This window comes from Taudactylus pleione, unplaced genomic scaffold (genome assembly GCF_031769625.1).
Source record: "Taudactylus pleione unplaced genomic scaffold, aTauple2 ptg000016l, whole genome shotgun sequence".
NCBI classification, from domain to species: Eukaryota; Metazoa; Chordata; class Amphibia; order Anura; family Myobatrachidae; genus Taudactylus; species Taudactylus pleione.
Window position 1 is genome coordinate 42635735 of NW_028284418.1, and position 144179 is coordinate 42779913.

At 44.6% G+C, this 144179-nt stretch overlaps 1 protein-coding gene and 2 pseudogenes across 1 annotated transcript; 1 reads left to right on the plus strand and 2 right to left on the minus strand.

Annotated features, from left to right (window-relative positions):
* Window positions 1-37556: 37556 nt before the first annotated feature.
* On the minus strand, window positions 37557-37675 carry LOC148541977 (5S ribosomal RNA; annotated as a pseudogene).
* A 3682-nt stretch (window positions 37676-41357) lies between these two features.
* On the plus strand, window positions 41358-41476 carry LOC148541978 (5S ribosomal RNA; annotated as a pseudogene).
* A 7727-nt stretch (window positions 41477-49203) lies between these two features.
* Window positions 49204-113885, minus strand: LOC148541979 (beta-microseminoprotein-like). The gene is made up of 4 exons (XM_088473764.1): window positions 113863-113885; window positions 98723-98813; window positions 56832-56931; window positions 49204-49457 (listed from the first exon to the last, which is right to left on the minus strand). Exons 1-4 carry the CDS (start codon window positions 113863-113865, stop codon window positions 49331-49333), a joined length of 321 nt encoding a protein of 106 aa, XP_088329890.1. The 5' UTR covers window positions 113866-113885; the 3' UTR covers window positions 49204-49330.
* Window positions 113886-144179: the final 30294 nt, after the last annotated feature.

A 144179-nucleotide genomic window follows, 5' to 3' on the forward strand; every position in this document is an offset into this window, starting at 1 on the left:
TTCTGGCTTGCCATATCTCCTAAATCTGCAGTCTTTGCCCTCATTATGGGCCTGATTCAGAGACGGACGCTATTTGCGGTCGTTCGTTCTGAAAAAAGGGGTGGCTATTCAAATGAACCGTTCGCTCTTTGCGGTCTGTTCACGCCTCTATGTCTGAACGAGCGAACAAAACTTGCGGTCGTTTTTTTGGAAACTACGCCCCCTGGCCGCTCGCATCCTACGTCATGTCCGCTATTTATTAGATTAATCGAGTACATCGACCAGCGTATGAACTGCTCGCTATTTTTGTGGTTGGTTTTTCCTACCGCAATCATGCGAGCAGTTCTGACTATAAAATAACCCAGTGACGTGGTCAATGACGCTGCTGTATTAATTATGAACACCCATAAAATGCCCGTTTTGACCTTTAAGCACGCCTGCGTTCTGATCTCCACTCCCCATTTTCAAGCACCTTCCCCTGTTACCACCCACATACGCCTCATTCTGTCACTCAAAATAGCAGGCATTCGCTATTTAGCGAACAAACGATTTTCGGCCGCACTGACTGGTTCGCGCATGCGTATTACGATCCTTACGCATGCGCAGTTGGGCAAACATCGCTCGGAACGAACGAGCGGCCGCTTACGAGCGGCTCTGAATCAGGCCCTATGTCCTCAGTACATATCCACTATAGATTGTAAACTCATATGAACATGGCCCTCTCCCCTTTGTCATCTCTATATAATTATAGTAACTGCACACTGTAATTATGTATCCATGTAAATTTATATACACTCTCTATATTAGTTTGTATCATGCTTCTTGTTAGTTTTATCACCTTTATGGCACAACAGAACCCTTGTTGCGACTCATAAATAAAAGATTATAATACAGTCATGCCAAAAAGACCCTCTCGGTGTGCCAGGTCCCCTTGAGACTCTGCTCGTGCCAGGTGTCTTTATTGAATCTTTTTTTTTGCATCTAATTCGCAATGTGATATGACACTTGTATATCTGTGTGTGACTGAGGACTTCATTCAGAGTCGGTCGTTGCGGCCGCACGGTCGTACGCCACCGATGTTCACTAAACTGCGCATGCGTAAAATTCGCAATGCACGTGCGCAAACTAGCTATTACGATTAGAAATTGCTCTCTCCTTCAACTTGGCCAGGTCGTTATTTTGAGTTACAGGATGAGGCGCTTGTGGGTGGTAACAGGGGAAGGTGCTTGTGAACGGGGGAGTGGAGATCCGAACGCAGGCGTGTCTGACTATGCAAACGGCGTTTTATGGGAGTGCATAATTAACTAAGTAGTGTCATGGCACATGTGACATGGGAGGTTTTTACACTGACTTGATCGTAGTGCTTAAGAGAGGGTATGGTCAACCTTAAGCTCTACGACCAGCTCCGATGGTCTCGATTAATCCCCCCGAGAAGGGGGCGTATTTTTAGTTTTACGGCCGCATCCTCCCCTCGCTCGTCCAGCTAACGATCCCATCTTAACGACGCAACTTGCGAGCGCTTCATTTGCATATCCGGCCCCTTTTACCTTGCAACCGTGCGGCCGCAACGACCGACTCTGAATGAGGTCCTGAGTCTCTGAATCTGTATACGAAGGGCTACAATGTAGCAGCCGCAGCTTTTTTCATCCCAAGTCCCATTGTGCTTTATATTCAAACTCGGGTGCACACAAATATACTAGTGTCACATATCAAATCAATCAGCACAGTCTGCTGGTGCCAGAGTGGGCCTAAGCCAATTTGGTGCCCTAGGCAAGATTTTGGCTGGTGCCCCCAGTCAGATAATCCCACCAGCAATCTTAAAGTGGGCACACACCTGATCGACTGATCTGCAGATATATTTGCAGTTTATGGTTGTTCATACACACTGAACAACCATCATCTGTGGTCCCGCTGGCCGGGGATCACATAACGACGTTGTTCACAGACATATCGTGTACACGTTGGTCAACGGGCACACAATATATCAGCCGATATGTACATTTAGTCCAACCTAGAATAACTAGGAGTACTATCACATCTAAAGGATTCTAATGTTGTGGGGATTGTCCGATGTGCAAGAATTGCAAATCAGATCAGCAAAAAAGTATAGAATATAGAGCTGCTTCCACCAATAGTAAAAGAACCATTAATAGTTTCATTACTTGTAACTCGGAAAATGTAGTGTATCTCCTACAATGTTCTTGCAACAAGCAGTATGTTGGCAGAATGACACGTAAATAGAATGATAGATTATCGGAGCATATCCGAAATATTAAAAAAGATCTTCCAAGCCATAATGTGTCATCTTACTATGATCAGATCCATAATAGAAACCCAGCATACCTCACTCTTTTCTGTTGTATAATCCAAACTCCTTATTCTTGGTGAAGAAATGATATAGAGGAAAGTTTGGCGAGGGCTGAAATGCGAGCCATTTTCGAGTTGGGGACTCTTGAACCCAAGGGACTCAAATTTAGATTTTGAGGTTAAATGGTTTCTGCCTTAAATAATTTTAGGATTTCATTTCTGAGAAGTGGCACAGATATGGAATTACTGTCACAGAATTTCCGGGTATCTTTTTTATATATTTATATGTAATTTTTTATATATATAAATATCTATCTATATATATATATATATATATATATATCGAACAAACGAATACAGCCCCTCTGCGCTAGTTAATGAAACAGAAACAAATTGAAAAATTTAACAAAAAATTCAAATAGCTGCACCTTTCTCCTATATCTCTGTTAGACAGATATAATTGATAGAGACACAAAAGTGAAAAGGAGAAAACGGGTGCTTGTAACTCAAAATATAAAGATTTTTTATATAAATAACCATGAATGGCACACTATAGAAACAATGAATAATATTTAGATATTCAAAAAGATCAGTCCTGCATAAAGAGGTAGGATTTGAATTCCTTTTTTCCTTTTTCCCCACTTCAGAAATGTTCTTATTAATGAATTCTTGTTGCTCCTTTATAATTCACAGATGATATGGGTACACGATAATCTTCTTCACTGAAATTCTTAACATGTATTCTTCATGTTAAGTCTGCATTGCCGGTAAGGCTATCTAGTATATATTATGTTCGTGATGTTGTCGTCTATGTATCTGTATTGCTTCCCCTCATCGTAGTATTCTAGGAGGATTTGATTGATGTTTTATTTGATTGGACTCCACCCGCCCCCTAACACAGGGGTAAGGGTATTTAGTGGCAATTAGAGACCATGCAGCTGGATGCCTTGAAAAAGACCTTTGGCAGAAGGACTTGTTCCCATGCTTCACCTCCTGGACTGCTTTTAACACTGCTAAGGACCATTAGGTTCTCTCTGACCAATCTGGTCTTATGAGTGACCTTTTGTTGCTGAATATCTTTTTATGCCTGCTGTGATTTAAGCTGGATGGGAACTGGTGTCCATTTTTACCTATTTTGTTGGAATTAATTGAATACGTTTTATATCTACATCGTGATGGTCTTGCCCTGATCACTTAAAGATAAGAGGAATTATCGGATGGTTGATGTGAGTACGGTACGCATATCTACAAAGATACCTTTATAAGAATTTCTCTACCTACTTATTTAGAAAGTAGGGTACGTCCCTCTTCTTATTACAAATGGGATATAGGAACCCCATTTCCCTTGTATTTACCTATATTCTGATAAGTTTATCACAGGAATCACACATTGTTGTTTTTTCTTTGTTTTCCCTTTCTCCTGTTTTTTTCCACCTTACCCTTCTCCGCCTGATACTATGAGGATTGTCCAATGAAAAATTTATGCAACTATCAAAAGAAAGGATTCGTATCATTTTATTGTAACACATCATTGTCACAATATATTGTTATCCCTGATTACAATAAGTCACTCGATGGTATTTTGCGCCTATATCTGAGAATTTCATTTGTTTGTGCTTCAATGTTGGCCAATCTGTACCCAGCATTAGTGTTTATATGTATATGTATATATATATATATATATATATATAGATATACTCTATATTCAGTGTGTGTATATATATATATATATATATACAGTATATATATATGATATATATATATACATTATATATATATATATATGATATATATACATTTAATATGGTATACAAATGGGAAGCCGGCTGCCGAATTCCCAACAGCTGGCTTCCCGACTGCTTTATCCCGGCGTGGGATAAATGACCGGCGTCTATATCTAGACGCCTGTCATTTCCCCAACGCCGGGAGACCGGCGCCCGACATCCCGATCGAAGGGATGCCAGGTGCCACGAGTGGACAACCGCGGGGGGGAGGGATAGGTTTAGGGCACCCAGGGGGACTTAGGGTTAGGCACCCCCCCGGGAGGGTTAGGGTTAGGCTAGGGGGAGGGAGGGTTAGGGTTAGGCTAGGGGGAGGGAGGGTTAGGGTTAGGCTAGGGGGAGGGACGGTTAGGGTTGGGCACCCCCAGGGGGGACTTAGGTTTAGGCAGTGGAGAAGAGGGGGGTTAGGGTTAGGCACTTAGAGGGGGGATTAAGTTTAGGCACAGGGTGGAGGTTAGGGTTAGGCACCCCTAAGGAGGGTTAGGGTTAGGGGGGTTAGGTTAGATTAGTTGATACTTACCTTGTCACGATTGGGATTTCCAGCGCTGTCGGGCTTCCGCTGCCGGGCTCTGCTGTTTTGTCGGGCTGCTGCTGCCGGGATTCAAGCTCCCGGCCATGCGGCAGCTGGGATATCATACCGATTCCATTTAATATATATTTATTTGTGTTTAAGACCAGCCACAAGGAAGTATATATTATTATATATATATATATATTAGGGATGTGCAGGCTCGGTTCTACTCGGTTCCGTTCGTTTTTTTTTACCGAATCTTATTGGGTATCAGCTGTCACGAGTTTTGGATAGCCAATAAGATTCGGTAAAAAAAAACGAACGGAACCGAGTAGAACCGAGCCTGCACATCCCTAATATATATATATATATATATATATATATATATATATATATACATCCAATTGTATTCCCGAATTATGGAAAGTAACAGAGGGCACTCACCAGAGATAAAAGTTCACGCTATTTTAATCAACACTGCCAAGTATTTTGTTGAAGATTCAGTCCCAAAGGACTTTCCTCAAGACTCCAGCATCATCATAAACATCATCCTTATGCAAGTGTTCACATCACCAGACAGTATACACAAATGTGATAGACGACCTCTATTTATACCCAAACCCAACAACCGTAATGCAACTCACCACTAGATCATACTATTAGACCTGATGCGGGACAGCCGCGAGAACCGGAAGTCACATGACGCAAGCCGGAAGTCACGTCACCCCACTGCTGGGTAACCTAGCAACGGTTACTGCAACAAGAGCTAGCGTACATCGCGAGTGTAAATGACACTCTCCTAATGTAATGATAACCGCAGTGACTCGGAGATAACCCATTCCGATGCCACTGCTGATCCGTTATGGCACATCCAAATAAATAAACAGGTGATTGAATTGACGCGACTACATTTCAGAAAAAAAAGGAGGGCGGAGCTACGTCAGTCTGATGTATGCCACGTCTAATGTTTACATCACGTGGTACAATACATGTTGTTAGATATACACAAACTGTCAAAACCTGACTGTCACATACAAAAAGCATCAATACATAAAAATATCATACAGCATCAGTTTATATACTGGTTAACTACCAGCACAGCACTATAGCAAAACAGATTTGGGTACAAATAGAGGTGTACACTAAAAACTATACATCAAAATATTAATATCAAAACAACAATATAATAATGAATGTGACATAAACATTCTGAATTTTCTCAAGAGAGATTACCCCTAATATTTAAATACCATATTTTGTTATTTCAATAATATATTCAAAGGATTCGATTCATTAAGACCTCTCGGGGTCATAGTTCCCAGTTTATTAATCCACCAACTCTCAAGCCCCCGTAAATTTTAATGCCCTATCACCACCCCTGACCGGGGGGGGGGCACCCAGTCAATTAGCCGACACTTCAACGTAGCAACTTGATGACATAATTTCATAAAATGTATAGCAACAGGTTTGTCCGAGATACCAGTGTTCAATGCTTGACGAATGATAACCTGTGGTTCGCCATTCTTTCACGAAAGCATCTGGTGGTCATTCCCACGTAACATAGGTCACACGGGCAGGTAAGCACATATATGACATGATCCATTGTGCATAAAAGTGCATAAATCAAGAAAATTAATTTTACTGTTATCAATCTGATATGTAAAACGGGCAGGATTATCTAAACTATTAAGGTGGGTCATCATATCCAGAAAACTTGGCTACGTAGCCAGAAACCTGGGTGCTTTAAATGCACGGGATGCGTCACCTGTGGGGCTATGCAGACAGGCTCATATTTTCCACACCCTTTGATGGGATGAAAATTGTGGATTAAATATAAACTTTTATGCAGAGACAGGTAAGAGGCTAGGAGATGCTGGGGATGAAATAAGAGGAAGCTACAAGCAAGATTGATAATAAACATAAATTTGACAGGCCCAAACAGCGCCCCCTGACCTTTGGTGCCCTGTGCGATGGCACCGGCCGCACTACCCTAGCTACGGCCCTGATATATATATATATATATATATATATTTATAAATATTATATAGCCTGCACCTCTCTCTGCCCAGTGAGTGCCCTGGCGCTGTCAGGCTCCCAACCTTAGCTAACTTACCATTAGACTCACTCTAGTCTGGTGGTCTTTGGTCAGCTAGGTTGGAGTGGGAGTCGCCTGGACCATCCTGACTACTGGGCTGTGCTGTAGTGCCAGGTACCATGGACCGGTGCCTATCTCCTGATGTTCTGGTCTGATGAGCACTTGGCAGCAGGGCGGCCGGAAAATATGGTTGTGAGCCGGGAGTTGTCACTCACGGCTCTGCTCCGCAAAGGTCCATGGGAGGAGAGGCCATGGGCCAGCTTTCTTGTCCCCTACAGCCAGAATGAGCTGTGCAGAAGCTCATTCTGACCTGGCTTACAACTGCTAGGCTGACCACTGCGCTACCCGATTGTGGCAGTGGATGGGTGTGGGGGGGTTGAGGGGACTGCAGAGCCATGGAATGCTCCTAGGCACTACAGATGCACTAGGCATTTACTTAGAATGCCTATGCCTAGGGCCGGCTCTGGCTGGTACGTCCCGATGATTGCAGAGTTGCACGGGACCTGGCTACTCACTTGCGCCAGGCAAGTTACGCTGCCTGGTGCATTGAGGCTAGATGTATGAGGTCACTTCTGTACTAATTAGTGCTCCTCAATTCACACCATTCATAGGCGTTTTTAACACCCAAACCGCACACCCTGCACCCATAGGTAATTATACTTACCTCTCCGCCGATTCCCGAAGTGCTGCCGGCGCTGCAGAGCAACAAATACTGGGAAAATGGCGGAGGCCATTTTGCCAGTGATCTGCGCATGCACAGAAAAGATGTCCCCCAAAAAGTAGGCACGGGCACCATTTTCTCGGCATGAAGCCAGAATCAACAGCGCTCCCTGCCGCTGAGTCACTGACAGAGAGGAGGTTGCACAAACGGAGGCTGCACACTGGCCCCCTTCTCTCTTAAAACGCCCCTGCTCCCATTGATGGTATAAACTTTCAGAATATCATAGTTGCCACAATCTTTTTTTGCAAATCAACTCGTTTCTCTATAAAATGGGGTGCATTTGGGCAAAAATAATTTCAAAAAGTACATTTGCAATGTGGGATTGCTGGTCAGTACAACAGTGCAGTCAGGCTCTAATCTTGGCCCATCCGTGGGTATTTTTCCACCTTTATGGTCTCACCTAGCAATAAAAGTATCTGATTCAAACTCTTGTCTATCTCTCTTTCTCTCTCTCAAATCACAATTCTGCTGATGCACCATCATACATATCTCTCCACAAAACAGCACTCTCCAGGTATCAATATTTATTATATCATTATTGTCACCAAGTATTACATAGCATTGATAGAATGATCAGGGACAATGGTATCAGTGACCATAGCAACAGCTGCAATCTTTACACTTATGCCATCGGTGAAAGGTATGCTTTAAATCCCATACTATAAATGTTCAATACCTGCACTATACAAATAAGATATGCAATCCTTGTGTATTATTTTATAGAGCATGAAGTAGCTGAAGGTCATTGAATGCTGTCAGGTATATGATGGTTCCTGTGTTTTTGTGATATTCTGGTATTGGCTTTTGTTTGGGATTAGGAGGATATGGTACACATGTGTTTGCTCACCTTGTTCAGTTTGCAGTTATCATCACTTGCATTACAATTGTGATCATCCTTTCTCCAGTGTCATTGAGGTTGGGTCACACTGGCTGATTTCAGCATTACATGTGCTTGGGAGGACATTATATAGAACAATATATGTACTGTTTATTGTCTGGCTCACACAGAAACGTATTTATAATGCTGAATTTAAATATCAATTTGTGGCATTTTTATGTCACACATTTTTAGTTAAGAGATATATTAGTTACAGTATAAGAGAAAATTAGTTTCCGGGATAAATTACTAAGCAGCTGTTTATTGTGTGGTTTACTGTTTACTGTGTTCTGGAGGCTAAAAACTGAAACGGCATAATTTTTGTGGCTGTGTGGAAAGCCCTATACCACATGCGGTGCAAGCCAAATAACCGGATTTTGCAAAGTGTAGTGCTTGGTGAGGTGAACTGTGCCTGGCTTCACAAGTCAAGTGGGAGCCAGCTGGCCAGGCACTCTTTTATTAAATAAAAATGTTGCTCCTGTGGCCGTGGACCTGAGCCACACAGCTAAGATGGACACCAATGCATAAACTGTGCTTCAGTACCATCAAGGAGAAATGCCGCCAATTGTGGACTTAATATGTGATGATTGTTGAAGATGGAGAGCGCAACTGTGCAGAATCCATATTGCTTCTCTAGGGAGGCTTCATTCTCTACACCAAGATAGCCTCAGAATTTAGTACTGCTCATGCGTAGCACCATCTTATCCCTGTGTTAGAGAGTCACAATGGAAGACTCTTGTCTTCCACTTAACTCTGTGAGACTACTGCGTAACTGTATCCACAAAGTGTTCCAGTTACCCTGCACCACTATCTGGTTCCCGGATACACTCACTAGCTGGAGAGCCCTGCTTCGCTCAATCTCTGCTCCATCAACCAGTGTGTATAATAATGAGTATGAATGTACACATTTCACTACCTATAAACCACTCCACTGGTTAAGCAACTGGGCTGTTCGTTGTCTCAGGGCGTCTGCTGGTGTACAGTACATGTAACTTTGCAACATCATCAACCTGTACACACATTTTCAACAATAATGTACTGTACTATATACATTTTTAATACCTATTGCAGTTGGCTGTGACATGCAAAAGTGTCTGGTAAACTGCAGCACCAAGGGACTTAAGTACTGCTAGACTAGATAAATATAATTTTAAAATAATCAAAATGTTGGGAAAAATATTTCTTCTTCAGGGTCCATAGGCTCCACAGGGAGACCTTGGGGTGTAGGTGGTGGAACGGAATCGGGGCACCATGCAGTTTCAGCTCCCAGAATGCACTCAGGGGCACCGAGAGGGGGGGCAGCTACAATTTAAACTGGCCCGTGCTTCCAGAGGGGCCCAGCGGGGGCCTGGGTCCGGCGCCACCCCCTCCCTTCCTCCCTCCCTCGCAGCAGCCCAGCATACAGCCCAGCATACAGCGTGTGCTGGGATGCAGTGGGAGATTGCTTGCAGCTGCTAAACAGCAGCCACAGCAATCTCCTATGCCTGATTTTACAGATGCTGGCCTCCATTGCAGGTAGCCTAGTGGTACTGGCTGCTTTTCCTCCTATGGGGCTACCACAGCAACCTGTAATTCCCTCACAGGGACTAACACTCATCATGCATACCCCTCCTTTGTCACAGCAGGCTGTCATTTTCACTCCAGGATTACCACAGGGTATACCTCCACCATGGGTGGATGTTTTCTCTACTTCAGTGCAGAGTCTGGCAGCTTCCTCTATAGCCATTCAGACCATGTTGCAGAATGAGATACCTGTACGGCCAGCTAAGCGTCCTGTAGTGTCATCTCAATCCACTCAGCTATCAGAGTCTGAGTTGTCATCTGAGGATGGAGAAGTACAGTAGCTGACACCTCTAACCCAGACTCCCCTTTGCAAGAGGCGGAGACTAAGTCTAGGATTAATATCCCTGCCTTGGTATGTGCGGTCAGATCCTTATTGGTTATAGAGGATGACGAGCCAGCCCCTAAATCCAAACACCATCTATTTAAACAAATAAAGGTGACTTCGGCAGTGTTCCCTCTGTCAGATCAGCTAGTGAACCACATGGCTGCTGCCTGGCAATCACCAGGTAAGAGGTTTCAACCTCATAAACGTTTGGCCTCATGTTACCCATTTCCTGAGGCTCATTATAAAAAGTGGGAATCACCTCCTGCAGTGGATTCCCACATTACAAGATTGATTAGAAGTGCAACATTACCTATGCCTTCCATTACTTCCTTGAAAGATCCTACAGATAGGAAAGTGGAAACTTGCCTGAAATCAATATACTTTCTTTCAGGAGCTGCAGCAGGGTATAAGGCCATAGAGTGTTGGGCTGACTCACTTGAGGACTCCTTCACCTCGGAAGCTTCGGAGAATCAGGTGTCGCTGGTTGGCCACATCTGGGTTGCGGCTGCATATAATTGGTGAGGCCGCTGTAGATAATAGTCATCTAACCTCCAGGGGCTCGTCCGCGGCTGTGTCTGCTCGCCATTCCCTGTGGCTGTGCTCTTGGAGTGTGGATGCCAATTCTAATAAAGGCCTGGAGGCCTTACCCTATAATTGGGAGCTTTTGTTTGGGCCAGACATGGACAAGTTTGTGGACACATTGGCAAAATCAAAATCTGCGTGTCTGCCTTCGGCATCTGCTCCTTCAAAGTCTCAAGCCTCCTCCTTTAGGTCCTTTCATCCCCAAAGTAAATTTAAAGGGCAGTCCTTTCCTAGACAGTCCACTGCCAAGAAGGCTGCCAAACCTAAGAAACAGGCCTGGAGCACAAGACGTCCAGCCTCCAAGCCAGAGGATAAACCCTCAGCCTGACGGGGCGGGCCTCCCTCTGGGGGACCCCAGAGTGAGAGGCTGACTTCTTCAGTTCACCCAGTACTGGTATCAAACCACCAAGGATGCTTGGGTAAGAGAAGTGGTCTCTCATGGATAGGCCCTCTCATTCCTTTGAAGACCTCCTCATCAGTTTTTCTGTACAGGCCCTTCTTCAGACAAGAACAAGGCCTTACAGATCCAGAATGCAATACAGTCCTTGCTGTAGACAGGGGTAATTGTGCCAGTTCCACTAGCCCAGCGAGGGACTGGTTACTATTCTACTTTCTTTCTGGTACAGAAGACAAATGGATTTCATTGGCCTATTCTCAACCACAAATCCCTGAAAAAATTCCTCAGGGTACCCAGGTTCAGGATGGAATCCTTATGCTCCATCATACTGGCTATGGAACCTGGGGATTTTATGATATCACTGGATATTCAGGATGCATACCTACATGTCCACATAATGCCTTCTCATCAGCGTTATCTCCGGTTTGCTATACTACAGCAGCACTTCCAGTTCAGGGCACTACCATTTGGCCTATCCACTGCTCCAAGGGTGTTTACCAAAGTTATGGCCATTATGGCGGCCCATTTGCAGAATTAGGTTGTCCAACTACTACCCTATGACCTCCTTTTGTTGGCAGGATCTCCAGAAGTGTTTTGCCACCACCTGCAACTGACAGTTGCCTTTCTACAGGCGCATGGGTGGTTGATCAATTGGAAGAAGTCCTCCCTGAATCCCTCGCAGAGGATTAATCATCTAGGGGCCCTCATGGATTCTCAATAGCAGAGAATTTTTCTGACTTAAGACAATATCTCAGGATTACAACTATGGATACGCAGATGCCTTCACAGTCACTGGGTGTCAGTACACTCAGCGATACAGGTTCTGGGATCCATGGTGTCCAACTTCGACATGGTGGAATATGCTCAATTTCACTCCAGGCCTCTGCAGGGGCTGACCCACTCCAGATGGAACAGATTGCCCCACCGGATCAAAGCTCAGACAATAGTGCTCTCCTTGGAGGTGGGTCTGTCTCTGTCTTGATGGCTACTGATGTCTCCTCTAACCAAGGGTCACCCCTTTTGGATCCCGGACTGGGTACTCCTAACAATGGATGCCAATCTTCGGGGCTGGGGCACAGTGATCAGTCCGCACTCTTTTCAGGGTTGTTGAACAGCAGTCAAAGCAACACTTCCAATCAACATATTGGAACTTTGGGCCGTGTACAGGGCCCTTGAGATGGCCAAACACATACAGGTTCAGTCCGACAACACCACCACAGTAGCTTACATCAACCATCAAGGAGGCACTCAAAGTTGGGAAGCAATGACAGACGTGTCACACATTCTGACATGGGCAGAAGGTCACCTCCCAGCCATTTTGGCAGTGTTCATTCCGGGGGTTCTCAATTGGGAAGAGGACTTCCTCAGCTATCACGACGTGCATCCAGGGGAATGGTCTCTTCACCAAGAGGTGTTTCAAATCCTAGTGAACAAATGGGGCCTCCCAGAGGTGGACATCATGGTCTCCCAACACAATCACAAGTTACCAGTGTATGGGTCCAGAACAAGAGATGCCGAGGCAACCTTGGTGGATGCTCTGTCAGTGTAGTGGACCTTCCAGTTTGTGTACCTGTTTCTACCAGTTTCCCTTCTTCCTCAAGTTCTTTGGAAGTTCAAACAAGATGGAGGCACTGTCCTGCTGTTGTCTCCAGCTTGGCCCAGACGTCATTGCTACTCAGATCTTTGGAGTCTCTCCATCGACACTCTGTTCCTACTGCCTCAACGTCTGGAGCTGTTATCTCAGGGTCCTTGCCTTTGCCAGAACCTGGATCATCTGTCTTTGATGGCATGGCTCTTGAGACATCCCTCCTAATGTCCAAAGGATTTTCTCGCTCTGTTGTCAACACGATGCTCAGAGCACATAAGCCGGCTTCTGCTAGGATCTACCATATAGTGTGGCATATGTATTTCCAGTGGTGTCATCCTAGGAATTATGACCCCCAGGTGTTTCGGATCTCCAGAGTCCTGGCCTACCTTCAAGCTGGATTGGACCTCAGAATCCGCCTGGCCTCGCTGAAAGTGCATATCTCTGTACTGTCTGTATGGTTCCAATGTAGAATTGCTCCATTTCCGGATATTCGCACATTCCTCGAGGGTGTCCACTGGATTCAACCTCCCTTTGTCCTCCCAGTGGCTCCTTGGGATTTGGCAGTAGTTTTTTGGGCCCTCCAGGGTCCTCCATTTGAACCACTAGCTTTAATAAACCTTAAGTCGTTAACAGTCAAAACTCTCTTCTGGCAATAGCATCTGCCAGGAGAGTGTCAGAGTTGGGGGCACTCTCCTGTCGCTCTCCCTTCCTGACATTTCACCAGGACAGGGCTGTGCTTCATACTCACCCTGAGTTCCTTCCTAAAGTTGTTTCTAGTTTCCACATTAATGAGGAAATGATAGTGCTGGCCTTTCAGTAACCAGACCTCTTTGGATGTGGTACGCGTCCTCAGGATTTATGTGGACGGTACCAGTTCCCTTCGGAAATCAGACTCCTTGTTCATGCTCTATGGATTTCACAACAAGGGATGGCCAGCCAATAAACAAACATTGGCTAGATGGCTTCGTATGACTATCTCAGAGGCTTACACGCAGGATGGCCTGCCTGTTCCAACTTCTGTTAATGCTCATTCTACTCGATCTGTGGGTCCCTCATGGGCAGCTCGCTGTGGCGCCTCAGCTGTTCAGCCTTGTAAGGCAGCCACATGGTCTTCTGTCCAGACCTTTCAAAGTTTCTATGTCTTTGATACCTTAGCCTCTCAGGATGCTTCCTTTGGGTGCTGGATTCTCCTCTCAGCGCAGGAGCGTCCCCTCCCTTAAAAGGACTGCTTTTGGACATCGCCAAGGTCTCCCTGTGGAGCCTGTGGACCCCGACAAAGGAAATTAGAGTTATGGTAAGAACTTACCTTTGTTAACTCTCTTTCTTCGAAGTCCATAGGGTTCACAGGGCACCTGCCTTGACGCACCGAGCTTCATATGGGCTCTGTTGCTGGTCACCTGTTTTCCGTCTCCTTCTGTGTGAGAATGTAATTCTTGAGTGTTGGAGTCTTCCTTCTCTCTTATCTTCCTCCAGCCTTTGGCTTATTACAAACTGAGGTGCCTTTGGCTCGGGGGTGGGGTATAGGGACAGTGGACCCAGTGCATCCTGGGAGCTGAAAGCTTAAACTGCATGGTCCCCGGATTCAGTTCCATCAGCTACACTCCAAGGTCTCCCTGTGAACTCTATGGACTTTGAAGGAAGAGAGTTAACAAAGGGTAAGTTCTTACCATAACTCTCATTTGAATGTATTTTAACGTTATATTTAATGGTTGGCATTGCTGCTCTGGAATAATGTCCAGTGCTGCAGCACCAAAAGGGATTCAGGGCCTGATTCAGCAGTGCACGTTAGGAATCTGCGCAGGCGCCAGACCTGTTCTGCGCATGTGCAGAACAGGTCTGCGAGCCTGCACGCCAATTGCCAGCATACTGTCTGCTATCGTTTGGGGCCGGGGAGGGGGCAGCGTCAACCTCCGTTACCCGAAACGGAGGCGTGTCACCGCTTTTGAGGGGAGGGATCTCTGCCGACTGACGGAGATTTCCTGGCCTTTTCCTCGCAGCTGCGACGGCCGGCTGCGTGACCCCATGGGTCACCTCAGCCGGCCGATGGTCTGCAGCGTATCCGATGCTTCGTTGAACAACGCAACTCAGATACATAATGCAGCAAGAGACGTAATGCCTCCTGTTGCATTACCATATCAGCACAGACGGAATAGCTAAGCTGCTTGTGAGCATCAGGCCCTCTGTCCCGGAGCTGTGCACATTTGTAAAAATTTATTTTTAATCCATTGTATTGCCATTTTGGGATCTAGCTTGCTTGTGAAATTCTAAGTAAAGTAATGATATGTTAATGTCAGATTTTGGCATAATATTTTGTATAAGAAAGAGAGAAGGCATGAATACCTTTTGTGTGTAAACACAGTAGGAAGTCATGTCTCATTTTATACTGTCTGAACTGAATGCACAGCAAAATTAGATGGTGGTTAAATCAATATAACTAATTTTATTTGCTTTCTGAGGATTAAATATTATGTGCTGCTGTTCTGTGTTAAGTGGTCAATATTCCAAAAATGAATGCAATTGTCAGAGTGCTGTCCAGTGGTGTAACTAGGGTATTTGGAGCCCAGGACAAGTAAAAAAATGGAGCCACCCCCACAAGTAGGCGCATGCGCCAAAAAAGTGGGCATGGTCACATGCCACCAGGGGCGTGGCCACTGGAAAATGGGGGCATGGCAACATGACACACCACCATTTCTCGTCAATCTGGGAACATTCCTTTCCATTCCATATGCACCTTAATGTCCCAAGTAGTAGTGCCCCTCTTGCAATGACCACTGTAATAGTGCCCCTTGTCGTGATGTCAGTGGAGCCGCCCCCAAATGGAGGCATTCACATGGAACGCCTACATTTGGGCAGCCACTCCCCTTGCCCGCCCACCAAAGGGGGTGTGCTGTCACTCAACATCAACAGCACGCCCCCTTTGGTACGAGACCCGGAGTGACGGTTTGCCCATCGCTATCCGGGTCTCGCGCATGCACACGACGTAGTCGGCTGCGTTGTGCGCATGCGCACTGGGCCACCATCGACCCGGTCTGAATCAGGCCCTCTGTGCGGTCCACACTACACTGACCACCCATGTCCTGGACCTCGGGTGGCAGAGCCCCCCGCACCAGTGATCTGATGGTGCCAAGGGCACGAGCCCCCTCTCGACATACCCTAGTTACTCCACTAACCCCACAACCCACAATATTAACTTGGATGGACCTGTAGCATCAAAATGGTGTCTTTGTCTGAAACATCTCTTTTTTTTTTGTTCACTATATCGCTGTGTGTTTGGATGCTGCTGACCCTTTACTTTTTGTGTCATAATGCTAGGATTCAAATTAATTGATAACATATTATGAATATGGGCGGGATGTACTAATGTGAAAAATGCAGTCAGTTCTTGGGTTCTTACCGAATTTGTCAGATGTACTAAGCACCTGAATGCGATGCATTCCAGTGCTTCGTCCTGTTGGGTAATGCCATATTCATCTTATCAGGACGCCTCCCCAGAGAGCTATCCAATCGGATCCCTCCCATCTCCATCCGCGGCCTTCTGCACATGTGCAGAAAAACCCCATAGGGACTTCTGGGTGTTGAACCTTGGAGTCCCTCTATCCGGGGGCAACACAAAGGATAGCTCTTATCAGGAGAGATGTCCTTTGTGCATACTGTACATGCCTACTTTCCCTGGAATTGCGGGAGGCTCTCGATTTTTCTTGTATCCCCCCGCACCCCCGGAAGAGTGGACATATCTTCCGCATCCCGCCCACTTCCTAGTGAAGTTGTCAGGATGGGGAGATTTTACCTGGAATTTTCGGGTCCATAGGGAAAGGGTGGGGCTAAATGACAGAAATCGTGTCATTTAGCCCCACCCCTTCTGATGGACCCGCAAATCGCGGGGGTTTTCTGTAAAGGGGGCCTAAAGCCATCTATCGTCTAGCCCCGCCCTGAAAAGGAGAGCAGCAGGTCCCCTCCTGCTGCTCCCGGAAAGCAGCCCAGGAATGTCGGCAAGTATGACTTTGTGATGTAAATCACATTTCTAAGTACATACTGCTGAAATCAACCACGCTCTTTACCTGCTGAGAGGTGGGATGTACCACATTGCGGATGTGATGCTTAGTACATCCTGGCCTATATGATCTATGTATCAACATATTAGTGTATATTTACAGTATATATCAACATTTCAGTGTATATTCTAGGCATAGTTTATTTCAGGCTTGTTCTGCCCCCTGGTGGACAAGAGATAGGTTGAAATTATTGTTACCTTCATTATAGAAAGCAACCTGCCTTCACTGTAGTACTTCTTTATCAAACCCAGCAATCCAGATGTTACAAAGTGTATATTGATAGTTAGCAAGTTAAAATATGTATGCAAAGTGATGTGTTAATAAACTAAATAATATATATTTTTTTAATTGCAGATTTACACTTGTGTTTAGATTTAATATGTGAACACACACAGGACCTCATTTGAGAGCAACTTTTTTGCTTGAATGTGCATAAAAAAATTGTGTGGTTACATTTCACTCTTACTAGGCTATTTTCTGTGTTACTTGCAGCTCAAAATAGTGTGCAAGAATGCGGCCACATCAACATATTCTCAAAGTACAAGTACAGTAGATCAGTTTACGCATATCCTGATGCAGCTACATCCTAGATATCAGTCATGAGTCTCACTAGAGAAAAGGGCCCCCACACAACTGGATTTTCATGATAAAGTGTGACTAGCCCAGTCACAGCCAGGCAGGGCCGGAATAAGGTCTGTGGGGTCCCTGGGCAACAAACACGTGGGGCCCCTATTAAATGTGATGAACTTGGGGTATGCTCAATGGGGACTTTATGCAGAGCCTCCAGTAGTGTCACTGCCCACAGTGGTAGTGCCCCGTATGCAGAGCCCATAGTAGTGGTGCCCTTTATGCAGTACACCCAGTAGTAGTGCCCCCAGCAGTGGTGGCCCTTATGCAGTGCCCTCTATGCAATACTCCCATTAGTAGTGCCCTCAGTAGTCATGCCCCCTGTATTTATGCCCCCAGTAGTAATGCCCCCTGTTTGTGCCCAATAGTAATGCCCCCAGTAGTAATACCCCTGTAGTTGTGCCCCCAGTAGTAATGCCTCCAGTAATCATGCCCCCTGTGGTATTGGCCCCAGTAGTAATGCCCCCTGTAGTAGTACCCCCCGTATAAATGCCCCCAGTACTAATGCTGCTGTATTTGTGTCCCCAATAGCAATGCTCTCTCTGTAGTAGTGCCCCCGAGTAATGCCCCAGTAGTATTGCCCACCCTGAGCAATGCCCCAGTAGTAATGCCAACCCAAGTAATGCTCCCAGTAGTAATGCCCCCCCAAGTAATGCCCCCAGTAGAAAAGCTGCTTGCACAAAAAAAAAAAAAGCTAATACTTACCTTAATCCCTGCTCCTGTGTCCGCTGCCGTCCATGTCCAGTCCGCTCGGCTGCTCCTCTGCACCATGGGAGAGACGTCATGACATCTCTCCCTTAGTGCTCTGCGTGAGCAGGAAGCTGGAGCTCACGAGTGAGCTCCAGTCTCTGGCTCCGGCTGCCGCTGCGGGGAGGGAGGGGCCGCCCGCTGGTTACAATCTCAGCGGGTGCCTGACAAATGGAGCCTACCTGCGGCGCCATGGTTAGGTTGCTGGAGGAGGCGGAACTGGTTCTGTTTCCTCCAGCCCACTTTAACCCCGATGGGTGTGGGGGCCCTTCACGTGTGGGGGCCCAGGGACGACCGCCCCTGTTGCCAGGGCCGGATTATAGGGGGGGCGATAGGGGCAGTCATCCTGGGGCCCCCACACATGGGAGGCCCCCACACTGTCACCGCAAGCAGTACAGTAATTAATGGAGACCAGAACAGCATTTCGCTGCCTGCACTCCAGTTCACCTCTGCGCCGTCCCCGCCCCCTCCTCAGCAGCAGCTGCAGCCATAGGTCACTCACACTTCCTCGGACTGTCTGTCTCTGAGGCCCAGGCTGAAGACGGAAGTCGGGACTCGGGCGCGCATGTGCCACAATGCTAGGCTCCGGAGGCCATCCCCCTGCTTCCCCCATTGCCGCCGCTATCCTTTGATGGTCTGGTCCCGTCCCAGCCCCAGCGGAGGAAGCGGACCCGCTGGACAGACCAGATGCCACTCAGCGCTCCCGCAGTGAGTATTACCGTGTTCCTTCCCGGGTGTTTGCAATCCCTGTTGTGTCTGCCAATGCAGCCTTCCCCCCAAGGGTATGCAGGTTCTTGTAGTCTTGTATACTAATCTATTATAGGTCCAGGTAATTTCCAAGCAGTGGAGTGTATAATATATGTATGTATGTATGTATGTATGTATAAATATATATATATATATATATGTATTATGTTTGTATATATGTATATCTATGCATGTATATATGTGTATATATATATATATATATATCAAGCAATAGATGGGTACAGCGCCACTACCTGTGTGACTTACTGAGTGAAACAAATAAATATTCAAATGTATAGCAACTTAGCCTATTATTTTTTTCGGCGTCCGCTCTGAGACAATAGTGTAATACTAGTGTGAGTATTTTTAAAAAGTGAAAAACAAGAGAATTGACAATCAGGCGACTAGTTTGCTAGATGTGTAAATTCACACACAGTAAAATGTACAGTAGATAAGTTAATGGTTTACAAATGTAGTTATACCTCAAACCATATAGAGGGGCGTGTTTCACGCTAATTAATAAATATAATGAACCAATAAATAGCAAGGTGCTTAGTGCAAAATATGATATATCTGATTACATCTAGATAAAAAAAAATGTTGAACTCATATAGACAACAAAGTGCTAGTGCAAAAATATAATGAATCTGAAACAAAGTGCTAGTGCCAAGTATAATAAAAATTATGACAATTTATTGAAAAACAGTGCACATAAAAATATATAAATAAATATGACCATAAAAACAACGACTGGCAGTAAATAGATAAAAACAAAGTAGAGGAAAGTTGATATTTTTAAGCAGCTTATCTGATTGAAGGAGAGAGGTAGTTCTCCACAGTGCATGAGGCAGCCAACAGTATATATATATATATATGTGTGTGTGTGTGTATGTCTATATGCTGTATGTATGTATGTATATATATATATATATATACATATATATATATATGTAATGTATCCAAAACCAGCGTATGGCGTGTGTTATATATATATATATATATATATTATACACACACACACAGGACTCTAAGTGAGTCAGTATGCCATACCACTACTTCAGCCAGCAACTCCTACTGCAGTCGGTGGTGGCGGCGCTGATAGCAAAAGAGAAGCTGCAGTAGAGATGTGGACACCTCTGTGAGCAGCTCTGGATTAGTTGCCTGTGATCATCTGGTGACGCGGGTCCCAGCAAGCCAAAGCTAGTTAAGAATGATGCGACGGCAGTGAACTAATCACAGATCGGCGGCCAAATAAAAAGAATCTTTGGCGGTGGCTTTAAATTTGGTGCCGGCCGCTAGCCAAATACAGCTTACAGACCGGCAGCCAATCAGAAGCAGCCAGCACCAAGTCCACATCGCCACCACATCTGCTCTAGCGCTCCATCCCAGGCCAGCGCTGATCAAAGCAGTATCCCTCCATGATGCTGAGCCGCCCGCGAGAGCCCACTGCAAGCCGGGGAACAGGGAGGAGGAGAAGCCGGACTCCGGACATGGAATTAGCGGTACAGGGGGGTGAGAGAGGGAAGTAGGCAGCGTTGGGTGCAGCATGTGGGAGAGGGAAGTAGACATTGTGAGATGCAGGGGTTGCATTAGCAGCAGAGGCTGAATCTTCTTATCAAAATCCCTAAAGCTTGTGGAGGGGGACTGAGCTAAAATTTCCATGACACCACTTAAAAATTCCAAATTCGAGCAATGTGTGTGTGTATATATATATATATATTGTGACACAGTTAGGTTAGGGGGTCCCTCTCCTGGGTAGAGGACTCCATCCTTACACACACACACACACAGCAGCAGGGAAGCAGCACACCAGTCTGGATGCAAGTACAAGCTGGTCGGCGCCAGTCTTTATTGTACAATGTCAGAAACATAAAGAAAACATAAATATAAATCCTAGCCCTGTCGGGGCACTAACTTCACAGGTAGTTCCCTCACTACCAGAACCTGGCAGGGCCTAATGCCCTCGCCAGCAACAAAAGCACAGCACAACACTCACGGTTAGGTTTCCAAGTGTCTCTGAGCAAACTCCCTGCCTGCTCTCCCAGGTGAGACAATCAGCCCTAAACAAACTAGGCTTATATTGGCCACTCTCAGGTGGAAAACTAACAATCCTGTTACCAGGCTGCGAGAACCAAAACCTGGAGTGGCTGTGGGTGGAGCCCTCCCTCTCCTCTCACCCACAACCCCCAGGTCCCAAACCGGCTTTTCAAAAAGCCGAAACTCAAGCCTGCTACACTGCAGACTTTCTCCTGGAGGTTTAAAACACAAAAGACAGGAATCTGGGACAAATGTACCTGCCACAGACCACTTTACCAGTGATCCTATCACATATCCCCCCCCTTTGTTTCGACCTGTGGGGCGGAACAACTGAAGCCCCCAAACAATGAACGCGTGACAACGCGTCAGCATTGGCCAGCTGGCTTCCTGGCCTGTGTTCCACTGAAAATGTAAAAGTTTGTAACGCCAAGAACCATCTTGTAATTCTCGCATTACTGTTCTTATTTTCAGACATCCACTTCAGAGGGGCATGGTCAGTGATCAATTTGAACTTTCTTCCGACCAAGTAGTACCTGAGAGCCTCTAACGCCCACTTTATGGCCAACGCCTCCTTCTCCACTGTGGCATAGTTTCTCTCATGTACATTCAACTTTCTGCTAAGATAGAAAATAGGGTGTTCCTCACCCTCCTTGTTCTGGGACAGGACCGCTCCTATACCTACTTCTGATGCATCGGTTTGTACTATGAATTCCCTTTCAAAATTAGGAGTCATCAGGACTGGTTGGGAACACAACGCTACTTTCAACTCCTGAAAAGCTTTCTCTGCCTCAGGACTCCATTCTACCATGACTTTTTGTTTGCCTTTGGTCAGGTCAGTCAGTGGGACTGCCATGGTGGCAAAGTTGGGTATAAACCTCCTGTAGTACCCCGTAATTCCCAAGAAGGCTCTCACCTGCTTCTTATTCAGAGGCCGTGGTCAGTTTTGTATGGCATCAACTTTATTGAGCTGAGGCTTTATCAGGCCTCTGCCAATGGTGTATCCCAAATATTTTACTTCCTCCATGCCTAGACAACACTTTTTTTGGGTTGGCTGTCAAACCTGCCTTATAGATGGAGTCCAACACTGCTTGTACCCTGGGTAAGTGAGACTGCCAATCAGGACTATGAACGACCACGTCATCCAGATAAGCAGCCGCATATCGTCTATGGGGCCTTAGAATCCTGTCCATCATTCTTTGGAAGGTAGCAGGTGCCCCATGTAGCCCGAAGGGCAACATCTTGTACTGAAACAAGCCCTCTGGCGCTGAAAAAGCTGTCTTTTGTTTGGCGCTCTCGGTTAACGGTACTTGCCAATACCCTTTGGTTAGGTCAAGAGTGGTTAAATACCTTGCCGTCCTTAGTCTCCCAATCAGTTCATCCACTCTTGGCATCGGGTAGGCATCGAATTTTGAAACACTGTTCAACTTTCGGAAGTCATTGCAGAAATGCACACTCCCGTCGGGCTTTGGAATCAACACAATGGAACTTGACCATTCACTATGTGATTCTTCAATAACCCCTAACTCTAGCATATTTTTAATTTCTTTCAACACCGATTCTCTTTGTGCTTCTGGTAACCTATAGGGCTTTAGATTAACTTTAACCCCTGGGTCAGTGATGATGTCATGTTTAATGACCGAGGTTTTCCCAGGTACGTCAGAGAACAGCACCCTATTTCTAATCAGAATCTCCTTGACCTCTTGTTGTTGAATTACCAACAGGGTTTTTGCCACTGTCACTTCGGGAACTAAGGGCCCTGGACTTACTGGAGGGTCTCGGACGGCCGACAGTACCGTTCTATCTTTCCAGGGCTTTAACAGATTTATATGGTATATCTGTTCCGGCTTTCTTTTCCCCGGCTGCTAAACTTTGTAATTGACCTGCCCTACTCTTTCTAAGATTTCAAAGGGCCCTTGCCATTTAGCCAGAAGTTTATTTTCCACAGTGGGAACCAATACTAACACTCTGTCCCCAGGAGCAAAGCTGCGTAACCGAGCATTGCGGTTGTATACCCTCTGCTGTGCCTGTTGAGCCTGTTCCAGGTGCTCTCTCACTATCGGCACTACCGCAGCAATTCTCTCCTGCATTTGAGAAACATACTCAATCACCGTTTTGTAAGGACTAGACTGCCCCTCCCATGTCTCTTTGGCAATGTCTAGTAACCCCCTTGGGTGTCTCCCATACAACAAGTCGAAGGGTGAAAACCCGGTGGAGGACTGGGGAACTTCTCTTATGGCCAACAATAAATACGGCAATAAGTAGTCCCAATCCCTACCATCCTTCTCGACCACTTTCCTAAGCATGTGTTTTAACGTCTTGTTAAACCTCTCAACCAGCCCATCGGTTTGGGGGTGATAAACCGAAGTTCTTAACTGTTCGATTTTGAACAGGCGGCATAACTCTTTCATGACTTTGGACATAAACGGTGTACCCTGGTCAGTTAGTATCTCCTTAGGTATACCCAGCCTGCTAAAGACATGAACTAGCTCTCTGGCAATGGTCTTGGTTGACGTATTGCGCAACGGGATCGCTTCCGGGTACCTGGTAGCGTAATCCATTATGACCAGAATATACTGGTGTCCCCTGGCAGACTTCATTAAGGGTCCAACCAAATCCATTGCTATTCTTTCAAACGGCACCTCTATGATAGGCAATGGAACTAGTGGACTCTTAAAATGTGGCCTGGGAGCATGATACTGACACTCAGGGCAGGATGCGCAAAAGTCAGATACCTCTTTATGAAGCCCGGGCCAGAAAAACCTCTGCATTATTTGCTCAGTTGTTTTCTCTACCTCTAGATGGCCTGCCGTTATATGACCATGGGCCAGATCCAACACTGTTCTTCTGTAGGCTTTGGGAACTATTAGTTGTTCCACAACATCTTCCCCCTTCTTAGTCACCTGATATAACAAATCCTGACACATTGCCATGTGGGGATAGGACAAAGGACTATCAAGGTCTACTGGTTTACCATCAACTACTTTTACATTCTCCCTGGCTTTTACCAAAGTAGGGTCATTCAACTGCTCCACGGCAAAGACCTCTCTTCTGACCTCTAAATCAGGCAGACGATCACCTGGCCCAACAACACTTCCCACCTCAATGGGAGGCACATCAGTTGGCGGGCCACCGTCACGTTCCGCATTCTCTAGTTCGCCAACCATAGTAGAAAAAGGGAATAACTCTGACTCAGAAGAAACTCCCTCCTCCACTACATTGACAACCTTCTCAAATGGATCGGGGTTGTTCACCTCTGGAACAAAACGTCTTTCCCACAACTTCCAGAAGTGAGCAAAGTCTCTCCCCAATATTGCATCGTACACCAGACCATGCACCAAACCCACAGAAACTATAGCAGAGCCACATGGTGTCTTGATATTCACCTCGGCCGTAACATAATATCGAGTATCCCCATGTATGCAGGTCACACCAACAGTTTTCCCTGTATGCCTCAAGGGGTTCACCAGCTCAGCTTTTATAAGTGTCACCAAGCTACCAGAGTCTAACAGTGCCTCTACTCGGTTGCCATCTACAGTGAGTACACACATGTGCTTATTAGTCTCAGCCTGCCGGTCAGCCGTACAGGCTATCTGTGCAAAGAAAGACCCCCTGCGGTAGACATGAGCAGTATCACATTGCATAGGTTCAGTTGTAAGTGCACAATTAGCGGCAATATGGCCGAAGCCACCACATTGGAAACACTGAGTCATATTAATGTCTAGTCGTTTAAGGGGCAAGAACCTTCCCGGCCTGGCAGGCCTGTCTCCAGGTTCTACACCCTCAGTCTTAGGTACATTCCACTGCCCAGCACCCTTCTCCCCTGGAACAGTCTTACCAGTGTCTGTGGGAGCTCGCCGGTGCGCCATCGGGGCTCGGTGGGGCATACTCATCAGCTCCTCAGCCGCCACGTACCTCTCCACCAGCTCGACCAACTGGTCCACGGACTTAGGGTCTGCATGGCTCACCCTCTTGCGCAGAGTCACAGGTAATGATCGCAGGTACCGGTCCATCACGACCCTTTCCACAATCTGTGGTCCCATCAGCGTCTCGGGCTGTAGCCATTTTGAGGACAGATGGACGAGGTCATGCATCTGTGAACGTGGAGGCTTGTCCTTATGGAACTCCCAGCGGTGGACCCGTTGGGCACGAACAAAGGTGGTGACTCCCAAGCGAGTTAGGATCTCCTGTTTTAGTTTTTTATAGTCCTTGGCATCAGCCAGGCATAAGTTGAAATATGCTTTTTGTGGCTCCCCAGACAAAAAAGGTGCCACCAGACTTGCCCACTGCTCCTTGGGCCAACTCTCCCTTTCGGCCGTTCTTTCAAATGCGGCGAGATAGGTCTCCACATCATCGCCCGAAGTCATCTTTTGGAGGAAGTGACTGCTCGTACGGAGTAAGTGGTGGTGGGAGGACCAGTATTAACATCTCTGGGCTGGGCGACCAGGTGCTGTACCACCTCTTTTATGGCCTGGCTGTTTTCCGCTAAGGCCTGGCGGGTTTCCTCAATGGTGACCTGTTGAAGTCTGTTAGATTCCTGCTGAATTCTGTTTGTCTCCTGCTGAGCCCCCCCGATCCGAGTCCGATCCGAGTCAGGCTCGACTTTTCCCGCCTGACTCGGATCTGAAATCGAGGCAAAACGTCATCATCCCGCCTTCTGAGTCTCGCGGGTTTTGGATCCTATATAAGGTACCCGCGTCGGCGCCATTTTCTCACTCGGCTGTGGACAGTGAAGAGGGAGGGTGGGAGTTAGGGCTGTGTAGTGTAGTGTAGTGCTGCTGTTGTCCACTACTTCAAAGTCCATAGGGGCTGGCTGTGTTGTGCTGTGCTGCTGTTGTTAATAGGGGCTGTGTCCACTACTTCAAAGTCCATAGGGGCTGGCTGGACTGTGTTGTGCAGTCAGTTCTCCATAGGGGCTGTGTCCACTCCAAAGTCCTGTGCAGTGTCCCAGTCCTAAAGGGGTGCTGTAGTGTTGTCCAGGGGGTGCTCTGTCCATCAGGGGTGCTCCCCCCAAGTGCTAAAAAAATAATATATTTTCTGTGTTTGTGAATTGTGTGCGCAGTAGCCGCACGTGCATCAACAAAGTAGTGCCAAGCGTGCGCCTGTGTCATAAGTAAAGGGCCAGCTGGCTTGACCGTTAAAGGGTGCTGTAACCCCCAAAGTACACTCCAGTCCAAACCAAAAAAATAATTATTTTCTGTGTTTGTGAATTGTGTGCGCAGTAGCCGCACGTGCATCAACAAAGTAGTGCCAAGCGTGCGCCTGTGTCATAAGTAAAGGGCCAGCTGGCTTGACCGTTAAGGGTGCTGTAACCCCCGAAAGTACACTCCAGTCCAAACCAAAAAAAAAATTATTTTCTGTGTTTGTGAATTGTGTGCGCAGTAGCCGCACGTGCATCAACAAAGTAGTGCCAAGCGTGCGCCTGTGTCATAAGTAAAGGGCCGGCTGGCTTGACCGTTAAGGGTGCTGTAACCCCCGAAAGTACACTCCAGTCCAAACCAAAAAAAAAATTATTTTCTGTGTTTGTGAATTGTGTGCGCAGTAGCCGCACGTGCATCAACAAAGTAGTGCCAAGCGTGCGCCTGTGTCATAAGTAAAGGGCCGGCTGGCTTGACCGTGAAAGGGTGCTGTAACCCCCGAAAGTACACTCCAGTCCAAACCAAAAAAAAAATTATTTTCTGTGTTTGTGAATTGTGTGCGCAGTAGCCGCACGTGCATCAACAAAGTAGTGCCAAGCGTGCGCCTGTGTCATAAGTAAAGGGCCGGCTGGCTTGACCGTTAAAGGGTGCTGTAACCCCCGAAAGTACACTCCAGTCCAAACCAAAAAAAAATAATTTTCTGTGTTTGTGAATTGTGTGCGCAGTAGTCGCACGTGCATCAACAAAGTAGTGCCAAGCGTGCACCTGTGTCATAAGTAAAGGGCCGGCTGGCTTGACCGTTAAAGGGTTCTGTAACCCCCAAAGTACACTCCAAAACAAAAAAATATATATTTTCTGTGTTTGTGACTTGTGTGCACTGTGGCTGCACGTGCATCAACAAAGGAGCAGCGCCAAGCGTGCGCCTGTGTCCCATAAGTAAAGAGCCGGCTGGCTCATTTCTTAAAGGGTGGTGTAACCCACAAAGTGCACTACTCTCCAGCAAAAATAAAAAAATATTTTCTGTGTTTGTGTGCGCTTTAGCCGCACGTATATATCAATATAACATAAATGGAGGACCAAACTTTCTCCGATAAAAATAAAATAGGGAAAGATCAAGAACCACTTCCTCCTAGTGCTGTTGCTGCTGCTGGGAGTTGTTCATCATCCCAGAGAGGAAGTAGGAACATCACTACTTTTACTAAACAATTGACCCTCCAACAGTCCCTAGCGATGAGGATGAAGTACGACAGCAGTCATCCTGAAGCAAAACGTATAACTGAGGCCTTGACTGCTATGTTGGTGTTAGACGTGCGTCCGGTATCCGCCATTAGTGCAGTGGGATTTAGACAATTGATGGAGGTAATGTGTCCTCGGTTCCAAATCCCGTCTAGATTCCACCAGCATCCTCAAAGCAGCAGCGACAAGCGTGCGTCTGTCTGTTAAAGGGTGGTGACACCCTCAAAGTGTGATACACAAACAATTAAAATATTGTTCATTTTTTTTCTGTCTTTGTGAATTGTGTGGGCAGTAGCCGCACTTGCATCCTCAAAGCAGCAGCGACAAGCGTGCGTCTGTCTGTTAAAGGGTGTTGTAACTAGGGGTGAGCGGGTTCGGATTTCTGAAATCCGAACCCCCCCGAGCCCCCCCGATCCGAGTCCGATCCGAATCAGGCTCGACTTTTCCCGCCTGACTCGGATCTGAAATCGAGGCAAAACGTCATCATCCCGCCTTCCGAGTCTCGCGGGTTTTGGATCCTATATAAGGTACCCGCGTCGGCGCCATTTTCTCACTCGGCTGTGGACAGTGAAGAGGGAGGGTGGGAGTTAGGGCTGTGTAGTGTAGTGTAGTGTAGTGCTGCTGTTGTCCACTACTTCAAAGTCCATAGGGGCTGGCTGTGTTGTGCTGTGCTGCTGTTGTTAATAGGGGCTGTGTCCACTACTTCAAAGTCCATAGGGGCTGGCTGGACTGTGTTGTGCAGTCAGTTCTCCATAGGGGCTGTGTCCACTCCAAAGTCCTGTGCAGTGTCCCAGTCCTAAAGGAGTGCTGTAGTGTTGTCCAGGGGGTGCTCTGTCCATCAGGGGTGCTCCCCCCAAGTGCTAAAAAAATAATATATTTTCTGTGTTTGTGAATTGTGTGCGCAGTAGCCGCACGTGCATCAACAAAGTAGTGCCAAGCGTGCGCCTGTGTCATAAGTAAAGGGCCGGCTGGCTTGACCGTTAAAGGGTGCTGTAACCCCCGAAAGTACACTCCAGTCCAAACCAAAAAAAAATTATTTTCTGTGTTTGTGAATTGTGTGCGCAGTAGCCGCACGTGCATCAACAAAGTAGTGCCAAGCGTGCGCCTGTGTCATAAGTAAAGGGCCGGCTGGCTTGACCGTTAAGGGTGCTGTAACCCCCGAAAGTACACTCCAGTCCAAACCAAAAAAAAAATTATTTTCTGTGTTTGTGAATTGTGTGCGCAGTAGCCGCACGTGCATCAACAAAGTAGTGCCAAGCGTGCGCCTGTGTCATAAGTAAAGGGCCGGCTGGCTTGACCGTTAAGGGTGCTGTAACCCCCGAAAGTACACTCCAGTCCAAACCAAAAAAAAAATTATTTTCTGTGTTTGTGAATTGTGTGCGCAGTAGCCGCACGTGCATCAACAAAGTAGTGCCAAGCGTGCGCCTGTGTCATAAGTAAAGGGCCGGCTGGCTTGACCGTTAAGGGTGCTGTAACCCCCGAAAGTACACTCCAGTCCAAACCAAAAAAAAAAATATTTTCTGTGTTTGTGAATTGTGTGCGCAGTAGCCGCACGTGCATCAACAAAGTAGTGCCAAGCGTGCGCCTGTGTCATAAGTAAAGGGCCGGCTGGCTTGACCGTTAAGGGTGCTGTAACCCCCGAAAGTACACTCCAGTCCAAACCAAAAAGCAAAATTATTTTCTGTGTTTGTGAATTGTGTGCGCAGTAGCCGCACGTGCATCAACAAAGTAGTGCCAAGCGTGCGCCTGTGTCATAAGTAAAGGGCCGGCTGGCTTGACCGTTAAGGGTGCTGTAACCCCCGAAAGTACACTCCAGTCCAAACCTAAAAAAAAATTATTTTCTGTTTTTTTGAATTGTGTGCGCAGTAGCCGCACGTGCATCAACAAAGTAGTGCCAAGCGTGCGCCTGTGTCATAAGTAAAGGGCCGGCTGGCTTGACCGTTAAGGGTGCTGTAACCCCCGAAAGTACACTCCAGTCCAAACCAAAAAAAAAATTATTTTCTGTGTTTGTGAATTGTGTGCACTGTGGCTGCACGTGCATCAACAAAGGAGCAGCGCCAAGCGTGCGCCTGTGTCCCATAAGTAAAGAGCCGGCTGGCTCATTTCTTAAAGGGTGGTGTAACCCACAAAGTGCACTACTCTCCAGCAAAAATAAAATAATATTTTCTGTGTTTGTGTGCGCTTTAGCCGCACGTATATATATCAATATAACATAAATGGAGGACCAAACTTTCTCCGATAAAAATAAAATAGGGAAAGATCAAGAACCTCTTCCTCCTAGTGCTGTTGCTGCTGCTGGGAGTTGTTCATCATCCCAGAGAGGAAGTAGGAACATCACTACTTTTACTAAACAATTGACCCTCCAACAGTCCCTAGCGATGAGGATGAAGTACGACAACAGTCATCCTGAAGCAAAACGTATAACTGAGGCCTTGACTGCTATGTTGGTGTTAGACGTGCGTCCGGTATCCGACATTAGTGCAGTGGGATTTAGACAATTGATGGAGGTAGTGTGTCCTCGGTTCCAAATCCCGTCTAGATTCCACCTGCATCCTCAAAGCAGCAGCGACAAGCGTGCGTCTGTCTGTTAAAGGGTGGTGACACCCTCAAAGTGTTCTACACAAACAATTAAAATATTGTTCTTTTTTTTTCGGTCTTTGTGAAATGTGTGGGCTGTAGCCTCACCTGCATCCTTAAAGCAGCAGCGACAAGCGTGCGTCTGTCTGTTAAAGGGTGGTGTAACTCTCAAAGTGTTCCAAAAAATAAAAAACTATTTTTTTAATGTGTTTGTGACTTGTGTGCGATGTAGCCACACTTGCATCCTCAAAGCAGCAGCGACAAGCGTGCGTCTGTCTGTTAAAGGGTGGTGACACCCTCAAAGTGTGCTACACAAACAATTAAAATATTGTTCTTTTTTTTTTGGTCTTTGTGAAATGTGTGGGCTGTAGCCACACCTGCATCCTTAAAGCAGCAGCGACAAGCGTGCGTCTGTCTGTTAAAGGGTGGTGACACCCTCAAAGTGTGCTACACAAACAATTAAAATATTGTTCTTTTTTCTGTCTTTGTGAATTGTGTGGGCTGTAGCCGCACCTGCATCCTTAAAGCAGCAGCGACAAGCGTGCGTCTGTCTGTTAAAGGGTGGTGACACCCTCAAAGTGTGCTACACAAACAATTAAAATATTGTTCTTTTTTCTGTCTTTGTGAATTGTGTGGGCTGTAGCCGCACCTGCATCCTTAAAGCAGCAGCGACAAGCGTGCGTCTGTCTGTTAAAGGGTGGTGACACCCTCAAAGTGTGCTACACAAACAATTAAAATATTGTTCTTTTTTTTTTGGTCTTTGTGAAATGTGTGGGCTGTAGCCGCACCTGCATCCTTAAAGCAGCAGCGACAAGCGTGCGTCTGTCTGTTAAAGGGTGGTGACACCTCAAAGTGTTCTACACAAACAATTAAAATATTCTTCTTCTTTTTTCTGTCTTTGTGAATTGTGTGGGCTGTAGCCGCACTTGCATCCTCAAAGCAGCAGCGACAAGCGTGCGTCTGTCTGTTAAAGGGTGGTGTAACCCTCAAAGTGTGCTCCACAAACAATAAAAATATTCTTTTTTTTTTTCTGTCTTTGTGAATTGTGTGGGCTGTAGCCGCACTTGAATCCTCAAAGCAGCAGCGACAAGCGTGCGTCTGTCTGTTAAAGGATTACATCGGTGACAGCATCCAAGTAGGCATGTCAGACAGTCCGTACCTGTACTGGCAGGAAAAAGAAGCAATTTGGAGGTCCCTGTACAAACTGGCTCTATTTTACCTGAGTTGCCCCCCTCCAGTGTGTACTCCGAAAGAGTGTTTAGTGCAGCCGGGAACCTTGTCAGCGAAAGGCGTAGGAGGTTGCTTCCACAAAATGTGTAGAAGATGATGTTCATAAAATGAATTATCAACTCTTCCAGGGAGACCAGCCTCCAGAACGTACAGAGGGACCTGTGGTTCCAGCAGGGACGAATTAATACTCTGTGAGGATGAGGATGTACACACTGAAGAGGGTGAGGAATCGGTGGATGAGGAGGATGAGGATGACATCTTGCCTCCGTAGAGCCAGTTTGTGCAGGGACACATTAATTGCCAGCTTGTTTTGTGGGGGCCCAAACGAACCAATCATTTCAGCCACAGTTGTGTGGCAGACCCTGGCGCTGAAATGATTGATTTGTTAAAGTGTGCATGTCCTGTTTATACAACATAAGGGTGGGTGGGAGGGCCCAAGGACAATTCCATCTTGCACTTCTTTTTTTTCTTTGCATTATGTACAGTTTGGGGCCTAGTTTTTCTAACTGCCATCCTGTCTGCCACTGCAGTGTCACTCCTAGATGGGTCACGTGTTTGTGCCGCCCACTCGTGTCGCTTAGCATAGTCATCCAGCTACCTCGGTGCAACCTTTTGGACATGAAAACACTATTGTGAGGTGTGAGGTGTTCAGAATAGACTGGAAATGAGTGGAAATTAAGGTTATTGAGGTTAATAATAGCATAGGAGCAGAAAAACCTACAAATTCTGTGATTTTAGCTGTTTTTATGCTTTTTTAAAAAAAAATACAGATCCAAAACACAAAACCCAGAACCCAAAACACGGAAGGGTGGTTTTGGCAAAACCAATGCAGATCCAAAACACGAAGAAAGATCCAGATCCAAAACCAAAACACAAAACACGAAAAGTGGCCGGTGCACACCCCTAATATTTATATATATAATCTACTTTGAAAACTTTATTGATTGGGGCCCCCATATGTTTGTTGCCCAGGGACCCCCACAGACCTTAATCCGGCCCTGCCTGTTGCCTCCCCGTTAATCCGGCCCTGTAGCCAGGTGCTTGTTGCAGCATTTGCAGGAACTTCCCCAGTGTTAGCTGTAATGAGACCAGACTAAAGGCCTGATTCAGCAGCTGACGCAGATCCAGCGATTGATTGCCATCTCACATGCGTATAAGCTGCACATTGCTATTACGGATGCACACAGGAATCCATTGCAAAGTGAGTAACAGGCTGTCAGCATCTGGGGGGGGGGTGACAGGGACGTGGTGGGAATAACACAGGCATGTCTGTCCATGTGAACACCATTTCATGAGCATGCATAAAGTAGCCACTGCGATTGTACATGCAGCATGAGAGCTCTATGCATGACAGGGGAGCTGCAGTGTTTGCGGCTGGTCAGACTTGTAAATGCTGCATGAATGCTCGATGTACGTCAGTGGTACCGATGTTTGTGCAGAAGTGCGACATTGGACATTGGCAGTCTTTATGTGGGCTGTGGTTCTGCAAGCTTTAGCATATTTCCCAAAGGGAAGGGGGATGTTTGGTTGGGCAGATAATAAGTATCTGGGGAGTCAGTGTATGTCCCAGTGGAGGGGGGTGGATTGGTAAGAGGGGCAGTGTATGTCTGGGTGGTGTGGGAAAGAGGAATGGTAATGTATGTCCTGGAGTGTAGGGGGCAGTATACAGGTGGATGCATACCAAGTATATATCTAGTCAAATGCTGCCAGTGCTAGTTGAACCACTCCGAAGCTGTTTAATATGGTAGAGTCAGTCCCCAGAAGCATATAAATACAAGCAATAGAAAAACAGCTCTCAAATATATACACAGGTAAAAAGTTATTATGAATAGCAATGCCTTAATAAACATTCACCGATGGAATGAATAAAGCCATATATTTAATGAGTGTTAAATAGTATAAAAAGTAAATGAATATAAAATCAGTGGCAGAATTCATAGCCTTGAAAAGTACATGTAAATCAGCCATAATCAAATTAGTAAAAGCTGTGAGTACCACACAGTGAAATGTGTTCGGTCACTGGCATTATCCGCTTCTTCAAACTCAAAAACATTTACGGACCTTACCTACTCGTGCCCTATTCCTCCATCCGGAATCTCCATATACATTTCTAACTAATCCAATTGGTGGCTGGCCTGTGGATTAGACCTTTTGAGGTTTAGGCACCTATTAACAACATTACCACATATACAGAGCTGACAATTACTAATTTACATGTACTTTCAAGGCTATAAATTAGAGATGAGCGGGTTCGCATCTTAGAGATCCGAACCCACCCGAATTTTGGGAATCCGGGGTGATCCGAGCAGAGCTCGGATCTCCCTGCCTGCCCCGGATTCCTCACCTGAGGCAAAACCTTGCGACCCCGCTGTCAGGTCGTGAGGTTTTGTATTGAGCGGGCTTAACGAATCAGCGTTAAGCCCATTGAAATAAAGAAAAAGAAGATGGCGCCCACCATTCCCCACCGCATGACACTGCCTGCACCCTCCGCTGCCAACACACCCGGCACCCCCCGCTGCCGACGCCACCACTGCCGACACTGCCTGCAGCCCTGCACTGCTGCCCCATGTACTGAGGACACCGTCAGCGACCTCCACACTGCTGACACTGCCGACACTCCCACACTGAGGACACCACTAGCACCCCTGCATTGCCGACACTGTCTGCACATATGCACTGAGAACACCGCTGGCACCCCCGCTCTGCCGACACCGCCGGCACCCTGCATTGAGAACACCCCTGTACTGCCGACACAGTTAGCAAACCTGCACTGAGGACACCGCTGGCACCCCCGCTCTGCCGACACCGCCTGCACCCTGCATTGAGAACACCCCTGCACTGCCGACACAGTCAGCAAACCTGCACTGAGGACACCGCTGGCAGCCCCGCTCTGCCGACACCGCCGGCACCCTGCATTGAGAACACCCCTGCACTGCCGACACAGTCAGCAAACCTGCACTGAGGACACCGCTGGCACCCCTGCTCTGCCGACACCACCGGTACCCTTCACTGAGAACACTGCCGGCACCGCAGCACTGCCATTCCATGTACTGAGGACACTGGCAGCAACCCCTGCACTGCCGACACAGCCAGCAAACCTGCACTAAAGACACCGCCTTACTCGAATCTCGAAACCAAGGCAAAACGATAGAGTCTGAAATCTCACGGTTCGCGAGCTTTCATCTCTATGATCAATGTAGTATATAAGGGACCTCGCGACGGACGCCATTTCACTTCGGCTGTGGAGACTGAACAGGGAGGATGGGTAGTGTAGGGCTGGGAGAGGTGCTGGTGCTATCTGCTGTGTCCTGGGATGGTGCTGATCCATTCTGGTCTCTGGTCACGGTGCTGTCACTATCACTGTGCTGTCTCCTGATCCATTCTGATCTCTGGTCACTGTGCAGTCACTATCACTGTGCTGTCTGCTGATCCATTCAGGTCTCTGGTCACGGTGTTGTCACTGTCACTGTGCTGTCTGCTGATCCATCTGGGCTCAAAAAAAGAAAGGAAAAGTTAACTTTTTTGGCTGGGGGCACAAACTTAATATAATCTATTAAAACAAAGTTTATTACATAATCTTCAACTTACGTACATAAAAGACATAACACCATATATAGACAGACAAATTACACAAAGGTTGTATATTTAAGTATCACACTGTTAATTAAACTATTGTTGGACAAATGTATCGTGTTCGGGTCACTTAGTAGTCATCTAAAATGCTTATTGTGATCCAGAATATGTCCTCCAAGTATGAACTGCCGTGTTCATATGTCAAGGCAAAAAATATTTCTAAAAAACATATAGGACGAAGTATCTGTAGGGAAAGTCACCAGACTGCCCCCTTACAGTATGGGGTAATATCTGTCAATGATTTGGATTGCCGAAATGAAAGAAGGAAAGAAAGAATAGTGGGTATAAAAGAACTGCACACTTTGAGGAGTGAAATACTGCTGTTAATTCATCTGCATGCATCGAATGATATTAATGAGTGTTAACCCTCTCAGTGTCAGTTATAACAGTCAGAAAATTAAGATGAGTAATAGTCATACTGAAAAGAAAGAATCAAGAATGCCATGCTTCTGCTTTCAAATCTCTATGCTTCAGCGGTATCGTGCAGAGGAGATAATGATGAGAGTACATATATTGACAATAATTGATCCCTTTTAATAGTTGCATCTGCTTTCGGCCCAACTGTGCCCGGCTTCTGCGGGCCAGTACCGATGAGAGTGCGAAGAAAGATAGAAAAATTTGGCTAAAGTCTGTAGTATTCCACATACATATTAAATCAACTAATGTACAAATACATATGTGTACGTTTAGATACTTCAAAAAATATTGTTCCGTTCCGACATGCCAGGTACCCAATAAGTAATTAAAGACATTTGCTAATGATATAATGCTCCATCCTCTATCATAGTATTCTCTATAGTTTGTGTCTAAACTCCTAGCCAATGATATGTGCTGTGAGTGTTTATCCTGCTATCTATCCTGTGACTAGTGTCCTTCACTTTACATAAAGTAGTAGGTGAGAGCTCATGCCTTGTCTTGTACAACTGAGAGTAAATATAGTCACAGCACACCTGAGGATCTAGACAGCATTAGGTATGATAGGAAAACTCTAACACTATCGTTTGCTAGTAGATAGTGGTCTGGTTGATTTAATCGATGTTTCTCCTTTGATAATACCTAGAGACAATCATCACGATAGCCATTCCCCCGTTAATTGGGTATTTCAACAATCGATGGTAGTAATGTTGTACTAGGTATCACTCAATATTATACCCCTGTTGTCACTGGCTTGAATATACATTTCCCAATGAATTGGAAAGTATCATCATATTAGACATTTCCTTTGTGAAAGGGTGTGGCAACAATTAATGGTAATAACGCTGTCTCAGATATCACTCAATATTCATCAATAGTTGTCACTAGCTTAAATACAGGTTTCCTTTGTTAGACAATGTAATAGATTCAATCTATATTGCCTCTTTTATACTCACTACAAAAACATCATGATTTACATATCCATTGTGAATAGATGCTGTGACAATCGATGGTAATGATACTGTCACAGATATCGCTCAGAATTTGATCTAAAAGTTATCACAAGCTTAAATACAAATTTCCCTTTTCTCTGTCACCTCATTATTCTCAATTCTTACAACTAATGGCATAAAGGTGAGAGACTGTGTGGCAACAGTTGTCACTGGCCCAAATATAGGTTTCCCTTGTCAAACAGCATATAAATATGGCAGGAAAACTCTCACAACACACGTCAATAAGTAAACAGAATTGATAGTAGCAGTAAAGTTGAGCATTGCAATTGTGTATGTGTAGTGAGAAGTGCCCTGTCAGTAATCAGTGATGTGTTAATAATCACTTGATGATCCGACTGTGGGACAATTTAGATCCTGCATGGCAAGGGTAATAATTATCCCTTGTCTGCAAGAATCACAAACCACAAAATATGTGTTTATCAATTGAAAGTGTTAGCCACAGGGTGCAAATGATTTATTACCGTATGCGGCTATAATAGTAGGATGAAGCGTCACCTGGTCTGTAACAGCACCCGCTGTGCGCACAGCGGGAACGGAGGTGCTGCGTCTATCTCCGACGATATCGTTTCGCCTCTGCTGGCTTGTTCACGGTACATTCAGGGTCTCTACCTTAGATCCTCCTAATAACAGACCACGGACCAATGAGCGGTTGCCTGAACGGTGTCCCGCCTCTTCTGCTGATTACGAACATGTGTGCTAGTGTGGGCTTTCACTTGTGATGTCTACATCAGAGCTCTGTGTTTCACTTAGCACTCTGCATGTGTTTGTTTTTAATTAGTGTGCCATTGTGTGCTGCGTGCAAGTTATATCAAATAGGGTATACATCAAAGCCATGGCATCTGTCCATTATTGTTGTGCCCTTCACTGCTGAACCACATGGTTTTTCTGTCTGTTACATAGTATCATCCCTGTATCGCAGAGTGAATTAATCCTATAGCAACAGTGCAGTTTAGAATGAAAAAATTATATGTAGTGTAGGTTATGCGGCATTTTGCAAAATACAAAGAGCAAAATTATAGGGAGGGGAAAAAAAAAAACCAACAACAACGGGTGTGCACTTTAAAAGAATTGATTAGTTCTCTTATTTTATCTGACTATAGGGGTAATATATAGTTGGACATATCATGAAACACTGGATAGAGATATAGAGGCATGATGTGAAATTGGAAATCAGATATTTAGCCACATATATCCTCACATTATAGATAAGGGAGGTAATTAAGTAGTTGGTACACTCTGAATCTTTATAAAAAGGTAATGATAGTGACACCTTGTTGATTATATAGTGTCCTATGTGAGAAAAATTAAGAATGGAGCATTCTATATTGTGGGGAAGTTGTTATTAACAGTCCATATACAGGATCTCTTCACTGTCAGGTCTATATTATAAGCACCTGGTATTCCCAGGTGGTCTCCCATCCAAGTACTAACCAGGCCCAACACTGCATAGCTTCCAAGATCAGACGAGATTGGGCATGTCCAATGTGGAGTGGCTGTAAGTGTGATGGTAGTTCCTGTAGGACCTAAACTAAAAATGCCCCATAACTATTGTGCTCATTGAGGCCATGTGGTGTAAGGGTGCCCAATTTCAATATCCAACGGCTTTCTTTCCTCAGGAGTTCCTTAGTCAGATCCCCACCGCGGATACCTAATTTTACTCTTTCTAGGCCATAGGCCTTAACCCCTGAGTATTCCCCATTGTGGGTCATATTGAAGTGTCTCGCAACCGATGTTAATTTTTTCAACCTTAGTAGATCTTTGGTCGCGTTGCGTATGGTACCAATGTGCTCTAATATACGTGTTTTAAGTGGTCTAGTTGTCATTCCAACATAGCGTTTACCACATCTACATTCTAGGCAGTAGATGGTTCCTGTCGTATTACAGTTGATATAGTCTTGAATTTTGACTTCTTCCATATCTATCTTCTGTTGTCTCTTTTTTAGACATATATATGCATGCCTTGCATGTACCACAGGCATGAGAACCTTTAGTCGTTGTTGTTGTTTGGTGTTACCTCCATAGTGACTACTAACCAACATGTCCCTAAGGTTCGTTGACCTCCTCCACCCCATCTGCACCTTCGGTTGTAATTTTGGTCCCAGGTCCTCGTCCATGAGTACTATTGGCCACTTATCTTGAATTATCTTGCTAATAGTTTTCCATTCCTGGCAGAAACTGCCTATGAATCTGATTGTCCCTAGTTCCTTTTCTTTGGTTTTATTTTGTGGGAAAATCAAGGTTTCCCTATTGATGTTTTTAGTATAGTTGATTGCTCTCTTGACACTCCTGTGACTGTACCCCCCTTTCCTATAACCTACTTGACAACTCTTGGCATCTGATTTTGAATTCTGCATTGTTCGAACAATTGCGTCTTAAACGGAGGAATTCCCCTTTGGGGATATTGCGGATAGTAGGTGGAAAATGTGAGCTACTACTGTGGAGAACACTATTTGTCGCTGTCCTCTTTCTGTATAAGTCAGTACTAAGTCCATTAAATTCATTTTTTGAGATCCTGAGATCTAAAAAACTGATTTGCTGGTTGCTGATTTCCGAGGTTAGATGTAAATTCAACTCATTACGGTTAAGTATGTCCAAGAATATCGTAAATTGTTCAGCAGTACCTGTCCATATGACAAAGATGTCATCTATGTATCATAACCATAGACTGACATACTGTGTCAGTTCTTCATTTGCTTCACTGAAGACCAGTTCTCGTTCCCACCAACCCAGATAAATATTGGCATAGGTGGGAGCACAGGATGAGCCCATCACTGTGCCCTGTGTTTGTAGATAGAACTGTCCCGCAAAGGTAAAGTAGTTGTTTTTGAGGACAAAATCCAACAAGTCAAGTAGAAAGATATGAAATTCACTTGTATCTTCCATTTTCAGAAAATATTGGACTGCTTGAATTCCTCTGTCATGGTTGATGCTGTGTAGAGTGACTCGACATCTAGTGAAATAAGAAGATCATTCTCATTCACCTTAATCCCCAAAATCTTCCTAAGGACATCTGCTGTATCTTGTAAATAAGATGGGAGGCTAGTAACGTGTTTGCGGAGGTGGAGATCCAAGAACTTACTGGCCTGTTCAGATAGGCCTTCTATACCAGAGACTATTGGTCTCCTCGGGGGTTTGTCCCTATTCTTGTGTACTTTAGGTTCCATATAGAATGTTGGTATTCTGGGATTAGTTATCCCCAGGAAGCCATGTTCTCGTTTATTGATGATTCCGTTGTTATAGGCCTGATCAATCAGCCTTCTATAATTGGTAAGACAATTATCTGTAGGATTGAGAAGTAACCGTTTATAACATTTGCTATTGGACAATTGTCTCTCAGCTTTTCTCAAATACATCTCTTTTGGCCAAAGGACCACGTTACCCCCTTTGTCAGATGGCTTGATCACTAAATCATCCCATGAACCTATTTCTTTCAAGGCTTTTCTTTCCATCTTAGTTAAATTGTCCCCTAATTTGGGGTTTTGAGTTGTACTCTGATAAAGTTTATCTAATTCTTTAGATATCATTTGTCTAAAGACCCCTACTACCGGACAGATGGATTCTTGAGGATAAAAGGTTGATCGTTTAGAGCATATTGCTCTTGATTGTGTTATTGATGGCATATCTATGCCTCCCATTGAGTCTCTGAGTTCCTCTAAAGTATCAACCATGGCCCAGTCTTCCTCATCAAAATCTTCTAAGGATGTATCTTCTTGTGTCATTCCTAACTTTTGAGGTGGAGAAGTCTCTAAAGGACTAAAGGGACTAGTCTGTGTTTCTCGTTTAATGTGATATTTCATAAGTAGTAATTTTCTACAGAATAAGTTGAGATCCTTCTCCCATGTGAATCTGTCAAAGTGACATACCGGAGAAAAGGAAAGGCCCTTACTCAATAAAGATCGTTGCGTTGTTGTCAAAACTCGCTTGGTGAGATTAATCACCTGTAATGTATCTGAATTATCTACGCTAGATAATTTCTACGCTAGGGCCTTTCCTTTTCTCTGGTATGTAACTTTGACAGATTCACATGGGAGAAGGATCTCAACTTATTCTGTAGAAAATTACTACTTATGAAATATCACAGTAAACGAGAAACACAGACTAGTCCCATTAGTCCTTTAGGGACTTCTCCACCTCAAAAGTTAGGAATGACACAAGAAGATACATCCTTAGAAGATTTTGATGAGGAAGACTGGGCCATGGATGATACTTTAGAGGAACTCCGAGACTCAATGGGAGGCATAGATACAGTAGTTTCTCACATTTTCCACCTACTATCCGCAATATCCCCAAAGGGGAATTCCTCAGTTTAAGACGCAATTGTTCGAACAATGCGGAATTCAAAATCAGATGCAAAGAGTTGTCAAGTAGGTTACGGGAAAGGGGGTACAGTCACAGGAGTGTCAAGAGAGCAATCAACTAAACTAAAAACATCAATAGGGAAACCTTGATTTTCCCACAAAATAAAACCAAAGAAAAGGAACTAGGGACAATCAGATTCATAGGCAGTTTCTGTCAGGAATGGAAAACTATTAGCAAGATAATTCAAGATAAGTGGCCAATAGTACTCATGAACGAGGACCTGGGACCAAAATTACAACCAAAGGTGCAGATGGGGTGGAGGAGGTCAACGAACCTTAGAGACATGTTGGTTAGTAATCACTATGGAGGTAACACCAAACAACAACAACAACGACTAAAGGTTCTCATGCCTGTGGTACATGCAAGGCATGCATATATATGTCTAAAAAAGAGACAACAGAAGATAGATATGGAAGAAGTCAAAATTCAAGACTATATCAACTGTAATACGACAGGAACCATCTACTGCCTAGAATGTAGATGTGGTAAATGCTATGTTGGAATGACAACTAGACCACTTAAAACACGTATATTAGAGCACATTGGCACCATATGCAATGTGACCAAAGATCTACTAAGGTTGAAAAAATTAACATCGGTTGCGAGACACTTCAATATGACCCACAATGGGGAATACTCAGGGGTTAAGGCCTATGGCCTAGAAAGAGTAAAATTAGGTATCCGCGGTGGGGATCTGACTAAGGAACTCCTGAGGAAAGAAAGCCGTTGGATATTGAAATTGGGCACCCTTACACCACATTGCCTTAATGAGCACAATAGTTATGGGGCATTTTTAGTTTAGGTCCTACAGGAACTACCATCACACTTACAGCCACTCCACATTGGACATGCCCAATCTCGTCTGATCTTGGAAGCTATGCAGTGTTGGGCCTGGTTAGTACTTGGATGGGAGACCACCTGGGAATACCAGGTGCTTATAATATAGACCTGACAGTGAAGAGATCCTGTATATGGACTGTTAATAACAACTTCCCCACAATATAGAATGCTCCATTCTTAATTTTTCTCACATAGGACACTATATAATCAACAAGGTGTCACTATCATTACCTTTTTATAAAGATTCAGAGTGTACCAACTACTTAATTACCTCCCTTATCTATAATGTGAGGATATATGTGGCTAAATATCTGATTTCCAATTTCACATCATGTCTCTATATCTCTATCCAGTGTTTCATGATATGTCCAACCATATATTACCCCTATAGTCAGATAATATATGAGAACTAATCAATTCTTTTAAAGTGCGCACCCGTTGTTTTTTAATTAATTTTTTTTTCCCCTCCCTATAATTTTGCTCTTTGTATTTTGCAAAATGCTGCATAACCTACACTACATATAATTTTTTCATTCTAAACTGCACTGTTGCTATAGGATTAATTCACTCTGCGATACAGGGATGATACTATGTAACAGACAGAAAAACCATGTGGTTCAGCAGTGAAGGGCACAACAATAATGGACAGATGCCATGGCTTTGATGTATACCCTATTTGATATAACTTGCACGCAGCACACAATGGCACACTAATTAAAAACAAACACATGCAGAGTGCTAAGTGAAACACAGAGCTCTGATGTAGACATCACAAGTGAAAGCCCACACTAGCACACATGTTCGTAATCAGCAGAAGAGGCGGGACACCGTTCAGGCAACCGCTCATTGGTCCGTGGTCTGTTATTAGGAGGATCTAAGGTAGAGACCCTGAATGTACCGTGAACAAGCCAGCAGAGGCGAAACGATATAGTTGGAGACAGACGCAGCACCTCCGTTCCCGCTGTGCGCACAGCGGGTGCTGTTACAGACCAGGTGACGCTTCATCCTACTATTATAGCCGCATACGGTAATAAATCATTTGCACCCTGTGGCTAACACTTTCAATTGATAAACACATATTTTGTGGTTTGTGATTCTTGCAGACAAGGGATAATTATTACCCTTGCCATGCAGGATCTAAATTGTCCCACAGTCGGATCATCAAGTGATTATTAACACATCACTGATTACTGACAGGGCACTTCTCACTACACATACACAATTGCAATGCTCAACTTTACTGCTACTATCAATTCTGTTTACTTATTGACGTGTGCTGTGAGAGTTTCCCTGCCATATTTATATGCTGTTTGACAAGGGAAACCTATATTTGGGCCAGTGACAACTGTTGCCACACAGTCTCTCACCTTTATGCCATTAGTTGTAAGAATTGAGAATAATGAGGTGACAGAGAAAAGGGAAATTTGAGCTTGTGATAACTTTTAGATCAAATTCTGAGCGATATCTGTGACAGTATCATTACCATCGATTGTCACAGCATCTATTCACAATGGATATGTAAATCATGATGTTTTTGTAGTGAGTATAAAAGAGGCAATATAGATTGAATCTATTACATTGTCTAACAAAGGAAACCTGTATTTAAGCCAGTGACAACTATTGATGAATATTGAGTGATATCTGAGACAGCGTTATTACCATTAATTGTTGCCACACCCTTTCACAAAGGAAATGTCTAATGTGATGATACTTTCCAATTCATTGGGAAATTATATTCAAGCCAGTGACAACAGATGTATAATATTGAGTGATACCTAGTACAACATTACTACCATCGATTGTTGAAATACCCAATTAACGGGGGAATGGCTATCGTGATGATTGTTTCTAGGTATTATCAATGGAGAAACATCGATTAAATCAACCAGACCACTATCTACTAGCAAACGATAGTGTTAAGTTTTCCTATCATACCTAATGCTGTCTAGATCCCCAGGTGTGCTGTGATTATATTTACTCTCAGTTGTACAAGACAAGACATGAGCTCTCACCTACTACTTTATGTAAAGTGAAAGACACTAGTCACAGGATAGATAGCAGGATAAACACTCACAGCACATATCATTGGCTAGGAGTTTAGACACAAACTAGAGAGAATACTATGATAGAGGATGGAGCATTATATCATTAGCAAATGTCTTTAATTACTTATTGGGTACCTGGCATGTCGGAACGGAACGATATTTTTTTAAGTATCTAAATGTACACATATGTATTTGTACATTACTTGATTTAATATGTATGTGGAATACTACCAGACTTTAGCCGAATTTTTCTATCTTTCTTCGCACTCTCATCGGTACTGGCCCGCAGGAGCCGGGCACAGTAGGACCAAAAGCAGATGCAACTATTAAAAGGGATCAATTATTGTCAATATATGTACTCTCATCATTATCTCCTCTGCACGATACCGCTGAAGCATACAGATTTGAAAGCAGAAGCATGGCATTCTTGATTCTTTCTTTTCAGTATGACTATTACTCATCTTAATTTTCTGACTGTTATAACTGACACTGAGAGGGTTAACACTCATTAATATCATTCGATGCATGCAGATGAATTAACAGCAGTATTTCACTCCTCAAAGTGTGCAGTTCTTTTATACCCACTATTCTTTCTTTCCTTCTTTCATTTCGGCAATCCAAATCATTGACAGATATTACCCCATACTGTAAGGGGGCAGTCTGGTGACTTTCCCTACAGATACTTCGTCCTATATGTTTTTTAGAAATATTTTTTGCCTTGACATATGATCACGGCAGTTCATACTTGGAGGACATATTCTGGATCACAATAAGCATTTTAGATGACTACTAAGTGACCAGAACACGATACATTTGTCCAACAATAGTTTAATTAACAGTGTGATACTTAAATATACAACCTTTGTGTAATTTGTCTGTCTATATATGGTGTTATGTCTTTTATGTACGTAAGTTGAAGATTATGTAATAAACTTTGTTTTAATAGATTATATTAAGTTTGTGCCCCCAGCCAAAAGTTTTCTTTTCCTTTCTTTTTTTGATTCCATTGTATCTTAACTCTAGGGGAGCACCGCCAATCGTGTATATATAAGTTGATGGCATCAGAATTAGTGACATTTCCAACTACAATTTGAGATTGATCACTCACTGCCACACAACTGTAAACATTTGGCAATACTAATTTGAATTTCTCAGCCTGTGCGGGGACCCTCTTCTTGTTTCTTGGATCCATCTGGGCTGTCTGCTGTGTCCTGGGCTTGTGCTGTGTCCATCTCTGGGCCCAAGTTCTGAACTCCAAAAAAAAAAAAGTAAAAAAAAAATCAAAGTGTCTTTTATATTTTTCTGTGTGTGCTCATGGGTGTTAGGCTTAACCGCAGTAGCGCACAAGAGCCAGCCAGCAACGCACATTGCAACAACCTTGTGCTGTCCGACTACAGTCGTGCTCCAAAAAAACCCAATAAAAGTGTCTTCTATTTTCTTCTGTGTGTGCTCATGGGTGTTAGGCTTAACCGCAGTAGCGCACAAAGGCCAGCCAGCAACGCAGGTTGCAACCTTGTGCTGCCCGATTACAGTTGTGCTCCAAAAAAAAAACAATAAAAGTGTCATATATTTTTTTCTTCTGTGTGTGCGTGGGTGTTAGGCTTAACTGCAGTAGCGCACAAGAACCAGCCAGCAATGCACGTTGTAACAACCTTGTGCTGCCCAACTCCAGTCATGATCAATTGGTGCTCTGGGCCCAAGTTCTTCTGGAGCTGACAAAAATATAAATCATCATTTGTCTTTTTTTCTAATATTTTTGTGTGCGCGCACGACTGCACGTGTGTGAATTTTGTAACTGCACCTTGGCTACACTATTGATGATTGTGACACTGCTTTAAGACTGCAGAAAATATGCAGGGCTGTCACATGACAGGAGAGCCAAGAACCACATGTTTTAGCTTCCGCCAGCAGTGCAAGGCCGTCAACTTCCTTGTCCTCTAGGAAGGCCCATGCCCCAGGGCTTAAGTCATGCCATCGTTATGGTAAAGCAAGTTTTACTGAAGTTAAGAAAAAAAAATTGAAAGGATATTTGCCTTTAGATAAACAAAAAATTGGCAATATGCCATTCACTACACGAAGTGGAAAGGAAAGTATAAGGCCTTGGCCTTTCATTATGAAGACTACTGATAGCCCTTCTGCTTGTAGTGGTAGTGGTGGTGGTCCAATTAAAAATTTGAAAGTTGTTAAGACAGCTCCGGGAAAACCAACTGTGTGCCCTGAGAAATCGAAATCACAAATCCCTGAGGAGAGTGAAAGTGTGTCCGCAGTTGCCATGTGTGAGCCCGACCTAAATACTAGTGTACTGAAGGATCCTCCAAGTTCCAACATTTGTGTGCCCTCTGTAAATGTGGGGAAGGGAAGTCAACATCTTGCACACGTAGTCATTGAGGATGCTTCTGTGGAATTGCACATGGAGGAGGAGGATATTTTGGTAGTTGAAGGTGCTAAGGATGATGAGGATGTTGATGATAAAGATGTTGGTGATGAGGATGTTGATGCCGAGGAGGTCCTTTGTGTAAGTAAGGCAACAGCTGTTGCCCATGGTTTGAAAAAGCCAAAGCCCATTGTTGTCCTGCTGGGACAAAAGACAAAAAAATCTACTTCTCACGTGTGGAATTATTTCCATCCCGATCCGGACAACAGTTGTCAAGCCATATGTGCCCATTGCCATGCAAGAGTGAGTAGAGGGAGGGACCTAAACCACCTAGGAACCTCCTCCTTGTTACATCACTTGGAACGCATTCATCAAATATCAAAGTGTATGTCGCCAAGTTCCAAAACTCAAAACGTAACAAGTCCAGTGCCACCTACCTGCTCCCTCTCTGTGGGATCCAAGCGCCTTCGATCTCTAACACCAACACCTGCATCATCATCAACATCCTCATTCGTGATTGGAAGTAATTTAAAAAAACAATTGACTATTGAACAGTCCTTTGATAGAGGAAGTAAATATAAAAGCTGTCACCCAGTTTCACAGCGGATCACTGACGCCATGACGGCTGTGCTAATATTAGATGGTGAAATAATAAAAAGTGAGGATGATAGTGTGGAGGAAAGGAGGATGAGGGGGAAATTTGTGTCCTATCTGATGCTAATGTGGATGTTGATGATAATGATGTGGTTTTCGTAAATCAGCCACCAGTGGCAGCAGTTCTTGCTAATGATAAAAATAAAGCCAGAAAAGCAACGTTTTGGGTGTGGAATTATTTTAATGTAAATTCTGACAACAGTTGTGAAGGCATCTGGTCCATTTGTAAAGCCAAAGTTAGCAGAGGAAGGGACGTTAACCATCTAGGCACCTCCTCCCTGTTACGTCATTTGCAGCAAGTTCATGCAATTTGTTTAACAAAATTATAATTTGTAAATTAATAACAAGCAGTCCAGTATCAGCTACCAGCAGTTTGGACCATAACATGCAATCTCCACCACCAACACCGTCATCATCAACCTCCTCCTTAATAATTGAAGGTAGTCCTTCCAAAAAATGTTTTGTGGGACCCAAACAAACCAACGAGTTCAGCCACGAAAGAGTCAGTTCTAGTGGCTGAAGTGCTTGGTTTGTTAAACTGTGCATGTCCTTTTTAATATCCCACATAAGAGTGGGTGGGAGGGACAATTATCTTGCACCTCTTTCCTTTACATTTTGTACAATTTGGGGCATTGCCGACTGACATTATTATAGTTTATTAAACTGCCATCCTGTCTGCCACTGCTGTGTGGCAATGTTTCATAGATGTCCTATATTTTTTTAAACTGCCGTGCGTTTGTGCTGCTGCTCTGTTGCTGACTTTAGCCAGCCAGCTCGCTGCTGCCTTTGGCCAATATTGGTGAAAAATAGTGAAATCATTATTGTGAGCTGTGAGGTGGTTAAACAGGCTTAGAAATGTCTGAAAATCATTGTTATTAAGGTTAATAATACTGTAGGAACAAAAACAGGCCCAAATTATGTGGTTTTAGCTGTTTTTATGATTTTTCAAGAAAAAAATCCAGATCCAAAACCAAAACACGAAAATAAAACACGGAGGAAAAAAATACAAAACCAGATTCAGATCCAAAACCAGGGGAGATCCAGATCCAAAACACGGGGGTCAGCGCACATCTCTAGTTCTAAGTGTGTGACAGTCCAAAATTCATATAGGGGTGCCATACCCACTGCCAGTAAGTCCCGGCTGCCAGTGTTTGGCAGCGTTTGGAGTGGCATTTTACGTGGCTCCCCTATTTGAATTTTCCACCTCTGGAGCTTAGCACTTTCCAAACTCACTATATAAGCAATTGGCATATTGACTCCTTTTGCCACGCTGTACTAACTCCATTTAAATATATTCCAGCTATTGATACAGTTTAATAACTGATGGTTGTGGAGTAATCATTTTAATTATCCTCACTTTTATTGATATTTCTAAAGTTTTTTCTTACATGTTTTTATTACAGTATATTGTATGTATTATATGAGTGTATCAACTAGCAGTAAAATTGTATTTTAATCAGTGCATCCAATCCTCAGTGTTTCCCATGAAAGGCAGCATACTTAAAATTCAGCTAAATTTACTTAAGTTCTGATTCTCTGCTCCCCTTTATGGATTAACACTAATCTTAAAAAGACCAATCTGGTTACTTGGCCTATGATCTGTGCATCCTAATAATAATCTGTCAGGTGTGACCATTAACATATAGCCAAATCTACAATATAAGGCACTAAGCACTTGGACCAAACAGTTTGATCAATCAGGACATTAGTGTAGTCATTGTTAGACTCGATGTCAGACCCTGGCCAAATAAGATCAGATGCTCTTCTTTGGAATGTGAATTGCGACACAGATGCACAGTCCCCTTTAGTTTGATTATGATCCCAGTCTGAGTTACATTATCTTTTTTAATCCATACACGTCCTGTTTTTTGGCTTTTATTAGTTAATCTAATAGTTTGGCATAATGGTAACATGCATTGTAAACAATCAGACAAATGGCTCAAATGTAATATAACCTTTTATCCAGAGCAGGGGAACAAAGTGGAGTAATAGACAAACACAAACTGAGATGCATTAGATATTATAATATAAACCAAGGCACTCTGGGCCTCATTCAGAGGCGGTCGGAGGATGCAAGCAAGCGGTCGCTCAGAAACTGGGCGGCTGGTTGCATCTTGACCGCCTGCCTCTGTTTCGGTTGTTAGGCTGTGGGTTAACACCCACAGCTCAAACGACCGCTCGGGTGATGGTCGCGATGGTCAGAGACCATCGCGACCATCGGGGCTTACAACGAGACCCTAGGGTAGGGTCTCACTTGTCGTAAGCCCCGGAGAGCTTCTGGCTCTGTCAGAGCCGGAAGCTCTCCAATGACATCACTAGTGATGTCAGTGGGGCCTCCCCCAAACGGTAGGCGTTCCCATGGGAACGCCTCCGTTCGGGCTGCCACCCCCCCGGCCCGCCTTCCAGACGGGGCGAGCTGTCAATCAACATCGACAGCTCGCCCCCTTTGGAAAGAGACCGCTATGACCGGCGCTGTGCGGCCGTGCGGCCGTAGACTGTACGGCCGCCTCTGAATTAGGTCCTCTATGTGGAGAGTTTGTATGTTCTTCCCGTGTTTGCATGGGCTTAATCTGAGTGCTCCAATTTCCTCCAACATTCTGGTAGAGTATTTGGCTTCTCACAAATTGTTTGTGAATCACTCTTCTTGGAAATAAAAACAAATGGAGGAGGAAGATTATTTTTGTTATTTATTGAATAAATGCATTGTAGCATTCTAGTACAGTACTACAATGTATTATAGAGTATAATATAGTAATTTCTTCTTTGTAGGGCAAACAATGATTTTTCGGAAACAAATTGTGCAATGGGAGACAGTGAATTTAAGCAAATCTGATTTATGATATCATTTATTTGCAGCTGATCTGAAGAATGTCCGTGTTCTGTGTTAACCAGTCATTCCCGTGATCTCACACTTTTCAGATGGGTTATCCTTTTTCGTAACAGTGTAACTGCATGTCTTCTCATCATACACAGATACGCATTCATCTTTATTAAACAACGGAGTGGGTGCACTATTATGGAGAAAATGAATAGTCACTGAAATACATAATAAATGTCTATATATTTTATTGCCATTATATCTGCATGATGGCTTCAACTATTCAGTGTTTCATCCTAATTATGGGTATGGGCAGGATCATCAACCATCAGTTAATGTAGTGGAAGTCAGTAAATATGTGTTCAAATGTAACTGGTAAGTAAGAAACAGATAAAATATGTACTATATTGTATATGCTGTAGATGTACTTAGACAATGAGGCAAAGGCCTATAGCAAAGTTTTCTCGGGCCCCCATAGGCCTACCTATACAGTGCCCCTGTAGTTGTGCTCATTATGCAATACCCCCTATAGTTGTGCCCCTTATGCAATGCCCACTGTAGTTGTGCCCATTATGCAATGCCTCCTGTATTAGAGCCCCTTATGCAATGCCCCCAGTAGTGCCCCTTATACAGTGCTCACAGTAGTGCCCCTTATACAGAGCCCTTTATGCAGTGCCCCCTGTAATGCCCCTATGCTGTGCCCCCAGTAATGCCCCTATGCTGTGCCCTCTCCACTGTGCAGTACTTACCTGTCTTCACGCTTGTCAGCGCTCGCCGCACCAGCTTCGCTACGGCGTATGTGCCTGCTCACTGTAACTAGACTCCATGGTGCCCTGTGCCAGAAAGAGCATTGGTGCCCCCCCCCCATTTCCCAAATAGGGACAAAAGATCACCCAAAAGAGGGCCATGGCTCATGGGGAAGAGCCTGGATAGAGATAGGGGAGGCCAAGAGATGCTTGGGATGAAAAAAGAAGAAGCTACTAGTGAGAATGACCATAGGTAAAAAAATGTACAGGTCAGAACAGTGCCCCCTGCCTTGTGGTGCCCTGGCAAAGGTCGCACTACCCTAGTTACGGCCCTGCGTCACCCGCACACTGCATCACTGGAAATGCTGGCCTCTGAAACGATCAGAGGTGTCTTTAGTCTCTGATTGCTTCAGAGACCAGCGTTCCCCGTTGCACCAGCTACAGAGGGTGCAGGGGGACTCTTGCTGGGCTGGTGGGCCCCTTAAGCCGCCGGGCCTCATATCATGCATACCCCCCTGCACCCTCTGTAGTTACGCCACTCGGCTTACATGTAGATCCCTCTTTTATTTTCTTTGATTTTACTCCTGTAAATACTACTTAATAACTATATGTAAAGCAAACATTCCGATATCACAGATTTTTTTTTTTATAAAGTTGTCAACAAAACATTGTCAAAATTGAGGTGTGCGGAGATTTGAGCATATGTCACAACACACAAGAATTTATACATATACAATTTTAGTCTGTACACGGGCCAAATCTATATGTTAATGTGTTCATGACATGAATGGTAATGTGTTTATAGATGTTGCTCTGTTGTACACATTTAAAAATCATTGCAGCATGTTGTAACAGGCAGCTTGATCCACTCCAATGTATTGTATAACCCAAAATTATGGCTCAGGTATAATAATTTAAGATGACTACATTTTAGCTCAGAATTGTCTGATATTGTGTATAGGCCACTGGTGCGCTTTAATTTTACAACATTCTGCAAATTATACTGTTGTTCTAAAAAAAATAAAAAAAATTGTTAAAACTGTAATTAATATAAAGTTTAGGACTTGTATAATATACACCAATAGTATAAAAAACATGAGATAATTAGTTATAAGCACTACAGAATTGAAGTCAGGCGCTAGATATTAATTACATGAATACTGTTTAGTATCTACTGTACATCTAGATACTGTATGTATTTGTATAAAAAAGCAGAAGCCGATTCTATAAGAGAGGATAAACCAGTACCCTACCGTAATAACAAAACAAGAAAATAGTTTGGATGGTGCCAATTATAAAAATAATTTGGTCAACTGGACATAGAATATCGCTAACAAAAAAACAAATGTGTATCATGTAAAAGACTCACAAATTATAATAAATATAATAAAAACCATGTTTACGAATAACATTCCAAAAGACATTTCCATGAATAATAGTACATATAATAAAATTAAATACAGAGGCCAACTGTGAATCTCAAAGCCACTGAAGAGCTGTGTAGTGATGATTCAATTACATAAAAAATTTCAAAGCTGTTATACTGTTGGAGGCTGAGCTGCTACAACCTGTTCTAGCTCTGTATTAGGAAGTCCTCACAAGGCTGGAGAAGTCTGCACATAGAACTATGGGAGCCTGTGGGAATTTGTGTTGTAATGTAAAATAAAGAGTAGTTATCCTGCTTTTCACATATTTCTGGGTCTAACTCATATTGTGCTCTCTCCTGACCTGGCAGAGTAATAGAGGAAACCAATAACAATAGTGGCTCAGAAGAGAATTTTGGGGAACCAGGGTGATCCAAGGCACGGCTTGGTACCTCCAGCAAATATTGGATCAAGCACTCCAATACTGTGAATGAAGATGATATTGACTCCAATAAAACGTAATAATGATACACTACCATGAAGTTTTCCAGAATTTTGTCTAGAGAGCTTTATCAGAAAAAGAAAATGTATATATTTGATACCCCGACAGGTAAACATTATAAGAAAAAAAACAGCATAGTTTACTTATATAGGTCAGTAGTAAGTATCCACTTTTGGAGCTGTGGATACTTACTACTGACCTATATAGGTAAACTATTCTGTTTATTTTCTTTTACATTTTTTGGCATAGAACTGTTTTATATTTGTATGTCCACATTCTACATATGGGATTTATGTATGTGAATAAATTTACTTTTTTTGAGTTATATACAGATATTGGAACATACTTTCATTTCGTTTTGGGGAATAATACATCCTGAATATTTAAGAAATACTGGTGTATGCTACACCCTGAGGGCAAAAGATACCTTGATGTGAGAGAAAACACCTGACTAATTGTGAGTGGGGTACGCCATACCAGTTGTTATTTGAAGTTTTTCCACGTTTTGTTAAAGAAAAGAAACCTTTATATACTTATCCTTAACCTCCTTACATGTGAGTAAGGTATGCAAAATCCATCTGTAATAAGACCAGGTGACGGCATAAGCACGTGATCCATCAAATCAGTCATAAAAGAAACCTTTATATGCACATATCACTGGTGTGACACGATGAGTAGGGTACGCACTCATAGAGTAACAGTACATCATATAACACCGTGTACGAAATTTCATTGGTTGTACTAAGAATTTACTACACATTGGATTTCCTTTTGTTATTCATATCATTTCTTCTATGTGAACCCCACTTGGAATGGAGGGACTTTCTAAACAATAGAAGGAGAAGAACCATTTGAGGACATTTCCTACCTTAAAAGGGACGTATCGTATATATTTCCCTTTACTTTATATACCAACTTAGCATCACCTGTGTATGAACGGTCTCTCAATTATTTTTTTGTTTGTCACTTGAATTATATACTTTACTCAATTCCCCTATTTACCTAAATATATTTAGTGTATACCTGTAAATTACAGTCAACAATAAGGTACAACACTTTCTTTACAGGTGGTGCACTTTAAGAGATTGTTTTTGTATCCAACTTAGTGAAGAATGTAATATAATTGCTGAGGGGAAGTATACTGTTGGCCATTGCCCGGGTTAGTTTAAAAGCACTGAAATTCTTTACTCTGCAATGACAACTGGCTGAATGGGAGGTAGTCCGCATCCCGGCGTGCAAGATGCCGATGGCCGAAATACTGGCGATGAGGAGAAGGAGGTCAGGGTTAGGCATTAGTGGGAGGGTTAGGGTTAGGCACTAGGGGAGGGAGTGTTAGGTTTAGAGTGCGGGGAGGGCGAGTTTAGATTTATGCACTGAGGGGGGAGGTTAGGGTTAGGCACCAGGGGGGGAGGGCTGGGGGTTAGGCTTACCTGCTTTTCTTATGGGTGTCGGGATTCTGACTGTCAGGATGCTGTTGTCAGTATTCTTACCAGCGGCATCCCGACCGCCGGGATCTCGTACCCCATCCAGCTGAATCCCCATGTTACTTTTCTTCTTAGGTTCCATTAAGCTGTGGTAATTACAGTTACAGTACTTGCGAGAAAAGGGGAATGTTGTTATTATCCCTTGCAAGTGTTAGTAACTCCCTCTCTCTCTGTCAACAGTCAATATGACCTGGCTAGGCTGTTAGCTGTAGTGTGTAGTGATAGAGTGTGATACTGTGCAACACATGTTTTTGACCTATCCTGTCAGCTGCACTTTGTCTTCTGAAGGGGATGATGGTGGTGCTATCTCTCCTATAGCACAGGTTCTCAAACTCCGTTCTCAGGACCCCACGCAGTGCATATTTTCCAGGACTCCTCAGAATCACAAGTGAAATAATTATCTCCACCTTGGATCTTTTTAAATGTGTCAGTGAGTTATGAATACTCCTGTGCACCTGCTTGTTAACCTGGAATATGTGAACTATTTGGGGTCCTGAAGATCGAGTTTGAGAACCACTGTCCTATACAGTAGCTATTTCCCTAAAATGATCACACTGCTCTGGCTGCTACTCACTGTCTACTGGATAGGGAGGAGAGTCTATCTTACCGCCGCCTCTTTAGATGGAGTCCGCCTCAGTCCTCACTCCAGACCGCCTACTCTCACTGTGGTTAGTGCAGGGGAGGCTGGTGCTTGTCTCAACAGTCTGCCTTCCAGCCGGCCTTCTGGGGAGATGTCCACCTTGATGGCTGTCAGTAACAGGGGTGCAGATCGTGGGGCAGTCTCCTCTCCCCAACAGCCTTGCCTCTCAATCCGCCCATTGTACTACTCAATATTTGGAAGCCACGCCTCTGGGTCTCTTGGGCAACAGATGGGAGGCTGGCCTAAGGTCTACGCTGTGCCTGAACAGCATTCAGGACTCCACTGCCTCATGCAGGGATTGGCAGAGCAACTCACAGCACTGAGTTGAGCTACACGGCTCAACTCAGTGATGTGTCTCGAGACAGAGCTGTAGGAAGCAGCCGGCGACTGAGTGAGTCACTGACAGCTCCGCCCCCCACAGCCCAGCACTACAGCTCAAGGTTCTGCACTCACTATCTTGAGTCAGTGTACTCCCCCGTGTCCTGGCAGTAAGTGCAGAAGTATGATCAGGTCAGATCAGCAGTGTAGGGGGCTTAGCTGACACTGACTCAGGCTCCCACTGGCAGAGAAACAGTGAGTAACTCGAATCATTCAAACATCTGAATGATTCGAGTGATTGTGTTGAGACACTCACTCACTTGCCATATCTAGCCTCATACATGCAGCTCTATACACTCAGGCGCCTGTCCTCGGTTCCACTGCCTGCCCGAGCCTCCTTGTCAGACGGCAACCAGCAGCAGCTCCTCACACAGCCAAGTTTCCTCAGGTCTCCCCAACGGTCAGTAGATACAGTTTTTTTTAACACCCCCTGATTAAGTCCCTGGATGCTTCCCGCTCTGGTGTCGAGACCCTGTATAGCTGGCGCACGGTGGTCTAGTCAGTTTCGGCTCCTCGAGTTGCCTCTAATGTCCACAGTCACCAATGTTAAATATTACTAATAATCATACAGATGGCTGTCAGACCCCCTAAAACATTTATATCACAGTTAGCTCACCATCAATAATAGAGTGATACCTCTTTAGTCATGTTTATATAGGTACACATGTCCTTTCTCTGGGGTATCACATATATACCTCACAATTCTCTGATCACTTTCTGATAAAACTCGTCAGGGGGCCTATTCATTATTTGATAAAGAAACCGTTACAATCTTCTGCCTGCACCGCATGTGTGTAAGTTAGGTGTGTCATTTAGACATTTGGAGGATTTCGTGGGGCATAAACCAGTATTCTTTTCCACTTAAAGATACCGCTACGAGTTTAGAGCGCACCTTTTATACGTGAGTCAGGTGCGTCCCCCATTAATTATAGGGGAACAAACAAATGACTCACCTCTCTTGAAAAGATCAACAAATATATAGAATATATTTATATCTCAAGGGGACAAAAGGATTGACATCTTCTTTTGACTATTATTTTGCATGTTTTAAAATAAGAATAACAGATTTGATCTTGAAAAACAACACTCTTGTATTATGTCTATTTCTTATGTATGAACACCTAAATTGGGAGGAAACTAAAGAAAAACATCGAATAGAACACCAGCAGCACAAGGATATAATACTATCCATAAACAACAGGAGATAAGTATTTTTCCTTGAACACCTCCCTTGTTACACAAAAGACAGCACCATTTATTCACACCTATTGTATTTTTGTATCATTATCAGGGCTTACTGGATCTAAAATAACAAAGCAATTCAATATTTATCCAGTGCGGGGCCATCTGCTCTAACATGCAGCCATCCTCGTGATCCCTAACACCACTGATTCTGCCTCTAATTAGTAGCATATGAACTGTACATTGCTGGGTCTGACCTAGCAGTATTGGTGTGCATGCCTGACCTGAGTTCATGCATGTGTACTGCCACAGAGGGCGCAGGAGTTGAGGAATCGGATTAGATGCATCTTTGCAACCCGGACTTCCTTTCCATAGGAAGAAGCAGAGTTCCTGGAACCAGCACCATCTGAAGATGGCGTAGGTTCCTGCAGTCAAATTTCAAAAACTTTTAATTTTCAGAGTGTGAAGAATGTTTATAGGTAATGCTGAGCTTTAAGGTAAGTAGGAAATATCAGTGATATCTACAGTATTACCTATGTAATAAACAGCTTGATACTTGAATTTTACATACCGGTATGTAAGTGGTAATGCCTATTTTCACTTACAGTACTGGAATGGGCTTCTCTATACCTTCCTGTATGGGTGTCATTATTACTTTTTTATTGGAGCCAATATCATCTTCATTCGCATTATTGGAGTGCTTGATACAGTATTTGCAGGAGGAAACAAGTCATGCCTCGGTTCTCCCTGATTCCCCAAAATTCTGTTCTGAGCTACTTTTGTTAATGGTTTGCTCTTTTACTTGGCAAGAGCATAATAGAGTGCATTACATCGATCCATGAGGTATTTGATAAGCAGATCAAATGCTCTTTATTGGAATTAACAACACAAATTGCCACTGACTCCCAAAGTTCGTCAATGTGTGACTTTTCCAGCCTTGTGAGGATTTCATAATACAGAGCCAAGTCCTTCATTCCCTCACCAGACCATTATAACACTGCTTTTACCACCTGTCACTTTGAAAGTAGGTATATTTTGTTGACATTCACAATGTCGACGATGACAATGTCCACAATGGCAGAATGTCGACAGTCGGCACATTGAGAATTTCTTTCGATGTTAATTCTTAGTCCACACCTCCAGGCCTGGTAATAGCAAAGAGAGGGCCAAGAGGGCCTATTGTTTAGGGGTCCCTGTTTTAGATTTTATTCTTATTTCATTGTAACAATAACATATTAGTTTCAAACAGAAGCAAAAAGTTTAGTACATACATAGAACAACATGTTATGAAGCTTTTGGTACATGAGCATTCCATACAATCTTCAGTCCACTTTGAGTCTATTTTATGCATTTCTCCTTTAAATGTACAGCCTAAAAGAGAAATACACCAGATTAGATACAGAATATACATAATTAGAGATATCAGATGTGTAAATGAAAATGTAGGGCCTGATTCAGAGTTGTATGCTAATAACACAGCCTCTGTGTAATAATATGCTAATGCCAACTTCTCTGATCCACTGCCACATCCGAGGACGCAGCATCGGATTATCTGTGTGAACTTCGGTCATGTGAGTAACCCTGAAGTTACTTAGGAATACCAGGGAATTCACTGCACAGAAGCCAGTTAAGCTGCGTCCAGCATAGAATGTAGAATATAGTGTGACATGCCCCATTTTCTGCGATACTGCCTGTCATGCCCTCGCTTCTCCTCCACATGGCTGCAACCTGTCATTCAAGCTGCGGCATCCAGGACACTGCAAGTGATGACGCAGAATGAGATCTTTATATGCACAGTGCGGCATCTGCACATGCATATGAATATACGTAAACCACCAGGTGTGCGCACATCTCTGAATTAGGTCCTAAATAAAATACATTTACATACACAAATTCGGTCACTCTGCAGTGCTGATTTGCTAAAGCTGCTGGAGCAAAATGGCAGATCAGACAGACTTTAAAAAGACATGTTTGTTACTTATGAGGATCCCATAAATCATTCACATGGTCTTTGGGGAATAATGAAAGCATCTGTTTTCGTATTGGTAATTACAAGAATACAGGATTCAGTGTGCAGGATTTATTACTGTGAGAATAAATTGCATGAAACGGTCAGTTGTGTTTTCTGATGATGGTATAAATTAAGTAGTTTATCCTGAAACCTTATTCACACATTTACTATCCATGGTTAAGGAAACAATCCTTTGTTTATGCGTCTTCGTGTAATGTTGCCTACACTTTTGCAATTTGCAGGGAGACTCCTGACTTTGTGTGACACCTACAAAGAAACACACATAGGTGTGGCAAGTGCTTCCAAAGTGCCCACACCAAACATCCCAGCATATTACAAGGTCTATGACATTAAAATGTATTAAGTAATTGTTTTGACCTACAGTATACTTATAACAGACAAACATAGAGAAGAAAGGACAAAGTCTCACACTGAGTAAAATCATTTAATCCGGATACTGACAGTAATATCAGTGTAATCCTGGACTGATAGCCCTAATGGTACAATCAAAACGATTCTCTAAATGCCAGAGAAATCTGACAATAGTAGATATGTGAAAGACAGCAAGAATATACGTGAAGGACTAAGTAGATAAAGAATGTCAAAGGATACTCAGATTGAAATAAATGGCACCTACTCACAAATTGAATGATATATATATCACAATGAGCAAATTATCTGTCTTTTAGGGTCATTGATTGTGTAATAAGTTTACAAATTAATGATACTAGGTATCAAATGAGCACAAACAAAAAAAAATATCTGTGTTACACACTGCCATAGAGTCTATAAGGTTTATGTTGTTCGATAAATATACATAAGAGAGTTAATCAGCAGTGTGGTCGCGTCACAAAGCCGCCGCTGCGTCTTGCCTGACAATAGTGCTCCGGGCGGTTCTCTCAGGCCCGGTGCTAAGAGACCGGGATGCCGAGCTGTCATACTGTGAGGTCCTCCTATCTGGCTGCTCCGTCATCTCCGTCCTGTCCTGATTGGATCCCTCTCCTTTTTTTACCTCTGCTGAGTCTCTGCTCGGATGCCGGCTATAGCGTTCATTACGTGGCTTCCGGTTTCCGTGTGTGGTATCATCCTCGTGGTGCTTTCCAGTCTCTCCTGTCTAGCGTGTATCTTGCCTGTCACTACCATACTGTGGCATCTAAGGGCACTTTACATCTTTCATCTCGACAGTCTCAGCCTCACTGCAGTGTTCAATTGGACTATTTGTTTTTTAACCTACAGCTGTCGCAGGCGCATTGCTGCGTCTGACTGGACTATTTGTTACCAACTTTACTACTGTTTCAGTCACACTGCTGTGTCTGAGTGGACTTTAAATTCCATCACGACTGTCTTAGACGCTTCCCAGCCAAGTACACATCAGCCCTCAAGGCTGCAACTTGGCCATAAGGCCACATCCCTGCCAAGTTCATGTCAGAGAAATATTAGCCACATCTTTTCTTGCAAGTGATTTCCAAGCAGTATATCACTTTTGATGTAATGAAGTTAATTAATTGTTGGATAGGTAGTCTGATACCATAACAATCCTCAATGCCAGTTATTTTTGTTCATATTATCATAGACTGTGCAATGGCCACATGGATAGGATCCCTTTTTGTATTTAATTTTTTTCGGTAGGTTTGATGAAATGACTGTTTACAAGGAAGTCATTAAAGTTTGTAGCCATCCACCAGCTGACGTGTATTATGGCTTCTAGTTTGGTTTTTAAATCATCATCCAAAAGAAAAATGTGCCAATGTTTTTGTAGAATTGATCTTAGAGCCCTCCATTCCTTACATTACTTACCATTGAAACGGATTTTGTCACCTTTGGCTGTTGATGAATTTGTTGGGAAGATGAGGCTATTCCTATCTTATTTAATAGTCAAGTTTAGGTCTTTTTATTAATCAACCTTTTACTATATATTTTATCATGTAGTCTTCTTGAGAGTTCATAACTGGCACATTTTGGGTTTTTAGATCCAAGTCAGGACCCATGGACTGGGCTTATGGGCTGTAGCTGAATAGTGGTGGTAGGATCAGAGGTCTACTCATGACTGAGAGATCAGTGATACCTGCAAGGCTCCCAGTCTGCCCCTGGAATCAATTGGGTGGAACTCAACCCCTTACCCTGAATATAGGGATAAGATTGGAACCAGTGTTTGAGAACTCAGAAGACAGCACAGTAAGTAATTCAGGTAATCGGTAGCTGGTCTTAAATCTGCTAACAGATGCTGCAGACTGGTCATCAGAGCTGGGTCACTAAATCCTCAAAGAGGTACCTAGATCCAGCATCTAGTCACCCACAACTAACATGTATGCTGTAGCAGAAACTCAGCAAGAACCCCAACATTCTTGGAAAGGTCCCACATGGCAACAACCACCATCAATAGAGCTACCAATGGCATGGTAAGCAGTGAGTCACAGGGTAGGTCAGGAGCTGCAATGCTGAGTAAAAGCAGTATAATGCAGATCAGGAGTAAACTGAAGTACAGTGAAGTTAAAGTCCACTTGAACCTGCAATGAGTAGGAGAAATATACGCTCTAGTAGATAAGGTCAGTGTCGCAGAAGACTTGGCACTGGAAGTGCTAGAATAGTCTTCAGATTCCCAGGAGACCTCAGAATATAAGCAGCCTGGAATTGAAGAATAACTTGCAAACTTGGACTGTAGATGAACCAGATAAGAATCAGAGGTTGCAGATGTGGAACAGGAATAGAACCGGACACTTGAACCAGACTGGAACCGGAGGTAGCAGTAGAGTAGCCGGAGATAACTGCAGAGTAGCCATAGTGGAAGAAGAGACTTGAACCATACTTTGGGGCTGGAGGTAACTGTAGAGTAACCAGAATAGAACCAGATGCTAAAACATGACTGGGACTGGAGGTAAGTGATGAAATAGCCGGAATGGTACCGGAAGCTTAAATGAGACTAGGACTGGAAGTAACTGCAGAGTACAGTAGTTGATGAGAGTAACAGCCAGCTGGGGTGGAACCGCAGGCTTGAACCACAGTGTGACAGCAGAGAGCAGCAGCTAGTCGGAGTGGAACTGCAGGCTTGAACTGGACTGGAAATGAAGATAGCAGTAACCAGGTGGAGTGGGACCACAGGCTTGGACTGGAGTGAGACTGGTGAGACCGGTGAGAGTAAGAGTAGTTGAGCTGGACTGGAACCAGAACTTGAACACAGGCTCATAGGTGCAGGCTTGGAAATAGCATACAACAAAGGACTGCAGAGTAGATAGAATACTCAGAGGCAGCAACTTGCAGGAATACAGCAGCACAGATTTAGGCAGTGGATCGGAAGTAGCACTTACTAATTAGTGAGGGAGATCACTGAAAGGTAAAGAACCAAATTGTTCCCTTATGGTGCTTGTGTCAGGTGCAGGCTTAAGTAGGGCGCTGTTGTTAGAGATAGGCAGAAGTGGTCATGTGAGCACAGGAGACAGATATATACTGGATACTGGTGCTCACCTGATCAGAGAAAACACAGCTGCACCAATGAACCTCAGGAAATGGATTGACAGCACGTTGGGACAGCTAACCTTATAGCCCATCTTGTTAAAGCACCGACATACAGTGTGAGAGTGACTAAGTCCTGGTTCTTGTGACAATCAAACATTTCACCTTTTGGTATTTTATGGATGATTGGAGGGAAGTGTGAACTGTCATGGTGCAGAAGACTATTGGTAGCAGTCGTTTTTCTGAATAAGTCTGTGATTAGAATGCCTTGTTTATCAGTTCTGATGTTAATATCCATGAATCACTCACTTCATAGGTGACTTTCAAGTTCAGTGAATTGTCATTCAAGATGTTTATGAATCTTACATGGTCTATTCTTGAGGCACTCCATATTAGGAGCACAGCATCGATGTATCTTAAGCATGTAAGGACATGTGATGTGAGATCTTCATTTTGGCATCTTTGAAGATGTGTTTCTGCTCTCACCACCCTAAAAACAGATTGGCATAGGTGGGCGCACAGGCCGCGCCAAAAACCATGCCTTTAATCTGTAGATAAAATTCGTCAGAAAAGGTGAAATCATTTATGTGTAGAAAAAAGTTTAAAAGTTCAAGCAGAAAGGCATGAAAACCAGATGGACCTTCCATCGGCTGAAAGGTTTTGATGGCTCTGAGGCCATCTTGATAGCCAACAAGTGGTTGTGACATTGTGAATTTTCCTTAAAATGGCTGAGGTGTAATGAGATAAGACATCATATTAAGTGAGTGGTAACTATTGGTTTCGTCGGAGGGCCAGTTTTATCCTTGTGTACTTTTGGTAGTAGGTAAAAAGTTGGTATTTGGGGACTAGTAAAAATTTAGGACATCAAATTCTGATTTTTTTTTTGTGATTGTTCCTTTGGCTTTGGCTCCATCAATGATTTTGTTGTAAATAGTCAGAAAATTGGTTATTGGATGAAACAGGATAGGCTTATAGCATGCAGGATTTCTTAAATGGTGGTTAGCTTCTTTGAGATATTGTTCTGTGGGCCAGACAACAATATCTCTGCCCTTGTCTGATGGTTTAATTAAAATATTATCCCTCTTTTTGCATATAGGTATTGTAGTGTCGAGAGATATGTCTGGCCCATTAGATTCCTCCCTCAGTTCATCCAATATGACTATGAATAGAATCTTCTATTACTAGTGACATAGAGTTACTTGATGAGTGAGCATGAAGGTATATGACAGTAAGATGGTCAGGATTGAAAGGTATCTGATAAGTTGCTAGAGCAAGTGTGGGACCCAGGGGATCCATCTTCTTCTGATTTGCAAAAAACTTGGTAAGTAATACTAATAACATACTTCCAAACAAGTGTAGGGCTTTTACTTATTCAAAATAATTAAATAATTTAAATTGTTTGTGGGAGAAAAGGATAGGCCTTTGCTTAGTACCACCATGTGATTGTTACTAAGGACAATGTTGGATAGGTTTACATAATATACGTAAGTATGTTTCCTCTAGTTCTTCTTGTTGGTTCTCTTGGATTGTCGTGATGGTACTGACATTTCCCACTGCTCCTCCTTGTCCTCCTCCTCTTATGTTCCAAAATCTGCTCTTTGTGCCTCTGACAAAAGAGGAGAAATTAGTGCTTGAGGTAGAAGAGTTATATCTGTAGTGGGTATTGCAGGATGTATGATCTCGAGTGTCCTTAATTCCAGATGAGTTGGCTTCTGATGTTGAGTAATGACAATTATGATATTTGGGATTCCTTAGTGTTGGTTTATGATTCCACTTGAAAATATGTCCGGATGCAAAATCTCATTTATCCCTGGCAACTTTGGTCTTTTTCCTTTTGATTATGGTTTTCTCATAATCCTCGAGTTCTATTTTGTTTCTCTCAGAACACTTTTGAAATCTATTATTTTTTCCCCAGTTTTCCAATTTCTTTCCTAAATCATCATTGTGTTTGTAACACTCCTCTAATATCAGTCATTTGTGTTTGGTTAGTACTGTCATTAATTCCTGTGAGCACTTGAGTAGGCGAGTTTCCCAGTCTTGTCTGAGGTTTGTTGATTTGCCAGCTCAAAGGCTGAAAAGACTTTTGGCCTGAGGCCTGTTGGAGCATTTTATTTGTTTTATACAGCTATGGATAGTGGTCAGATTCCAATGCACTCTAGTTTGTTTTTGTAGAAAACTCCCAGATTGTAGAAAGAGCTGCCATTTCTCCTGTAAGTGAACTGCACATATATGCCTGCCTGCAAGGTGAGGGTGACATGCCATAATGATACAGATTCAAGCCCCACCAAGCTCAGTGAATACTGCACATGGGCATGAGGATGGAGTTAGTGTAATTGATGACTTGATTGTCATCACCAAACACTGCTCACCACTTGATTTTATGGTGCTTCTCTGCATCTCTTGAAAAGGAGGTTATAAAATAGGCAACAATGGACTTCATTGTCAGATTTTTTTTATGTATCTTCATTTCATTGCAATTATAAAATCAGTGCCAGATTGAGAGCCGCATGGGCCAGAGGCTGAAAATGACCAAGGTCCTACATATTGTGAGAAGTGGAGGAGCTGTGGCCAGTGCGGTATGGGCAGGGCTGTAGAGAGCTTCGCCGGGTACTAGTAATGCAGGGTGGTGTGGCCTAATCATGAAGATGTGGACACAGCCCCTTATAAAAAAACACATGAATAAGCTACCATGTGCTCCTAAGTCGGGGGGAATGATCCAGGGTTGTCGTGAACAGTGTGATCATACAGCTGCATGTGCTCGGCTGGGGAGATATGCTGCTCCAGGCTGGCAGGTAAGAGAAGGGGAAGGGAAGAGAGGAGGGGGTGAGGACTCGGGCCCCCACTGGGCCCCTCCAACAAACCTCGGTCCTGGTAATTGGTACCTGCGCCCTCCTCTTCTTGCCCCTGTTTATGGGTGTGGCCAGTGCCATGTCAACGTGTACACCCCTACACTATCAACTACAATGTCTCCCTAAATATAAAGCAGAATAGATGCATAATTTATTGAGAATTAGAATTGAGAATTAGAAATACTATTAAACTATCACCCATCTGAGTATAGCCTCCAATGTGAGCAATTCAGCATCTCTATACTGTACACAAGCATGTCATCAACACACCCATACTACGTTACATCTGTGTCTGCTAGCCAAGGAATGCCAAAAACACATTTTTAAAATACTGCATGTGTCTGTATCTGTACTGCAACACTATACGAAGCATGCAAAGTGCAACTCAGCTGCATTTGCAGACGAAAAACATTGCACAAGAAAAAAATAAACACATTGGCACCCACAGGAAAAAAAATACACCTTAGCCCCCACATAAAACAATGAAACACATTGGCCCCCACAGGGTAAAAAAAGCAAATGCATTGGCCTCAATAGTAAAAATAAAAACACATTGATCCCCACTGAAAACAAACACATTGGCCCCCACAAGAAAAAATAAAACCAGTTGGCACCCACAGGAAAGAAATAATACACATTGGCCCCTACAGAAAAAAAAAAGACAAACACATTGACCCCAACAAGAAATAAAAAAGCCATTGGCCCTCCACAGGAAAAAAATAAAACAAGCAGTAGTGTGAAGCAGGTGGCAGGATGGGAGTAGTAGTGGGAAGCAGGGGGCAGGATAGGAGGAGTAGCGGGAAGTAGGTGGGAGGATGGGATTAGTAGTGGGAAGCAGGGGGCAGGATAGGAGGAGTAGTGGGAAGCAGGTGGCAGGATGGGAGTAGCAGTGGGAAGCAGGGGGCAGGATTGTAGGAGTAGTGGGAAGCAGGGGGCAGGATAATAGGAGTAGTGGGAAGCAGGGGGCAGGATAGGAGAAGTAGTGAGAAGGGACTCACCGGGAAGAGTCCTCTATGCAGCTCCTGGCTCCTGGCCAGTGGTTCACTGCTCTCTTCCTGGGGAAAAGTGAGAGGCGTCTCCTGACTACAGAGTGTGAGTCCAGGCGGCGGATATCATGGGAAGGAGTGGTGACTCGCCCTGTTGTCACTGCTCCTGCAGGGGACGGGGGCCCACTGTAACATCCACAGAGGCAGGGGGTGGTAATTGACAGGCAGCGGAGGCTGTGGGAGGGGACACAAAAGCCAGGAGTTTCCAGTTTGCATTCCACAGCGGAACACAAATTCCAGAAGTGCAGCAGCCAGCCCTTGTACTGCAGACACATGAATCTGCATGGGCTGAGAGGCAATGTCAACCGGCCCGGCAGATTCATGATCGGCGCTCAGCTCACCAGCACCTCTGTTACAGCACAGCAGCAGGAGGGCTGGCGACCGGCGGCAACTGACTCCATTGTTTCCCACAGTTCCGCTACTGATGGTGAGCACTTGTACTGAAGAACACAGTGTACCGATTGTGAGTAGTCACTGATAAACACTGTGGGCCTGATTCAGAGCCGCTCGTTCGCTCCGAGCGATGTTCGCACATCTGCGCATGGATATGGGTCGTAATGCGCATGTGCCAACCAGTCATTGCGGTCGGAAATCGTGTGCTCGCAAAATAGCGAATGCCTGCTAATTTGAGTGACAGGATGAGGCGTTTGTGGGTGGTAACAGGGGAAGGTGCTTGAAAACGGGGAGTGGAGATCCGAACGCAGGCGTGCCAAACGGTCAAAACGGGCGTTTTAAGGGTGTGCATAATTAACAAAGCAGCGTCATCGACCACGTCACTTGGTTGTCTTTTAGCCTGAACTGCTCGCATGATTGCGGTAGGAAAATGCTACCACAAGAATAGCGAGCAGTTCATACGCCTTTCGATGTACTCGATTAATCTAATAAATAGCGGAGATGACGTATGATGCGAGCGGCCAAAGGGCGTCTTTACAAAATAGCGAGCGCATGTTTCGGACACTCGCTCAGACATAGAGGCGTCAACAGACCGCAAAGAGCGAGCGCTCAGTTTAAATAGCCAGCCCCTTTTTCTGAACGAGCGTCCGCAAATAGCGTCCGGCTCTGAATCAGGCCCTATGTACGATTGGTGAGTGCTAGGCACTGAACACACAGATGTATATTCATCCGATGATTAATGTACATCTACGATGGTTAAAGATCTGCCCAGTTTTCCAGGAGGGACAAGGCCAGGGACTGCATCGGCAGATGCAGTTTCCCAGCCTCCTACATGATCAGCACCTGGTCATGCAGCGGGAAGCTTCAGCTCCCACCGCCTGACCAAAGGGGCAACCGTCGCGAACATCTGTTGCGATTGTGCTTGCAAATGCAGTAAGGAGGGGTCTGACACCTCCATCTGCATTTACATTAAGATAGATGGATGAATTTGCACAGCTGCTTGTGTGCGGCTCTGCAATTCTGTGCATCACTGAATCAGGCCCTGTATTGCCAGAGTGCCCATTTAGCAATGTGTACATTTTGATCAGATTTTTGCAGTATTACCTACACCAGTTCTTGAGTGAGAGGCAGCATTTTTAGGAATTTCATGCTATGAAAGATGTGTTTGAACTAGGGGTGTGCACCGGCCACTTTTCGTGTTTTGTGTTTTGGTTTTGGATCTGGATCTTTCTTCGTGTTTTGGATCTGGATTGGTTTTGCCAAAACCACCCTTCCGTGTTTTGGGTTCTGGGTTTTGTGTTTTGGATCTGTATTTTTTTTTAAAAAAGCATAAAAACAGCTAAAATCACAGAATTTGTAGGTTTTTCTGCTCCTATGCTATTATTAACCTCAATAACCTTAATTTCCACTCATTTCCAGTCTATTCTGAACACCTCACAATAGTGTTTTTATGTCCAAAACGTTGCACCGAGGTAGCTGGATGACTATGCTAAGCGACACGAGTGGGCGGCACAAACACGTGACCCATCTAGGCGTGAAACTGCAGTGGCAGACAGGATGGCAGTTTGAAAAACTAGGCCCCAAACTGTACATAATGCAAAGAAAAAAAAGAGGTGCAAGATGGAATTGTCCTTGGGCCCTCCCACCCACCCTTATGTTGTATAAACAGGACATGCACACTTTAACAAACCAATCATTTCAGCGCCAGGGTCTGCCACACAACTGTGGCTGAAATGATTGGTTCGTTTGGGCCCCCACAAAACAAGCTGGCAATTAATGTGTCCCTGCACAAACTGGCTCTATGGAGGCAAGATGTCATCCTCATCCTCCTCATCCACCGATTCCTCACCCTCTTCAGTGTGTACATCCTCATCCTCACAAAGTATTAACTCGTCCCCACTTGAATCCACCACCACAGGTCCCTCTGTACCTTCTGGAGGCTGGTCTCCCTGGAAGAGCTGATAATTCATTTTGATGAACATCATCTTCTCCACATTCTGTGGAAGCAACCTCCTACGCCTTTCGCTGACAAGGTTCCCGGCTGCACTAAACACTCTTTCGGAGTACACACTGGAGGGGGGGCAACTCAGGTAAAATAGAGCCAGTTTGTACAGGGGCCTCCAAATTGCCTCTTTTTCCTGCCAGTACAGGTATGGGCTGTCTGCCATGCCTACTTGGATGCTGTCACCGATGTAATCCTCCACCATTCTGTCAATGGTGACAGTATCATATGCAGTGACAGTAGACATGTCAGAAATTGTTGCCAGGTCCTTCAGTCCGGACCAGATGTCCAAACTTGGTCCTGCCTGCCCTGCATCACCGCCAGCGGGTTGCTTAGGATACCTAAGTTTTTTCCTGGCAGCCCCAGTTGCAGGAGAAAATGAAGAAGGAGCCGTTGACGTGTCACGTTCCGCTTCAGCTGACAGTGTGTTCACCAGCAGGTCTTTGCACCTCTGCAGGCTTGTGTCGGCCGGAAAGAGAGACACCACATAGGCTTTAAACCTAGGATCGAGCACGGTGGCCAAAACGTAGTGGTCTGATTTCAACAGATTGACCACCCTGGAATCCTGGCAAAGCGAATGAAGGGCTTCATCCACAAGTCCCACATGCCGAGCGGAATCGCTCCGTCTTAGCTCCTCCTTCACTTTCTCCAGCTGCTTCTGCAAAAGCCTGATGAGGGGAATGACCTGACTCAAGCTGGCAGTGTCTGAACTGACTTCACGTGTGGCAAGTTCGAAGGGCTGGAGAACCTTGCACAACACGGAAATCATTCTCCACTGCGCTTGAGTCAGGTGCATACCCCCTCCTTTGCCTATGTCATAGGTGGATGTATAGGCTTGTATGGCCTTTTGCTGCTCCTCCATCCTCTGAAGCATATAGAGGGTTGAGTTCCACCGCGTCACAACCTCTTGCTTCAGGTGATGGCGGGGCAGGTTCAAGAGTGTTTGCTGGCGCTCCAGTCTTCGGCACGCAGTCGCTGAATGGCGAAAGTGGCCAGAAATTTTTCGGGCCACCCAAAGCGTCTCCTGCACGCCCCTGTCGCTTTTCAGAAAATTCTGCACCACCAAGTTTATTGTGTGAGCAAAACATGGGACGTGCTGGAATTTGCCCAGATGTAATGCCCGCACAATATTGGTGGCGTTGTCAGATATCACAAATCCCCAGGAGAGTCTAAGTGGGGTAAGCCACTGGGCGATGATTTCCCTCAGTTTCTCTAAGAGGTTGTCGGCGGTGTGCCTCTTACTGAAACCGGTGATACACAGCGTAGCCTGCCTTGTAACGAGCTGGCGTTTCTGAGATGCTGCTACTGGTGACGCTGCTGCTGTTGCTGCGTAAGGTGATACATCTACCCAGTGGGCTGTCACAGTCATATAGTCCTTAGTCTGCCCTGTTCCACTTGTCCACATGTCCGTGGTTAAGTGGACATTGTGTACAACGGCATTTTTCAGGACACTGAGGACACTTTTTCTGACGTTTCTGTACAGTCTCGGTATCGCCTGCCTAGTGAAGTGGAATCTAGACGGGATTTGGAACCGGGGACACACTACCTCCATCAATTGTCTAAATCCCACTGCACTAATGGCGGATACCGGACGCACGTCTAACACCAACATAGCAGTCAAGGCCTCAGTTATACGTTTTGCTTCAGGATGACTGCTGTCGTACTTCATCCTCCTCGCTAAGGACTGTTGGAGGGTCAATTGTTTAGTAAAAGTAGTGGTGTTCCTACTTCCTCTCTGGGATGATGAACGACTCCCAGCAGCAGCAGCAACAGCAGCAGCGGCAGCAGTAGGCGTAGCAATGCAGGATCCTCCGGAGGAATCCCGGATAGGAGAGTCAGTCATGCCAGTGATATGGCCTGCAGGACTACTTCCGATCCTGACTAAGGAGGAAATTGACGAGGAGGGAGTTGACGGTGTGGTTTGCAGGCGCTTGGATACAACAGGACAACGGGATTTAGGTGTCCCTGGACTGCTTACGGTCTGAGCCAAAGTTTCTGAACTTGACAGTAACTTTTTATGAACGCGCTGCAGGTGCCGTATAAGGGAGGATGTTCCTAGGTGGTTGACGTCCCTACCCCTACTTATTTCACCTTTACATATGGTACATATGGCAAGACAGTTGTTGTCCGGATTTGGATAGAAATATTGCCAGACCAAAGAGGTGGAATGTTTGGTCTTCTGCCCAGGCATGACCGTGATGGGCTTTTTCATCCCACGGACAACAACTGTCTCCCCCGGAGCCTGATTTAAACAAACCACATCACCATCAGAATCCTCCTCGCCAACTTCCTCCTCAGCGCCAGCTACACCAGTATCCTCATCCTGTTGTACTTCAACAGTGACATCTTCAATTTGCATATCAGCAAGTGGACTGTGGGTGCTCCTTTCAGCACTTGCAGGGGGCGTGCAAATGGTGGAAAGAGCCACCTCTTCCCGTCCAGTGCTGGGAAGGTCAGGCATCGCAACCACCACCACACTTGGACTCTCTTTGGGGATTTGTGATATCTTCTTAGAAAGCACAGTTCTTCGCTGTGCTTTTGCCAGCTTAACTCTTTTGATTTTTTTAGTGGGAGGAGTGCTTCCATCGTCATGTGAAGCTGAACCACTAGTCATGAACATACTAGGGATCGACCTTAGCCGTTCCTTGCCACTCCGTGTCGTAAATGGCATATTGGCAAGTTTACGTTTCTCTTCAGCTGATTTAAATGTCTTTTTCAAGGTCATTTTCCTGAACTTTGCCATTTGGGATTGTATGTGCCCTCTACTATGACATTGGGCATCGGCCTTGGCAGACGACGTTGATGGCATGTTATCGTCTATGTCATGACTAGTGGCAGCAGCTTCAGCACTAGGAGGAAGTGGTTCTTGATCTTTCTCTATTTTATTTTTATCGGAGAAAGTTTGGTCCTCCATTTATGTTATATCGATTTGATATATACGTGCGGCTAAACACAGAAAATAAATTTTTTTTTGGTTCGGACTGGAGTGTACTTTGTGGGTTACAGCACCCTTTAACGGTCAAGCCAGCCGGCCCTTTACTTATGACACAGGCGCACTCTTGGCACTACTTTGTTGATGCACGTGCGGCTACTGCGCACACAATTCACAAACACAGAAAATAATTTTTTTTTGGTTTGGACTGGAGTGTACTTTGGGGGTTACAGCACCCTTTAACGGTCAAGCCAGCCGGCCCTTTACTTATGACACAGGCGCACGCTTGGCACTACTTTGTTGATGCACGTGCGGCTACTGCGCACACAATTCACAAACACAGAAAATAATTTTTTTTTGGTTTGGACTGGAGTGTACTTTCGGGGGTTACAGCACCCTTAACGGTCAAGCCAGCCGGCCCTTTACTTATGACACAGGCGCACGCTTGGCACTACTTTGTTGATGCACGTGCGGCTACTGCGCACACAATTCACAAACACAGAAAATAATTTTTTTTTGGTTTGGACTGGAGTGTACTTTCGGGGGTTACAGCACCCTTTAACGGTCAAGCCAGCCGGCCCTTTACTTATGACACAGGCGCACGCTTGGCACTACTTTGTTGATGCACGTGCGGCTACTGCGCACACAATTCACAAACACAGAAAATTATTTTTTTTTAGGTTTGGACTGGAGTGTACTTTCGGGGGTTACAGCACCCTTAACGGTCAAGCCAGCCGGCCCTTTACTTATGACACAGGCGCACGCTTGGCACTACTTTGTTGATGCACGTGCGGCTACTGCGCACACAATTCACAAACACAGAAAATAATTTTTTTTTTGGTTTGGACTGGAGTGTACTTTCGGGGGTTACAGCACCCTTAACGGTCAAGCCAGCCGGCCCTTTACTTATGACACAGGCGCACGCTTGGCACTACTTTGTTGATGCACGTGCGGCTACTGCGCACACAATTCACAAACACAGAAAATTATTTTTTTTTTGGTTTGGACTGGAGTGTACTTTCGGGGGTTACAGCACCCTTAACGGTCAAGCCAGCCGGCCCTTTACTTATGACACAGGCGCACGCTTGACACTACTTTGTTGATGCACGTGCGGCTACTGCGCACACAATTCACAAACACAGAAAATAATTTTTTTTTGGTTTGGACTGGAGTGTACTTTCAGGGGTTACAGCACCCTTTAACGGTCAAGCCAGCCGGCCCTTTACTTATGACACAGGCGCACGCTTGGCACTACTTTGTTGATGCACGTGCGGCTACTGCGCACACAATTCACAAACACAGAAAATAATTTTTTTTTGGTTTGGACTGGAGTGTACTTTCGGGGGTTACAGCACCCTTTAACGGTCAAGCCAGCCGGCCCTTTACTTATGACACAGGGGCACTCTTGGCACTACTTTGTTGATGCACGTGCGGCTACTGCGCACACAATTCACAAACACAGAAAATAATTTTTTTTTAGGTTTGGACTGGAGTGTACTTTCGGGGGTTACAGCACCCTTAACGGTCAAGCCAGCCGGCCCTTTACTTATGACACAGGCGCACGCTTGGCACTACTTTGTTGATGCACGTGCGGCTACTGCGCACACAATTCACAAACACAGAAAATAATTTTTTTTTGGTTTGGACTGGAGTGTACTTTCGGGGGTTACAGCACCCTTTAACGGTCAAGCCAGCCGGCCCTTTACTTATGACACAGGCGCACGCTTGGCACTACTTTGTTGATGCACGTGCGGCTACTGCGCACACAATTCACAAACACAGAAAATAATTTTTTTTTAGGTTTGGACTGGAGTGTACTTTCGGGGGTTACAGCACCCTTAACGGTCAAGCCAGCCGGCCCTTTACTTATGACACAGGCGCACGCTTGGCACTACTTTGTTGATGCACGTGCGGCTACTGCGCACACAATTCACAAACACAGAAAATAATTTTTTTTTTGGTTTGGACTGGAGTGTACTTTCGGGGGTTACAGCACCCTTAACGGTCAAGCCAGCCGGCCCTTTACTTATGACACAGGCGCACGCTTGGCACTACTTTGTTGATGCACGTGCGGCTACTGCGCACACAATTCACAAACACAGAAAATAATTTTTTTTTTGGTTTGGACTGGAGTGTACTTTCGGGGGTTACAGCACCCTTAACGGTCAAGCCAGCCGGCCCTTTACTTATGACACAGGCGAACGCTTGACACTACTTTGTTGATGCACGTGCGGCTACTGCGCACACAATTCACAAACACAGAAAATAATTTTTTTTTGGTTTGGACTGGAGTGTACTTTCAGGGGTTACAGCACCCTTTAACGGTCAAGCCAGCCGGCCCTTTACTTATGACACAGGCGCACGCTTGGCACTACTTTGTTGATGCACGTGCGGCTACTGCGCACACAATTCACAAACACAGAAAATAATTTTTTTTTGGTTTGGACTGGAGTGTACTTTCGGGGGTTACAGCACCCTTTAACGGTCAAGCCAGCCGGCCCTTTACTTATGACACAGGGGCACTCTTGGCACTACTTTGTTGATGCACGTGCGGCTACTGCGCACACAATTCACAAACACAGAAAATAATTTTTTTTTAGGTTTGGACTGGAGTGTACTTTCGGGGGTTACAGCACCCTTAACGGTCAAGCCAGCCGGCCCTTTACTTATGACACAGGCGCACGCTTGGCACTACTTTGTTGATGCACGTGCGGCTACTGCGCACACAATTCACAAACACAGAAAATATATTATTTTTTTAGCACTTGGGGGGAGCACCCCTGATGGACAGAGCACCCCCTGGACAACACTACAGCACCCCTTTAGGACTGGGACACTGCACAGGACTTTGGAGTGGACACAGCCCCTATGGAGAACTGACTGCACAACACAGTCCAGCCAGCCCCTATGGACTTTGAAGTAGTGGACACAGCCCCTATTAACAACAGCAGCACAGCACAACACAGCCAGCCCCTATGGACTTTGAAGTAGTGGACAACAGCAGCACTACACTACACTACACTACACAGCACTAACTCCCACCCTCCCTCTTCACTGTCCACAGCCGAGTGAGAAAATGGCGCCGACGCGGGTACCTTATATAGGATCCAAAACCCGCGAGACTCGGAAGGCGGGATGATGACGTTTTGCCTCGATGTCAGATCCGAGTCAGGCGGGAAAAGTCGAGCCTGACTCGGATCGGACTCGGATCGGGGGGGCTCGGGGGGGTTCGGATTTCAGAAATCCGAACCCGCTCACCCCTAGTTTGAACAGGGTTAAAATTGGTATTTTTAAATAATAAAAAATGACTATATACCGTCCCATATATTTACCAACTCCGTTCCGGGAGCAGCCGGAGAGGACCATCTTCTCTCTGCTTTGGGGGGCGGGGCCAGTCTATTGCCGACATTCAGCCTCCTTTACAGGGAACCCCCCTCGATTTGCGGGTCTGCGCGGAGGGGGCAGAGCTAAATGACGCAATTCGCATCATTTATCCCCGCCCCCTCCCTACGGACCCGCAAATTTCACGGAGATTCTTCCCATCCTGCCCACTTCACTAGGAAGTGGGCAAGATGCGGGAGATCTGCCTACTATTCCGAGGGTGCCTCCCGCGACTCCCGGGAGAGTAGGCAAGTATGTTGTACCAATAGAAGTACACTATTATTGTTTTACATACATAGGGGCATATTCAATAGGCTGCGAGAATAGCAAAAAACCTGCACCTGCGAGGTTTTTCCTGCAGGTGCGGGTTTTTTGCTATTCTATTAGGTGTGTGTTTTGTTTTAAAACACACGCCGGGAGGTTTTTATTTACGCACCTCCTGAGCAAACGTGATTTTTCATAAAATCGGTGATTTTAGGTGAAATCACCGGGTCTTGCTCTGACACCCCGGCAGCACCGCCCCCTGAGGACTAATTAAGCAATTGGAAGTATCCAATTAGCTTAATTAGTCCATAATTACTTAGTGTACCTTCAGCAGCACTGTCTTCTGCATCTTCTTCTACGTCGGAAGCCGCGTTTTCTGCAGGAGCGGTGAGTATGTCAGTGTGTGTGCTGTACGTGTGTGTGTGTATAAGTGTTGTGTGCGTGTGTCCTGGTATCAGTGTACCCCACCAGTCTCACTGTGGTCCCCCCAGAATGGGCTCTGGGAGAACTACATCTCCCAGCAGCCCTTGCTCCTTCCACCATTCCCCGGGACTCCCAGCAGCCCCCTCTCCAGTAAGAAGAGAGAAGAGAAGTCACCGGGAGCCGTGGAGAACCCCGCGCAGGTAAGTGGGTTTTTTTCAAATTAATTTTATGTGGCGCAAGGTTTTCAATGATGAAGACCCTGCATCCACTATTTTTTAAATTGAATCCCGCGGGTATCGGGAGCGCGCATACCCGTGGGATTCTGAAATTGGGCGCGAGGGGTGCAAGGATTTAGCTTCGCTAAACCTTGCGCCCAATTGAATATGCCCCACAGAATGGGTGTTACTGAGAATTATTTTGCACTGTGGGCCTGTTTCAGACCCACTCGCGAGCACTATGCGCTCGCAAGCGGGTTGATGGTGGCCCAGTGCGCATGCGCACGACGGAGCCGGCTCCGTCGTGCGCATGCGCGAGACCCGGATAGCGACGGGCAAACCGTCGCTTCGGGTCTCGTACCAAAGGGGGCGTGCTGTCGATGTTGAGTGACAGCACACCCCCTTTGGTGGGCGGGCCCGGGGGTGTGGCTGCCCAGATGGAGGCGTGCCAATGGGAACGCCTACCGTCTGGGGCCGGCCCCACTGACATCACAAGTGATGTCAGCAGGAATGCTTTCGGCTCTGGTAGAGCCGAAAGAACTCTAGGGCTTGCTGCAACGAGACCCTACTACAAGGGTCTCGTCGCAAGCCTGATGGTCGTGATGGTCTTGACCATCGCGACCATCTTCCTGGCCGCTCGCTATAGCTGTGGGTTGTCACCCACAGCTATGTGAGTGGCCAGGAGGCCGCTATGAAAAACAAGAAGGACGGCCCTGATTTAGAGCGAGCGCTCTGTCAGAGCGTCCGGCTCTGAATCAGGCCCTGTGTGCCCCCCATGACAAAATGAAAAATCATTATTTTGCATAAAACTAATACTTTCTTCTTGTTTTTTTTGTAACATATTCTACACCATGTTCTCACTTCACAATGGGTGAATTATACATTTTATACCACCTGTACATTCACAGAGGTTGTATCAAATAGCTTGCTACAGTATTTGAGAGGTATGTCTACTTTCTGTAACACCCGTGACACAAGTTTGGAAATCAATAACGCCATACCTAACCATGCAAATAGAGTAACCATACACATCTTATAATACCATGCACACAGTATGTAACCTACCATAATAATGTAAATATACTTCATAATATGAGAGAGAGAGCATCATTTGATAAGAAAACCTCAGAATGCCCCATATATATATATTTATGTTACCAAGCGGCGGGCACTCAATGCTGATCCAGTAAATAAGGTGCGTCTGTTAACCAACGTTTCAATGTTTATTTATAACATTTTCCTCAGGGTGCATACAAATAACACTTCCCAACTTAAATACTGTGTGAACCCCCGCTGTCCATAATGCCAGGTCGCCCGCTCCGGCGGTGTAAAGTGATGTCACCAAAGAGTTTGGTCCGGCCGTCAGGGACAGCACACCACGTGGGCTGCAACTGACCAATGAGACATCTGACTGGTTATCACGGAGAAAAGTGCCACAATAAACAGCACATATAAAAAATGAATGCGTTTAAATTAGGGGTGAGCGGGTTCGGATTTCTGAAATCCGAACCCCCCCCGAGCCCCCCCGATCTGAGGCCGATCCGAGTCAGGCTCGACTTTTCCCGTCTGACTCGAATCTGAAATCGAGGCAAAACGTCATCATCCCGCCTTCCGGATCTCGCAGGTTTTGGATCCTATATAAGGTACCCGCGTCAGCGCCATTTTCTCACTCGACTGAGGACAGTGAAGAGGGAGGGTGGGAGTTAGGGTTGCCTGGGCTGTGTAGTGTAGTGTAGTGCAGAGTAGCGCAGTGCTGCTGTTGTCCATAGGGGCTGTGTCCACTACTTCAAAGTCCATAGGGGCTGGCTGTGTTGTGCTGTGCTGCTGTTGTCCATAGGGGCTGTGTCCACTACTTCAAAGTCCATAGGGGCTGGCTGTGTTGTGCTGTGCTGCTGTTGTTAATAGGGGCTGTGTCCACTACTTCAAAGTCCATAGGGGCTGGCTGGACTGTGTTGTGCAGTCAGTTGTCCATAGGGGCTGTGTCCACTCCAAAGTCCTGTGCAGTGTCCCAGTCCTAAAGGGGTGCTGTAGTGTTGTCCAGGGGGTGCTCTGTCCGTCAGGGGTGCTCCCCCCAAGTGCTAAATTTTTTTTTTTTTTCTGTTTGTGAATTGTGTGCGCAGTAGCCGCACGTGCATCAACAAAGTAGTGCCAAGCGTGCGCCTGTGTCATAAGTAAAGGGCCTGCTGGCTTGACCGTTAAAGGGTGCTGTAACCCCCAAAGTACACTCCAAACCAAATAAAAAAATATTTTCTGTGTTTGTGAATTGTGTGCGCAGTAGCCGCACGTGCATCAACAAAGTAGTGCCAAGCGTGCGCCTGTGTCATAAGTAAAGGGCCGGCTGGCTTGACCGTTAAAGGGTGCTGTAACCCCCAAAGTACACTCCAAACCAAATAAAAAAATATTTTCTGTGTTTGTGAATTGTGTGCGCAGTAGCCGCACGTGCATCAACAAAGTAGTGCCAAGCGTGCGCCTGTGTCATAAGTAAAGGGCCGGCTGGCTTGACCATTAAAGGGTGCTGTAACCCCCAAAGTACACTCCAAACCAAATAAAAAAATATTTTCTGTGTTTGTGAAATGTGTGCGCAGTAGCCGCACGTGCATCAACAAAGTAGTGCCAAGCGTGCGCCTGTGTCATAAGTAAAGGGCCGGCTGGCTTGACCATTAAAGGGTGCTGTAACCCCCAAAGTACACTCCAAACCAAATAAAAAAATAATTTCTGTGTTTGTGAATTGTGTGCGCAGTAGCCGCACGTGCATCAACAAAGTAGTGCCAAGCGTGCGCCTGTGTCATAAGTAAAGGGCCGGCTGGCTTGACCGTTAAAGGGTGCTGTAACCCCCAAAGTACACTCCAAACCAAATAAAAAAATATTTTCTGTGTTTGTGAATTGTGTGCGCAGTAGCCGAACGTGCATCAACAAAGTAGTGCCAAGCATGCGCCTGTGTCATAAGTAAAGGGCCTGCTGGCTTGACCGTTAAAGGGTGCTGTAACCCCCAAAGTACACTCCAAACCAAATAAAAAAATATTTTCTGTGTTTGTGAATTGTGTGCGCAGTAGCCGCATGTGCATCAACAAAGTAGTGCCAAGCGTGCGCCTGTGTCATAAGTAAAGGGCCGGGTGGCTTGACCATTAAAGGGTGCTGTAACCCCCAAAGTACACTCCAAACCAAATAATTTTTTTTTTTCTGTGTTTGTGAATTGTGTGCGCAGTAGCCGCACGTGCATCAACAAAGTAGTGCCAAGCGTGCGCCTGTGTCATAAGTAAAGGGCCGGCTGGCTTGACCGTTAAAGGGTGCTGTAACCCCCAAAGTACACTCCAAACCAAATAAAAAATTTTTTTCTGTGTTTGTGAATTGTGTGCGCAGTAGCCGCACGTGCATCAACAAAGTAGTGCCAAGCGTGCGCCTGTGTCATAAGGAAAGGGCCGGCTGGCTTGACCGTTAAAGGGTGCTGTAACCCCCAAAGTACACTCCAAACCAAATAAAAAAATATTTTCTGTGTTTGTGAATTGTGTGCGCAGTAGCCGCACGTGCATCAACAAAGTAGTGCCAAGCGTGCGCCTGTGTCATAAGTAAAGGGCCGGCTGGCTTGACCGTTAATGGGTGCTGTAACCCCCAAAGTACACTCCAAACCAAATAAAAAAATATTTTCTGTGTTTGTGAATTGTGTGCGCAGTAGCCGCACGTGCATCAACAAAGTAGTGCCAAGCGTGCGCCTGTGTCATAAGTAAAGGGCCGGCTGGCTTGACCGTTAAAGGGTGCTGTAACCCCCAAAGTACACTCCAAACCAAATAAAAAATTTTTTTTCTGTGTTTGTGAATTGTTTGCGCAGTAGCCGCACGTGCATCAACAAAGTAGTGCCAAGCGTGCGCCTGTGTCATAAGTAAAGGGCCGGCTGGCTTGACCATTAAAGGGTGCTGTAACCCCCAAAGTACACTCCAAATCAAATAAAAAAATATTTTCTGTGTTTGTGAATTGTGTGGGCAGTAGCCGCACGTGCATCAACAAAGTAGTGCCAAGCGTGCGCCTGTGTCATAAGTAAAGGGCCGGCTGGCTTGACCATTAAAGGGTGCTGTAACCCCCAAAGTACACTCCAAACCAAATAAAAAAATATTTTCTGTGTTTGTGAATTGTGCGCAGTAGCCGCACGTGCATCAACAAAGTAGTGCCAAGCGTGCGCCTGTGTCATAAGTAAAGGGCCGGCTGGCTTGACCGTTAAAGGGTGCTGTAACCCCCAAAGTATACTCCAAACCAAATAAAAAAATATTTTCTGTGTTTGTGAATTGTGTGCACTGTGGCTGCACGTGCATCAACAAAGGAGCAGCGCCAAGCGTGCGCCTGTGTCCCATAAGTAAAGAGCCGGCTGGCTCATTTCTTAAAGGGTGGTGTAACCCACAAAGTGCACTACTCTCCAGCAAAAATAAAAAAATATTTTCTGTGTTTGTGTGCGCCTTAGCCGCACGTATATATCAATATAACATAAATGGAGGACCAAACTTTCCCCGATAAAAATAAAATAGGGAAAGATCAAGAACCTCTTCCTCCTAGTGCTGTTGCTGCTGCTGGGAGTTGTTCATCATCCCAGAGAGGAAGTAGGAACACCACTACTTTTACTAAACAATTGACCCTCCAACAGTCCCTAGCGATGAGGATGAAGTACGACAGCAGTCATCCTGAAGCAAAACGTATAACTGAGGCCTTCACTGCTATGTTGGTGTTAGACGTGTGTCCGGTATCCGCCATTAGTGCAGTGGGATTTAGACAATTGATGGAGGTAGTGAGTCCCCGGTTCCAAATCCCGTCTAGATTCCACCTGCATCCTCAAAGCAGCAGCGACAAGCGTGCGTCTGTCTGTTAAAGGGTGGTGTAACCCTCAAAGTGTGCTCCACAAACAATAAAAAAATTCTTTTTTTTCCTGTCTTTGTGAATTGTGTGGGCTGTAGACGCACTTGCATCCTCAAAGCAGCAGCGACAAGCATGCATCTGTCTGTTAAAGGGTGGTGTAACCCTCAAAGTGCTCCAAAAATAAAAAACTATTTTTTTTATGTGTTTGTGACTTGTGTGCGATGTAGCCGCACGTGCATCAACACAGTAGCAGCGCCAAGCGTGCGCCTGTGTCATAAGTTAAGGGCCGGTTTGGACATCTGGTCCGGACTGAAGGACGTGCCAACAATTTCTGACAAGTCTACTGTCACTGTATATGATACTGTCCTCAAAGCAGCAGTGACAAGCATGCGTCTGTCTGTTAAAGGGTGGTGTAACCCTCAAAGTGCGCTCCACAAACAATAAAAATATTCTTTTTTTTTCTGTCTTTGTGAAATGTGTGGGCTGTAGCCGCACCTGCATCCTTAAAGCAGCAGCGACAAGCGTGCGTCTGTCTGTTAAAGGGTGGTGACACCCTCAAAGTGTGCTCCACAAACAATTAAAATATTCTTCTTTTTTTTTCTTTCTTTGTGAAATGTGTGGGCTGTAGCCGCACCTGCATCCTTAAAGCAGCAGCGACAAGCGTGCGTCTGTCTGTTAAAGGGTGGTGACACCCTCAAAGTGTGCTCCACAAACAATAAAAATATTCTTCTTTTTTTTTCTGTCTTTGTGAAATGTGTGGGCTGTAGCCGCACCTGCATCCTTAAAGCAGCAGCGACAAGCGTGCGTCTGTCTGTTAAAGGATTACATTGACAGAATGGTGGAGGATTACATCGGTGACAGCATCCAAGTAGGCATGTCAGACAGTCCGTACCTGTACTGGCAGCAAAAAGACGCAATTTGGAGGTGCCTGTACAAACTGGCTCTATTTTACCTGAGTTGCCCCCCCTCCAGTGTGTACTCCGAAAGAGTGTTTAGTGCAGCCGGGAACCTTGTCAGCGAAAGGCGTAGGAGGTTGCTTCCACAAAATGTGGAGAAGATGATGTTCATTAAATGAATTATCAACTCTTCCAGGGAGACCAGCCTCCAGAAAGTACAGAGGGACCTGTGGTTGTGGATTCCAGCGGGGACGAATTAATACTCTGTGAGGATGAGGATGTACACAACACTGAAGAGGGTGAGGAATCGGTGGATGAGGAGGATGAGGATGACATCTTGCCTCCATAGAGCCAGTTTGTGCAAGGACAGATTAATTGCCAGCTTGTTTTGTGGGGGCCCAAACGAACCAGTCATTTCAGCCACAGTCATGTGGCAGACCCAGGCGCTGAAATGTTTGGTTTGTTAAAGTGTGCATGTCCTGTTTATACAACATAAGGGTGGGTGGGAGGGCCCAAGGACAATTCCATCTTCCACCTCTTTTTTTTCTTTGAATTATGTACTGTTTGGGGCCTAGTTTTTCAAACTGCCATCCTGTCTGCCACTGCAGTGTCACTCCTAGATGGACCACGTGTTTGTGCCGCCCACTCGTATCTCTTAGCATAGTCATCCAGCTACCTCGTGCAACCTTTTGGATATAAAAACACTATTGTGAGGTGTGAGGTGTTCAGAATAGACTGGAAATGAGTGGAAATTAAGGTTATTGAGGTTAATAATAGCATAGGAGCAGAAAAACCCACAAATTCTGTGATTTTAGCTGTTTTTATGCTTTTTTAAAAAAAAATACAGATCCAAAACACAAAACCCAGAACCCAAAACACGGAAGGGTGGTTTTGGCAAAACTAATCCTGATCCAAAACACGAAGAAAGATCCAGATCCAAAACCAAAACACAAAACACGAAAAGTGGCCGGTGCACACCCCTAGTTTAAATTAGGAGTGTGTACCGGCCACTTTTTGTGTTTTGTGTTATGGTTTTGGATCTGGATCTTTCTTCGTGTTTTGGATCTGGATTAGTTTTGCCAAAACCACCCTTCCGTGTTTTGGGTTCTGGGTTTTGTGTTTTGGATCTGTATTTTTTGGGAAAAAAGCATAAAAACAGCTAAAATCACAGAATTTGTGGGTTTGTATGTTCCTATGCTATTATTAACCTCAAAAACATTAATTTCCAGTCTATTCTGAACACCTCACATCTCACAATATTATTTTTAGGCCAAAAGGTTGCACCGAGGTAGCTGGATGACTATGCTAAGCGACACAAGTGGGCGGCACAAACACGTAGCCCATCTAGGAGTGACACTGCAGTGGCAGACAGGATGGCAGTTTGAAAAACTAGGCCCCAAACAGTACATAATGCAAAGAAAAAAAAGAGGTGCAAGATGGAATTGTCCTTGGGCCCTCTGACCCACCCTTATGTTGTATAAACAGGACATGCACACTTTAACAAACCAAACATTTCAGTGCCAAGGTCTGCCACATGACTGTGGCTGAAATGATTGGTTCGTTTGGGCCCCCACAAAACAAGCTGACAATTAATCTGTCCCTGCACAAACTGGCTCTACGAAGGCAAGATGACGTCCTCATCCTCCTCATCCACCGATTCCTCACCCTCTTCAGTGTTGTGTACAACCTCATCCTCACAGAGTATTAATTAGTCCCTGCTGGAATCCACCACCACATGTCCCTCTGTACTTTCTGGAGGCTGGTCTCCCTGGAAGAACTGATAATTCATTTTGATGAAAATCATCTTCTCCACATTTTGTGGCAGCAACCTCCTACGCCTTTCGCTGACAAGGTTCCCGGCTGCACTAAACACTCTTTCAGAGTACACACTGGAGGGGGGGCAACTTAGGGAAAATAGAGCCAGTTTGTACAGGGGCCTCCAAACTGCCTCTTTTTGCTGCCAGTACAGGTACGGACTGTCTGACATGCCTACTTGGATGCTGTCACCGAAGTAATCCTCCACCTTTCTGTCAATGGTGACAGTATCATATGCAGTGACAGTAGACATGTCAGAAATTGTTGCCAGGTCCTTCAGTCCGGACCAGATGTCCAAACTTGATCCTGCCTGCCCTGCATCACCGCCAGCGGGTTGCTAGGATACCTATAATAATAATAATTTTATTTATATAGTGTTTTTCTCCCATAGGACTCAAAGTCGCTTTAAGTTGTTTCCTGGCAGCCCCAGTTGCAGGAGAAAATGAAGAAGGAGCTGTTGACATGTCACGTTCCGCTTCAGCTGACAGTGTTTTCACCAGCAGGACTTTGCACCTCTGCAGGCTTGTGTCGGCCGGAAAGAGAGACACCACGTAGGCTTTAAACCTAGGATCGAGCACGGTGGCCAAAATGTAGTGGTCTGATTTCAACAGATTAGAATCCTGGCAAAGCTAATGAAGGGCTTCATCCACAAGTCCCACATACCGAGTGGAATTGCTCCGTCTTAGCTTCATATGTGGATGTATAGGCTTGAATGGCCTTTTGCTGCTCCTCCATCCTCTGAAGCATATAGAGGGTTGAGTTCAACCGCGTCACAACCTCTTGCTTCAGGTGATGGCAGGGCAAGTTCAAGAGTGTTTGCTGGCACTCCAGTCTTTGGCATGCAGTCGCTGAATGGCGAAAGTGGCCAGAAATTTTTCGGCCACCCAAAGCGTCTCCTGCACGCCCATCGTTTTTCAGAAAATTCTGTACCACCAAATTTATTGTGTGAGCAAAACATGGGACATGCTGGAATTTGCCCAGATGTAATGCCCGCACAATATTGGTGGCGTTGTCAGATATCACAAATCCCCAGGAGAGTCTAAGTGAGGTAAGCCATTGGGCGATGATTTCCCTGTTCTCTAAGAGGTTGTCGGCGGTGTGCCTCTTACTGAAACTGGTTTTACACAGTGTAGCCAGCCTTGGAACGAGCTGGTGTTTCTGAGATGCTGATACTGGTGACGCTGCTGTTGTTGCTGTATAAGGCGATACATCTACACAGTGGGCTGTCACAGTCATATAGTCCTTAGTCTGCCCTGTTCCACTTGTCCACATGTCCGTGGTTAAGTGGACATTGGGTACAACCGCATTTTTTAGGACACTGAGGACACTTTTTCTGACGTCTCTGTACATTCTCGGTATCGCCTGCCTAGTGAAGTGGAATCTAGATGGGATTTGGTACCGGGGACACACTACCTCCATCAATTGTCTAAATCCCACTGCACTAATGGCGGATACCGGACGCACATCTGACACCAACATAGCTGTCAAGGCCTCAGTTATGCGCTTTGCTTCAGGATGACTGATGTCGTACTTCATCCTCCTCGCTAAGGACTTTTGGAGTGTCAATTGCTTAGTAAAAGTAGTAGTGATGTTCCTACTTCCTCTCTGGGATGATGAATGACTCCCAGCAGCAACAGCAGCAGCGGCAGCAGTTGGCGTAGCAATGCAGGATCCTCCTGAGGAATCCCGGATAGGAGAGTCAGTCATGCCAGTGACATAGCGTACAGGACTACTTCCAATCTTGACTGAGGAGGAAATTGACGAGGAGGGAGTTGACGGTGTGGTTTGCAGGTGCTTGGATACAACAGGACAAAGGGATTTAGATGTCCCTGGACTGCTTATGGTCTTAGCCACAGTTTCAGAACTTGACAGTAACTTTTTATGAACGCGCTGCAGGTGACGCATAATGGAGGATGTTCCTAGGTGGTTAACGTCCCTACCCCTAATTCCACCTTTACATATGGTACATATGGCTTTTTCATCCCACGGACAACAACTGTCTCCCCTGGTGCCTGATTTAAACAAACCACCTCACCATCAGAATCCTCCTCATCAACTTCCTCCTCAGCGCCAGTTACACCAATATCCTCATCCTGTTGTACTTCAACAGTGACCTCTTCAATTTGAATATCAGCAAGTGGACTGTGGGTACTCTTTCCAGCATTTGCAGAGGGCGTGCAAATGGTGGAAGGAGCCACCTCTACCCGTCCAGTGTTGGGAAGGGCAGGCATCGCAACCGTCGCCACACTTGGACTCTCCATGGGGATTTGTGAATTAGAAAGCACAGTTCTTTGCTGTTCTTTTGCCAGCTTAACTCGTTTGTTTTTGTAGTGGGAGGAGGGCTTCCATCGTCATGCGAAGCTCAACCACTAGTCATGAACATAGGGAAAGACCTTAGCCATTCCTTGCCAGTGTCATAAATGGCATATTGGCAAGTTTACGTTTCTCCTCAGATGATTTAAATTTATTTTTTAAGGTCATTTTCCTGAACTTTGCCATTTGGGATTTTATATGCCATCTACTATGACATTGGGCATCGGCCTTGGCAGACAACGTTGATGGCATTTTCATTGTCTATGTCATGACTAGTGGCAGCAGCTTCAGCACTAGGAGGAAGTGGTTCTTGATCTTTCCCTATTCTATCTTTATCGGACAAATTTTTGTCCCCCATTTATGAGATATTGATGCACGTGCGGCTTGTTACAGTTGGTGCTAGAGAGTTACCTGTATCAGGTGATGAACTGGAATCACTGGAGGCCGGCTGGACTGGAACCATGGGTAACATGAATAGCTCTTTTAATATAAGAAGTGGGTAGCAGTGAGAACTGCCTTTGGTGATGAGTGACTGGAACTGGAAACTTGAGACGTTGGAATGAGACCAGAAGGAACTTGGAGGGACCGGACTGGGACCGGCAGGTAGGCTGACTGAGCTGGTCGGGGTACCAGTAGATGAGCTTGCAGGTAGATGGTAGCATGGAAGCTACTTGGTGCAGTTAATGAGCCGTGAGGTGAGTGGACTTGGAGGAACCGGACTGGGACAGGCAGGAAGGCTGACTGAGCTGGTCGGGTTACTAGTAGATGGGCTTGCAGATGGATGGTAGCATGGAAGCTACTTGTTGTGGCTTGGGAAGCCGTGGGTAGACGTTGGTAGCTGGGTGGCTACATGGAGCGGCTGGATAGCCGTGGGTAGACGCTGGTAGCTGGGTGGCTACGTGGAGTGGCTGGATAGCCGTGGGTAGACGCTGGTAGCTGGGTGGCTATGTGGAGTGGCCGGATAGCCGTGGGTAGACGCTGGTAGCTGGGTGGCTACGTGGATCGGCTGGATAGCTGTGGGTAGACGCTGGTAGCTGGGTAGCTACGTGGAGCGGCTGGATAGCCGTGGGTAGATGCTTGTAGCTGGGTAGCTACGTGGAGCGGCTGGATAGCCGTGGGTAGATGCGAGTAGCTGGGTGGCTACGTGGAGTGGCCGGATAGCCGTGGGTAGGTGCTGGTAGCTGGGTGGCTACGTGGAGTGGCCGGATAGCCGTGGGTAGACGCTGGTAGCTGGGTGGCTACGTGGAGTGGCTGGATAGCCGTGGGTAGATGCTGGTAGCTGGGTGGCTATGTGGAACGGCTGGATAGCCATGGGTAGACGCTGGTAGCTGGGTGGCTACGTGGAGTGGCCGGATAGCTGTGGGTAGACGCTGGTAGCTGGGTGGCTACGTGGAGCGGCTGGAAAGCCGTGGGTAGACGCTGGTAGCTGGGTAGCTACGAGGAGCAGCCTGGGAGCCGTGTGGAGAAGCTGGTAGGGTGGAAGCTACTTGGTGTGGCCTGGGAGCCGTGTGGAGAAGCTGGTAGCGTGGAAGCTACTTGAAGCGGCCTGGGAGCCGTAGGTGAGAGGCTGGTAGCGTGGATAGCTGAATGCAGCAGGCTTATGGATAGCACTGGTCTAGGAACCAGCAGGAGCCTGGGACATACTGGTACTCAGAGGTACAGCTGTAGCATAAGTTGTACACCACGGAATGTAACAGGATGTTCAAGCACTGAGTGCTATTAGAGGAGGATCTATATACCTAGAGTCTGGCAGCGATTGGTGGATACAGACAGGTGGTCTGGCAGTGGCATTCAACGTGGAGCAAGGCACAGCATGCAGAGGGAGTATTCATCTCTGCAGCCCTTGAGAATCAGGACCACACCTGTGATTCCAATTAAGACTAGCAATGCTCACAGACAGAGCAGGGTCCAGGTGTTTAATCAGTGTGGAGAGGTGAGAGCTCTGCACACACAGAGATGTAACAGCCAGCATGATTCAGCCAGAGCAGATGTCCCAGGAGAATTACAAATACAGATCCATGGAGCAGCTGGCAGAGGTAAGTCACAAAAGGTAAAAACTAGCCAGGATTCAGGCACTTTGGGAGTTACACCACCCTTCAACAGACGAGCCAGCCAGCCCTTTACTTATGACACAGGCGCATGCTTGGTGCAACTTTGTTGATGCACGTGCGGCTACAGCGCACACAAACAGAAAAATATTTTTTTTTTGCACTTGGGGGGAGCACCCCTGATGGACAGAGCACCCCCTTGACAACACTACAGCTCCTCTTTAGGACTACAGCCTTTATGGGACACTGGGCCTGATTCAGACCCACTCGCGAACGCTGAGCGCTCACAAGCGGGTCGATGTTGCCCAAGTGCGCATGCGCACGACGGAGGCTGCTCCGTCGTGCGCATGCGTGAGACCCGAATAATGACGGCCAAGCCGTCATTATGGGTCTCGCACCAAAGGGGGCGTGCTGTCCATGGGGATTGACAGCACGCCCCCTTTGGTGGGCGTGCCGGGGTCGTGGCTGCCCAGACGGAGGCGTTCCCATGGGAACGCCTACCGTCTGGGGCCGGCCCCACTGACATCACTAGTGATGTCAGTGGGAGTGCTTTTGGCTCTGATAGAGCCAAAAGCGCTACAGGGTCTCTTCGCAAGCCCGATGGTTGCGATGGTCTTGACCATCGCGACCATCATTTTGGCCGCTCGCTATAGCTGTGGTCACCCACAGCTATGCGAGCGGCCAGGAAGCCGCTCCAAAAACTAGGAGGGACGGCCCTGATTCAGAGCAAGCGCTCTGTCAGAGCGTTCGGTTCTCAAGCAGGGCCACTGCTCACAAGTCACAAACACAGAAATTTTTATTTTTTTATTTTTTCTGGCACTTTGGGGATTACACCACCCATCAACAGACGAGCCAGCCGGCCCTTAATTTATGACACAGGCGCATGCTTGGCGCTGCTACTTTGTTGATGCACGTGCGGCTACAGCGCACACAAACAGAACAAAAAGAATTGGGGTTTTTGGCACTTGGGGGGAGCACCCCTGATGGACAGAGCACCCCCTGGACAACACTACAGCACCCCTTTAGGACTACAGTCTTTATGGGACACTGCACAACACAGACCAGCCAGCCCCTATGGACTTTGGCGGGGACAGGCCCGCTGAGAGCCACAGCGGGCCAGTGTAATAGGGGGCGTGGCCTAATCACGGGAGGCATGGCCACGCCCCCTCCCCAGGAAAAAACAAAGATTTGCAGCGCCTCGAAGCGGCGCTGCGCGCTGAGGAGGGGGGCGCTCTGTGCCCCCTCAGCCCTGCTCAAAGCCAGGGGGGGCGCGATCAGTGTGATCGCTCTCCCGCACAGGCATAGGAGACTACTGTGGCTGCTGCTCAGCAGCCACGAGCAGTCTCCACTGCAGCTCAGCACACGCTGTGTGCTGGGCTGCTGTGAGGGAGGGGGAGCGGCGCCGGACCTGGGCCCCCGCCGGGCCCCTCAGGAAGCCCGGGCCCCGGCAATATGTACCCGCTCCCCCTCTCTCTCGGCGCCCCTGGGCGGGGACACAGCCCCAATGGACAACAGACTGCACAACACAGTCCAGCCAGCCCCTATGGACTATGGAGTAGACACAGCCCCTATGGGCAACAGCAGCACAACTCCCACCCTCCCTCTTCACTGTCCACAGCCGGAGTGAAAAATTAATCCAAAACCCGCGAGATCCGACAGCGGGATGATGACGTTTTGCCTCGATTACACATCCAAGTCAGGCGGGAAAACTCGAACCTGACTCGGATCTAGCTCGGATCGGGGGGGGTTTGGATTTCAGAAATCCGAACCCGCTCATCCCTAGTTTAAATATACTTATGCCATATGCTGGCCTAATCCTATAAGAAATTGCAGAAAAAAGAAAAAAAACAGTCAATGTGTGAAGAAACAAGTTCACTGTGCCCACATGTGTAGGCAGCCAAACAAAAGCCGCATATCCGCTATAACATAACTGCACAATAAGAACAGTCACAAAAAAAAGTAATGTGCAGCCTGTATAATGGTAACTGTAGTATTAGTGATAGATCCATGACACCAGCAACATGAAATAAAAACCTGCTGATCTATTAATATACAAAACTATAAAGTATCAAACTATTAGATGTCCGCAGTGAGATAATATAATACAAATTATATATATATATATATATATATATATATATATATATATGTATGTATATATATATCTCCTGTACTCACCAAGGCAAAAAATATATAGAAATAAAATAAAAATAAAGAATAATAAGATATAATAATGAAAATTAATATAGGAACAGGAACATACAAAGTGTGCAGAAGAGCAAACAGGAAAAAAGGGAAGATAGGAAAAGATGAGATAATATATATAAAAAAAATCCTTGATCAGTTATAAAAAGCACGAACGTCCCAAAGTCTCGTTCAGGTCTTTCGGGGCCAGAGTCTCCAATCGATTTATCCATCCACATTCTGCTCGTAATAGCATCAGTGATCGGTCACCTCCTCGATGGGCTACTGGAATGTGATCTATAATGCGGTAACGAAGAGTGGCAAGACCATGTCCTGCCTCCTGGAAATGATCGGTCACTGGGTGGTCGCTGTGGCCAGATTGAATGGCCGCTCTAATAGTGGAACGGTGCACAGCCATTCTCTCTTTAAATGCATTTTCCTTACATAATGGCGCCTGCAGAGGCAACTGATCAAGTAGTTGAAAAACTTTGTGGAGCAAGTTACATGTTGAAGGATCTTGAAGCATTTCCCAGTGCAGGAATGGGTGAACAAATCCCCTGAAACCATATAATGGCAGGTTTTGCAATTGACGTACTTACAGCACCCTGGGGGTGTGTTATCCAAGAATTGCCTTCTGGGATTTTGCACTGATGTTAATCCTTGATGTTGCACCCTCGTTGATAAGCCACTATGGATTGCTTATCCATCAAGTTAGGTAGACTGGGATCAGATTCCATTACGTTATGTTCCAATGAGAATTAGAGATTTGGTTGATGGCATGGCTGGCTGTATGCAACAAATTCACCTAGATGAATTTTTCTTTTTTGGGTTTTGTATTCCCAGTTGTTTGCAACAAAGAATCCCTTTTCCATAGTAATGCTTTAGTTTTCACTTGAATTAATAAATCTTTTGCATAAACTCGTTGAAGGAATTTCTTGATCATCTTATCCAATTCTGCTTCTACTTTATCAGCATCACTCGTAATCCTGCATGCCAGTAACATTTGTGAGAGAGGTAACCCTTTCTTTAATGGGAGCGGATGATGGCTTGATATCAACAGGAGGTTGGTATGATCCGTGGGTTTTGTAAACAGTGATGTCATGATCTTTCCTTTTATGAGTTGGATACACACATCCAGATAATGAGACTGAGAATGATCAATACATGATGTAAGTTAAACAGGCGATGGTGATGCATTGTTAATAAGTTCCTGTGGACCCGTCCATAATAGTAGAAAATCGTCAATGAAACAGGAGTAGAGTAGAACATTATACTTAATATCCTCATTGTGAAAAAAACATTTGTTGTTCTACTTAAAGCATGAAACTGTTGGCGAATGAAGGGGCCACTGATGAGCCCATAGTGCACCCCTTTATTTGCAAGTAATATGATCCATTGAAGAAAAGGAAATTTTGTTTCAGTGTCATCTCCAATAATTGTAAATACAGGTTTACATAAGGCCCCTTATACAACAAATTATCCATAATGAGTGTTCTCACAGCTTTTATACCTGCATTGTGTGGGATACAGGTATAGAGGTTCTCTACATCTATTGTGCACAGGAGACAAAGCTCTAGTATAACCGGTAACTTGTGAAGTTTGTCAAGAAGGTCATTAGTGTCCTGGAGATAACTTGCCTGTGCCTGTACGCACGCTTGCAAAAAGTTGTGAAGGAAGATTGAAACAGGCTGGTAGATGGAACCCCACGCCGAGATTATCGTCCTGCTGGGAGGGCACCTGATATCCTTGTGGATTTTTGGCAGCGCATAAAGGAGTGGTTTCACAGGTGGTTATTTGATAATGCCGCTTTTTCTGTAAGTTGGATCAGCTTTTTATTTATTGCTTTGGCCAGGATATCATCCAACTCCTTTTTGGAACTCCGTCGGGTCCCTCAGAAGCAGGGTATAAACTTCTGTATCAACCAGCTGATTAATGATCTCTTTGACATAATCAGATAGATTTTGGATTACAATAGCCCCGCCTTTGTCTGTTTGGTGTATAATTATTTCCGAGCCATTACTAAGTGAACGTAAAGCCAACCATTCTTCCTTAGACAAATTCCAATAATTGAATGCTTTCATATTTGTAGTTGTGAGTTGTTGTACATCCGGCAAAACATGAGAATGGAGGCATTTGACATACAGTAGGGTCGAAATTCTATCTTTTTCTTAAAGTTGATGGAATGATTGTATTAGAGGCTCCATCTGTGTTTTGTGTAATTGTCTCATTTGTAGCAAAGAATTCTTTGAGTCTCAACTGTCACCCCAGTTTAAAGTGCTCCACTTTCCACTAAAAAGTGTCAAAGGAATTAATGGGGATACAATTAAGGGCCTTAATCAGCAAAGAACGCAGTTGCTAATACGCATGCAATTTGATGATTGTTGCGTTCTGCGCATGCATTGCAGTGCCCGTGCATTTGTAACTGCGATCGCAGAGGCTATGCAGACCCAGAGCAGAGTGATTGGCAGGAAGTGCCGTTTGTGGGTGGTGACGGAGGGTAGTCGGGCAAACAAAGACGTGCCAGTGCGTTTCATCGCTGTTGCAGGGGCATGCATAAATTATCCACTGCATGGCCATAAGCAGCTAAAGCATTGATAGCGTGTGTGGGTGTTAGCAATATCTGAGTGAGGTCAGGGTTTGTGCAAGGGTGCATATTGGTCTGATGTTAGTCGATATTGCCGATGTTCCCCTAGTATACGGATGTGAGTAAGGGGAAGTGGCAGTGCCAGATTAAGGTTCTCATGGGCCTGGAGCTGAAATTTAAGAAGGGCCTATTGTGTGCTGTGACAGAGGGTGCGATGTTTCAACGATGTTCCAGGACCACGTAGGACCAGGCTTGTCTACCCTCCAAATTTGGCCAGGAGCCTCCCAAATATTGTGTGCTGCTCCCAGCCCCCTGGAAAGGAAGGCAAGCCTCCTGGCGGCCGCCCCCGCAGTTTTGATAGAAACCCACACAGTGGGTGGGGGCGGTGATGTGATTCACACTGAGTCGCGTCATCGTGGCCCCAACCCGTTTCGCAATGTCGTTAATTTCAGCATGTGAAGAGGGGGCAGGGCCATGAAGACACGGTCGCTCGGTCACGCACCCGCCCCCATTACTTTATCACCGCCACGCCCCCCGCTGTATACAGACATTCAGCTCCCTCCCGGAAGGAGGGAGGGAGCTGAATGTCGGCAAGTATGCATAGGACCCTTTCCTCATGGCACCGTTTCTTCGCAAGTGAGGATGTCACAGGTCTCACGAGATTGAGTGTCCCAGAGCATCCATAACACAAGTAGGCTGTAAATAAAGAATGTGATTGGGATCATGATGCGCCATTGTTGGTCCAGTCTGGGTATTTATCTTCGGAATTGTTATGTTTGTATGCACCCTGATAAAAATATTAATCTCGCACCTACCCCTTCCGATCTCATTTAAAAATTATGCTTTTATTTGTCATTTTTTCAGACATCCAAAAATCAATCATACTCTGTGCATATATTAATAATATTTACACATGTATTATATATATTTATTTATAGACACATATATAGATATGCATACATACAGTCAGGTGCATAAATATTGGGACATTGACAGCATTTTCATATTTTGGCCTCTATTCACCACCACAATGGCTTTGAAATGAAACAAACAAGATGTGCTTTAACTGCAGACTTTCAGATTTAATTTGAGGGTAATTCCATCCAAATCAGGTGAACGGTGTTGGAATTACAACGGTTTCTATATGTGCCAACCACTTTTTAAGGGGCCAAAAGTAATGGGACAAACTAAACAATCCTAAATCTAACTTTCACTTTTTAATACTTTGTTGCAAATCCTTTGCAGGCAATTACAGCCTGAAGTCTGGAACGCACAGACATCACCAGACGCTGGGTTTCATCCCTGGTGATGCTCTGCCAGGCCTCTACTGCAAATGTCTTCAGTTCCTGCTTGTTCTTGGGGCATTTTCCCTTCAGTTTTGTCTTCATCAAGTGAAATGCATGCTCAATCGGATTCAGGTCAGGGGATTGACTTGGCCATTGCATAACATTCCACTTTTTAGCCTTAAAAAACTCTTTGGTTGCTTTTGCAGTATGCTTCGGGTCATTGTCCATCTGCACTGTGAAGCGCCGTCCAATGAGTTCTGAAGCATTTGACTAAATATGAGCATATAAAATTGTCCGAAACACTTCAGAATTCATTCTGCTGCTTTTGTCAGCAGTCACATCATCAATAAATACAAGGGAACCAGTTCCATTGGCAGCCATACATGCCTACGCCATAACACTACCACCACCATGTTTCACTGATGAGATGGTATGTTTTGGATCATGAGCAGTTCCTTTCCTTCTCCATATTCTTCTCTTCCCATCACTCTGGTACAAGTTGATATTTGTCTCATCTGTCCATAGGATGTTGTTCCAGAACTGTAATGGCTTTTTTAGATGTTGTTTGGCAAACTCTAATCTGGTCTTCCTGTTTTTGTGGCTCACCAATGGTTTACATCTTGTGGTGAACCCTCTATATTCACTCTTGTGAAGTCTTCTCTTGAGTGTTGACTTTGACACATATACACCTACCTCCTGGAGAGCATTATTGATTTGGCCAACTGTTGTGAAGGGGTTTTTCTTCACCAGGGAAATAATTCTTCTGTCATTCACCACAATTGTTTTCAGTGGTCTTCCGGGTCTTTTGGTGTTGCTGAGCGCTCTGGTGCATTCTTTCTTTTTAAGAATGTTCCAAAAAGTTGATTTGGCCACACCTAATGTTTTTGCTATCTCTCTGATGGGTTTGTTTTGATTTTTCAGCCTAATGATGGCTTGCTTCACTGATAGTGACAGCTCTTTGGATCTCATATTGGGCTCTATTTATTAACATTATTTTTACTAAAATAAAGTGAAAAAGGGTGTTTTCACACCCTTTTCACATTATTTTAGTTTCACCTGTAGTTACTATAGGGCAATTGGAGTAGAATTAGTAAAATTCTGCTCCAACCCCCAGTATCACTTATTTTTAGTAAAGCAGATCGCATTTCCCATAATTGTAATGGGAAATGTGATCCGACCTAAGTTACTAAAAATAAATTGTAAAAAAATACCGGGGGAAGCCCTGTGATAATAACGCCACCTGAAGGTGGCGTTATCCAGGGTCTCCCCCGGTTACCGGGCTCCCACTCTGCTCTAACGGGGAGAGCAGAGGCGGGAGCCGGTACCAGTAATCAGCTATGTGGTCTAAGCAGACCGCAAGCTGATTGCTGTACAAAAAAGAAAAAAAAAATTAAACATTTTTTTTTTTCCTTACCTGAATCCAGGGACCGGTGATCGGGCCTTCGGTGATGGCTCCTCTCCGGTCAGCTGGTCTCCCATAGTACACTGGGGCCCGGTCATCAGGTGATCGGGCCCCAGTGCAGTATGGGAGATCACCTGATCGGGAAGCCCGGAGAAGATCACCGGAGGCCAGGAGGATGCAGGTAAGTGTAATGAAGGGGGGGGTCGCGGGGGGGTCCGTGATCGCGGGGCTTAGTGCCGGGGGCGGGGCTTAGCGTCGGTGGGGGGGTAGTAGCGGTGGTCGGTCGGCGCATGCGCGGGCTCTTAGTCGCGGTATTTTTTCCGAAAATACCGCGACTACAGTGCGGATGGGATCCGCAGGGACAGAGCTTTATCGCAAGCTCTGTCCCTGCAAGGGATTTATAGTAAATCCCTGTGATATTGCCTGAATTCGCAATGCGAATTCACTCGGTAATATCACACTACAATCCGCATTCAATATGCGGATTGAAGTAAATAGAGCCCATTGAGAGTTGACAGCAACTGATTCCAAATGCAAATGTCACACCTAGAATCAACTCCAGACCTTTTACCTGCTTAATTGATAATGAAATAACGAGGGAATAGCCCACACCTGTCCATGAAATAGCTTTTGAGTTGATAGTCCCATTACTTTTGGCCCCTTAAAAAGTGGGATGCACTTATAGAAACCGTTGTAATTCCTACACCATTCACCTGATTGGGATGTAATTACCCTCAAATTAAATCTGAAAGTCTGTAGTTAAATCACATCTTGTTTGTTTTATTTCAAAGCCATTGTGGTGGTGAATAGAGGCCAATATTTCTGAACCTGACTGTATATATATATATAGCTATACACACACACACATATATATACTCTAAATATATGTGTGTGTGTATATATATATATATATATATATATATATATATAGAAGTCCACACAGGCGGCACTCTGAAATCCAAATAACAGCACAGGAAGATGTGATTGATATCACCAACGTTTCGGAGCGTTTATTCCAGCCCCATCAAGGTACAACAATGGTATATACTGTACATATAATAAAGACATTTATACTCACAATACCCCACGTGCAGTCCACACCGCGCAGCGTCTGGGGCCGGGTCACCTGCTGATGACATCATCACACCTATCCTCCACACCAATGCTTGTACAGCGTCAGTCCTAGGAGAGTGGAGACACCCACAGCCTGGCTATCCTTTACCCTGGCAACACGCGGTGTGGACTGCATGTGGGGTATTGTGAGTATAAATGTCTTTATTATATGTATATACCATTGTTGTACCTTGATGAAGGGGCTGGAATAAACACTCCGACACGTTGGTGTTAACAATCACATCTTCCTGTGCTGTTATTTGGATGTCAGAGTGCCGCCTGTGGGGACTTCTATTTGTGGGGTCATCCTTGGCTGACCTTAACTGGAGGGCACCTGCAAATTATTTTCTGTATATGGGAGTGCCACCTTTGAGGATTTTGTATGTATGTATGTATGTATATATATATATATATATATATATGGTGCGAGCTGCAGCTGACAGTATGTACGGCTAGTCCCACCTCTCCTTACAGTGCTGTATATTGATATGCAGAGCTAGACGCACGGTCCGGGGCGCCTTAGCTTTAGGGAGGGGAGGGTTAGGTTTATGGAGCATAGCAGGGTTAGGGTTAGGTTTTTTTTGGGGGGGTCAGGGTTAGGCACCCCTAGGTTGGAGGGCCTTTTAGTAGCGGCAGGTTGGGGAGTGGACCGCCCGGGGGTCCCATATACAGTACATCATTAGCCCTGGCAGTAGCAGCAGCAGCGGGTGTAGGACTCTTTAACCTACACTGGCTGTAGCGGCAGCGGGCAGGAGCAGGCCAGGCCACCCTTTTCTGTTTTACTGTCCGGGCCCGGGACAGTAGTCCCGATGGTCCCCCCGATGGCGGCCCTGCATACATACACATATATATATAATACACTGTGTGTATATATTATATATGCAGTGTATATGTATATATAATACGATACACACACACACACACACAAAACCAAGCATCGTCGGTTCTTGAAATGAATTATATAACACCACACAAGACAGTTCGTTCATACAAACTACCGTGTGTGGTGCATACTTTATTTCAAGACCCGTGAGTGCCGCAGCTTGGTTTCTAGTATTAAGTATTGTATATTTTTGAGGGCACCAGGGAAAGTTTAAACTTTGATTGTGAAGTGCTGGCCTTGTGTTGGTAAATAGTTATATATATGTCTGTCTATTCCGCACTCTTTTCAGAGCAATAGTCGCTGGGGTGCAACATCAAAATGTGGTCCAGGTAAGACCAAAAACCACCAATATAAAAAATATTTGTAGGGGTGTACTCACCAGACTTCAATCAAAGGCTCAATGACAACTTTATTCCATAGAACATTAATCCTACATTTAATGTTCTATGGAATAAAGTTGTCATTGAGGCCTTTGATTGAAGTCTGGTGAGTGCACCCCTACAAATATTTTTATATATATATATATATATATATATATATACACATACACACACACATATATTATAAACACAGCATATATATATATATATACAGACAGTATATAATATAGATTATACTCTAAATATATTTATTTATTTTGATATTATTTTGATAAGTGGCCTGCCCTGCATTATACTACATTTATTCTACACTATCAGCAGCAGCCAGGCAGCCTGGCCAACAGGACTGACCAGCATCTCACCTCAGTCAGGACTCGGTGGATCAGACAACACTGCCAGGCCACCTTCACAGAGCTGCTGTGTCTGCATTGCTGAGCCTTCTGCTGGAGGACATGGCCGGGGCGGGCTTCTTCAAGTTCAGACCAGGGCGCGGTGCTGGTGGAGGGCGGCATCTATGTGATGTCAGACGCAGTGACGTCAGGCGGCGCGGAAGCGGTGCCGAGTCACTGTGAGTTAGCCATGCTGGGAAGGCTAGTGTGAAGCCTTCCACTGCTCCGCCATCATGTGCTGTCAGCTTTTAACCCTCCGGCGCCGCAGCCAAGGGGGGTTGATGTTGGCCGGGAGGGGGGCGGGGCCTCGGACAGCTACTGACTGGCAGGCTGCTGTAGGAGGAAAACAAAGTCCTGTCTACAGCAGCGCACGCAGCAAATATTTCTGTGGGCCTATTCTGATAGTGGGCCTGGAGCTGAAGCTCCATCAGCCCCATTGTTAATCCGGCCCTGGGAAGTGGGCGTCCTCATGTCAGTCTGCGATCGCAATGTGAATGCAAACATTTAAATAGCACCTCTGATATTAGCAACTGTGGTGCGTGCGTATAAGCAGAATTGCGATCCGTAGTGAAACCCTAAGTCCCTTTGACAAAACTTTCAAAAGTGTTATTTGTTTGTATGCACCCTGAGGAAAATATTATGAATAAACATTGAAACTTTGGTTAACAGATGCACCTTGTTCATTGGATCAGCATTGAGTGCCTCCGCTTGGTAACTATGTTCATTTGGACCCCGGTGTGTATATATATATATATATATATTTATTTATATACAGTATATATATATATATATATATATATATATATATATATAAGAAAATTCATATTTGATTCTCATACAGTTTAAGTGACCTATTCAAATTATGTTGTAATGATTTTGTTTCATTTTTAGATTGTCTTCTGAGTTGTATTACTTCTTTACAAAAGGCAAAACTGATGGAAAACGCCTGGAAGATCGTAATTTTTCAAATCGTCATCACTATTTTTGTTTGTTCAAATAAATATATACATAAAAAAGTTTCAGTCATCAATTTGAAAGCCACCAGTAAAATGATTTGGTTGTAATAGGCGAGATAGCTCAAACTGTATGCTGTTTGAGCTACTGTACTGTATCTGGTCCATCATGTGGAGGCGTAATACAATTATTACTTTATGAAGATAATCATTATATATTGATTAAGCAGGCAAAAGCAATTAAAAATGTTCCTATGAGGGCAATAATATGATTATATTTATTACTTTATTAATACATTAGGGAGCAAAATGAATGTATATTGACAATATTAATTTATTAATTGGGGACAATGATAATGTAATTATTTTATGATATGTACACCAACTGGTGTCTATGCCATACATTGGTTTGGAGAAAATTATCTAATCTGCTTCATGGCAGATTTTTAATTTTACTAGCACCAAGGATATTGTTGTATGCAGGTTTGTCACTGAATAAAGGGCTTGATTCCGACATCTACGGTATGCCGAAATACGCATGCGCAGTGATTGTGTTGCAATTACACAGAAGTTTCACTCCCAAAGTGAGTGACAGGTAGTTAGCATTTGGGTGAGGTAATGGGGGGTGGCTAGGTAAATTCATGCATGTCATGACCATTTAAACTCCTTTTCATGGGCATGCATAAATTAGCCAATGCAATCTCCATTCGCAGCATAAGAGCTCTCCGCATGCCAGAAGAACCACACTGTTTGAGGCAGGTCAGACTTGATTTACAAGTGTGTGGCGGCCCGATCTGTGTTGATGATTACACTGTTGCATGTCGTCAGACGGATACGAGAAGGCAGCAGAGATTGCAGTTGCGATTGCATTCACGTAAATCTCGGGATCAGGCCCTAAAGCAACTAAAAATAGACTGTGAGGCAGAATATATGACAATGAGCCATATTGTTTGAAAATGTTGCTTTTGTGATAAAGCTGCCTTATTATGATGGGATTAGGCAGTGGGTGTATATCGCTCTTACTGGTCGTGGTCTTGCCAGTGGACTAAAAAAACAGTAAACTAAACAATCTGAAATCATTTTATTTTAAATTCTCTGTTCTTTACAGTACCTTCACTTGTCGTGTTCTCTTCTGTGTAACAAGCAGCATTGGAAAGTACCACTGAGACTGTGAGCACAACACCGAGAGCCAAAATGAACTTCTGCAAGGAAATAATGAATAAGAAGATGCACATTCATTTTCATGCATTTCACCACAGGAACAACACAAATGAATGTAAAGATAAACATTTTTATTTGTTTCCTAACCTAACTTCATGTGTTCTATAAAAGACAGCTCAGATGCATCACATCATGAACATTGAGGTTTGAAAACAGTTTTTTTTTTCCATCAATTATTGTAAAATAAATTTGGACAATTCTAAGGTCTACTGTAGTGTTTGTGGTCTGCTGTATTGGGGATGCGGGAGTTCGGAAATGTATTTCGTTGTCAAGACATTGTTTTTGTACAGTAACAAAATAAGTATTTCAGTTCAATTCTAACTGTATTTGAAAAGATCTGATATCTGAACACAAACTGCCAGAAAATGTTGGCACAACTCAAATTAACAATACTGCTGATTTTTTATGTTTAAAAAAAAAAAAAAAAAAAACATTTTATACTTATGTCTAACATTTTAAATGTAAAACATAGTTTAATGTGCGCAGTGCAAATAAACTTAAGCAAGTTAAAGATGTTGGCATAATGTTCTAGGTAATGAACATATGCTGTTGCACTTGGGATGGATTGGAGCTTTCTGTTCCTGCATTGGAAAAGGGGGCATGTGTCACAGGGCCGTCAACACAGGGACGGCTCTAGGAGTGTTCGACCAGTACGGTTGAACAGGGGCGCCACCCATAGAAGGCGTACCTCTCCCCAACATCCCAATTTCAGAGAGACAGTACTGTCCCGCTGTTCCACCCATGGGCCAACTCCTTGATAAAGGCCAACTGGCCGAAACACATTGGGGACCCTGCCCCAACACATCCAGCACCTCATTCAAACCACCAGAATTTGCCACCATCTCACCTTCACGCTCAGCCTGCAGCCCGCTGCCACCAGCAACAACACCGCCAGATGCTATACTGAGTGGTCGCACCTGTCAGAGGACGATCAGACCTACATGCCTGTTAGGTACTGTCCGCTCTGACGGGACCCCACGCCTCCAGCTACAGGACCTCACCCCACGGGACCGTGGGGCACGGTCACTACCGTCGTCGCTGCATCGCGGCATCGGTGCCATCACACCCCATGCGGACACCAAGCACCAGGTAGCTCAAGATCCATACAGGTACCCGCCTGGACAGCACCCCGTGGGACCGCAGAGGTTGACCATCCCCAGCTACACTCTGGGAGAAGTGTTTGGACTGCACCACAAACCCTACCGGTAGGTAAGCAGACATTGACATTAGTGCGGGACGCCTCCAGCTAGATAAGACTTGGATCAATCTGACACTCTAACAATCCGGGATCCTTAAGTCTGGTCCAGCAGGGGAATGTGCAAAAGTATTGGCCGTACGTAAAGAAGCCCCTTGAAGGGGTCCACCCACTCCCCACCGAGGATTGTCACAAGAGACGCAATATATTGCACCCACCAGCATCTATACCAACCCAGGGGAGCATTGTGACTCACCAAATAAACAGATTGGTTCCACACTCATTTGCTTAGTTTTTTCCTTTATTCACCCACCGATATCCAGCCAGACACTGCACACCCCAGTAACACCAACAGCATTAACCACACACATAGCCTCACCCATGTCCCATACATCATCCCTACACACACACACACACACTGCCATTCCCACAAACACAATCACCGCCCCTCTTCCCTCACATATCCCTTCCATCCCTTCCCCCTTGCCCACTACATTGTATGCACATCACCTGGAAGCGCACGTAACTCCCCCCTTATTTGTACACTCTGTTGATACAGGATCGGGTACTCCTGTTTTACGTGCAGCACCCTCACCACCCTCTCCTTTTCCCCTTTCCCTCCCCCGCCACCTCACATAGCACACCCCCCATCCTCAACACATTGTTCGAGTGCGGCCCACCCGACCATATACTCTAGCATGGGCCGAAGTGGCCCGCGGGTGGTCAAATCGGGAGGTTGGGGACCAGTTTCGGCAGTGCCAGACCCCGGATTCTGAATGGATGCTGCAGGCATGTGCGCGGCATCCATTCATTGATGGGAGAGGGCTGGGGGAAGCCCAGCTAGTGAGGCTCCCCCCCCAGCCTGAAGTTATTTGGAGGCGTACCATGTGGGCACGCCTCCAAATAAAATAATGTAGGGGGTGTGGTCTATGGTAATTAGACCACACCCCCAGTTTTGGTCACGCGCGGTGCACCATAGTGAGCCGGCACAGGGTGCTCCTACCCCTGGAGCCGGCCCTGCGTCAACATGTGCCACAGGGGGCATTTTGACTTGTCACAGGGACGTAGTGTAAGTCATGAGGGTTTGGCCTCGTGCTACACCCCATCTAAGCATGCCGGCTGAGCAGAGCTCTGAGAGGCCGATCTGCTAAGCCAGGCCTCCAGATGACCAGACCGGTCTGTCAGGTTATCGGCCCTTCTAGCATTTGCACTATCGTAGTTATGCATTAACTATTCACTTATTATGGATACTCAAATGAATCATTTTGTCATTTTGTGATCAGTACAGAAAAGAGATGAGCAAAGTTGTGGTGAAATACAGTGGTAAATACATTTTGCAGTAGAACAGGGTGTTTCGCAGCTTTGTGAAGTTCCGGTGATACCATCCTTTAGTTCAGTTTTTTTACTTTGCCATACTGCACTATATTTGTTAATTCATAATTTTGCATAAATTATAGTATCCAAATATAGCTGAAATGACAATATTGTCAACTCTGTGGTGTGATTGTGCTGTAAGGGAAAAGTCCAGACGGGCAAGAAAAAAGTTGTTGAAGAAATTCCTAAAGAACACCTCTGATCAGAAAAAATGTGTGAGACGCTAAAGCCAAATGTAAATATTCCACAGGACAGTTACTTCTTTTTGTTTTTCTCAAGTTCCGTAATACAGAATGTGATTATACGCATATAGCTTTAAGCCCAGTCCAGCTGAACAAAAAGAAATAATGATTGTTGAGTCAATATATAATTGTTGGGTCAATGTACTGAATCAAGCAGTGATAACACACTTCCAAATAATATAAGGGTTGGGTATATTGTTAGACAGGCAACATTTAGATATTCAGAATATAGACAGCATAATGTTGACAGGTACAATATTTAGACAACCAAAATGTCAACATGGACTATATGTCGGCAATCAATATGTAGACAGTCAAAATGTTGACAGGGGCATAATGTAGACAATTAATATTTAGACAGGTTGAAATGTCGACAGCGTCAAAATGTAGACACAACCAAAATGTTGAAATTTAAAATATAGACAAATTATATTGTCAACACCAAAATGTTGACAGGGGCATAATGTAGACAATTCATATTTAGACAGGTTGAAATGTCGACAGCGTCAAAATGTAGACACAACCAAAATGTTGAAATTTAAAATATAGACAAATTATATTGTCAACACCAAAATGTTGACAGGGGCATAATGTAGACAATTCATATTTAGACAGGTTGAAATGTCGACAGCGTCAAAATGTAGACACAACCAAAATGTTGAAATTTAAAATATAGATAAATTATATTGTCAACACCAAAATGTTGACAGGGTCCAAATATTGAAAGCCAAAATGTCAACAGTCATAATAAAATAATATAGCCGCTGTTAAAAGCCAAAGGCTGCTAAAATCCAGCCTGTGGCTCAGACTATGCTTAAAGCCAGTATCTTAGATGCCATTGAGAGCCACCAGGCTAGGAGCAATGAAATAGATACATTTATAAAATGTATGGGGTCCCCCACAAAATCATAACTGGCACTGGACCCCTCAGCTTGGGCTGGTATTGGAAAATCAGGAGATATAAAGGTCTGGGTTTTCTCCTATTTTCCAATAACCGGCACCAAGCTGAACCAGCTGGAGAGATAACGCTATAGCAGGGAGATACACAGTGTGGAGTCCCCCTGTCACGCTGTTAAGTGGCACCAAACTGGTCAGCCTAGGGCTGAATCCTTTGAAAAGTCAGACCCCCCAAACATTGGTGCTTCCTCCCAAGAGACAAATAACTCTGGGCTAAAAGGTGGTGGGTACAGGATTAATAGTTTATAAATAGTTAATAATATTGTTCATTATGGGTGGCCTACAAGTACCAGAATGCCTGCCTTGGCATGAAGACACTAATGGAGCCACAACTGCCAGCATGCCCGGACATTAAGGGTCTTCTGGTACTTGCAGCCCGCCTATAAAGAAAATAACTACGTATAGTCAAAAGACACAAACTGAATGTTTTATAACCTTATTAAAAAAAAAAAACACTCTCCCATGCAGCCCTCGTTAACCACTTTAATGCTTTCAAAATCCTTGGATTACATACTCTTCATTCAATACAGGCATCCAAGAATCTTTGAAAAATAACAAACTGATGGCACATGTCCTGTGAAGAGCTGCACTGCAGAGTGACCGGGTCATTTGAGGACACTCTATAGAACTGAAAGGGGAAGCACTGATTGGCTGAGATCGCTGTTCCCACGCTCTCAGCCAATCAGTGCTTCCCCATTCATTTGTATGGAGTGACTGCAAGTGACACGGTCACACTGGCGTGCTGCCCTTCACAATGCAAGTCCATGTTGGTTTGTTATTTTTCTAAGATGCTGTGTATGCTACATGAAATGAAAAACACTTGCTTTGTGGATTTTGTGAGTGTCAAAGTGGTGAACGAGGGCTGTTTGATGGAATTTTTTTTTTAATAAAAGGTAGAAAAGTATTGATGTGTTCATCTTGCTTTTATTTCAGTATTCTATACAGGCAGGGATGAACTGGGGCTGCTAAGCAGCCCTGGCAGTCCCCCCACACTAAACCTGCACAAGCTCCGTTGGAATGTGTGTGCCTGTAAAAATGGGTGTGGCCTCGTCAAAAGGTGGCATGGTCACACCTCATGAGGGCGTGGTCTCACTGAATACCCATGTCATTCAGTATCCCCAGCCAAGCAGAGCACCGGGAGGCGGAGCTGCTCGGCCATGGTTTGCAGCCAGACCTGCCCATGTGGCCATCGGCCCTTCTGGCATTTGCCAGATGGGCAGTCCGGCCCTGTATACAAGGGAACTACACGTGCTATCATGCTGGAGAAGGCTTGCTGAAACTTGTAGGCATCTGTAAAGAACAATATTATTAACACTTTACCATTAACCCCATACCCACCACCAGCAAGGTTTTGGGGAATTACCTCAGGCTGGTTGTCCCTCAGGAAGGGGAACACAATTTTTTTGGGTTCCCAACTTTCCTGAGGGATTTCTGCCGAGGGTTGACCAAGTTGGGGCTAGTCAATGTTAAGGCAGGAGAACACCAAGCTGTGTGTGTGTCCCTGCTATAGTGTAAATTCCCAGCTGGTTCAGTCTGGTGCTGGTTATTAGTATATAGGCAACCCCATGCTGTTTTTGATCCTGATTTTCCAATGACAGCCCAGGCTGAGAGATCCAGGGATGGTTATGGATTGGGGGGGGGGGGTGACTCCACTCATTTTTGTTTACATTTAACTATTTTGCTGCTCCTACCCAGGCAGCTCTCACAGGTGTCTGAGATGACTACTTTTAGCATGGTCTGCGCCGCCGCCGACTTTTAGCAGCTGCCAGCTCTTGGCAGTGACTGTGTTATTTTTTTATGACTGTCGATATTTTGGAGGTACCGAGCTGAAATTTGGCACGGATAGGTAGAACTGTTGCTCAGTGCTGCCTGCCAAATTTCAGGGCATAAAAATAAAAATGAGGATTTGGGAGTAATCTAAACTTCCAACTGTCACTTTTTTCTGACATTCTCAATTAGGACCACTTTTCTGCTGTTCTCTATGGTTTTTTTTTGGGAAGGCATAACTCAGGGTAGGGGGCGAATTTAGACTTGGGGTTTGTTTTATTAGGTAGCTATCATGCCAGGGTACGTGCTTTTGGGGTTCAGGTAAATTAGAAAGTTACAGTTTTTAAACTATTACCTCAAGAATGCGCCATTGAATAGATAGGACTTTTCAACTTGTTGCGCAGCCTCAGTAGGAGCATCCAGCAGGTGTATTTACTATGGCTTCACTTGGGTGTACAAAGATGGGCATTGTATGTGGGCTTTAGCAGTGGTGGGCTCAGCGGAAGGAAGCTGGTGTTAGCTGCAGCGGGACCTGGTGGGAAAGGCGGGGAGTAGCGGGCATTAGCTGCGGCCAAGACCAGGGGATGGTAGCGGGCCTTAAAGGTGGCAGTGCGGGCAGCAGTGGGGCAGGCATTAGAACCCAGGGGAGGTAGCAGAACACAGATGCAGGCTCGGATGTGGAAGATCCGTGATACCTGCTTCTGTGTTTAAAAAAATAAATAAAAATGGTGTTGCCCCACCCCCCAAAAACAACCAGCACCGGGCTTTGGAAACCAGTACTGGTTGTGCTAAATACAAGGACAAATGATGTAGGGGTCCCCCGTATTATGCACAACCAACACCAGGCTTTCAGAACCAGTCCTGGTTGACAAAATATTGGGGACAAATGATGTAGGAGTCCCCAGTATTCAGCACAACCGGCACTGGGCTCTGAGCCGGCCCTGGTTCTTTAAATACAGGGGGAAAAATGTGTAGGGTCCCCCTGAATTTACCAGAACCAGCACCGGACTCTTTCTAGCCCTTTCAATAGGCCCCCCCAGCCAAAGCATCACCCCTGACTGCTAGTCAGCCCAGGTCGGGGATCCCTGGGGATCAGGGCTGGTTCTGACTAGCCCTGTGCTGGTTGTGCTTAAGTACAGGGGACCCCATGTCATTTTTCCCCTGTATTTAAACACAACCAGGACTGACTGTTAAAAGCCCGGTGCTGGTTGTGTTTTGGGGAGGGGGGCACCTTTTTTTAATTTACACATTCAATTTTTAAGATAGATGCGTAGATGGATCTCACTGCTGCATTTGTGCATCTGTGACTTATTGATTTTATTTTCTCAGGTGCATGCGCACTACCAGTGAGCACTCTGTTGCCCGCTGATGCCACCTTTGCACTGCATCGCTGCCACTGCTCTGCACCACCACTGCTGCCGCTACCCCGCACACCTACAGCCATCTCGCACTCTGCACCTCCCAAACCACATCCTGTGTGCTGTCCCCTCTTCCTCCTGCACTAGCGTACCATTTTGTTGCCCTTATCCCCTGCAGGTGGCCCAGTTTGCTCCTCCAAACCCTGATAGTTAATACATTTTAAAAAAGCTATACAATTCCATAAACAAAAAAAACATACGTTTTTACATGTCCCATTAAGGCTGCTTAGACATGATCTGAAAATTCACAAAACCTATTGAATTTCTGCCACTCAAACTCCAAAAAGCAATGAAATTACGATCATTAAGGCTGTTGCCTTAAAGGACGTTTTCCTTGCATAATACAGATATGGCATGCCATGACACCATGTGGTTAACTGCAGATTCAGTACTCTCACAGAGTGAGATTGCTGTCACTCACAAAATGGTGGAGCTGCTAATTCGCAGAATTGTATGCTCATTGGACACATGCAGTCTATGCAACTGAGGTCTGAGCAGTTATGTGGCACACATATCTCATTCAGTGCCCACAATCTTCCCATTCAGTCACCACAATAATCCTACTGGGTTCCAACATCCATCTAACTCAATAAGTCTATCTAATTTATTATACACATTCAGCTTCCTAATTGCTAAAACTATCATACTTTGCCTATGCATGTATACTAACTTCGCCTCCATGCTGCTATAACTTCCCCAATCCCTACAGCTGTGTGTTCTCCCAACTGTGCTAGTCTGCATGCCCTCATTCACACCAATATGTCTTTCCCCTTGTGCACCGCCTTGTCTTCCTGCATCCGTGCCACTGTGTTTCCTTCCATCTGCACCACTGCCTTGTCCCCAACCACATCACTCTCTTCCCCTCATCTCTGCCACTCTTTCTTCCTCCATCTGCACCACTCTGTCCCCCTCAACCATGCCACTCTGTCTTTTCCTTCCCATCCACACCAATCTGTCTTCCCTAATCCCTATTGTTGTGTGTTCTCCTATTGTGCTGGTCTGTATTCTTCATCCACACCAATCTGTCTTCCCCAATCTCTATTGTTGCGTGTTCTCCCATTGTGCTAGTCTGTATTTCTCATCCACACCAATCTGTCTTTACCCATCTGCACTGCTCTATCTTCCCGCATCCATGCTACTCTGTATTCCCCATTCATGTTGTTCTGTTCCCCCAAACCGTGCCCTGTCTTCTCCCCTCTAGAGCTGGCAACAGAAATCTTGGGGCCCGGTACACTGATGTCTCACCATCACTCCGATCCCGCACATCCCTCCCCTGCATGTGTGGTGATATGCGAAGCATGAGAATTTTAACTGAAAGATATACCAGTCTTTACATAAAGTAAAAATACACTATGACTTACAATACTGTCTCTCTGTCACTAATGATGCAGGCTGTAGTCTACCATCTCTTGCAAGGTCTTCCTTATGACAGTGCTGTGGATGCCTCAGGGATAGGAGGAATCATGTCAGCAGCCAGCCATTCTCAGTCCTCAGCAAGTCATCACAATCCTCAGCCCATAAGCCCTCCATCACCTTCTTCTACCCCCAGCCCCATCACCTTCCTCTGCCCCAGCCCATGTGAACTTCTGCCTCCAGCACCTTCTTCTGCTTCCATCACCTTCCTCTTTCCCCAGACCCCATCACCTTCCTCTGTCCCCAGCCTGTGTCACCCTCTGCCCCCACCTTTTCCTCTGTCCCCAGCCTGTGTCACCCTCTGCCCCCACCCCCTTACTCTGTCCCCAGCCCCCACCCCCTTTGCCCCCACCCCCTTCCTCTGTCCCCAGCCCCATCACTTTCCTTTGCCCCCAGCCTGTCACTCTCTGCCCCCAGCACCTTCTTATGCAACCAGCCCCTTCTCCTGTCCCCAGCCTGTGTCATCTTCTACCCCAGCCTGTCACCTTCTGCCCCAGTACCATCTGCTGCCCCATCACCTTCCTCTGTCCCCAGCCTGTTACCCTCTGCCCCCAGCACTTTCTTATGCAACCAGCTCCTTCCTTTGTCCCCAGCCCATCACCTTCTTGCCCAGGACCCATCCTGCTCTACTGCCCACAGCCTGTCACCTTCTGCCCCCAGCACCACCTTCTGCCCCATCACCTTCCTCTGTCCCCAGCCCCATCACCTTCCTCTGTCACCAGCCTGTGTCACCCTCTGCCCCCACCCCCTTCCTCTGTCCAGAGCCCCCATCACTTTCCTCTGCCCCCAGCCTGTCACCCTCTGCCCCAGCACCTTCTTATGCAACCAGCCCATTATCTGTCCCCAGCCTGTGTCACCCCCTGCTCCCAGCACTTTGTATGCAACCAGCCCCTTCTACTGTCCCAAATCACCTTCTTCCCCAGCATCCATCTTATTATCCTGCCCCCACCCTGTGTCATCTTCTGCCCCCAGCCTGTCACCTTCTGCCTCCAGCACCTTCTTCTGCCCCATCACCTTCCTCTGTCCCCAGCCTGTGTTACCCTCTGCCCTCAGCACTTTCTTATGCAACCAGCCCCTTCCTCTGTCCTCAGGCTACTTCACCTTCTTCCCCAGCACCCATCCTGTTCTCCTGCCCCAGCCTGTGTCATCTTCTGCCCCCAGCACCACCTTCTGCCCCATCACCTTCCTCTGTCCACAGTCTGTGTCACCCTCTGCCCCAACACCTTCCTATGCAACCAGCCCCTTCCTCTGTGCCCAGCCCCTTCACCTTCTTCCCCAGGACCCATCCTGTTCTCCTGCCCCCAGTCTGTCACTTTCTGCCTCCAGCACCTTCTCCTGCCCCATCTGTGTGACCCTCTGCCCCCTAGCAACCAGCCCCTTCCTCTGCCCAAGCACCCATCCTGTTATCCTGCCCCCAGCCTGTGCAATCTTCTGCCCCCAGCTTGTCACCTTCTGCCCCAGCACCTTCTTCTGCCCTCAACAACTTTTTCTGTCCCCAGCCTGTGTCACCCACCCCTGTTCCTCTAACATCCCCTGGGCCTATCCCCTCCAAAATGCAGCCTGCCGGATGGGCAGAGAAGTGCAGCGACGTGACCTATGACATCACGCTGCTGCGTTGATCTCATAAGTTCAGACAGTAGTCAGCAGGCCCGGACCCGGGCTGCAGCTGAGCCACTGGGAACAGCCCAGCGCTGCCTGGGCCATGCTAAAAGGGACGGAGCAGGGGCTGGGCAGCAGCTATGGGTCCCAGCAGACATGGCCCGCTGGCTTGAACAGTGAGTCTGCTGCCCTGTTTTGTGCCCGTCCAGTCCTTGGGGCCCCTCTGGACCCTGGTGCCTGGTGTTGGTGTACCCTTAGTCCACCCTGTTGCTGGGCCTGCTCCCCCCATCCACCATACTCTTATCTCATCTGCACAGCTATATATTCTGCTTAGACCTCAGTTGCATAGACTGCATGTGTGTATTCCAATGAGCACACAATTCTGTGAATTAGCAGCTCCACCATTTTGTGAGTGACAGCAATCTCACTCTGTGATATTGCTGAATCTGCAGTTAACCACATGGTGCCATGGTATACCATATCTGTATTACGCAAGGAACACGTCCTTTAAGGCATCAGCCTTAATGATCGTAATTTCATTGCTTTTTGGAGTTTGAGTGGCAGAAATTCAATAGGTTTTGTGAATTTTCAGATCATGTCTAAGCAGCCTTAAGGGGCCTATCCATTAGTAGATCTTTTCAAAAGATGAAAGACAAAAGATTTATCTTTTAAAAATTCCTTCGGCTGCTGTGACAGATATCTATCATGTACATGACAGATTTTTTCGAACGACAAACGACGAACGATTTTGCATGACATCATTCTGAGAGTGGATCTTTTTTAATGTTTCTATTCATTTGCATAAAAAAATTGTTTGTCGTTTACCGCGACAGATATTTCTAATATCTTAAACGATAATTGACCAACATGTTGGAGAGACAAAAGACCAAATTTGTCAGCCCGCTGGAGTGCGCATTTTGATCATTCAGAGCCTATCCATTAGCAGGTAAATTGAACGACTGAATGATAAATCGTTCATTGTTCAAATTTATCTGCTAATGGATAGGCCCCTTTAATGGGACATGTGAAACTGTGAGGTTTTTTGTCTATGGAATTATTATATAACTGTTTTTGAATGGAAGCTACACATTTGTTTGGATACTGTACATAAATAATGCCAACTGTTTTAGATAATGAAAAAAATACTAATATATACAGTGTAGATTATGATACTACAATGTTCTATTGAATCACAAAAAAATTACATTGCAACGATCAGGTGACCAAGCCATTCTGCCGAAACGCGCGTACTGCACACATTGCATGCAGCTCTGGTCCTTTGACTTCTTTGGCAAGGTACTTTCACTATCCTTTCCTTGCACTCTCTCATTTGAGTTCCCTCCATGCGACTCCCCCTGCAATGCCTATTAGGTAATAGGGGAGAGACGCAGCTTCTCCTCAAACAGCAGAAGTGCTTATCTGTTGTTTCCTCTGTGTGTCACACTGTCTCACTCTCTCATCCCCTGTCAGAGTTGGACAGGGGAAAGTACAAGTGGTTCTGCGTTTATAGTACCACAGATCTTACTTCCTTCAGCAGCAATTTCACAGACCTGTGTTATCCTTTGATATATACCTTATATGTATAATTTTCATGAGATTTCAGATTTTCATCAATTGATATTATCTTGAATCTGTTATATGCTGCATGAACAACAGTCTTATTTACTATGCTCAATACCATTGTGACCTTATATTTGCATTTAATTTAGTGTGATCGTGATTTGTTATATGCTACATGAACAATGGTTTCACTGCTGTTTAAGACCCTATGTTAATTTATGAATTGATTAATTCTCCTTGCCTAAGCACTAATTATCATACAATTAAATGTGCTTGATGGCATATACTGACTAATTATTGAGATTTTCACCAAATTTGATTATGTCATGATATGCTTCAGGAACAAACAAGGCTCATTGTCATTTGTACCACTAATGTGACCTCATATCTTCATCAACTTGAGAGTGTTTATATATACTGCATAAACAATTGTGTCATTATTGTGTGAGACCCTATGTTGATTTTTGAACAGATCAATTTTCCTTGCCCAAGTAGTAATTATCATATTTGACCAGATAAATTAGATGTGCTTGATAGTATATGTTGACTAATTATTTGAATTTACCAATCTGACAATGTCAAGAAATGCTGCATGATGTGACCTCATATTTTCCTCTAATTTGATATTGCTATCATACTAATATATATTGTATGAACAATGGTCTCATTACTGTTTTTGTGTGGTTTTTCTTCCTATCCCATGAGGAATTTATTCAGTGGGTAGTAGAAAAAGGACCCTTCACATCTTCATATGCCTACCTTTTAACTTATCAACCTAAGTAGCTATCGGTTACTATTTTTCTGCTGATATCTATAATTAGGTATACCATCTATTTATCTCTAACCTAATTAAGTAGCTTAATTATATTGATGTATGCACTTAAATTTAGTGTAACAAGGTGAATTAAGCCTATGTGCATATTACTAATGGTAATGCGATCCTGATTACCATATTTCTATTGTGTGTACTTGATTGTCACTTTATTTGTTTTATATATTTGCCCAACCCCCCCCCTCCATTTTTGTGAATAGAAGCTTATTTTAGCCAAAGTATTCAATAACATTTTTAATCCTACTCACGTTACTTCTACAATATCATTTAAAACTTTTTGAAGAGTGCCCCAAAAAGACTTATTTGTCTTTTTCTTTAGTCTTTGCCCCTTGCAAAAACTGCCTTTTTTCATGTGTATTGCACAAATCTTTTGGGTGCACCACCAATAATAAGTCATCCAGAATTCTTTATATGTGATAGACTTTTATTTTGGTTTTCTAATTGGTTTACAATAATACTTACAGATTATCATTGATTATCATTTATTTTACCACTAGTGCGGACTCTATTTCATGCCCCTTTCTCATTTGCTAATCTTTATTACTTAGGTTGTAGCACAGTTGGAGAAGATTTTTATTTATATACAGTATATACCTGACCAGTAACCCCACATCACCAAAATGTCATTACCATACTGTTTATAATCAAATTTATAGGTCTTATGTGGGACATGTGCATTGTTATGTGCAATTGAAATGCACCAAATTCAACCCCAACTGTATTATAAATAGGGATGTGCAGGCTCGGATAGGTTTGAGTTTGCACGCCGAGTTCGGATTTTTCCCTCCAAAAAAACGGAACTCAGAACGAGGCAAAACGGCATCTTGCATGGACAAATATCATCATTGCCGGACTAGTGGTATCCACTAGTAAATCAATGTAAAGATCAAGTAGTATACACATGTTATGCTGTAAATGCACAGTCATGTACAATATGTAATTATTAGTACTGTACAACTGAACATTTTCAGTTCAGACTCCATTATACCTGACTTGGCAGAATTAATAAAAAACAATACCTATAACTGTTTAACTGTTGTATTGCGTTTGGCACTCGAAAGAAGTATAACCTTTTTTTTTTCTTCTTTTTTTTTGTAAAGAACACTGTGGTATCTCCATTTGTAGTTTTAAATAATAGAAAATAAAATAATGGAATCCTTAATTATACCATTTATATGAAAAGCTATAGTTCTTTCACATGTTCCCGATTCTTTTTATACATGATTGTAGATTATATTATTCATGATAAATTCACCATGTTTTCTCTATTTTAAATATAAGTTTGGGAACTTTTACCTACAAATCTGTTATTCAGATGATTCTGAAAACCAGTATGAAGAAAAGAGAAATTATTGATGTTGTGTGGTGATAAATTACAATATGCTGCCTTCTACACCGTGAGGAGTGTTGATAAATTGCTTATAAAGGTGGGAAATGCCAGTGGTTATGTGGAGGAAGGCAGTAATAGGTTTAGATGTAACTTCGTATATCTTAGGTATAATACTTCAGATTACGCTAAAACCCAAAAGGCTTGTTTCACACCTGCCAGTTTTGGCCGTCTGGCCAAGAAACAGGCAGAAGCCGGACGTTTTTTTTCAGGCACTTAGTGCCTTTCACAAAAAGCGGTTTTGAACCGCTTTTAATGTTTTTTTTTTTAATTATTATTTATCAACCAGGCATGCGCAGCAGCAGTATCTGCTGCACAAGCCGGCCGGTGTGTGTGTAAGGAAACATTGTCACTGAGCCGTCCTTCTTAGTAGATATTTCCGGCTGTTACATGCAACCGTGCCGTGCCCGGGCCGTGTGAAAGGACCCATCTACTTCCCTGCATAACTATATTTCACACCCGGCAAAAAAACGGGCTGCTATTTGCCGCCCGGTCAAAACCGGTTGTGAAATAGTCCAGTTAGTGTGAAGTCTCTGGCATTCTAGTTAATAGTTCAAGTAGCAATACACATATTGGGCCAAATGTAATAGGGTGAGAGATTAAAAAATGTTTAGCAGGAAACTCTCACACTTTTTAAACTCGGCCAATGTAATAGAGTCCGAGAACAGGCAAACTCGCATGTTTTTAAACTAAAAGAACTCTCACGATTTAACTCTCATCCAGATTTTTTCCCATTTTGAAGATAAAACTCGACCAATGTGAGAGATTACTGCTAAACTCTCCTATTTTCTATACTCTCACCCTATTACATTTGGCTCATTGACTTAATAATTAAATGTTTAATTTATGCTTGCAGGCATAACAAGTTCCCCCTTCAGCAGAAGTATATACACATACTATATAAGAGAGACAGTTTTATAAAACAAAACACTGAATTACAGACCACTGTTTGGACTGATCGTTTTGCTAGAATAAATGTGTACCATGATTAATAGTTATTAAAACTAGGGATGTGCAGGCTCGAATAGGTTCAAATTTTCCCGCCAAGTTCAGATTTTTACCGCCAAAAATCAGGTCTCAGCAAGAGGCAAAATGTCATCTTTCATGGACAAACATCATCTTCCATGTACTTTTGTCCAGGAATGATGATGTTTGTCCATGAAAAATGACGTTTTGCCTCTTTCTGAGACCCGATTTTTGGCTTTAAAATCCGAACTTGGCAGGAAAATTCTAACCTATCCGAGCCTGCACATCCCTATTTAAAACACATAAGATATTGGACTCACCATTTTTGTAGTGCAGGTGTAAATCTCTCTTGCAGGTGTAAATCTCTCTGTACTTACAAGGCACTATTTATACTGTGTAAGTGATGGTGATTAATTGCTTGTCAATTGTCATACTGTATGTTTGCCAATAGAATTAAGAAACATTGAAATATTCCATTTCCTTGAGCAATGTGCTAGAGCTGGGTATGTTACAAATGTGGGTGTGGGTGATAATTTTTACTATGGGAACTTTAGTTAGAGGTTGTGGCTCATAATGAAATTAGGGCAGAATTGCAAATTAGTAAATAATAAAAGTTTCAAAACCTCAAACAGGTGTGTCTCTTGTTCCACAGTAATTATCTTTACCAAGTTGGCTCAGATTTAATCCTATTAATCTCACTTTACATATCAGAAAAAAGAGCAATGTTTTTTATTCACATTGGTCTTTATCTGTAATTCGGTAAACTGAATAATGCTAAATATTTAAATGAAACATGTCAACTTTATTCTTCTAATCCATGCTGTCGAGGATGTTTATTTATTAAGTTATTAATATAGTTCACACATATTTTGCGGTGCTTTACAGAGGAAATTTCAGCCATTTACATTAGGAAGGCCAATCCCGGGATTTTAGCCCAGAATTGGTGGGATTTGAATCCCAGGATTGGAACTTCCTATGGGAACTTTAGTTAGAGGTTGTGGTTCATAATGAACTTAGGTCAGAATTGAAAATTAGTAAAATAAAGTTTCAAAACCTCAAACAGGTGTGTCTATTGTTCCACATAACTAATCTTTACTAAATTGCCTCAGATTTAATCCTGTTAATTTCACTTTACTGACCAAAAATAAGAGCAATGTTTTTTCTTCACATTGGTCTTTATGTGTAATTAGGTAATAATGCTAAATATTTGAATGGAACACGCTACCTTTATTCTCTTAATCCATGTAGTCGTGAATGATTATTAATAGTTATTTATATAGCGCACACATATTATTCAGTGCTTTACAGACATCAGTCCCTGCCACAGACTTTACAACCTATCACGTATTAACACACATATACACTAGGGTTAATTTTTTGTCAGACTCCAATAAACATGCCATTATATATTAAGAGTGTGGGAGGAAATTGGAATACATAGAGGAAACCCACGCAAATGTGGGGGCACATACAAGCTCCAGAAACATAGGTAGATTAAGATTTTGTGACAATAAGCGCTTCAAGATTACAGCAGCCTAAATATTCTTGGTTAAACACCCCAAACCAGAATATGTAGAATAAAAATTTGAAAACCAAAAATGGAGCTTCAATCTATATAGAAACATAAAACAGAGTAATTCACATTAAAATATCCACAACAAATTATACCACAAGAAATAATGGATACTCCCCTTATATAACTGAAAGTGAGGTCTACTGATGTCACACTTGTGGTGTGTGAGTCTATATATCACCGTTGCTTCAAAACATTGTAGAGATAATATTGGATTTAGATGGTAATTTCCCTTGCTTGCTCAAATGAATGAGTGTGTGGAGGAGAATGATGGCAACGATGAAATATATACACATTACATTTATAAAGATTGTACAGTACAGAAAAGCTCATATAAAGTCCGCCCTTAGGGCCTGATTCAGAGCCGCTCGTAAGCGGCCGCTCGTTCGTTCCGAGCGATGTTTGCCCAACTGCGCATGCGTACGGATCGTAATACGCATGCGCGAACCAGTCAGTGCGGCCAAAAATCGTTTGTTCGCTAAATAGCGAATGCCTGCTATTTTGAGTGACAGGAGGAGGTGTATGTGGGTGGTAACAGGGGAAGGTGCTTGAAAACGGGGAGTGGAGATCCGAACGCAGGCGTGCTTAAAGGTCAAAACGGGCATTTTATGGGTGTGCATAATTAATACAGCAGCGTCATTGACCATGTCACTGGGTTATTTTATAGTCAGAACTGCTCGCAAGATTGTGGTAGGAAAAACCAACCACAAGAATAGCGAGCAGTTCATACGCTGGTCGATGTACTCGATTAATCTAATAAATAGCGGACATGACGTCGGATACGAGCAGCCAGGGGGCGTAGTTATCCAAAAAACGACCGCAAGTTTTGTTCGCTCGTTCAGACATAGAGGCGTGAACAGACCGCAAAGAGCGAACGGTTCATTTGAATAGCCACCCCTTTTTTCTGAACGAACGACCGCAAATAGCGTCCGTCTCTGAATCAGGCCCTTAGTGTGTTCAATTACATAGAGTGGTTCAGATACATGTGTTCCTCCACCTTTACGGATTGTAAGAAAGGGACATACTGTACAATCTTAAAAAATGCAATGTGTGTATAAAAGTATCTTTGTGGGTCACCTGATAGACAACACATAGCACACTAAACGTTACAGAAATATGGAGAAGCATATAAAGGTATCTTTATTTAAAACAGACATAACCCAATTCACACTCTGCATTCAGAGTGTGATTTGTGGTATGCCTGTTTTACAAAAAGAATTTGAAATGCTTACACCCACTGCCCAGGAGTGATAGCGAAGGGCTGGTTGTCCCTTAGTTAGAGGGGACCCCATTTTTTTGGGTACTGACTTTCCGAGAGATTCCAGCCTTGAGCTGACCAGTTTGAGTCTGGTTAACATTACGCTAGGGTGAACCAGTGCTACAGTATGTGTCTCCCTACTATAGCATTACCCCCTGGCTGGTTCAGGAAGGTGCTATATTGGGCAATATAGAGAATCCCACACCATTTCACCCTTTTTTCAAATGCTAGACCAGGCTCAGAGGTCCGGGGCTGGTTACTGATTTAAAAGATAATTTTATTTTTAAGTTATTAATTTATTATCTTTTCTGCTAGGCTGTTACTCTGGCTTGAATCGCTTGTATTGGTATGAGGCTGGTGATTTGCTGGTTGGAGAATTTTGTTATAAACTTATTAATTTATAATCTTTTATACTAGACTATTACTCTGGTTTGAATCACCTGTACTGGTCTCAAGACTTTGATTTGCTGTTTGGAGTAAATTTGATGGTGATCTAATTTTCTACTAGTCTTTACTCTGGCAGCAATCACCTGTACTGGTTGAAAAAGTGTGTTGGTAATATATTTTCCAACTTATATGATTTTAGCTGTTTTTATAAAAATTTTTGAAATTCTTTATTTTAAATGGTCAGCAAAATGAAAGTTAATACAGAACAAAATGGGCATCAAGAGCCCAGTACAGACCAAGTTTGTAAACATTTACAAATCAAAGGTTTGATAGAAGGGAAAGGGGTAAATAGGGGGAGGTTATGGTGGGGGGATGGTGCACAACACATCATCATAAGGGTCGATACACAATAAGCCAGATCTGACTCTTAAGTACAGAAAGGACTGGTGGGGAGATCTTTTTCCAGTTTAAAGCAATAAGGGATTTCACTGCTGCCAGGATATGCGCAGCTAGTTTCTTGGAAAATTTGCTAATGCTCAGGGGTGGGTAGCCCAATAAAAATGTCCAGAGATCTTTTGGAATCGGAGCCTCCAGGAGGGAATTCAGGAGGCCATGAACTGAGTCCCAGAAGGGAAAAATAAGTGGACAGGTCCACCAAATATCAATCATAGTAGCCCTGCAGCCACAAACTTGCCAACAATCAAGGGAAAAAGATGGGAATATTTTATTCAGTCTCTCAGGAGTATAATACCAATGATAATATATTTTGTAAGCAGTCTCTTTTATTTTGATTGCATTAGATCTTTTGGCAATTCCCAGTCTCATGTCACCCCAGGCCTCATCATCAGGAGGAGATCCAAGATCTTGTTCCCAAGCAATTTCATGGGGTCTAAGAGAGGAACGGGTAGTGTCAAAAAGGAGAGCATAAAGCTGGGAAATTAGACCCTTAGATAAGGGATGATGCTTACAAAGACTCTCAAAAGGGGTAAGGGCTCGGTGAATAGAGAGTGGAGGTAGAGATTGCAAAAAATGACGAATTTGAAAGAATTAAAAAGGGTTAGGGGTTCTCTGTTGAAGTGCTGACAGGGATAACCATTGGCCCTGGTTAGATAAATCAACGGGGATTCTAAGCCCTTTGTTACTCCAGTTATGTAACCTCACAGTAGAGGATCCAGGATGGAACAGGGGATCATGCCAGATAGGGGTTAAAGGAGATGCTGGAGAAGTAAGATCCATTTTGTATGAATAGAGAACCCAGATTTGGAATTCAATTTGATAGTAGGGAGCAATTTTGAAGTGGGGGTCGGTGTGCGGCTGATAGGCCCCATAAGGAAGTTTAATCTGGGAGAGTAAGATAGGCTGATTCAGTATCTAACCATGAAGTAGGGCCCAGGGGCAACAATATGTGAGAAGTGGGAAGCCAGGTAGTAGAATTTGACATTAGAAAGACCCTCAAACCTCCCATAACCTACCTTTCTAAGACTTTAACGCAATTCTTGGGGGTCTGTATTTCCAAAGAAAGCTAACAAGGGCTTTTTGAAACTTACTTAAGAAGACAGTGGGAACAGCTATGGAAAGAGTTTGAAAAAGATAGAGCCATTTTGGAATAATATTAATTTTAACAGCTATGATCCTACCCAGCCACGAGATAATAAGAAGATTCCTGGAGGTTAAGTCAACCTGCATTCTGGAAAACAGAGGTGGGAAAATTTCACGAAAAAGAGAGAGTGTTACGGTCACGTAGGTATCACTGTGTAATACCCCTAGAACCACTACAGGTGAGGTCTTCTACCAATAGCAAACCCGCTGTTTCCATAGAACATGATACGTTCACTGCGACTCAGGATAGTAGGGGCTTACACGATTATACTAAGGCCTCAAAAATAAATGCAAATGGTAATGACTAGGAGAAATATGGCTTTGAGAGCCGAGGTGTAGACAGGCTGAGATGTGGCCTTGCTGGCCAAAGTGCAGCTATGGCTCCTGAGGTGTAGTTGATAAGCTGAGATGGTACAAGCTGAGATGCGGCCTTGCAGACCAAGGTGCAGCAATAACAGCTGAGGTGTAGCTGATAAGCTGAGATGCGACCTTGCAGGATGAGGTGCAGCTATGACAGCCAAGGTGTGGCTAGTGAACCAAGAAGGTACAAACTGAGATGCAGCCTCATGGGCCAAGGCGCAGCTATGACAGCCAAGGTGCAGCTAGTAAGCCGAGATGGTACAAGCTGAAATGCAACCTTGCAGGCCGAAGTGTGGCTAGTGAACCAAGAAGGTACAAGCTGAGATGCGGCCTTGCTAGCCGAGGTGCGGCTAGTGAGGCAAGATGGTACAAGCTGAGATACAGCCTTGCTGGCCGAGGTACACTGAAAATACTGACAAAAAAATGATCAAGAACTCCACTGACAGGAATTGGAAGCACACGTACGGATACGCAATAGCTGGCAAGGCTTAAAAAACAAAGGACCAATGGTAGCCAGGTAGGTGATTAATGAATCCCACAGGTGAGGAGGAAACATCTGTCACGGCTACAGACTCTTGGGACTCCAGAGGAGAAACAGGCTTAACAGGCAGTACAAACTGAGGTGGTTTGAGGAATGACCTTCTCATGAAATAGCACTGGCACGCAATGTTAAAAGTAAACAGGATTTATTCAAGGACAAGACTGTGCTGTAAAGTTCTAGATATACAAACATAAAGTCCACACAAAGCAGAGTTCGTAATATCACTACAAGCAGGTACCAGGGTTAGCTCCGCAAGAACTAAAGTTCAACTAACACAAAGTTCAAACAAGCAGGTACGGGGTTGAACCCTGAGACGTAACTGAAATCCAATAGGAGGAGCAGGGTTAAGCCCCATGACGTGACTGAAATCCGGTATGAAGCGGTGCGGGGTTGAGCCCCGAGACGTGACTGAAATCCGGTATGGGGTTGAGCCCCAAGATGTGGTGGAGATCTGGTATGAAGAGGTGCGGGGTTGAGCCTCGAGACTTGACCGAGATCCGTAATGAAGTAGCTTTTATGATGCAGTTGACAACTGTTGTTTAAGGTTAACACGGTGAGGCCATGGATCAGTAGCAAAGCTGGGCTAATAGTACAGCGGAGACTAATAGCAGAGTTAGGCTTTGTATTGCAGCAGGGAGCCAGTATTGGCACTGGGGTCTGTAGTGCAGCCGAGAATCTGTAGCAGAACCAGGTAAGGCAAGTCCACATCATATATCAGGTACAGCGAGTATCTGGCAGGAGTCCAAGGAAAAACCTGAAGGTAACTTTGCACAGACAACAATGCTCAGTTAGTAACAGACTTTTATACCAGGTGCATGAAATCCATTGGAAGTTCGTAACATGTGACCCAGAAAGAACCAGGTTTGGAAAATCAATTAATCACAGACCCCAGCAAGCAGACGACGCCCAAGGAACAGAAGATCACTTAAACTCTCTGCATACTCAATGCGACAAATGCCGGCAGCCTGGAAGGATACTCCAGCGACCACAACGCATACTTGGCAAGTGTAGTTTATCTTTATACAGAGATACAGTTCGGGTTCTGACAACATCATCCTCCGTCAAGCATCCTAGTCTCCCAGCAACAGCAGGCGCCATCCAAGTATGGCGTGAACATAGTCTAGGAGCAGGGATTAGAACAAGTGGTTGATGAGACAGGGAAGGAGAGGCAACCAAAGCAGAGGAAGGTAACAAGACGCGCTGGCGACTTGTAACAGAGTCATAGTGGGAGGTCAAATAAATCCCCAGGTACTTGATCTTTTTAGGTTGCCACTTAAATTTAAAATTAGTTCAGAGGGTTTCAGCATCATGCAGAGGGACGTGGAGCAGCATGGGCTCCAATTTGGAGTAATTAATTTTATAGCCTGAAACAGTGCTATAGGACCACAGGACAGAAAAGAGGTTGGGTAAAGAGATTGCCAGTTGGGTCAGGGATAGAAGAATATCATCTGCGAAGAGAGAAATCTTAGACTCTATGTTGCCCACTTGCACCCCATGAATATCAGGATGGGATCTAATTTGAGAGGCAAGCAGTGCAATTATAAGGGCAAACACCAGTGGGTATAAAGGACAGCCCTGTCTTGTGCCATTACTAATATTGACTGGGCCAGAGGGACACCATTAATCAGGACTGTAGCAGAGGGGGTAAAATACAATGCCAGGAGACCAGTGAGGAACACACCAGATATGTTAAAGGCTTCAAGAGCAGCCTTCATAAAACTCCAGGAGATCCTATCAAATGCTTTTTCAGCATATAGAGCAGGGATGGGGAACCCTTTTTCTGCCAAGGGCCATTTTGATATATATAACATTTTCCATTGACCCGGTGCAGGCCACGCCCCCTCCGTGTGACACACCCGGGGCAGGGCCACAATTGCTGGTGATTACAGCAAATGCTCAGAGCATCCTGAGGATGTTCCGTGGAGCTCTAAGGGCAGCGGCGTGACAGTCTGAAGCATCCCAAGGATGCTCCAGATGGCACTGCTGCATAGATTCTGGCTGCAGGGTGACATTCTAGGCAACCTGCTAGCCAGATGAGCCTAACAGAAAAAAGCTCAGAGGGCCAGACCAAATGATTGTGCGGGCCTTATACGGCCCCCGGGCCTGAGGTTCCCCATCCCTGATCTAGAGAGAGTAAAGTAGTAGGGCATCTCCTGGAGTTTGAAATATGAATAAGATCAACAGCTCATCTGGTGTTATCTCTCATCTGGCGGCCTGGTACAAATCTTACCTGGTCATAATGGAATCAATAAGTGAAAGTAAATTCTATTGCACAGAAAGATAATTTAATATTAACCACTTGCCTGGCACGGTCGTATCAGATACGACCGCACCAGGCTGGGCTTTCCCTGACATGGTCGTATCTGATACGACCAGTCAGAAATGCCCACTAGGTGGCTGTGGGAAGCTAATCTTCCCGCAGCCGCCTACATCAGAGGGACCTTCTGGTCCCTCTGCAAGCGTGACTGCCTCTCTAGCGTGTCCCGATCACTGCTGGCCACAGTGATCGGGCACCGTCGGCAGCCCCCCTCCCATAGAAGCAGCAGTGCTGCTGCTTTGACCCGATCACTGTGGCCAGCAGTGATCGGGCAGCCATCTCTACCCTCTTCAGTAAACAGCAGTAGCGGCGGCTCTGGTAGCCACCGCTGCTGCTATCTATCCGGGCCGCCAGCGGGACACCCTCCCGCTGCGGCTCCGGAACTACAGTGATCACATCGTGATCACTGTGTTTGTGAAGGATTAGCGTCGGCGGCTCTGGTAGCCGCCGCTGTTGCTCTGTATCCGGGCCGCCAGCGGGAGACGCTCCTGCTGCGGCTCCGGCACTACAGTGATCACTAGGTGATCACTGTGTGGTGGAGGAGCATCAGCGGCTCTGGCAGCCGCCGCCGCTGCTCTGTATCCGGGCCGCCAGCGGGAGACACTCCCGCTGCGGCTCCGGCACTACAGTGATCACTACATACGCATATATATATGCATATATGCATATATATATATATATATACACACACAGAAAAATAAGCCACATTAGGCAGCACTCACGGAGACAATAAAAAAGGGTCACACAGACCTCACTGAGTTCCACGGTTTCGGTTTATTCTTAAACCTGACGAAGGTTTAAGAATAAACCGAAACTGTTGAACGCAGTGAGGTCTGTGTGACCCTTTTTTATTGTCTCCGTGAGTGCCGCCTAATGTGGCTTATTTTTCTCTGTGGAGTCGGAGGGCACCGGAATCCATTGATTTTCTATACAGCCAGGTGGAGTGCCGATCATTGGTCTCTATATATACACACATATATATACACATGCATACATATATATGTATATATATCTGTATATATATATATATGCATATATATATGTATGTGTGTATATATATATATGTATATGCATATATGTATATATATGCATATATGTATATATATGTATGTGTATGTATATATCTATGCGTGTATATATATATATATCGCAGAGCCTCTGATTAGGGATGGCAACCGACCATCGATGGTTTGCAAACTATCGCTGGTCTGACTAAAAACAAGTGTTTTGCCATTGTTGGTGGCCATCAATGTTGCACCATCGATGGCAACCCTCAATCGATGTTTAGGAAAAATCGGCAGATGTGGTCTACACAGATCTCCTCGACCAATCGCTAAACAATTGATGGCTTCTAACGATGGTTGAACCATCGATGGTACAGTTGTCAATGGCCATCACTACAGTATAAAAGTCGCTATTTTTATGGTATACTGTGTTTTTAAAAAACATTTTTGCAAATAAAATAGTGATGGATAAGTTTAAAATTATGTTCTTGACCTAATTAAATCATAAAAGAAACCGACAATTTTGGAGCGGTTTTTGGAAAAAGAATTTGTCAGTTAAGTGGTTAATAGAAATATATCCCTAAATATTCAGAATTGGTCATACATTTGACTTTTCATAAATTAGAGGGTGCTGCCATAGACCAATAGTTACAATTTTGATCAAGGAAGAAGAAGAGAGTCTATGGGGTATATTGATCAAAGTTTGTTTTTACTTTCGATTTGATTCGATTAGAGGTGAGCTAAATCAAACATTAAAACGAAAGTACAAATCCCTCTTCAAATCCCACGTTTACTAAAATTCGATTTTAGAAGCATTTTCTAAATCAAATTCGATTTGGTTAATTTTTGAACAGTGATTTGCTGCACCGGGCCCCCCAGGCAAGCATCAGCCCTGACCACTAGTCAGCCCAGGCCAGGGATCCCTGGGGACTCCCCCAATAAAGGGGTTCCCCTCTCCAGGGCACCTCTGGCCAAGGCAGATAGCCCGGGGCTATCCCCGCCACCCCTGGGCGGTGGGTAGCAGGTTGATAGTGTAAAAAAGAAGAGTATAAACATTGTCTTTACGAGTAGAATTGCAGGTCCTAGGAAGCCTCCCCTGCATGCTGGTACTTGGGGAACCACAAGTACCAGCATGGGGGGCATTAAGGGCGAGCTGGTACCTGTAGTTCACTTGTAAAGAAATGTTTAAATACACACACACCGTGACCATATAGCTTTAATACATACATACATACACACTCACACATACTCACCTACATTACCTGGACTGGTCCCCTTCTCCCTGTAGGCATCCATGGTCTTGGTATAATAAAAAAATGAGAAACTCGACCCATGAACTAGGTAACAACCATGATGGTTCTCCCTTTGTAGAGCCGTATCTGAGCATTCATTGGCTAAGAGAGGTCAGTCCCCGCCTCTCTCAACCAATGAACGGATCCCTAAATTAAAGTCAATGGAGAGCAGCAGGGCTACTAAAGTTGATTCTGAGGTTCCCACCATTGACTTCAAATTTACCAAGAATCAAGTTTTGAAACTCGCATGAGAAATTACCAAACTCTTAATAAAATAGACTTTTCAAATAGACTACCTCCTGAAGTGAGTGTTTGTGTGAGTTTAGATGTGTTTACATGTGCTCACAGGTGTTTCAAGTTGCAAGTAGTGGGAAAACAATGATGATGCTTACTCAAGGGGCTAAATGAGCTGCATTGATTTGTGTGAAGCAAAAATGTCAGAATATGCTACCATTGCTATTCACTGTATGTGGCTGTTTGAACCTGAACGCAGTGGCCTATTGCGAAGTCAAACAGATGTTACAGATGAACTGTAACAACATATTCCATTTGTATAACCAAGTCAAACTGGACATAGACCCTGACACAGCACATTCCCACTCTATCTCAGGCCTGTATAAGCTTCTGGCTGTTTCACTTTCTGGTAATTTTCAGTCATTGACCAATAAAGTTCTCATTATATCCCAGTCAACATTCTCACGGTACCTACTGTAACTCTGGTAATGGCGGCATGTCAGCCACTAATGAACACCTGCATCTGCTTCCCTAGCCAGGAGTCATAGTGGCATGCAGTCAGAGTAGATTTTTTTTTAGCAATGAAGGCATGTCTAATATCCTGGGTAATATGGCAATCTTGCGGCAAGTCAATGTGCTGGCAGCCTTTCGTCCAAACAGCACATGGTGGGATTTCATGACCTTCTGCACAAGGACCATGTTCTCCTCCACAGAAAAATTCACATTGCGCCCATCTTGGTCTTGCCCCTATGCCTGCGCACCTCGTCACTGCTGCCTGTACTGCTCAATAGGGCCTCTTGAAATGGAACCTCCTACACTGCACTCTCTCCCTGCCTCTCCTCTGCCCTGGACATGTTTCTGTCCCTCTCCCTGTACAAACACATAACACACAGAAAAATGGCAAAATAACGCAAACCTCTCCTACTACACACAGAACACACAAAACACTGACAGGTCAAAAGAGAAAAACAATCAAGAAAGACAGAAAAATTAGACAAAGATACAGTATATGACAAGACAATAAATAAGCACAAAACAATTTCCACATACCAAGCAGCAATCAATTCCAGTAGCCAAAATCTCTACTACACCAGTAAACACATTGCTCACTGTCCTTCTGCAACACCCAACCAACAAAACCCTCAAAGGTTGGGCTGTTTGTGGTGTTATTATATGCTTGGGCAGTGTGTTCCAGACATGGCTGCCTCAATCAGAACATGATTCTAGGATGATGCATGCTTTCCCCTGTGTGTTTTTTAAACACATCCATTCTCACACATTTTATAAACACATCCATTCTCATGTGTGTTTTATAAACACATCCAATCTCACACGTGTTTTGCCTAAAACTCGCACAACAAAACACGTTTTTGCAAAACTCACTTCTTGGTAAATTTGTGAGTCTGATCTGGGAAAACTGATGTGTGTTTGTGGGAACCTGTTCGAGTTTAATCTTGCCCAAACATGATTTTTAGTAAATTTACCCCAATGTATTATTAAGCTTCACAACTAATATGCAGAAATGGCCTTCTTTATCAACATGGGTATCAATAGGTTCAAAGGTAAGGTGATGGGCAAACAGGATCGCTACACTCCGTTTTTTAGCATTATGATCGCAAGAATAATGTGTTTGGGTATGGCTTTCATCTCAGTTCAGCATGGGAATTGTACAAAAGATGGGTTTCTTGAAGAAAAACCAGGTCGTCTCTGTGGAGTTTAAGAGTAGTAAAGAGTTTCCCATGTTTTTGGGTCTGTTGAGCCCCTTTATTTTAAAGAACAGAACACAGAGACCCATGGGCAACTAACCGAGAGAAGAAAACTGCAAAAAAAAGTAGTAAACAGTAACGGCAGCATGGGTAAGTGGAGAAAAATAGAGGCCAAGATATGTTGTGGTCAAAAGGGAGGAGAGATAAAGGAAAAAGGGGGAAATAGGGGAGAAGGGGATTCGGTTGGTCATCTGGAGAAGTAGGCCTGGACCTATGGCACTGACAATAGGAGGGTGTACTATGTGTCTGAGGGACACCTAGGTCAGCTGAAGGGCTGATGGGTGTGGCAAGGCATCAAAAGGAAGCATTACAGTGTAGGTAGGAGCAGGTTGGGAACATATCAATATATGTGGGTAATTCTTTTAAGCTTGATCAGATGTAGTAATGTTTCACTCTGGTGCACTGAGTTGACTCATCATCACCACCACCAGTGGGTCTCTTGGAAAAGGTCAATTTTTTCCTGGCAGCTGAATTTGCAGGAGGAACTTAGGCAAGAAATGCTGTGTCATGTGGCACTTGAGCTCTTTGCATCTATTAAGATCTGTGTTATTTGGAAAGAAAGACATTACATAGGACTTAAACCTAGGATCAAGCATGGTTGCCAAAATGTAGTGATCCAATTGCAAGAAGCTGCATGCTTTTGGGTCCTGGCAAAGCAAATAAAAAACTTGATCTACAAGTACAACATAATGTACTTAGCATAATAGCTTAATTTAATCTCCTCCTTTAACTTCTCTAGCTGCTTTTTCAGTAGTTTAATTAAGGTTATGACATGCCTCAGGCTCGCAGTGCCTTAATTAACTTCATTGGTTACAATTTCAAATGGTTTCAGAACCCTCTCTCTCCCTATGTAATGGCTTGATGTGTACGTTTGGGTGGCTTGTTGCTGTTCCTCCAGTTGCTGAAGCATATAAGGGTGGAATTCCACCTGGTTACTACCTCTTGCTTCTGCTGGTGGCAGGGCAAATAAAACAGTTCAGGCAGCTGTTGTAATCCTCTCCATGCATGTAACAGAGGATTTGTACCAAAGCACATTTAATTAAGGCAAAATAACCCAATTTAGAGTAATCACATTTAATATACATCACAATGTGTCTAGATCAAATATATAGAAAGTCCCTTCAGTAGAGTGCACATTGATCTTGCAAGAAGTAATGTTTAAAATATAACTTTTATTAGCATAAATTAATAACCATATTTGAAAGATAGAATATAGTTAAAAATCAGCAAAATAAAAATGAAGAAGAAAGAATGAAAATTAAAATAAGGCTGCACACTGTCACGTATTCCTTATAATAAATTAGGAAGCATAAGTTGCCAAATATAATAAGTGAGTCAATTATTGATCAATTATTTTGACACTGTAACCCTGGGAAATAGGTGTACTATTCTGTAGATTAATTGCAGATCAAACAAGTAAAAACTCATAAGTCAAAACCTCATATGGTCAATTGGTAATTGCAGTTTTTCTCCCTAAATATATTATCTTCTTTTATATGATAATATATTATATCTTCTATATAATAGCACAGTTTTAATTATGCAGATTGGATTTGAGGTATAGCCATGTACCCAGTTTATAAGGTATTATTCACATAGGCTGTCACAACAATACATAAATGAATCCTAAGTAATGTCTCAATAAATATTATTGATGGGACTGAATAGAATAGCTACAGTTGTAGTGATTGAAACACCGATTCATTATGTATTGTTGTTATAGCCTATATAAATAATTCCTAAGAAATTGGGCACAAGGCTATAATTTATATCCAATATGAATAATTAAAATCTGTGCAATTATATAGAGGAGATATATCACCATATCAAGAAGCTAATTTATACGGGAAGAATACTGTAATTACCAGTAATTACCATTTGGCCATATGAGTTTTAGCTCTATGAATTTTTACTTGTTTGGCCACAATTAATCTACAGATCAGTACACCTACAGTATCTCCCAGAGTTAGTGTCAAAATAATTAATAAATAATTGGTTTACTAATTATATCAGGGAACTGATACTTCCATAACAAGAACCTAATTAATAATTAGAAATACGTGACAGTGTGCAGCCTTATTTTAATGTTCATTCTTTCTTCTTCATTTTTATTTTGCTGATTTTTAACTATATACAACCATTCAAATATGGTCATTAATTTATACTAATAAAATTTAAAACTAAACTTTTGAAACATTATTTCTTGTAAACAACAGGAGAAGAAAACAGGTTGTCTTCAGATGGTGCACAGGTAAACAAATACAACATTTATTAATATATTTAAAATAACTTATATAGACAAAACTAGTGAAATATTAAACGACAGGTAAATACAAGATCGTATAACAAAAATTAGCAAAAACGTAAGAAAGTGAGTTAAATTAGAAGAGTCTTTTTTTGTTAATATACTTTTCATATAATAGAATCCATATCTGTGTGCAAATCTAATTTAGATTGAAGTGCATATATATCCCTATTAAGATCATTGTGTATACTGAAATATTACTGTTTATACTTTCAAATTTGCAAGGTCCACGTATAGATACCTGAAACGGGATGCCGCCGGTCTGAATCCTTATGCTGGAAATCCGACAGGATTCAGATGGTAAACGTACATCTCTGATTGTTTAGATTCTGCACATGCGCAAGACCAATTCTGGGTGGATGCAGATATCCTGGCCTCGCAGCTGCCAGGACTCAGTCAGGCTGCGGTAAGCTTCAGTTACTCCAGCCTGGCCAAAAGGTGAAACCAGTTGTGATGGTGATCCCAGGTTGCGACCTCGGTCACTGTGCTGGGATCACAGATGCAGAAGGAAGGTATCTGTTTCTTACAGACACCTCCTGCTGCATTTACATTTGAGATGAATGAAATTACACAGCCGCTTGTAAGCAGCTCTACAATTCTGTCCATCTCTGAATCAGGTCCTTAGTATCCAAATTCTAATTTACACATGTGACCTACATATAATAAAGTCACTTATGTTGTAATAGTGGCCCTCGATTAATATGTAGAGGGTTAATGTGTTATTTTTGTCACATTGTGAATATTATGATCAAAGAGATATCAAATTACTTATCCCATTATTAGTGTATTTCTTGCAAGATCAATGTGCACATTATTGAAGGGACTATCTATCTATATCTTTAATCTTCTACATTTGGTTGCTGAATGCAGAAAATGACCAGAAATGTTATGGGCCACAGCCAGTATCTCCTGCATGGACCTGTCATTTTTTAAGAAATTCTGAATTACCAAGTTCATTATGTGTGCGCAAATCATGGGACATTTTCAAGTTCACGCAGTTGTAACACTCGCACGATGTTAGTTGCGTTATTGCAAATGACAGATGAGTAATTTTCTTATCACATCCCTGAGTTTTTCCAACAGATTGATTCCGGTATGCCTCTTAGTGAAGCCAGTGATACAGAGAGTAGCTGCCTGTCTATGAGCTGGTGTTGTGTGGTAGATACTGCTGCTGCTAAAGGTGATACACTCACACAGTGGCTGTCACAGTCATCTAATCATTAGTTTGATCAGTACTGTTTGTCCACATATCTTGTAGTTAGGTGAATAGTTGGTACAATGTTGTTTTCAAGGCAAAAAAACAACTTTGGTAGTGTGGACACATGATCTCAAATAATCGTCTATAACCAGATGCATTGATGGCGAATATTGGATGCAGATCTAATGCTAACATACCGTAGCCGTCATTGCTTAAGTAATATGCTGTGGATAGTGGCTTGTCCAAAACATTCCTTATCAATATCCTCAGTGGTGTCAGATACACATTTATCCCCTTCATCTTGTTGCACTTCCAAAGTAACACTACTTTTATTACTACTTATCCTTTCATTTGGAGAGGGTTCAGAAAGAAGGCCTCTCTAGGATTACAGTGTCAAAAATGTCAGACTAACTCATAGCACTCATGGACACCCTTAGATTCTCCTCTAAAATCTGTAAAGTTTGTGAACACACTGTTCTTCAGCCTTTCTGTGCTCTAATTTGCCTGTTTTAGAGGTGACGCTTCTAGACTCAGAGCAAGAAGGTGTCACATGTAAGTTTACAGAAGATGCCTGACCATGTTTGGCCCCAGTTTTCACAGTAGGCATTCTAGTGCAGTAAATAGCAGTAGCAGGACCACAACTCACAAAGAAAGGCCATGGTCTGAGTCTTTCCTTACCACTGCATGTGGTGTTTGGCAGGTTGGCGGCAATTTTTAATTTTTTGGCAGTAACTATTCCCTTCATAGTTAGAGGTGATGTTTTCTTTAAGATTGCCAAACATTGCTTAGATTTGTAGTGCCCTTTCTTACACCTTCTTACCCAATGACCTTCTCTAAAAGTAGATGCTGAAAAAGTACTATGACTGCCAGCATTAGCATTTGGATGTTCCTGTTCTTAAATTGACTGATCCATGATTAATAATACTTTTAACACCACATGAATAAACTACTGTAGTTGAATTTATTTACCCCCACACATATTGAACATACATTGAGATAGGAGAATTAGGGACTGCCAAGGGTGGATTGGCCCACCGTAAAAATGGAACAGTTCCTGCTAGGCCAGCCAGCTTGGAGGTGTCCCAGTCCTCCCTTTCTCACAGGGCTAGTGCCCATCTAGAATCAGCAACAATCTTGTTCACTTTTAATACACACCTTTTAGCATACATTTCTTATTCTCTAGGCAGGGAATGGCCAATGGTTCTTTCACCTGCCTTAACCACCCTAACTAATGATCCATGGTCCAAACATTTGGAGTTCCCATACCATACAGTGATGGAGTACATTAAAAGACTCTCAATTACACAACAATAAAAATTTACAAGTAATGGCTGAGGACCGCCCATTCTTGCCTAATCAATGCTTGGAGTTTGTCAGAATTTGTGGGTTCTTGTTTGTCCACCCGCCTCTTGGGGATTGACCAAAAGTTCTCAATGGGATTAAGGTCTGGGGAGTTTCCTGGCCATGGACCCAAAATTTCGATGTTTTGTTCCCAGAGCTACTTAGTTATCACTTTTGCCTTATGGCAAGGTGCTCCATCATGTTGGAAAAGGCATTGTTCATCACCAAACTGTTCTTGGATGGTTGGGAGAAGTTGCTCTTGGAAGATGTTTTGGTACCATTCTTTATTCATGGCTGTGTTCTTAGTCAAAATTAAGAGTGAGCCTACTCCCTTGGCTGAGAAGCAACCCCACACATGAATAGTCTCAGGATGCTTTACTGTTGGCATGACACAGGACAAAGACTTTTGAAGGATGGCCTGGCGTCAAGAAGGGCACCAAAGAAGCAACTTCTCTCCAGGAAAAACATCAGGGACAGACTGATATTCTGCAAAAAGTACAGGGATTGGACTGGGGTAAAGTTATTTTCTCTGATGAATACTCTCAGATTGTTTGGGGCATCTGGAAAAACGCTTGTCCGGTGAAGGAAAGGTGAGCGCTACCATCAGTCCTGTGCCATGCCAACAGTAAAGCATCCTGAGACCATTCATGTGTGGCGTTGCTTCTCAGCCAAGTGAGTGGGCTCACTCCCCTTTAGAATGTAAGCTCTCATGAGCAGGGACCTCTTCCCTCATGTGGTTCTCTTTACATTTTCTTCTACTCTTTACTCCCCATAAGGGCACCTAACAAATGACTGCCAACTCCCGGCTGCTTATTGTGAGTGTTTTAATCGCTATTGCAGCAATGTATATAAATCGTGTCCTTGTCCTGCACTGTAATGTACTGTAAGTTACTTGTTTATTGTTCACCTATTAGTTCTATGTACTATGTAAGGCGCTGCGGAACACTTGTGGCGCCATATAAATAAAGGTTAATAATAATAATAATAACTCCCAATTTATAGTTATATGTAATTTTTTGTAAATTAGAGTTACATTTATGTTTAGATTTAATATGTGAACACACGCAGGACCTCATTTGAGAGCAACTGTTTTGCCTGAACGTGTCTATAAAATGTGTGTGATTAAATTTCACCCTTACTAGGTTATTTTCTGTGTTACTTGCAGTACAAAATAGTGTGCAAGAATGCAGCCACATCAATTTATTTTCGAAGTACATCCATATATGTGTATCCTGTTTAGAGATGTGTTTTGGTTTTGCCAAAACTGCCCTTGCATGTTTTGATATTGGATCTGTATTTTTTCAAAAATTGCTAAAAGCACATAATTTGGGCCTGTTTTTGTTCCTACCTACAGTATTATTAATCTCAATAATATTAATTTCCAGTCAATTTTGACCACCTCACAATATTGTTTTCACTTTTCAACAATATAGGCCAAAGGCTGCAGTGACCTGGCTGGCTAAACTAAGTGACAGAGCAGCGGCACAAATGCACGGCAGTTTAAAAGAATATAGGACATCTATGAAGCAGCAGTGGCAGACAGGATGGCATTTTAATAAACTATAAAAATAATTGTCGTCTATGCAAAAAGACCGTCATCAATGCCCCAAACTGCACATAATGCAAAGAAATGGCTCTACAGAAGCAAGATGTCGTCCCATTAGCATCCTCACCCTCAGCATCTGTGTGTACATCTTCACACAATATTAATTCATCCCCGCTGGAATCCACCATTATAGGTACCTCAGGACATTGACATAATTTCTGGTAAAGGTCTTCCTAGTGGAATTTGTAGATTATTTTGATGAACATCATCTTTTGCACATTTTGAGGAAGTAGCCTCCTCCGCCAATTGCTAACAAGATTCCTGGCTGTGCTGAAAACTATTTATGAGTACACCCTGGATGGTGGGCAGCTTAATTACAGCAAAGCCAATTTGTGCAGGGGCCTCCAAATTGCTTTTTTTTCCTTCCAGTAGTCAAAGGGACTGGCTCACATACCTATTTGGATGCTGTCATTAAAATAATCCTCAACCATTCTTTGAATGGTGACCATATCAGATGGAGTCGTGGTAGAGGTGTCACTAATTTTAGGCAATTATTTTAGACCCGACCATATGTCAAAATGTTATTTTGACTCATCTGCATCACCAGTGGGTTTCTTAGGAATGCAGAGTTTATTCCTGGCAGCCGCAGTTGCTGGAGAAACTGAAGGGGGAGATGTTGCTATGTAACGTTTTGCTTAAGCAGACAACTTGCTGTCACGAATGGTGTCTGTGCGTTACCTGTCTCAGGTGATGAGTGGGATTCAATGGAGACTGACATGACTGGAACCACAGATGACGTAGATAGCTCTTTTGCAAGATTTATGTAGCAGTGAGAACTGCCTTTGATGATGAATGACAAGAACTTGGAGGAACCGGACAGGGACCGGCAGGAAGACTTGTTGAGTTGAACTGGTGAACTTGGAACTTGACTCTGGACTGGAATAACGTGGATTGAACTGATGAACTTGGAACTTGACTCTGGATTGGGATAACGTGGATTGAATTTATGTACTTGGAACTTGACTCTGGACTGGAATAACGTGGATTTAACTGAAGAATTTGGAACTTGACTCTGCTTTGGAATAACGTGGATTGAACTGATGAACTTGGAACTTGACTCTGGACTGGAATAACGTGGATTGAACTGAAGAACTTGGAACTTGACTCTGGCCTGGAATAATATGGATTGAACTGATGAAGTTGGAACTTGACTCTGGACTGGAACAACGTGGACTGAACTGAAGAACTTGGAACTTTACTCTGGACTGGAATAACGTGACAATGGCTGAAGGGAAATCAGGTACTGCTGAGACGAGGGCTAAACAAGGTAATCCAGAAATGGTGTGACAAAGGCTGGAGCTCAAGTGCAGGCTGGATAGGGTAATTGGGAATAACAGGTTCAGGAAGGAATGGGTAGGTTTGGGATTTTAGGTTCAGGGAGGGAGTGGGTAGGTAGAGGAGCAGGAGTTGATCCACAGCAGGCACGGTGCAGGTTTGCAGGGTGCCAGGGGCCAACTAGGAGTAGGGCTAGCAGAGCACAGGACTAAGGTCAGGAGCACAGGAACTCACTTATAGCTGATGCTAGCAGGATGTCTGGATTGCCAGGTATTGCTGTAGCAGGTTTTCTGGATTGCCAGGTATTGCTGTAGCAGGTTTTTTGGATTGCCAGGTATTGCTGTAGCAGGTTTTCTGGATTGCCAGGTATTGCTGTAGCAGGTTTTCTGAATGCACCAGGGGTTGCTGTCAGCAGGAGTCAGGGATACACTTGTATACAGAAACAGCATGAACCATACACCACGGAAGTAACGAGATGTTCAGACCCAGAATGCTATCAGGGGAGGATATATATATACCCTGGGTCTGGCTGCAATTGGTGGTTATCAACAGGTGGTCTGGCAGTAGCATTCTGAGTGGCAGAAGGCACAACATGCAGAGGGAGTATTCATCTCTGCAGCACTGAGTCAGAACTACACCTGTGATTCCAATAAGGGCTAGCAGTGTTCACAGACAGGAAAGGACCCAGGTGAAATAATCACTGTGGAAGGAATGCATAGAGAAGTGCTGCAGGAGCATGATCAGAACAGGTCCTCCAGGCAAACCACACACACAGATCCATGGAGACAGCTGGCAGTGGTAAGTCAACAGGCAAAAGGTGAAAACTAGACAGGTTCGTGACACTTGCTCACCAAGAGCTCTATGCATCTCTTAAGATCTGTGTTCATTGGAAAAAAAGACATGACGTACGATCAAGCACAGTTGGCAAAGTTTACTGATCTGATTTTAAGATGCTGACAACCCTTGGATCCTGCTGAAGCAAATAATGGACTTGATCAACAAGTCCGACATACTTAGCAGAATCACTTTGTTTCAGCTCCTCTGCTGTTCCAAAACTTTAATTAGGAGAATCATCTGACTCAAGCTGGCAGTGTCTGAACTCACTTTGCAGATGATAACTTTGAAGTGTTTTAGCGCCTTGCACAAAACAGAAAGTATTGCACTGGAGTAAGATACATTCTCCCTATGTCATTGCTTGTTGTGTAGTTTGGATGGCTTTTTGTTTTTGCTCCATCCGTTGAAGCACATAAAGGGTGTTACCTTGTTACTACCTCTTGCTTCAGCTGGTGGCAATGCAAATTGAACTGTTCTTGCAGGTGCTGCAATCTTCTACATGCAGCTGCAGAAATGTCCCAACATTTTCAAAACAGACAGCATCTCCTGCATGCCCCTCTAATTTTTCAAAAAACTCTGCGCCACCAAATTGATTGTGTGAGCAAAACATGGAACATGTTCGAAATCACCCAGCTGTAATCAGGGGCGGATTGGGATGGAAAACCAGCCCGGGAAATTTACGGAAGCAGCCCTAATGAGACTGGGACTGTTGAGGGGATGAGATCCCTCCTTATAGAGCCTGATTTTGTTACATCAGCGGCTGATTAGTCAGCTCCCTGTAACCGCCTAGGTACAGTATATCCAACACATTTCTAATACACTTTTTGCGTGCATGCTTCTGAATCCGTACTGCAACTCTGTACAAACACCATCGGGAACCATCCTAGGTGCAACTCAGACGCATGTGCAGCAAAAAACATTGCAACACACACACACTGGCCCCCACTGGAAAAAAATACAAACACATTGGCTTCAATAGGAAAATAAAACACTTTGGCTTCAATAGGAACATAAAACACATTGGCCCTTACAGAAAACAATAAAACACTAAAACACATTGGCTCCCACAGGAAAACAAGAAAACTCCAATTGCCTCAATAGGAAAAAAGACACATTGGCCCCCACAGGAAAAAACCCTAACGCACTGACCCCCGACAGGAAATAAAAAAGAACGTTAGCCCCAACAGGAAAAAATAAAAGGAAGGATCAGGATGGGAGTAGTAGTTAGAAGTCGGGGCAGGATGGAAGTAGTGGTGAGAAGAAGCAGGCAGGATGGGAGTGGAAGAACTCACCTGGAAGAAGACATCTCCACAGCTCCCGGTCACTGTTCCTCCCTCCATGTACAGTACTGACAGTCGGCTCCTGCTCCCATCTACATAGCTAAAGGAGCGCACACCCCTCTCCTCACTGCATGGTTTAGCTCATCTCCAGCCATAGGCATAGCGTGGAGCTATGGCATCTGGAGCATGTGCAGGCTACGCTGCCCCCTCCCCCAAACAATATTTACATAGCTAATTATATAGTTAATTAAAATAGCTGACCCTGACATGTGCAGTGAGAGGTAGATGTTCCTCCTCCTTGTGCCCGCTCTATGCACAGCGAGCTACTCATTCTCACACAGGAGAAAAGGAGGATGCCACTAAAGCCCCACACACTCTGAGGACCCAGAGGCAGTGGCGTAACTATGGGGGTTTGAGCGGGGCTTGTGCCCTGGGCGACGTGGCAGGCCCAGCAGAGGGGGGCGCCATCCAGGGCATTGTTACCCGCACCGCCCGCTCTCCGCTCCCCCGACGAAATTTACTACTGTACACAGTACAGTGTATAGTGAGTGACTACAGCAGCAAGCTGCTGGTGCTGACTGTAGGGGGAGCTAAAGCAGAGACGTGCAGCCCCTCCAAGGCAGTCCTTCTGGCATTCTGCAGCATGCTGCTGATCCTGAGAGGCTGAGAGCTGCTGCCGGTGCCGGGGGACACGGATAGTGAAAGTTCTCCTTCCTCAGCGCTCTGCAGCTTCACCACTGGTAAGTATTGGGGGGGGTGGGGGAGCAGCATGTGTGTATATGCATCAGCGTGTGTATATATGTGTCAGCGTGTGTATCTGTTTCAGCATGTGCATGTGTGTATCTGTGTCAGCATGTATGTATCTGTGTCAGCGTGTGTGTATCTGTGTCAGCATATGTGTATCTGTGTTACTGTCAGCATGTATGTATCTGTGTCAGCATGTGTGTGCATGTGTCAGCATGTGTGTATCTGTTACTGTCAGCATGTATGTATCTGTGTCAGCATGTGTGTGTCTGTTACTGTCAGCATGTATGTATCTGTGTCAGCATGTGTGTATCTGTCAGCATGTGTGTATCTGTGTTACTGTCAGCATGTATGTATCTGTGTCAGCATGTATGTATCTGTGTCAGCATGTATGTATCTGTGTCAGCATGTGTGTATCTGTGTCAGAATGTGTGTGCATGTGTCAGCATGTGTGTATCTGTGTCAGCATGTGTCAGCATGTGTGTATATATGTGTCAGCATATATGTATCTGTGTCAGCATGTGTGTATCTGTGTCAGCATGTATGTATCTGTGTAAGCATGTGTGTATTGGTGTCAGCATGTGTGTATATATGTGTAAGCATGTGTGTATATATGTGTCAGCATGTGTGTGCATGTGTCAGCATGTGTGTATCTGTGTCAGCGTGTGTGTATCTGTGTCAGCATGTATGTATATGTGTCAGCATGTATGTATATGTGTCAGCATGTGTGTATATATGTGTCAGCATGTGTGTATCTGTGTCAGCATGTGTGTATCTGTTACTGTCAGCATGTATGTATCTGTGTCAGCATGTGTGTATATACGTGTCAGCATGTGTGTATCTGTGTCAGCATGTGTGTATCTGTGTCAGCGTGGGTGTAATTGTGTCACCGTGTGTGTGTATCTGTGTCAGTGTGTGTATGTGTCTGTGTGTGTCTGTATGCGTCTGTGAGTGTGTTTGTGTGTGTGTGTGCGTATCTGTGTTAGTGTGTGTCTGTGTCAGTGTGTGTATGTGTATATATGTGTCAGTATGTATTGTATGTGTATATGTCAGTGTGTATGTATGTGTATATGTCAGTGTGTATGTTTGTGTATATGTCAGTGTGTGTGTATATATGTGTCAGTGTGTGTATATGAGTCAGTATGTACTGTATGTGTATATGTCAGTGTGTATATGTCAGTGTGTGTGTGTATATGTGTCAGTGTGAATATATGTCAGTGTGTGTGTATATGTGTCAGTGTGAATATATGTCAGTGTGTGTATGTGTATATGTCAGTGTGTGCAGCGCCGTAGCAGGACAGCAGTGCGCCCTGTGCTGCACTTCCGCCCCTCTCGCTCACCCCCACCCCCCTCCTCTCCCTGAGCGCTTACCTTTTCCTCTCGGAGGTGGGTGGATGGCGGGGATCTTCGCCGGCATCGCTGGTGTGCGCCGCGCAGCACTGCAGGTCTCTTCCTGCAGACCTCTCCAGAGCCGGGCAGTTCGTGGCCGGTGCCGCTAGAGGATTCCGCCCTGTGCGGAGGCACCAGCCGCACCACCCTCCCTACGGCCCTGAGTGTGTGTTTATGTGTCAGTATGAACTGTATGTGTATATGTCAGTGTGTGTGTGTGTGTGTATATGTGTCATTGTGAATATATGTCAGTGTGTATATGTCAGTGTGTGTGTATATATATATATATATGTGTGTGTATACATGTGTCAGTGTGTGTGTGTATATATATCTGTGTCAGTGTGTCTGTGCTGAGAGAGAACGCGGGGGGAAGATGATGGCGTGACTGAGAGACGATGCAGGGAGGGAGCTGATCGCCTGACTGAGAGATGACGCAGGGGGGAGCTGATCGCCTGATTGAGAGACGACGCAGGGGGGGAGGTGATGGTATGTTGAGAGATGAGGCAGGGGGGAGATGATGGTGTGCTGAGAGTTGACACAGGGTGGCGGTGATGGTGTGCTGTGAGACGACACAGGGGGGAGGCTATGGTGTGGCTGACGGATGATGCAGTGGGATGATGGTGTGGCTGAGAGACGCAGGGGAAGGGAAGTTAGACAGGAGGCACGAGGCTGGTTGAACCGCTGTTGTATGATGATGACTTTGCTATTATTCCCACACAAACAGGCATCTTCCGGACGATGTGACCTACATGAATAGTGAATACCGACTGAAGACGCCATCGTCCCAGGGAGGATACATTTCTTCAGAGGTTCCACGTTGTGAGAAACCACCGCAGAGGTAAGGTGCATATGGAATGTAAAGGAATGTGCCAAAATATGGGTGTCGTGTCATGTTGGCACGCCCCATATTCAGTAGCCACGCCCCTTCTGGTAGGTGACCACACCCATATTTTTGCCGCGCGCCTTCGGCGAGCAAGATATATTTGTTGTGTTTGTGTGGGTGGGGGGCGCCAATCTGAAACTTGCCCTGGGCTCCGCAGACCCTAGTTACGCCACTGCCCAGAGGGTAAATCTTTTCTAAACTCCAACAGCGGAAGCATGGATTGGAGAAGGATGGGACCTTTGAGCTCCCCGTATAGCTGCACAAAGGCAACAGTGAGTCTCAACAGGACCCTGCTTGTGGTGCCCTGCTGAGATGGCAACCCAAAAGCCCTGTCCAGCAAGTGTCAGCCAAGATTAAAAGGCCAAAGTACAGTATGTGAGGCCATGGAAGAGGAGCGGTTATTGAGTTGGGCAAATGGCTGTGTGTCGTGATATAGGGCTGTGAGGTAATATGTCTCAGGGGAAAGAAGGGGCAAAAATAGAGGAAAGGGGAGACAGAGGAACGGGAGGAATCAGGAAAGAGAGAGAGAAGAGAGAGAGGACAAGGGGCAGATATAGTAGGAAAGAGGTAGAGAGTATGGAAGGTGGATAAAGAGAGAGAAAAAAACTCTTCAATGCTGGGCACAACAACTAGCGACCCGTCAAATGACCAGTACAACATACTAGTTTTATACCTTCTACATCTATACATAAATGTGTTTTATATTAAACCAAAATTATACAGCTCTGTGAGATATATAAAAAGTATACTTAAAATGTTTGATCTTCATGTGGTACCACACCTCTAATAATGTTAAACAGTATACAGTCACAAATTCAGATAATGATTGTACAGTACATTGATTGGGTACAGTGTCAGTACACCAGGCAGCTCTAATACAGATAACATGACATTATGATCTGCAGTATACAATAAGTTAAGGAGAGCTTCTACTGGGACATCCAATAATATATAATACACTGCACAGTGTATTGTATTTAATACACTACATACACACTGATCTATGTATCTGGTGTAAAAAGCCTCACGTAACAGGTGACAAAGTACCAGAACCTTCCTTCTGCAGCAACAGGTCAGCCCCTGAGCTGCACCTGACAGGGGGGAGGGGGAGGAGAGTGAGATTAGCACACAGCAGTAAAGCCAGCCAAACAGTGTGTGCTTAATCAATTGTCGGCACAGGAGGAATAGCAGGTAATGTTCAGCCACAGGAATGTGATCTACAGTGCCAGTATGTGTGTGTATTCTGAATGGGGGAGGGACGGAGGGGGAGGTTTTGGGTGCTCCTGCACACATACCTGTCCCATCTGCTACGATCCCTGGTAACTGAGAGGGGAAAAAAAAGTAGTACTATTCTGGCCAGGACGTCACTCCCTGTCAACCTCGGCACCTGGAGCACTAGCACTTGCTATGCCCCAGCCTCCAGCGGCCCCAGGGGATGGTCTGACCAATCACAGAGAGAGGAAGGATAGGCAGGCGTCAGAAGGTGAGGGAGGAGACACAGAAGCTGGGACCTTCATGTAAACGCAGCAGCCATCCCTTTTACTCATAGAAAAATGCGGAACAGCTGACTAGCAGCATCAGCCGGCCTGGCAGAGGGGAAGATGGGACCGGCCCAGCGGGAACTTTCCCACTGTCCCGGGGGCCCAATCTGCCCCTGGCTATAATGCTCTCACAATATTTGTGGCGTTATAACAAATCCTGAGGAGAGTAAAAGTGGGGTAAGCCATTTTGCAATGACATCCCAGAGTTTTTCTAAGAGTTTGACACTGGTATGCCTTGTAGTGAAGAAAGGAGCCTTCCTCTGAATGAGCTGGCATTTGTTAGATGATCCTGCTGTTTGTGCTGCTAAAGGCAATACACTGACCCATTGGGCTCTCACAGGTATATAATCTTTGGTTTGCCCAGCTCCTCTTGCCCACATATCTGTGATTAATTAGATAGTGAATACACAGCATTTTGGAGGCCACTAATGATGTTTTTTTTTAACATGCAGGAGGGAAATTGTTTTTCTAGTAAATTGGAATCTAGATGGGATTTGGTAGCAGGGACACAGGACAGGGGAGGACTCAGTTTGCTTTATTAAATTGGATGCAACTACTTCCGATCATTATTGAGCATATTGATGATGAAAATGTTGGAGCTAGCTGACGATGGACTGATTGTTACTTTTTTGTTAACATAAGTTTCTGATTTTGCCAAAAAAATTTAATGAACTCGCTGCAAATAACATAACAGGGAGGTGGTTTGTAGATGGTTAAAGTCCCTACCTCTATTTACTGTGGCTTTACAAACATGACAGATGGCAAGACATTTGTTGTCAGGATTTGGGTAAAGATAATTCCACACATAAGAGGTGGATTTATTCATCTTATGCCCAGTAATGACAATTGCCTTCTTCTTATCATGAGCAAGAACTGTTTGAACTGGTGCCTCACTTTGATAAAGAACATCCTCATCATCAACATCCTCATTAGCGCTGGTGTCATCTACACACATATCCCCCTTGTCCTGCTGCACTTCCACCGTAGCATCCTGAATTTCAAGGTCAGAATCTTCTTGGCTTGTGCTGCTCATCCCCACATTGGCAGAGGGTACAGAAATAATGGAAGGAGGCTTCTCTACAAGTACAGTATTAGAAAGGTCAGGCTCACACATATCGCTTGCGGACACTGAGCCTGATTCAGCACGGATCGCTAAAGCTCACTCTGCAATGGCTTTCCATGTTCTGCAATCACAGTTCTCTGGTCGTGCACTGCGGTGCATTCGCATGCTCAGTTCATGACAATCGGCCATCTGCGTACGCTGTTGCAGTTGCAATCCATGCTGAATCAAGCCCACTGTTAGACTCTCCTCAGGGATTTGTGACGTTTCTGAACACACAGTTTTTTCTACTGCCTAAGTGTTTTTTCACCACTAATATTACAGTTTTAATTTTTTTGACACCTCTTCTAGACTCAGAGTGAGATGCTGTTGCATCCTTGGTGAGGCAGAAGATGTCCTTACAGACAACAGTTGCAGCACCGCCACTCAGAAATATATGACCATGCCTAAATCTTTCCTTGTCACTGTGTGTGATGTATGGCATATTGACAATTTGTGTTGTGACAATGTTTTTCTGCAGGAAACATTTTCTTATTAAAGGTGTTTTTTTGTTTATCAATGTAGTACAATATGTTTTTTTTTTATTTTAGATGCCCTGACTGAATGCCTCTATGCCCATGAGCATCGGCTTTAGTAGATGACGTTGAAATGCTATCATCATGACTGGTGGTGGCAGCAGCTGCAGCGCTAGTGCTTGGTTGCTGGTCTTACTGTTCTATTGATCGTCATGTTCCATATTAACGCCTAAAGATTTCTCAACCAAAAAAACTATTTAAAAAAAAACAATGGTCACCATCTGCGACACACTGCCCAGATAATGTTAAGGCAGTGTTAGGAGACAAAGTGAAATGAGATAATGTACCAGCCAATCAGCTCCTAACTGCCATGTCACAGGCTGTGTTTGAAAAATGACAGTTGGGAGCTGATTGGCTGGCACCTTATCTCCTTTCACTTTGTCTCCTAACACTGCTTAGTAAATAGACCCCCTAAGACATAACATAAATTGTAGGAGCTGTAGTACAAATGAAGACAAACAGAGCAGATAAGTCTTTACATAGCAAAGTCCGATCCATTTACAGGGACTCCAAAAATGATTAAAGACCTGATTTAAAGTATGCTAATGCGATAGTTAGCCTCCAATGTATAGGTGTCTGCACAGGCGCAGAATCTCTTATGTGCATGTGCAAAACAGGTCCTGCGATCTCTCTCACAGTCACCACTAGCGAAAGCATGACTGACATGCTGCGTTGTTTGGGGGGGATGGAGCAGGGCAGGGACGGATTGGCCATTACCTTAGTCTGGAAGATTCCCGGTGGGCCGATTGGTCTGTGGGCCGCTTGTCATATGTGGCCCCGCCCCCCAAATCGTGTCACTTGTCACTGCTTTCTTTCATGACAGGCAGCCTATCGGCTGCCTGTCACAGCTAGTAGAGCTGCCCACGGCCCGCCTCTATCATGAGTATAGGCTTCAAGTTCCCACCCAGCAGGAAGCAGGGGAGGACTGTGTGTTTTTAAGCCCTGAGGGACCGCCAGCTACCTGCAGCATGCCTGGTATCCAGGAGAGGCTGCAGCAGGCATGTTCACGTAGGTCCATCTTGCCTTACACTGCTAGTCTGCCTGGCTCTGCAGATTTATTGGCGGAAGGGAGACGTTTTGTCATTTCCACAACTAGAGGGGGAGGTGGCGATTACTTTTCAGCCACCAGTGCAAAGCCCTGCCGAACTGCCTGTGGTTAGAGCTGGCTACCGAGCAGCTCGTCTGCCTCCCGAGTCCCGACCGAGAAGCCCCGCCTCCCGATGATAAGCCCCACCTCCCAATGATTAGCTCCGCCTCCCTAGAAGCTCCTTCTCCAGTTCAGAGACTCAGAAGCAATGGTGGCTCAAACATCCTGCCTTCTGTGAAGAGCAGACACTGTCCCCCACAGCACCTGGCTATCACAGAGAGGAGATGTGAATAATGCAGTGTGAACCCAAGCAGAGCCCACAGGAAAGCTGCTGCTGCAGACAGAGAATGAGAGGAGGTGAGCTGGCCTGCACAACCCACACTGTTCCGTGCCCATTATATACATTCTGTGTCCACATACTGTAGACATCTAATACCCACACTGTCCCCTGCCCCATATCTACATTATATGCCCTCATAGATATCTAATACCCTCACTGTCCCCTGCCCAATATGGGATGTAGTTAGTAGACCCCGACACTACCTGCCCGACACTGGACTTAAGATAGGCATTGAAATGCTGACGCCTATCTTAATCCAAATGCCAGAAGACCGACCCCCTCCATCCAGATCATCGTCAGCCGGGTAAGTATAACACTTAGCCCAGGGATGGGGGGGTTAAGTTTAGGGACCCCCATGGGGACTTATGGTTTGTCACCCCCCGGGAAAGGTTAGGGTTAGGGTATGGGAATGGGAGGTTAGTATTAGGCACCCCCGGGAGGGTTAGGTTTAGGGTGCGGGGAAGGGGGGTTAGGTTTAGGCACCCCTGGGGCGAGGTTAGGGTTAGGCACTGGGGGGAGGTTAGGGTTAGGCACCCCTAGGGAGGATTAGGGGGGGAGAGGGGAGGGTTAGGATACTAACCACCAGTCGTCGGGATCTCCTACTGTCGGTCTTTCACTGTCGGGATTGGAACCGGCGGTTGTTGAGCCGTCGATATTTCAATCCCATTACGCTCAATATATATATTCTGTGCCACTGTTCCATGCCCACTAAGTACATTCTGAATTCACATAGCTAATACCCTCCTTACCCATGCCCACTATATATTTTCTGTGCCACTGTCCCATGCCCACTAAGTACGTTCTGTGCCACTGTCCCATGCCCACTAAGTACATTCTGTGCCATTGTC

Excerpts from the sequence above, each read along its gene's own strand:
- LOC148541979 (XM_088473764.1), bottom strand. Across the intron at positions 56,932-98,722 it reads AGAGAACACGACAAGTGAAG|GCTGTACATTTAAAGGAGAA; the intron begins GTACTGTAAAGA and ends TTTCTCTTTTAG. Across the intron at positions 49,458-56,831 it reads TTCATAACATGTTGTTCTAT|TGCACCCACTCCGTTGTTTA; the intron begins GTATGTACTAAA and ends TCTCCATAATAG.